This window comes from Cupressus sempervirens, chromosome 5, assembly GCF_028749045.1.
Source record: "Cupressus sempervirens isolate cs-2001-9-10 chromosome 5, ASM2874904v1, whole genome shotgun sequence".
Lineage (NCBI taxonomy): Eukaryota > Viridiplantae > Streptophyta > Pinopsida > Cupressales > Cupressaceae > Cupressus > Cupressus sempervirens.
In genome coordinates, this window is record NC_143122.1 from 553,760,854 (window position 1) to 553,905,032 (window position 144,179).

At 34.5% G+C, this 144,179-nt stretch overlaps 1 protein-coding gene, 1 long non-coding RNA gene and 2 pseudogenes across 2 annotated transcripts; 2 read left to right on the forward strand and 2 right to left on the reverse strand.

The window, feature by feature from the left end:
- Positions 1–20,168: 20,168 nt before the first annotated feature.
- Positions 20,169–21,127, reverse strand: LOC149557129 (MAP3K epsilon protein kinase 1-like; annotated as a pseudogene).
- A 6,330-nt stretch (positions 21,128–27,457) lies between these two features.
- Positions 27,458–75,269, reverse strand: LOC149557130 (MAP3K epsilon protein kinase 2-like; annotated as a pseudogene).
- On the forward strand, positions 74,473–77,458 carry CDC45 (cell division cycle 45). Its single transcript, XM_089831848.1, has 2 exons — positions 74,473–74,748; positions 75,324–77,458. The coding sequence occupies exon 2, from the start codon at positions 75,390–75,392 to the stop codon at positions 77,172–77,174; it is 1,785 nt and encodes a 594-aa protein (XP_089687974.1). The 5' UTR covers positions 74,473–74,748; positions 75,324–75,389; the 3' UTR covers positions 77,175–77,458.
- A 7,674-nt stretch (positions 77,459–85,132) lies between these two features.
- Positions 85,133–87,244, forward strand: LOC149557132 (uncharacterized). The gene is made up of 2 exons (XR_016352385.1): positions 85,133–85,391; positions 86,172–87,244. It is a non-coding gene; the product is annotated as an uncharacterized LOC149557132 (long non-coding RNA).
- Positions 87,245–144,179: the final 56,935 nt, after the last annotated feature.

Below are 144,179 nucleotides of genomic sequence, written 5' to 3' on the forward strand. Positions count from 1 at the left end.
CACTACACAAAAGGCTAAAGAGATAGCCAAACCTATAGAGTAGGAAGGAGGAGCATAGAAAAGAACAAGGAGAAAATACATTGCTCAGGCTAAATATAATGAGGAAAGAACTAAATCTGATGACAACAGCCAATTCCAAGTGGTGAGTCATACTGCATCTTCATATCTAGACAACCTATGTAAGAATATTAGAAATAATGCAAATTTATCAAGATTTCCTCACATTGATTTTGAAAATCTTGGAAAATTTTAAGATAATCAAGTGGAGGAGGCAATATATGCCATGATGGCTACTTTCAAGAAATCTCCTCTAGAGATTTCCAACTCCATACCTAAAAGCCTATATGAAAGAGTTGAGCAAAAATGGCACTATTATTTAGATACTAAAAGGCAAATTAGAGAAACTACCCTTACTCAAATTATGCCTAAACTTAGCAAAGTACATATTGCTAAAGCCATAAAATAATATGTTGTTAGATTTGTTCCTAAATATAGAGCCTTCAGCATATTATAGAATAACATAGAAGATGTTGTAAAGAAGACTACACAGATGTGGAAAGTTACATGTGGGTTAGCTATAGTCAAAGCAGGAGAACAAGAGCCTATTGAGGTTAAAGATGATGAAGAAGATGAGAATAATGAAGGCATTATTGAGGGAGGTACTAAAATCAATGTAGATGATCAGGCAACAGCTAAGAAAGAGTAGCAACAAGAATAGAGTGTACAAGATACACAAATTCCAAATGTCAGCCCTCAAAAAATAACAAGTGTGACCACTGAAACTATCACAATAAAGGATGTTTCTAATCTCACTGCTTAGAACATCAATCCCCTAATAGAGGAAGACTTGAAAAAGATACTTGATCAATCTAGATTACAAGCTAAATTGTGTGACAACCCTGTATTGGTGAGTCTAGATGAAATTCAAAAATTAGTGACTAACACTACAAGGGAGGAGGTGAAAACACAAGAACCACCTACAATTACCCTTCAAGTCACTAGTGTAAAATCTTCAGATAAAGTACCAAAAGTTACACTAGAAAAGGTTGACACAATTGGAGAGGATAAAGTGAAAACTCAAGCCACTACTGAAACATAGAATCAAATAGGTTAGATAGATTCATCTGCACCTCCAACATAAGTTCAAGGTGCAATCCAAAGCAATGTGGTAAAAAAGGACAAACCTAAAGAGACTGGGTTGACACCCAACAAAAAGGAGCTAGCAACAATTTAGGCACTGATAACTTTACTATAATTTGGCACTCCTTCCAATCACACTCTTTAGAGGCTAAGCATAGATGCAACACCTTTACAATTCTTAGTGTCCATTACAAGTTCATCAAAGGTAGAAGAGGTAATAACATATGGAGATGTAAGCCTGGATGAAGAAAAAAAATTTCCAAAATATGATTATGCCATAATTACTATAGAGAAGATGGCTATACTTCAAGAAGCCCTAGCTAGAAAGAAACATCAAGAATTTCTCAAAAGGGAGTATAGGTAGAAGCAAGCTTTGCTTGATATTAAAGACATCTTCTTGGATGCATTTAGTCTACCTACTCCAGATGAAATAAAGCCACTTATTGAACAATTGACAAATATAGTGAACAACATAAGTGATACAAACCTTGATACTAATGCAAACTTATTAGAATGGTCTAAAAAGAAATTTTAAAGTAAAGTGAATGAGAAAATATCCTGTGATATAGCACTTACACAAGTTGCATTGATAACTAAGATAGAAAGTGTGAAGAAGGTACTTGAGAACATTTTCTCTCTGTACACCAAACTATGTAATCCTACACTCTTTACACAAGAGACAAGAAGTCACATTTTGAGCTTGGAAAGTCAAATAAATTCATCAAGTGCAAAATTGCCCATTACTTCGACACAAAGTGAGAAGTATTTCAAGACTTTATTGCAAACCCATAGTCAGTTAGTAGCATTACCTATAGATGAAGCCAAAATAAGGGCCAAACTGATAAGCATCCAAACTACATTGACTCCTCACATGGAGATTTTGCACAAGGAGTTAGGCTATGCAAAAACTCTTATGAAGAAAGACCACATTAGATGGCCTACTTCACCTTGCTACTGAGCTAGCCATCCAAATTAAGTCTTTGGAGGTAGCTTGTGAAAATTGGGATGTTTCTCTTAAGATTATTCTTGAGATCCATAAATATTTCTTGGACAAACACACTATTAGTGTATAATCCATTGACATCAATGTCAAAAAGGGGGAGAAAGTTAGCTTAAGAAAAGGGGGAGAAAGAGAGCTAAGCTAAGGAAGAGGAAGAGCATGGGGAAGCAAGCACAACAAGCAAGTAAAAGAGTATTAGTTGAGGCCCATCTACTTAGTAGGAGTAACATTTTGAGTATAGAACCAAATCTAACAACTCAGGGGGAGCTATAAGATTTTGAGGTATAAGTTGTTGCAAATTTTTGATATTTTGAAATTTTTTATATAAGCTAAATAAGAGATATGTTATGCTCATAAAAATAAAAGTATTAATGCATGACCAAGTTTTTTTGACACTCATTTTAAAGGTAGAGATTGTTTCTTTTAGATTAGTTTTGACTAGTGAGTGTCCATACACTTAAGTCATTTACTTAGTTCATGCCAAATAGGTAGTGTATGTTGAGCCTAACATAGAGAATGTCGACTCCATAGTAAATGTTGAGTCACTCATGTGCCAAGTCACTCAAGTGTCGAGCAGACAGTGTATGTTGAGTGATTCAGGAGCCAACTAAGTAGTGCATGTTTAGTTATTCAGAAGTTGGGTCATAGTATAGAAATCAGTATATGATGAGCATCAGAGACTTCAAATGCCGAGTAACACAATTTTGTCATAGTTGTTTGTAATGGCACAAACTACTATGTAAACTATTTTTGAGTTGACTTACAGATTGAATTATGATATTTTGGTGATAAGAGTAAACCTTAAGTTGAAATCCCTATGAATTACATGCATCCAATCAAGTAAAGGGAAGGTTTAATTGGAAAAATGGATGAATCACAACCATTGATTCATACCTAACCCTAAGTCACCTAGGTCTTTTTAAGGAAGAAAAAACCTAAGCTTCTTATGAGTGTGAAAGGGAATGAATGAATGATCAAGGAGAGATTTGCATGCACAAACTAAGACATTCATGGTGACTAAGGTATTATGATCTAAAATTGCATTATAGATTTAGTAAGGAGAACAGAGGAAGGAAATAGTAAATAGCAAAGAGACATATGATCATGAAGGATCAAGAATACATCAGTTTAGAGGTGATCTATCATCAAGAAAGAAAGTGCTAACAATAGGATCAAGGTTGAGACATTCTAATAGGTGAATCAATTAAATCTCTTAACAGAGTAGTCCTAATAGGTTGTATTGAAATCATCTAACAAGGTGCTTACTTTATTGTGAGTTGAAGTCCTTTAACAAAGCACACTTTTAATAGGGTGTTGAAATTATTTAATAGGGTAATACCTAACATTCTTTATAAGCTTTTAACATGGAAAATCTTTCATAGGTTAGATCATGTCTCATGATCAAATATTGTAAGCTTCTTTAGATACACTTTGTTACTGTAGTAGTAAAGATTTGTGGCTGTCATCCCCACCCCAGTTTTACCTTCTCATTAGAGGGTTTCTAGGTAATCATATATGGTGTCATATATGTGTGTGAATGCTTACTTGTTTACATGATTTAGATGTACATGTTTCACATGGTTTTCAATTTACTTATTGAATGTATGAGATGGATGTGCGGTGAATGTTTTATGGGTCAAAGTTTAAAGCACTAGTTCACCCTCCCCCGCTCTTAGAAGTTAACCGTTCCTATTGTAATTCCAAACTCCCCATGGGTTTGAGATCCCCTGACTCTTTCTGGATTAACATAATAGATAGGCTTAATAAAAAATTGGCCAGCTAGAAAGGAGTCACTGTTAGCCAAGCTAGCAAGATTCAGTTGGTCAAATCTACCCTTCAGAATCTTCCAACCTATGCACTAAGTTTCTTTGTGTTTCCAAGAAAGTATGTGGATCTCTTGGAGAAGATCCAATGAAACTTTCTTTGGTCAAGATTAGAAGGAAACAAGTATTTATACTTGGTGGCATGGGATAATGTGTGTCTCCCAAAATAGAATGGTGGATTGGGGATAAGGAAATTGTGACCTTTCAACAAAGCCCTCCAAGCTTAATAGGTTTGGAAAATCTTTTCCAATAAGGGGGAATGGAGGGACATAATGGAATAAAAATAACTCAGATGACCTTCAATTAGAAACTTGCTCTTTAGTCAGTTTATTCCCAAAGGATCTAATATATGGAATGGTTTTCTAAGTACCAAAGAAGTTGCTAATAGTAGGGGAAAATGGAGTGTTGGGAATGAAGAGGATACCCTTTTCTAGTAGGATAATTAGCTGATTTAGGGGCCTCTTATCATCATTTCTAATTTTGAAAGATGGGCCAACATTTGCATCTAGAGGTTTGGAAGATTTGTAACTGATTATAGAAAAAATCTTGACTGAAAAAAGTCCAAACCACTAAGGACCTAAAACCACTAATGACTATTCTTCACTTTGTGGTTGTGAATGAGGATCAAGACCATCTTGTTTAGAAGAATACTTCAAATGGTACCTATTTAGTGGCCTTGGGATACCAAGCTATTATGATGCAAGATTCTAGACCGGACTAGTCTAAGGCTTGGTTCCCTAGTCTTATCCCTAAAATCAACATTTTCTTCTGGCTTTTACTCCAAAAAGAGATATTAACTATAGAAAAATTGATCAAAATGGGTCTTCTTATTCCTAATAGATGTGTCCTTTGCAAAAACTAGGCTGAGACAGTGGATCAACTATTTATACACTACTCCTTCACTAGAGAGGTTTGGCCTTTTTTCAATCAAGCTTTTGGGTTGAGCTGGTGTGCTCCTAACTTGAGTATTAGTTTCTTCAGGCAGTGGGATTATTCTTGGTAGGGATCTGGGCTTCAAACTATAAGTAAATCTTCCTTGCCTCATTTTGGATGGGGTATATGGAAGGAACACAATAACTGGATCTTTAGGGATGCTAGCCTTCTTGCTAGAATTGTGTCTAGTAAAATTCAAAATGCCCTCATGGAAAACTATATGTTTATTAAAGGATCTAACAGTTTCACAGGTGATAGTGATAGAAGTATTGATACTCAGACAAGAAAAAAGGAGTGTCACTAGTCTTTACCCCCAAAAGGTTGGCATAAAGCCAACTTTGATGGTGCAACCAAAGGTAACCTAGGAGTGACAGGATGCAAAGGGGTGATCAAAAATAGTCATGGGTATGGTATTGCAGTGGTTTCTTTCCCCCTAGAATACCAAACAAATCATTATGTGAAAGCTTGTGCCACCCTTCAAACTACTAAATTGGCTAAAGAGATAGGGGTCAAATACCTATGGGTGGGGGGAGGGGACTCAAATAACATTATTAAATGCCTAAGGGGAGAATACCATCTATCATGGAGTATTAAAAATATGGAGGAAATGAAAAAAAAAATTGTTTCCCTTGAAAGGGTCTATGTATCACATGTTTACCGTGAGGGAAACATGGCTGCTAATTGGATGCCTAATGAGGCAATAAGGAGGAACATGTCACATAGATGGTTTAGTGGAGAGGGATTTCTCGTGGACACAAAAAGTATAATTGAATTGGAGAGAATCTAAGGGAGAACAGGAAACATAAATTATAATTATGGAAGTTAATATTGTCAATCAATCTTATAAAGTGATGAGATCTTGGTACGTGCTGATTTAGAGGCATCATAATTGGGGGGAATTTAGGCATGTTTTATGGGTGATCTTATGGGAAACTAGTAATTACTATGTCTATTTTTTTATTGAGGTTGGAGGAAAGTACAAATTTTGTGAGATAAACTAGGGTTCGGCTCACGATGCCCAGAGAAAATAGTCTTTGTTTTTATTTTTGCAAAATAATGATTGGGGAGAGGCATCATAGGGAGTCAGAGGGAGAAGTTGAGGGGAGGTGACATCTTGTCCTTCATTGAAAAACATCATGGCTAGGATCCAAAGATAACTGACCGTATGGTGAAAACATGGAGAGAGGGGAAGGTGAAGATTGATGGGGTCAACTTCCAGGTCAATGAAAAGGGTTATCGCTAAGGTCATTAACTCCCCCAATGAGGGCATAAAATTCTATAGGGATAAGAAAATATCCCTAAATGCAATGAAATAATTTGCAAAGGACATGAAGGAGATGATGGATCTTGTGAAGACTAATGCCTACTATGAGCTCGCATCTATTAAGAAATCGTGTAGGTTTGTCCTAAGGGAAATTATTTCCTACATTATGCTCGACACTAAGTTTGATAGGATTTGAACCTACCATTTCATAATCCTAAACCATTTCAGGTATGGAACCGAAATTTCCATCCCCTTCTACATGTTTTTCTCTACAAATAAGATTATTATATATTATAAGAAGAAAGTGCATGCTAATCCATTCTTCCATGAAGGTTTGTTATTACTCATATATGAGCATTTTAAAGTTCAAACTAGCAGAAGGGTTGTTGCCCAGAAGGCAATTTCTTCGTAGGAGACAGAGAGCTCCTACCTCCCATCAAATATGGAGGATAGTATTGGTATGCACTTGGAAGATGAAGAGGAGGTGGCTAAAATCATGAAGGATATGGGTAGGAAGAAGAAAAAGAAGCCAAGGAAAGGACTGGAGAGAAGGATAAAGCAGGAGGAGAAATTGAAGGAGGATTATAATGATGAGGAAGAGGGGATGGACATGGATAAGGAGGGAAACATGAGAGAGGAGAGTACTAGTAAGGTGCAAGTAAGAAGGAAGGTGGATAGTTCGATCAAAAGGAAAAGAGGAGGGCAGAAGAATACAGAGAAGGCTTACAAAAAGGGTAAGGAGAGTACTTCTGAAGCACTGGAAGAGAGGAAAGAGGAAGAGGGCTTGGCTAATACTAGTTAATACTACTGTATCTTTAAAAACAAAGGGAAGGAAAACTAGATGGAGGAATTTTTATGTCAGCACTGCAAAAATGGGTCTAGTTAGAGAATATCAACCTAGAGGTTCTAGAGGGAGGGGATGGAAAAATTCAGTTGTAAGAGCTAATTGACCCGGCATTGGTGATTCTTAGCAATAACGCTCAAGAAATTGGGATGAACCTCCTAAACAATGCCTACAATAGTTTGGTGGACAATTTTTGGTCCATTAAATGGATCTTCCATGAAATTGAAGAGATTAAGTTCAAAATGTAGGGGCAGGAAAGGTTGGAAGGCGGGTACAAAAATGTCAAAATTGGAAAGCTAGATGCAAGGGTTTCTAAGATTGGAAAAAGGGTGGAGAGAATGGAGAGATCTCCCCATAGCTCGGCTAACTAGAGCCTTAATATAATTAAAAGTCTTAATGATAACATCATTCAACTACACATGATATGGAGGAAAGCAAAAAGGGGAAGGAGGAAAAGGAAAAAGAGGAAACTAGGGCAACTGATGAGGATGCTTCTTTACAGGTTGAGAGCTTGGGCAGAAGGAGAGTGGAAAAGAGGAAGAGGGAAGAGGAGGTTTCCCTAGATGATAGTCAATTGAAGACCGATGAGATTGAGGTCAAGGAAGAGTTGGAGCTCAAGAAAGCGAAGTTGGCTAAAGATTTAGTGCCCTAATCATTTATCCTAGTTTATTTTTGTTCCCTAGATTTTGGCCTTTTGTTTTTTGTTTCCATCTATTGGTTAGGTTAGGCCTTTTTTTTTTAAATGTTTCTTGGTTGCTAGACCTAAAATTTTAGTAGTTTTTATGTTGTTAACTTGTGGGTTCAGGTACCCTTGTAAAAAAACATGTTTGACTTAATCAAAAACATGGACTACAAGTGACTCATTTCCCCTATATAAAATTTCCATAAAAAATTCACAAAAATTAAATATAATAGAATTATGTGTAGGAGCATGTATACCTCCAAAGACATGCAATAGAATATCAAACACTAATTGAAGAAGAGTTTAAGTTTTTTTCTTTTAATTGCCATTTTTGACATGGTAGACGATAATCATAACCTCGACCACATGTTATTGTTAAATATATAATCCAAGTATGAAAATTATAGTTTCAATGACCTTTATCATGTATTCTTATCATACTTATAAGACCGACCTACACATGAGAACTATAATTTTATTTTAATGGCCTTTATTATGAATTTGTTATTAATACATATACTAATTTTATTGACTGAATTCGGAGGTGTACTAACTCTTTAAATATTTTGGCAGTTGAAATGATAAAATTCAATTGAGGATAGAGAAATTTTTATTTACTTTAACCAATTGATATAATTAAGTCAATAGGCTTATTCGGAAAGGAAATTTTATTATCAGATAGTTGTAAGTCCTTTCGAAATAGTTTTTCTTTTTCGATTCAATTTTTTTCCTTCTTCCTTTCATTAAAATTAACAAATAAATCTACAATAAGAAATAGAAACTTGTCATTTCTCACTTTTTCTTAAGGTTCTCCAAAATCAATGTCACAACCATAATAAGAATTTATACTACAATTTGTTACTGATTATGGTAGAAGGCAATATGGAAGGTCTTCTTTCTAGTTTAGCAAGATGTCAAGAAAGACTTGAGGCTTCCTACAAGTACCAATTTTTAAAGATTGGGTATATTGTAATTTAAATTTGTAGGTTCAATCAATGATTCCTTTGGTTTGAATCTATGTTAATTTGTATGATCATTTTTTTTTTAATCTATAATAATTTTTATGATTTTGTTTTGTATGAATCTATAATAATAAATCTATTTGATTTATTTGAAAAGAAATCATGTGAAGGTTTACCTATGTTTTCATTTTAAAAAGAGTGGTTGGGAACTGACTTTGTGAGCTTAAATTTTTAATTATCGGTTTCAATTACTTTAATTAGGTGACATTAAATCTGACTCTAATGAAAATAATTGATAGTCAATGATTTTTAATTCAAATAAGTATTTGTCTAGAATTTAATAGTATTTTATTTCATTTCTATGATTTCATATTTGATTAGTACATGCATAGAGATTAATTTTTAGCCTGATAATTCAAGATTGTGAAAAATATCAATTCTATTAAGTCATATAAAATAGTCTTAAGAATTTAAAATTGTTCTACTTTATTTTAATATTTAATATTTATAATTAGATTACTTGTTTTGATTTAATTAGAAAACACTTTTTCTTTTAGTTCAAAATTAGGAAAGAATTCTAAAATGAAAAATAACAAGTTGTCTTGTTTTTTTTCCATTATTCACATCCCTTTCTTATTAGCTTATATAAAATATTAAAAAATAATTAGTTTAGTTATTTATAATAAAAAATAGTAAATCTATTTTCTTGTGAGAAAAGTTCTATGGTTTATTCATCTAAAATTATTTAAGTGATCTCTATAATTTGTATTTATCTAAAATTATTCATTCAAAATTAGTGATCTTATCTATGAATAAAGGTACAATAATAATTTTAAGTGTTTTAAAATCAAATGAATTTTCCAAATTTCATAGGAATTGAAATTAAATAACATAAAAAAATTTAGTGAATATAATTGTAGAAAATGGAGGAAAAAAGATTTATTAAATTAATACTATCTTTTATTCATTCAAAATTACACAATTAAAAAAAAGGTGTTGTCTATAGTTTTTATTCTTCTAAATCACTCAATCTAAATTAAATCAACATGTTTTAAAATAATTTTTGTAAATGAATCTAGAAATTAAAAAAGTGTAGTCAATTTTGAAATGTTATCATTTATCTTTATATTTAATATTTACAAGTATATTGAAATAAAAAAATCAATTATTAATTTTAGCGAACCATTTTAAAATTTAAAAGTACTTTCGCTTTTTATTCCTTTTTTTTAATTCAAAAATAACAAACAATTCTAAAATGAAAATTGGAAAGTTGTCTTATTTTTTACATCAATCTTACACCTTTACTTCCACCTTATTAAATATCATCAAATATGTTCTTATGAATATAAAATAATTGTAGAAAAATAAGGAATTTTTTTAATTAAAACTAATGATGTCCATGATTTGATTCACCCAAAATCACTCAATAAAAAAGAGTGTATCTATACTTTTTATTTATCTAAATCATTTGATTAACATTAAAATTGAAGGAGCATATATCAGATCCCAAAACCAATGGTTACAATTTGGGGATAATGGATATAAATTTTTCTTTAACTTCTTAAAACAAAAACATGTGAAGGAAAGAGTTGACAGAATTGTGGTTGAGGATAGAGAGCTTCTCCCTCTTCCCGACATTACCAATGCCTTTCATGATTTCTATTCTAATCTTTTTGCCTCTGAGGACTCCTCCACTTCTGTTGACATCAAGAACCATTGTATGAGCCTTATCTCCACCAAAATTTCTAAGGAAGATTCTATCCAGCTTCAAAATATTGTCCTCCCCCTAGAAATTGCTAATGTTATCCGCAAGCTTAAGGATAATAAAGCTTTGGGTCCTGACGGGCTCCCTACTGAATTTTATAAAACTAATATTGATTGAATTACGCAAGATCTTTATAATGTTTACTTTGAAGCTTTTGATAATGGTTCTTTTGGATCCTCTATTAATATTGGTATTATTAAACTCATCCCCAAGTCTGGTGACAAGGCCCTTATCAAGAATTGGTAGCCTATTACATTGCTTAATGTTTCATACAAAATTCTTGCTAAAGTCCTTGCCACTAGACTTGAAAATGTTCTTCCTAAATTTATCTGCTCCACTCAAATTGGGTTCATTAAAGGCAAATACATTTTGGAAAACTTAATCACCAGTTGGGAAACTATGGAATGGGCTAAGACTTCTAATCAAAATAGTGTTATGCTACTTGTTAATTTTGAAAAGGCTTATGATAGAATTGAATGGGATTTTATTGTTAAAATGCTCAGAGCTTTCGATTTTCCTCCTGTTTTTTGTAGATATGCTAAAATTATGCTTGTTGATGCCTCTGCTCTTATTGAAGGTAATGGTAATCTTTCATAGCCTATTATTCTTTCTCGCTCTATTAGACAAGGATGCCCCCTTGCTCCTGACCTTTTTGTCATAACCTTTGATGCTCTATTTTACCTTCTTCGTGATGATTCCCTCTCTCCTAGAGTCCATGGAGTTACCCTCCCTGATAATTCTAAACTTTTAAACATTCAATTTTTCAATGATACATCCCTATTCTTGGAGCTCTCTTAGCATAATATCCACTATCTTAATCAGAAGTTTGAGATCTTTGAGAAAGTCTCTGGAGCTCGGGTTTCTAGTCCTAAATCTATTATGCTTGGCTGGAAAGAGTCTCCTTCTGACTGGATGAATCAGTTTTCTTGCTCTTGGGGTGGTCCTCACAAGATTGTTAGGTGCCTTGGTATCCCCTTTTTTGTTGCTCCCCCTCTCAAGGATATGTCGAGGTGGGTTAAGAATAAGATTATGAATAAACTTAATAGTTGGAATCATAGGACGCTCTCACTTGCTAGAAGGGTTCAAGTGTGTCAAAAAATTCTATCTTCTTATAGCATATATTACTCATCCGCTTGGATGTTTAGTAACTATCAGATCTTTGAAATTCAAAAGGCCATTCATATCTTCCTTTGGTCATATGGTAAAGGAATAAGAAAAGCTCACATGGTGAAATGGAAATGGTGCCATCTGGATAAAAAAGTTGGTGTTCTCGGATTGAAAGATCTGAGATTGCAAGGAATCTACCTTGCTTCCAAATCGATCTTCCAAGCCCTTGAGGGTATGAGCCTTGGAAGGTCCTTATCAAAAATAACATTCAATGTGGGGTTTCGAAAAAAGCCAAATCATGGAAAGGTCTTCCTTTTTTTGATTTGGTTGTTGGCCATTTTTTTGTTTTCGTTCAAGGGACCTAGGTCTTTAGATTCATTTGGAAGACTTGGGAGATGGTCAGAGGTTTCATTAACAATTCTAGCTTTGATTATCAATACTCTATTCACAGAGAGTGTTCTATTTGGTGGAACCTTACCAGCTCTAACAAACCTCTCGCTCTTACTAAAGGATACTCTACTAGATCCTAGAACTCTAAGGGCATTAAATGCATTATGGATATTATGGAACATAATAATCTCATTAGCGAGAACAGTCTGTCTAGAATGTACAACCTTCCTAATTTTCAAATTAAAACTTATAATTTAATTAAGAATGCTTGTGCTTCTTTAAATCTGCCTAGGAGTACTGATGTGGACTCCCATCGTTATCTTTCTTTTAGATGGAGAGATGGATCTCTACTCACCAAAGTTAAAGCCAAAGATATATATAAGTTTCTTAACTATGACACTATTGTGACTGATCATATTAACACAATTTGGTACTGTAATCTCAATTCTACTAAATGGAAAAGTTCCTTTGACAATTTTTGGAATTCTCCTTTTCCTCCTAAAGTTAAATGTTTTAAATGGCAGCTTCTTCTTGATAGGCTTCCTATTAGAAACCATCTTACTAGTTTTGATACTTTTTCCATATACAAAGTCCCTGAAACTATGAAACATATATTTTTTTATTGCAATTTTGCTAAAGAAATCTGGCTAATGTTCAGTATTTATATTATTAAACATGTTTATACTTTTGAGATTGTTACTAGTTTTATACAAGGATTGAGAAAAGTTGCTAACATTTTTTGGCACATTCTTTCATCTCTCATTCTTTGGTTCATTTTGAAGTTTAGAAATGAAGCCAAATTTCAAGGCATTGATAGAAGTCTTATTGGGTTTTATAGAAAACTCGCCCGTTTTAAGATTGCCTCATAGGTTTGCTGCATTATGAACCTGGAATGTGATAAGCTCTTGAGTTTTCTTAAAGATGGGCACACCTCAATGTTCATATATGAAATGAAGCATGGATATGAATGGACTAGTATCATAGAAGACAAAAGTGCTTTTGACAAAGCCCTTGATAAGCTAATTAAAGAAATTAAAAACAATGGTACTCCTCCTTATGAAAAGCTTGACATGTATGCTCAAATTCTGGGAAAGAAGAAGGTTGTCTAGATGGAAGGTCCACAAGGTTGGATGACCTAGTTAGAAAACCAGGATGATATTCTCACTTAGTTGTCTTTTCTTGGGAGCTTCCTCTCTTTTTGTATCGTCATATTTTATTATGTGATTTTTGATACTCTGGTTTGACCTCTTGGGCCTATTAGTTGCCCTTGGGTCTCTAATTGTATTTTTATCCTCTTTGAACTCTCGATGATTAATATATTAAAAATATATATATTGTTCTCCATAATTTTTATTCCTCCAAATAACTCAATCTAATCAATATACTTAAAAAATCAAATGATTCCAAGATATAAAAATAATAATAAAATAATATTTATTTTCTTCATTCTATTATGATATTTTATGATGTCTCAATTATTTTTTATTTTCATGCATTACTATTAATTTTTTTTAATTAAATAAATTCTCTTATAGTTGTAAATGAAAAATTTTATGATAGGAAATATTTGATTCTTTTATTTGAATATTTAAAATTTGAACTCCTATGACTATTATACATTTTGCATCTTGCTACCTTTGACAATGTATTTTGGGGCTCTATCTATTTTTGTGGTCACAAACCCTCTGCACTCTCTTTTTTGTCTCTAATAATTGTTAAGCTTAAATTAATTGGAGAATATTTTAATGTGTCACACAAATTTGGTGATGTTAAATTATTAATGATATGGACAATATTTCAGAATATTTGTGCAACAGAATGAAATGACAGAATGGCTGCATTAACGAGTAAATTGAACAACTATTAAAACATCACACAAATTTGATGAGAGTTTAAATATTAATGTTATGAAGTGTACATAGGAATCTCTGCAATAAGGACACAAATGCAACTAATTGGTATGATCAAATATGATTGTTTACATCCTCTATATAATTGATCCGCCAAATTTAATGCTACACTCAAAGTGAAAAGGATCAACCGTAGGATAAATAATGAAATGAAAAGAGAAAACAATGATAGGCGAGTTTGTATCACCAATAGATAGCTATTATTTGGAAGTTTAATGGGTGTTCCACTTATTTAACCCTCTTTGATTGCCTATCTCTTAGGGGAGGGGATCATGCCTTCAACAATAAAAGGTTCAAGTGGCATACCGACTAAAAAGGCTTGATTAAAATTTATTAGTATCAAGTCTCTTTGTTATAATTTACAACCAATGACATTCAAGAAAAATAAGTCTTGTCCATTAAAAATGTCATCATGCAATGTGTCTTGATGTTTAAACTTAGTTATAGTTATTCAATAAATTCAAGTTTGAAGTGGTAAAGTCAGATATATTTCTTTGGGTCCATCAAAATACTAATATTTTTTGGGTCCATCAAAATACTAATTTTTTTGGGTCTATCAAAATATTAAAATAATTTGAAAAATTAAATTGATGATAATTCATATACCTAAAAATTAATCCAAATATGTTGTTCCTTTAAAGTTATCCACCTCAGGGTTAAAAGGTGAGATGAAGGTTTGCAGATTCATTTGTAATTCCTGAGTTGAGCAAGACCATTCTTCTTTCCCCCACTTCTTGTAGTCTTCTCTACTGTATCTAATATAGAAACACATCTCTTGAGAATGTCAATTTTCTTCCCTTGAAGACTGATTATAAGTATGAGCAACTTCCTTTGCAGGCATTTTTTTTGGTTGCATAAAGACTAAAAAGTTGATCTTGTTATTAGAGGAACTCACAACAATCAAGTGATTCCCAATGGTCTTGGCCATCTTCACACCAATGTGGCCTATACCCCCAACCCCATTAATCCATATCTTTTACCAAACTCTATCATTACAAATTGCTTCATTGGACTATAGGTTGTAACTTTAACACATAATAGTGGTGCAACTTGTTCAAGGGGTAAATTTTCAGGGATATGAACCACAAACAAACCTGCACCATCTTAGAAGTTTTTTGTTTTACACAACAATATAATAGACCAGTCCTACTAAACTACTAATAAACTCATGACACACCATGATCCTTCAAGTTCCTCCAAATTGTCTATGAGATTCCTCTGCACCATACTCCCCAAGTAGATGAATCTTAAGTCGCACTTAAGATGGGCTCTTCATGGTTTCTTATGTGCTTCTTGATATTATTCATATCCTATGAAAGATAATCAAGCTCAATACAAAAAAAATGCTAATTGATAGATCTAACTACTAATTACAAAGAACTTGCACCATCAGTCAAGAGAAACATGAACAATAGGAAAGAATGCAACAAATTACTAGAAAAGATTGAACTTATTGAATTCAGTTTGCAACAACCTTGTTCTATCTAGTAAAAATGATTTATCTATCTTTCAAGCTTCAATAGCTTTATTTTGATTTGTACAATTGGCAATATTTTTTTTTTTGTAATTTTCATCCCACTGGTTGCAACTTGATTGGTGTTGTTTTATCTATTGAAATTTTAAAATTGTCATACTTTTTCAGGAAATCGGATAAATTTTTGCTATGTACATTTGACACAAATATGATATCAACCAAAATTGTTGTAGAATAAAAATTAGTTTGAAATGTCAATAGCTTTTTTTTAGAATTGTTTAAATTGGTGTTGATATGATGTCACTTTAAGTTCAAATAGAACCAAGTGATTAAGACCACAAAATCTAAGACAAACTCAAGCCATTTGCAAAATTACTATTTTGTATGTGGATACATCCCCGCTTTCAACTCCCTACTCTTGCCCCCACAGTTTGGGATTCCCTTGCAATCCCCAATTTGTACAAAAAAAATTTAACATCTCTAGGATGTCATCTACCAAGTATGTTGCAGCTTGAATGGCTCTGTCATACACCTTTAGATTCACAACAAAAGAGACAGTTTAGAGAAATCACATCAGACTGACTAGGAGTGTTATGTGGGTCCCTTATGCTTATGGCCTCATGGATATAATAAAAATATTTCATTCATTCATTCAATCTTTTTAGCATTGCTTAATTGTGCATCATGATTTGCATGTTTTTTCTTCTTTTAGTATCGGTAAGGGATATTCTGCTAAGAAAGCATCATAAACATTACAAATTTATAGCAAGTGATTCTTTGCTATTTCCTCAATTTTCTAGATCAATGAGGTCCATGCAATGAAATATACAAAGTTTTCCCTTACAAAATACCATAATCACTCATCTTCCTTTTGAATAAGCCACTAAGAGCTTCTCATATTGTATTTGCTCAAAATTCTCATTCACTATAGTTGCAATACTACCATTCCCATTCACATGATGCTTTAGTGAATTATATTGGTTTATATTTCTATATTAATAACTTCTTGATTTGTAGTCATGATCCTAATTTCCCATGTACATATTGAGGTCATAATTCATAGAAGCATCAATACCTTCACACAAAGATCAAGTCACTGACGAGTCCAACTTTATAGATAGAAAAGTCCACTATTTTTTCTCGAACTCCTACATGTTATCTGAATAATCTCTCCATTAGGTTTATGGGAACAAACCCTTAGACATCATCATAAAGTGACCTTTGAATTTTGTGCTTTTTATTCTGACTTGCCAATATTTTATGATTTATTTGCTATGTTCCTTAGTGTTTCGAATTAGAGAATGTGAGGGTGGGGTACTATGGATACAAAATTCGAATGCAATGAAATGATGGGAGATTTTAGTACAAATATAATATAATACTTCAAAAACATTATCAATAAAATGAGAAGGAAATTACAATCAAAATATAATACACTATAGTAATTGAATTTTAATATAATACTTAGTTGTGTCTATTGACATCACATGTCAATATCTTAGAAGCTACTCAAGTGCTCTTAATTTATAGTTGTATGCTAAGTAAACTAAGGGTTATTATTTATTAAATTATTTATATAGTACTTTTAAAGTATATTATCAAAATTCAGACTCATTAAGTATTGAATCATAACCCTATTGTTTCCTTTTGCTGCTATTTGCATTTATAATTTTTCAATTTGTGGTGTTAGTAATTTTTGTAAGTTTTCTATGCTTTTTTGCACAGGCATTGAATTGTGTATTGTGTTGTGTGTATATATATCATTAATAATGATCTTGACATGGTGGTTCAAGGGAAATTCAAATCCTTATTTGTGATTAAAGTTTTGAGTGTTAAAGAAGTGATCAAACAATATAAGGGGCAAAGAATTAAGCTGTAGGTAAAAGAGACAAAGGGGTCTTTCCAACCGTGGATAAAAAATCATTCTAAAAGGCTTAGTTCTTATTTAAAGTGTTTTAAAATGATTGAGTTTCCCATTGGTGTGAGAGGAATCCCAACCAGCCCTGGGATAGTTGAATAACACCAAGGTTTCCCTTGGCTATTGCATGGATGATTGTAATTCTCCACATTGTCTTCCAAGTGGGGAAATGTCCCTAGGATACTACAATCTATGGGAAACCATTGGAGGATAGTGGATAGTCATTTCATCCCTCATCCAAACTTCTTGGTAGTTTGGAGAATTATATTAATTCTAATTACAAGGTTCTTAGAAAATGTTGAAAATTGACACCCAAACAACCAAAACAAAAATATAAAACCTAGTTCATTGAATATATTCATGATCAATATTGAGTTTGAATATTAATGTTGATGAAAATAGTTAAGGGTCCGACCTGATGGCAAATAAAAAATGCGACTCACTATTTTCTATTAAACAGAGATAACACCATATATGAAGGGGATATTAAATTAAAGATCTTATGGTTAATGGACTATATGTGTATTAAATGATGATAATGTCAAGATATTGCTTATGGAGAGTAGTTGAAGACTTATAGAGAGTAGTTGAAGACTCTTAATTTAGTATATTTTTGGTTTCTCTGTAATTGTTGATTATGAAATAATTAGTAAATATTAAATTCATATATCTTTTGTGTTTGGAATTGCTAGTTTTCTTAATCCTTTCTACACCTTGGGTGAAAAAAAGCTAGATCATAGTTGGGCTTATTTCAGGCAATTCTGCATCTCAAATCACTTGAAGCCAGATTTCATCTCAAGTGCCCTCAAAAAATTTCACACCTTGAAAGTCACAAAGTGGGCTTTTATCCAAGTCATCAACCTCAAGAAAGGTTATTCCAAAGACCTTGACATAAACAGAGACTGTTATTGTGTCAAATGGTAAAAAGATTGGAGGAGATAAGCTAGAGGGAGATAGATCTACTAATTGTGTAAATAAGCTGCCAAATAGGAGAGCATCACAATCAAATTTTACTATTCCTTAACCATTTTCTCTCATGATAGATCAAAGAGCTTCAAAATTGGGAATAATAGCCTACACAGGTAATAAAAGTTTAAAAAAGCTTAAAGACAGTTGGAAAGGTTCTTCAAAATAGAATAAAAGCTCCAAGAAATAGGAAATCTGAGGTATAAAATGAATATGAAATATTTTAATTGTTGTTTATTAGCCACTACTAACTATATCATTGATTTACAATTTTGAATCTGTGATAAGCATTGAAATTCATAAATTAATTGAAAGCTAATGGTGTTTTAATTGAATGCTTGTATATAATTCGTGCAGTTGGAACTTGTTTGTATATTCATTAGTAAGTATAAGGCTTTCAAATAGAAATCTTTACAATTGAGATTTAAGGATGTATGGTTATTTTGTATCAGTAAAAATTCTTTTTATCTATTGTTAATGATAAGTAACATGTTTCTTCAAATCTCTCCTAACAAAGATCCAAAAGTACCTATTCCAAAGGACTATTGTTTGGAGGATAGAAGGTAATCCTATACTTACACTTAAGAAATTCACAAGTTTTTGCTATAAAAAAAATCATATTGCATTAATCCATATCAAATACTCTCTTTCTTTAAAATCACAAGAAATATTTAGGTTTCTCTATTTCAAGAAAATTAGCCTAAGTTCTTGTTACATAGTATTTTAAACCAAAAAAAGGTCTCATAGAGTACCAAACATTCTTGTAGTGAACAATCATAGTAAAGAGAAGCAAGCTAAAGACCGAGGGTGCTCAACTATATCAAAGTAATATCTATTTAAAGATTTTGTGACTTTTTCATTATTTATCTTCTACTTGAGTTAAATGTAGTTTTGGAGATAAAGAGAATAAAAATCCAAATGCAATGGTTCTTGGCTATGTTTATAAGTTCAAAAGATGATTTTATTATTGCAGTGATAAGATTCATGTTTACAAAGTCCCTTCTATGGAAGATTTGATATTATAAAATCATTTGTCTATTCCTCATGTGCAACTCTTCTCTTCGTATTGTCAAACTAAAATTGATCCCTAATATGGGAGGAACAACATTTAGCTTCAAAAGTAATGAAAGAGCAGTAAAGAGCCAAGAGATAAGGTATCCAAGTGCAATGTACTATGGTCTAACCTCTAGTATAGAAAAACGTGAAATGCTTAGCAGTGTAGCCATGTATGAGAACTTGTATTTAATGTTTTCTTTGTAATTAGATCATGTGATATTTATCCTTTGTACATTTGGTCTTTTTAGCCACTAAAGTCTCAAATCAAAAGACCAAAATATGGTGATAGTAGCACAATGCCATAAATGACAAATGGAAAGAGGAATACCTTCTTCACAATATTATCCATGCCTATTCTATTAGGCTTATTTTAACATAAATGATTTTTTCTCAACATTCTCCTTATTTCCAAATCAAAACCTTATTTGAAGGCCATGACTGATTGCTTGTAATTTTCCATATTTAGCATCCTCTACAAAGTGCAGAGATATTCCAACAAGATGTTGTTAGTTAACATTTTTTGTCAAGTCTATATTTTTTCACCCTATTCTTTTTTTTCAATCTATTGTATTTGGAAGAATTCCAAAATGGTAGAGATGTTTAAGATGAACTATGGAGCTTTCTTATGGGGAATATGTTGATCAATGAGTCATTCAAAGCTTACCTTAACACCTCCTCCATGTTTGTCAAATATAACTACAGTTAGGGAGCATTATAGAAAATTAAAATGTCCTAGTCCTAGTCATTGGTAATTGAGTGTGGAGGTGGATGAGCTTTTTCAAGCCTAGACTTGTAGCTTGCCTTCGCCTAAAATTTAGAATAAGTTGCATGATACAAAGAATACAAAGTTTGAGCTTGTAACCAATGACATTTTTGAAAATTTTAAAGAATTATTACCTAATTTTTATCATTAGGCTATTATGAGAAGGTATGCCTAATCTATGATAAATATTTTTGTTGATGACATTCCCCAGTGTTGCCTTACTGTATCAACATCAAAGCAGGAAAGCTCTTGATGTCCCAAATTAAATTGGTCACAATCCTTAGACAAACCCAAAAATGGTTCTTTCCTATTAAAGACAAAATAATTTTTGCAGGCTCTAATGAATTAGTAACTACTGAAGGTTCTAATACTCCTAATGTTGAATGTGACTTCTTTGTTTGACCTACACTATTATTTGAATCAAAATGACTTAAATCTAACCTTAGAGACTATGATATTGAAATTTATGAAGGCTCTAGAGTTAGTGTTGGCATATGGCAGGGGTCAAGAGGGCCAGACCTAACCTTTATAGGATCTAGCTGGCTTAGCTACATCGCAATATCCCAAAACATGATGAAAAGGGGTAGGTGGACCTGACCATGACTATTGTGCAACACCATCTATTATAGAAGAAGTTGCACCAACACCAACCATATATTCAAGTGGTTTAAGTTGGGAAGGGTATTAATAAGTCTAATTAGTATGTCATTCTTAGAAAATGTTCAATAGAAACCATTCTTGGGAGTGAAACTCTGAAGCTTGAATATTTCCCACATTCCATCAATTGCAAAATGTACTATTTTCTTGTACTTTGCATAATATATTTCTTTAAATCCAACTAAAAAAGGCAACATCTCACATGCAACGAACATCTGTAAGGTCAATGGACTTGTTTGGCACAACTATTGTACAAAATATGTTGCCTGCATATGGATTTCTCTTGAGTTGTCAGGTTGAGATAACTTCATGGTAATTGGAATAAGACCAATAAGATAAGTATTCTCTCAGAAAGCTACATTGTATTTCATGATTTGATTAAGAATTCAAAGCACAAAAGTTATAACACAAGTGTTAGCCACCTAAAGCATTTCCATTTGATGAAGGGTGCTCCCCTTAATACCATAAACCATAATAGAAACAAAGAAACAACAACAATTGTAAGAACAAAATATGGATTTCTTATTTGAACCGCAAATGTAGAATTACAGTATTCATAAGTACAATATGCTAACCCACATGGGTGCCTTCATTATAGTAATGTGCAAGACTAAGCTGTGAACTACCACCCACAGGTGTCTTAGACAATGTTTGGGCCTTTCTTAAATAGGCAATTTTATGTCACCTAGCAAGGTTCTAGATGCTCAAACTTAATACTTAGGGCCGAAAGACCCTAACAAAACATATAGAGTCAACTAAATACATTTTTGACAAATTATATTAGAAATTTTAGTAGCCTAACTTCTGAAGGCCATAACTCTCGAAGCATTGCTCCTATTGGCTATTATTACCACTTTTTGGAAATGCCAGCTCTTGATTTACAAGTTTGGAATAGGGTAAGCACCCTTCCATTGATTATTTGGACTTCATCCGGGCACTCTAAGGCCTCCAACAATGAACCTGGAGATTTTTCTACAAAAATTTTCACCGAGAATCCGTAATAACTTCTTTGATACTTAAGTTCGAGCAATGAGATTTTAATGGCAAGCTTATAATTCCAAAATGAACCTTTATGTAGAAAATGATAACATTCTAACCTCATATGACAAACTTACTAAAAATAGCAAGTTGCCATAAATAGTAACCACCCCATCTACTAGTCCTTATTAAAATAGAAAAGACTAAAAAGAACATATTTTGGGGTGATGCAAAATTGCTCTTACACCCAAGATGCTCTTGCATCAAACACTCGGGGTAATTTGAGAAGTGACTCCATCATGTCTCAAGTGTTTAGAGGAGAACCAAGATGGTTAACCTCCTCCCTTGCTAGCTATGATGAATCCTCTACTAGCCTCCCTTTCCATTTTACTAGGTATTCCTCATAAGTTTTGTTCCTTGTGCTTTTGCCAACACAACTATCCAATATCTCCTTAATCTCCTTTGTAGCCGAACTAGCTATTGGAATACTCCATTGTGCTTCTGCAACTTCATCTCCATCACCTCCTTCATAATACTCTATCAAATTTGAAATATTAAATGCTGGTGAAATATTCATTTTAGTAGGAAACTCCACTTCATAAGCATTGCCAGAATAATGCCTTGTCACTATCTTGCACGGTCCAAACTTCTTCTTCTTCAACTTATTATATGTACCCACTGGAAAATGCTCCTTTCTCAAATGAACCATGACTTTATCTCTAATTTGAAATTCCTCATACCTCCTTTTCACATCTACCTTAGCTTTATACTATGTATTCATCTTTATGATGCGCTTCATCACCTCCTAATGGATGTTCTTCAAATGTTCAAGAAATTCTTCTACTTTAGCACTACTAATCTCTCCTTTATTGAATTGCCTAAATTCATAAGCATTTCTAGGACTATTCCCATATACAATCTAGAATGGTGATTTACTAATACTCCTATTGATAAAATTATTATATGCAAATTCTACCTATGGTAAAATCATATCTCATCATTTTGGCTTGCCTCCAACCAAACATCTCAGCAAGTTTTTCAAACTGCGATTCACAACTTCTATTTGTCCATCAGTCTGTGGATGATGCGATGAACTAAAATTCAACTCCATCTTCAATTTCTTCCATAATGTATATTGGAAATACCCAAAATTTGGTATCTTGATCTAAAACTATACTCTTTGGCAAACCATGTAGTCTCACCACTTCTCTAAAAAACAACTCTGTCACATGAACAACATCACTAGTCTTCTTGCAAGGAATAAAATGTGCCATCTTTGAAAACCTATCAACCACCAAAAAAATAGAATCATGTACCCACATTGCATCCTTGGTAATCCAAGAACAAAATCCATGTTGACATCCTCCCAAGGCTTCTTTGGTATAGGTAATGGCTGATACAACCTTGTATTTTGCTTCACTCCTTTCACCATATGACATACTCTGTAACTTTGTACAAACTTCTTCACATCTTGTTGCAACATTAGCCAATAATAATTCTCAACAACCAAAGAAATGATCTTATCTCTACCAAAATGTCCAGCCAATCCTCCATTACGCTCCTCCTTGATGAGATTCTCTCTCATTGAACTTCTTGGAATACACAATTGGCTTCCTTTGAACAATATATTTTCTTGGATCATGAAATCCAACCACTTTTTCCTATCAAGTGTAACAGGTTCTCTACAAGCCTTCCACACTTCACCAAAATCAGGATCATCTAGATACAAAGTACTAAGTTCCTTGAATCCAACCACTTATATCTGCATTTCTGTCAGCAAAATTTGTCTTCTACTAAGAGCATCTGCAACTCTGTTAGACTTCCCACTCATGTGTTTCAAAAAAAATGTATAACTCTACAAAAAATCAACCCACTTCAAATGCCTTTGGTTTAATTTTCCTTGACTATTTAAATATTTTAAAGCTTGATGATCAATATACAAAACAAACTCCTTAGGAAGAAGATAGTGTCTCCACTTCGTCAATGCTTGAACTATAACATAAAATTCTTGATCATAAATAGAATATTTTCTTTTTGTATCATTCAACTTCTCACTAAAATAAGCAATAGGTCTACCTTCTTGGCTCATAACACTCCTGTTGTAGTACCACTAGCATCACAGTCTACCTGAAATACCTTTTTAAAATCAGGAAGCACTAAAATAGGCTACTTAGTAACTTTTTGTTTCAACAGATTAAAACTCTTATCTGCTCCTATGGTCCACTTAAATTCTTTCCTATCCCCTCTCATTATTTTAGGTAAGGGTCCACAAACACTACTAATACCTCTTATGAATTTTTTGTAAAAACTAGCCAGCCTATGGAAATATCCTACCTCTGTCACACTCCTTGGAGTAGGCCATTCAAGGATAGCCTTCACTTTCTCTAGGTCCATTTTCAGACCTTCTACTAAGACTACAAATCTCAAGTACACCAACTCCTTCTTTACAAAATTGCACTTCTTCAGGTTTATCAACAACTTTTCTTCCCTCAACTTATCAAACACCTTGCAAATATGAATTATATGCTCTTCTAACGTCTTACTAAATATCAAAACATCATCTAGGTAAACAATGACAAACTTACCCAAAAATTCCTTCGGTACCTCATTCATGAGCCTCATGAAAGTGCTCAGTGCATTGGTTAGCCCAAAAGGCATGACTGACCACTCATACAATCCTTCATTGGTCTTGAAAGTAGGCTTCCACTCATGACCTTCTTTGATACGAATCTGATGGTACCCACTCTTCAGTTCTATCTTTGTGAAATACTCAGCTCCACTCAAACAATCCATAATATTATCCATCCTTGGCAATAGAAATATGTACTTGATTGTGATCTTGTTGATAGTGTGAGAATTGGTGCACATCCTCCATTCTCCATTCTTCTTTGGTGCTAATACTATTGGTACAACACATGGACTCAGACTCTCCTGAATCAACCCCTTCTACAACAACTCATGAACTTGTGTGTTCAACTCTTCACTTTTTGCTAGTGTCATTCTATGCATTGCCTTGTTTGACAAACTGGCTCCTAGAACCAAATCCATTTGGTGACTGATCTTCCTCATTAGGGGCAATCCATCAGGTATGTTATCTAATACAATATCAGAAAACTCTCCCAACATATTTGTAACTTTTGGAGGTACCTCCTCTACTTCTTCTTTATTATCTTTTGGAATTATAGAAAAACACATATGCTTATGCTTCATACCTTTAAGAATATTTTTTCCATCAACAAAACATATTCTGGTAGCACTACATACCTTTTCTTCTTTCTCCTTCAATGGCTTCAACTTATGTTTCATTCCATCCTTGATCAAAGTATAGGTATTTGCTCACCCATCATGTACAACATGCTTGTCAAACTGCCATGACATGCCTAGAAACATATGACATATGTCCATAGGTATGATATCACAAAGTACCTCATCCTAGTAGCTCTAATCTTGAACTTCACTAAGCACTACTTATTAACCATGGCCTTGTGGTCATCTTGCACCCAAGCAATATGGTATGGATGTAGGTGTTTCTATCTCTTCAACTTCAACTTTGTAACCATCATTTCTGACACCAAATTGTTAGTACTTCCACCATCAATGATCACATCACAACACTTATCTTCACAAATGCACCTTGTGCAAAACAAGCTCCTTCTTTGAGCAGGTTCATTCTCACCACTCAGTAGGACTCTTCTATTAACTAGGACTTCTCCTCTTTCAGCATCTTTATAATGTGATGATCTTGCATCTTCATCAAGATGTGCAACTCTAGCCTAGCCTTTTGTTCTTTGATTTGTCCTTCCTTGGTGTTGGGAACATTCAAATTCTCTATGCCCTTCTTCTCTGTAGTGAAAATATTTCCTGCAAAAGCCTCTTCTTCCATATCCTTGTCCTTTACCTCTTCCTCTTTGATCTCTATTGTTCTAGTCATGAAAATGATTAGAATTGTTTCCCCTCTAGTTTTGACTACTACTTCTAGCCTCATTCTTGTTCTTTTGGTCATCATTATGGGCTCCATAAGATCGTTCGCCAAATCTTCCACTGCGACCTCTTCCACTATTTTTGTTGTCAAACTTCTTTTTCAATTTCTCCTCAACTCTTAGGGAAAATTGGTATGCCTCCTCAATATTGTCCATTCAAACCAGACTCAACTCATCCTAAATACTTGGCCTTAACCCGTTAAGTTGATGGGCCACTTTCTCCTTATCAACATCTGCATGGCCAGTTCTAATGAGAACTTGGAAGAACTCTTCAGTATACTCTTGAAAATATTTTGCCACTTGCTTCAACCCTTACATTTTCTTCAATAGATCAAGGTCATAATCCACGAGAGAAAATTATCACTTCAATTTAGCTATCATTTGATCCCATCTAGTTATTTTTTCCTTTCCCTTTCTATTTCACTCCAACTAAACCTCTTGGCACTAGATCTTTGCATGTCCCTTCAATTTCACCTTTGGAATCTTGACCCTATCAAGATCCTCAATATCTTCATACTCAAAGTACTCCTCCAATTCATTGATCTAATCGATTAGCTCCTCTGGGCTAAGATTTCCCAAAAATGTAGGAACTTCAAACTTAGGTCTTTTTCCAACCTTATAGATGGCCCTAAAAAGCCTCTCTTTCTCTGGGTTTAGAACTGCCTGTACTTCAGCATTTTCTTCTATACCATCCTCATCCTTGCTTTCATCTCTTACATTAAGATTTATTCCTCTTTGCATTTATTCTTCTAATGCTTGCATTTTTCATTAGAGGGCTCCAAAACCCTCAGGTGTAACACCTACAACTCTTCCACCATGCTCTCTTCGTGGAGGCATTTTTGTAGTTTTGCTAAAACTCTAGTGCAAACTGCCTCACAATCGATGATCTATCTACATGCTTAGCCTAAACCATAGTCCTAGTGTGAACTACCTCATAGTTGATGATCTATCTACACACTCAAGAGCTCTAGCTCTGGTACCACTTGATGAAGGGTGCTCCCCTTAATACCATAAACCATAACAGAAACAAAGAAATAATAACAATTGTGAGAACAAAATATGGACTTCTTATTTGCACCACAAATGTGGAATTATATAATTCATAAGTACAATATGCTAACCCACATGGGTGCCTTCATTACAATAATCTACAAGACTAAGCTACGAACTACCACCTAGAGTTGTCCTCGACAATGTTCGAGCCTTTCTAAATAGGCAATTTTATGCCACCCAAGAAGGTTCTAGATGCTCAAACTTAATACCTAGGGCCAACAGACCCTAAAAATACATATAAAGTCAGTTGAATACATCTTTGACAAATTACTTTAGAAATTTTGGTAGCCCAACTTCCGAAGGCCATAACTCTTGAACCATTGCTCCAATTGGCTATTATAGCCACTTTTCAGAAATGCCAACTCCTGATCTAAAAGCTTCAAATGGCGCAAGTGGCCTTCCATTGAGTTTTCAAACCTCATCCGGGCACTCTAAGGCCTCCAATGGTGAGTTTGAAGATTTTCCTACAAATTTTTCCACCAAAAATCTGTAATAACTTCTTTGATATTTAAGCTAGAGCAATGAGATTTTTATGGTAGACTTATAATTCCAAAATGAACCTTCATGTAGAATATGAGAACATTCTGAGCTTGTATGACAAACTTACTAAAAATAGAAAGTTTCCATAAATAGTAACCATCCTGTCTACTAGTCCTTATTAAAATAGAAAAGACTAAAAAGAAAATATTTTTGGGTGACGCAAGATAGCTCTTACACCCAAGATGCTCCTGCATCACCATTAAAGGTGTTAACCCATGCTGACTTAAAAAATTATTTTATGATTAGGATACCCTAATACATTGCAACAATTTTCTAGCGTGCTAACACACACATATCCTCTAATTATTCTTATTTCAATAGGCTAATCAATTGACTTACTTCTACAACCTGTATAGGGAAAATATTAGTGTGTTCTCATTTTCCCACAAAGCCAAGTCCACCTATTCCAATGCCATCCTCTTTAATAACATCCATCATCAAAGAAAATAAAGCTTTTCCATTTTTCCTTTTTCCTTTGCCATCTATTTTCTTCTAAGCCATCCTTTCTCTCGATTTTCCTGCTAGATCATTTTTCCCATGTTCAGATAAATTTGAACTACCCAAATTCATTTGAGAAGTTGGTGTAGTAGATGAGCTAGATGTTTCTACAATTTTTTATTCTTGATGACTATCTGGAGGTTCCTCAAATAAGTCATCCAAGGAGCCATCTACAGTTGTATCACTAAACCAACTTAGTATCGAAGATGATGTTTCATTTTAAGCCTCCTTTGGAAACTTTGATTCTACAACCTTTTGCTCATAACTATCAACATTAATGCCATTTTCTACAACTTTATAATAATGCGATGACAAAAGATTTCTCTATAGAAAGAACTTTTACATTCATCTCCAAATTGCCATTGGATGTTTGAGAGTCTTTCTTTTTTTAAATATCCATTTCATCTAGACTCTTGGCATTTGACAAAGTTGCACCAATAATTCTGCAACACATTTTGGTGTTTCTTTCGAAGCAAACCCTAGTCAATAAAATTTTGAATTAATTAATGGTTTATCAAGAATAGTTAATGATGTCTCTTGTGCTTAGGCTTGGTCACTCTCCCTATCAATAATGTCATAGGTAACTCTTCTTTATAGTTCATGATATATTTTTCTATAAATTGAATGTAAAATATCTTGCATTGTCCTCTATTCTATGGTTCTTTTCATGATATTAGATGATCCTAATGTTGAAAGGAGATTATTGAAAAGAAGAATATTGATGAAACCTATCATGGAACAATCATTATTTTGTTACTGATGTCAAACCTACTACTTGTTGGTGGTACAATTTCTTACTTTGGTTTGAATGTTATCATTTATTTGATTGATGAATAGGATTTGAAAAGAAAGGATAACAAGGGAACCTAGAGAAAGGTTGAGTTATATGGTGTATAAAAGGAGCACTAAGACCAAGCAAGACATTGAAGATATAGTGTATTGTTTATCTACTTAAGGCTATAATGAAAGGATACTTGAGGAAAGACTAGAAGAAGTCTAAGTAAAGAAATGTGTTTGCCAAGCCTGACTAAGCAAACAATGGAAGCCGAGAAAGTTAGTGCATGTTGAGCAAAAAATTAGTTGAAGCCAAGCAATAAGCTCAATATATATCAAGCAAAGACAAATCTAGTTGTTGTTGAGTGAAGAAAGATTAGTATGTGTTGAACAATAGTAAAGACTTAGTGTACGTCAAGCAACCCAGTGTTGGTCAAGTATTAGAAGATATTTTCTACCAAGCAAACAACTTGTTATTGCTGAGTGACAATAAAATGAGTTAAATCAAAGATTTGATGAATTTGAGTCAACAAAGTTGATTTCCTAAATTGTGTGAAGCATGTGGAAGATAACTATGATGAACTAGTGGTACACAATTCAAGACAAACTATTTTGAGACAAATTCAAGGAGGATTGTAAAGGAAATTTCTAAAGGTAATAAAATGGAAAGATGGGAAGTTTCAATGAATATAACCTAACCCTAAAATGGACAATTGTGTAAGAACCTGAGAAAGACAAGAAGTCTAGGGTGTTGTTTCATATGGTGGCTAAATGAATGAGCCTACAATTGGCATACTAAGAAAGAAGGCTCAAGGTAATGAAGGCTTGAAGGGTGAACAAGCTATTAGAGATGAAGATGATGAATACCAAGTAGAACGGAGGACTGGATGTGAGATCTATCATTTTCAAGTGAGTTGTTTTATTATCAGATCAAGTTTTGTTGTTACTCTCTAACAATTCTATTAGTTTGGATAAATCCTTTGGACTAAGGTTGACCTAACAGTCATTGGTAAATCCTTTAATATGGTGACATTCTAATTGAATGTTCTAAATTCCTCTAACAAGGCTCACTCATAATAGGGTGATTCAAATCTTTTAACCATGTCACATTTAACAACGTGCATTGTAACCTTTAATATGGTTGGCCCCTCACAAGGCTCACTTCAGAAGAGTGAAAATTGGTAGCATATTACTAGTTGTTTTCCCCAAATTGGGATTCCACATAAAATCCTTGTGTCAAAATTTGTGATTGATTTTGTGGTATTGCATGTTTGCATTTCTGCAAAGTTATTTTGAACTAGCACAACAATATGGAAATCTTTAAGATATTGAATGATCAATGCATGCATAAGTATAAGTTGAAGTACTAAAAAGTTTTATTTGTACATTTGGACCTTGGATAATTGATTCACTTCCCCCCCCCCAAAGTTATTCTAAACATTCCAACAATTGGTATCAAAGCACCAAGTGCTTGTGAGAAAATTTTTGAAGGTACTTAAAGCTAAAGATCAAGCTGTACAAAAATGAGGTGCCCAAGTTAAACAAGGAAAACTTTCCTGCATGGAAATTTTTTATGAAGCTACATCTAGGAGGACTTGGTGATTATACACTCAACTATTACCAATGAGCATGTTAATCCAATTGGAGCTCCAACTGTTGAACAATTGAAATAGAAGAAGGAACACAATCAGACAATGTTGGAGATTGCATCTACCCTAATCTATTCAGAGTTTGATGAAATCAAAGGATGTGATTCTACTAAGAAGATGTGGGATGACCTATAGAAGATCTATGGAGGAGACAAGATTGTGTTGAGAGAAAAATCTAAAAGTATTAGAGGAAATTTTAATGAAATGAGAATGCAAGAAGGTGAGACTATAGTCCAGTATTGTTCAAGGATCAAAGATGTTGTTAATTCTATTCGAGGATCTAATAGATAGATTGAAGATGAGACTATGATCAGCAAAGTATTGAGAACCCTTCTACCTATTTATGCTATTAGAGTCTCCGTTATACAAGAACTAAGGTGTACTCCTGGTAGTAATCTAACCCTTAAAGGACTAGTTGGTAGACTCACTACTTTTGAACTTTCAAATTTTGATAATTTCAAATCTGAGAATGTTGAATCTGCTTTCAAAGATAATTTGACACTAAAAGAACCAAAAGATAAGCAAAATAAAAATGTAAAAAATGCTACTAGTGATAGTGATACAGATGATGAAGAGCTAGAAGAACTAGAAGCACTGCTAGCTAGGAAATTTCATAGATGCAAAGGTAAGTTACCCATCATATATTTTAACTACAATGAAGTTGGTCATATTGTAGCAAAATGTCCTAAAAAGTCAAACATAAAGAATGAAGACAAATACAGAGGTAGAAAAGATGACAGTAACAAAGGCTACAAGGACAAGGGAAAGAAGGCTTGTTACATTGTTGAAAAAGAATCCTATATGCAAGAAATCATAACCTATTGGGAGCACACATAAACAAGAAAATGAGTTGCACATGTGCATATCAAAGATCCAAAACAAATCAAAATACAACTAATGTTAGACTTGAGTTTTAAAACTATGCAACTAAAAAACTAGAATCCTCATGCAACCTCAAAGAAGCTCAACAAGGGTGCCCATAAGAGGCCTTGTTGGAGTGCTCAAGAACAAGGGATATGGATGTGCTTTCCCCAAACACAACGATGATGAATCCCAAAATGATTGAAATGAAAATGCAATATGAAAAATGAATCTAAACTAAGATGAGTGTAGAATACCTTCAAGAAATGGCTATGAGTAAGCCAACCTCAAAGGACTCTAAAGATGTGAATATGGAAATGAAGTAAACTAACAATAATAAGTTGTCATGAAATATGCAAGCATAAATGCAATAAATCTAACATCTACCAAAGGGTTAGTAATAAGCATGCAAATCTCTAAGAAATCTCTAACACTATATTAGCATGATAACAATGAAATGAGGGAGATTGAGAAATTCTTCAGACAAGGGCTTTATTTATAGGGTTGAGAGAGGCCTTGGGGAGGTGGCATCTATGTTGCACCCACATAGGTGCCACAAGGGAGACACATGGGCTAAGAGAACAAGCCATGCAAAGGTCAACATAAGCCTTTTTGGTGAAAGATATGGCTCAAGGTTTGCTCACACATGTGTGAGAAACCTTGGAGAAAGGAAAGGGGGACAAGTGTGTAAGAGAATTTTGAATAAAATAATAAAATGGGGGCTTTCTTGGATCTTGAGTTTCTCACACATGTGTGAGCAACCATTTAGGGGGTAAAATGTGTTCAAAAAGGTGTTTAGGATTAATTAACTGGGATTAACCAATGGGTAGGCTTAGAAGGATGAGAGTGATGGGTGTAGACTAGGTTTTAGGATGGGATTAGATTAGATTAAATAGGATTATAGACTTTAATAAAATGGAGGAAATTAAATAAATTAAAATTTATTGAAAAGGGGATTTATGGAACACTATGTATTAAATAAATTTAACACATTAGGGGGAAGTATTCAAATTAAATTTAAATACATTAGGGAAGTGAACCTATTTAATTAAATAAATTTAATTAAATAAGTAGAAGAATATGAAAAATATAATTAATTAATAAATAATCAATAATAATGTCAAGGGAAATATTAAATAAATTAATATAGTGTTTGGGACAATTTTAAGAAACTACATTTTTCCCCTCTTTGATGTAGTGTCAAGATGACATTGCATCAAAGAAAAGAAAATATAGGTTGCCCTAACAACTAGAGGAGTAGCAAGAGTCATGTTGTAGTGACAACAAGGGAGGAGGGTGCCCCGTTGAGGGATTGGGGTGAAAAAGAAATATATATTTTGCCCCATTTTCTCGAAAATAGACATAGGAAGCTAATTGGATAATGACTAATCTAAATGGATGGGATTTAGTTGTGTTCATATGGGAGAGCACTCCCTTGTTTGATATTATAAGAGGAGTTATGCATCAAATACTATAGTAGCATAGATGGCAAGGTTCCCACTAGTACATTTGCACTCACATTTCAACCAAGCCCTAAATGGGCTTCTTCAATACTTTTTTTTGGATTTTTTGCCCGAGTTGGTCAAAATTTTGACCAACTTAGGGTATCCCAATTTGGTCAAAATTCAACCAAATAAGGCCCATAATAAAAGAAAAGATATGATTTGGGTGTTATATGTTTTGGTTTTTTTTTATTTGGTTGTTGTGTGTTTTTGACATTGGTCTACAGCAGCGCGAGAGCCATTAAAAGGTTAGTGCATGATTGTCCATCCACATTTCTTGTTCGAATTTCTTTTTTAAATCTGTAACTTTGAAACTTCACATTTCCACATTCAAATTTTTAAAATATTGTGGTTCAAGACTAGTCATGTAAATTCTTTGGCATTGACCAATCTCTGGAGAAAAGTTCTCATTGAGATGCTCAATTAAATCAAGAATAGATGGGAGACTAGAGTGGAGGGGCGACTCTTCTCATATCAATGTACATCATGATCATGCGATTAGAACAAAGGCAAGCCACAATGTTATGGGTTTGAAGTTTGAACAAGGACCACCTCATCAAAGAACTAATAGATTGCTTCCCAACCACCACATATCACTTGTGTTAGCTTTAATTGGCTCAAAACCAGCTCAACCCAAGTTGGAAAATAACTTAACTAATAAGATTTTCCTACAAATAGGCATTTATCATCTTTCTATTAATTCAAGCCCCCCAATTGATTAGCTCAACTCCAAAGCTTCTCCATGAATTATAAATAATGTTTCATTTCCTTAACATCAAAAATAACAAGTTGCTTCCCACTGCAGATTATATCACCTAATATTGACTTGGTCATTAGTGTACCTTGTGGATGTATAACTACTTTTCTATACACATGTGTTGGAATGGGACCACTTAAATGCATGCATCCTAAGAATGTGAGATAGAAACAATACATCCCCATGTTGGTTCCCCCAACTCTAAAGCCCCAGCAAAGGATGTCCTGCTTGTGAGACAACCTGGGTAATATGTAGGTGTTCTTCAACTATCCAAGGATTTTCAAGGCATCCTAGAAAACCTAAGAAAATAAATTTGTTTTTTCTTTTGATAAAAAATCCCATAATAAACCTAAACCTAAAATAATGGCCTACCAAGAATCTCAAACCTTTAAAAAACTTTAAAATCTTATCTTGTGCTATTTTGTAATAACCAAATGACAAAGAGGAATAGAGACAAAATATAAGAAATGAAGATAGAAAGGATAGGATAGGAAGGAAATCAAAACCAACTCCATAAGGCATGTTCCCAATTCTCATTGATCGGGCATATTTCCTAGATTTAAATCTCCAATTCAAAATGAATCATCAATGAAGTTTCTTTTCCAAAATCAAGCACAAAAAAGATATCCCATCCCAAACTTAAACCTAAAAAAGCAAGGGCACAAATCAAGAAAGCCTTTATAAACCTAAAAAGCATCTTTGAAATATTAAAAATGAAAACTACAATAATGGAAAAATCTTAAAGGGGAAATATAAGGAAAAAGTGAAACACCTATTCCAAAAATGCAGCAACATCTTGGGGTTCCCATTCAAAAAATTAGCATTAACCAATTATAATTTTCTCTTCAACTGTGTTTGTGACAAGGATCTTAAGCTCCTATGGTCTAGATTATCTTTATGATATATTTTTTATATTTTCTCACTTATAATTTAGGCATCAAATTAGAGAAAAATCGTGTAGATCTTCTTGTCACTTGTATGCCAGTTCATGGCAAGCTGTGATGCCTCTTTTAATGTGAGGGTTGCCTAACAGCATCTATGATGTATCACAAAAAAAGAGTCCTATACAAATGATGTCATGAAATTATCCAAAAATAATTGATCTTTGGGAATGGATCACTATAGCTATCAAATATTAGTTGTGCATAAGAGAAATCATTGAAACATCTATTACATGTTGAAGATGGTGCCCCACTTTGTTACTTTTAGACAATAGATGAAATTCATTTTCTTGTAGAGAGGCTACACCTTGAACATGAAATCAATGTCAAATTTCCATCCTAGTTGACAAGGAAAACCATAAATTAATTTTGAAAATTGAAAGAGAGTCAATCTCTTGCTAGAGGATTGGCAGGTAGAAAGAAGCATGGAGTTCCTATGTGTATGAAAGTTTTCATGAAGTTCAAATGTAGCAATTGAGGAGTTCGAGGTGTACAAATCTCTTGCCAATTTTGGATTAAAATAGTATTGAATTTGTGCAAAACTTTTCAGGTTGCAAGGCATGTATTTATAAGGAGAAATTATATCAAAATTTAAATTAAATGTTGTTGGGTGGAGATCTAATGTCTAGAGTAACCTATAGTAATGTCTTGTAATATTAGTACAAAATAGTGTTACAATATCTTGTTCATGTCTATGCTACCCCAAAGATTCTAGGATGTGAATGGCAGGGGACAAGGGATGTGTTTCAAGAACCAAGATTTGTTGGCTATTTTTAGGGGATGGCAAGGGATGGATATTTACAAAGTAAGGACATTTTCATAATATAAGAAATTTTAAAATATTCATTATATAAAATTGATAAATTATAGACATTATATAACCTTTGAGAGCATAGCTAATTGAATGGGAATCATGATGTGCTATACATATACATATGAGCAAGAGTAAATACAATTATGCTTGACTAGTACATTTATTCAAGTGAAACATTTATTGTTACATTTTTCTTGAAGCCTTCAAGACAACATTTTTCATCCATTAAAAAAAAAAAGTTAGATAATAAAGAGGACTTCATATTGTATTCTACTTAGACAAACCAAGAATCGTATATAAGCATACCATCTATCACAAAGAGAAATCAAGCAAGATAAGTTATTCAATGCAACTTAGGAATTCTATATTGATTGCACAAAATAACAGGTGGTCTGTTTGCATATGATTTTTAGTCTGTGGGTTAATATCATCATCAACTTCTACATAGTATTAGAGACTAGTCTACTAAGACCTTGTCCATATTCTTTAGAGAACCTACCATGAGCAGTTTTCTATGTACACATGGCTTTAAAAAATGTCACTGATATGTTTACAGCATCTCAAAGCCTACATATAGGAGTTGTTGATGATTTCCACCTATGTTTTTTTTTTAGATTCCAGTACAGATATGGGTTCATAATTCAGGATCAACATTTGTCCAAACTTTTTTTGGGTTGGGTTCAGATTCATTTTGGATTCATCCATACAAGATATTTTTTTATGTATGTATGTATATATGTAGCAACAAATGAGTTCATGCAAAAATGGAGGCAAGAATTTTTTTTTCATTCAAAAATGCACAAATGACATATAAAACAACCCTTTTGTTTTATTTATTGGTCTCTTTTAGGGTTAGAGGGTCGAACAGACCTAACTTGGAAAAATCATCTTCATGAAAAAGTCAATAAAAATTTATGTTTTCAATCATATTCAACCCAAAATTTTTTAAAGTTTCTCTATCCAAATCAAAAGTCTTACAAATTTGTCCAAAATCCTTATATGGTCCTTCTAAGAGAATTTTGAGAAAATTCACCCATGGCAGAATTTCAAGCAAATTAAAACTGAATTCTATTTTGCACCAAATTGTATTTCAAATTCTACCTTCCAGGAGCAAATGTGGTAACCTAGATTTCAACCAACAACCCAAGCCCAAGTATGCAATATCCCATCTTTGGCTAACTTAGGAAATAGGGACAAGTATGTAAATTCTTCTCATTGACATAAAGATCTCTTTGTAATTGAACTATGTAAGGGAGAATACATTTCGGATATGTACAATAGTTTTATTTACTAAACATGAATTGATACAATATGAACTAAGTGTTATAGTCCTCACTATGATAGATAGCATGATTATGCAACTGAAATAAATAGAATTTCTTATAGAAATACAAATTGCTTTACTGATTTATCAATCTTAAATATGTGACCTTTATATTTTGATGTTTCTTAGTTGTAACAATAAGCTTACAACCTTGATATTGTCTGCACCTAAAATGCCTACAATGTCTCCAAATGATGAATAAAGAACAAATGTCCTTTATATCTTTAACTCTATAAAGGCATGCCTCTGGAGTATCGTTTCAACAAAGAGTTGATTTTCACAACCGCTTTCTCTTAATAGACATTATATTATTTAGTCTTCTTTGAGGTGGCATTTGTGTTGGCTTATCATCTAAACACCCTTTTAAAACTTAATTAATTTCTATACTTAAACCAGACATAATCGTTGTTTCTTGGGGATTCATCTTATTGCTGCCCTTTATATTAGTTTATTATAAACTAAATCATGCGTTTCTAGTAAATCAATTTTTCAAAATCAAAATTATAAATTGATATTTAGAAACTTATGAAAGATAAGATTGCTTAACTAATAATCAACAAATCCTCATCATCTTTGACCATATCATATCATTGGATTTTACCTTCATTACTTCATCTCCTCAACATATTGCATTACTTCATAATTAAAATATGTGGATCCTTTCTATATCATTACCGTGTTTTAACACTTCACTACTAAGGGATCATTTTTTGACAATAATATCAATCTTTTGAACCTTGTAAAACTTAGAATTTTGAACCTTTCCCACAACTAAATCTTCTCCTCAGAACTATGATGAATAACCAAACTTTCCAAACCAAATGTTAGGGGAAGATGAATCTGACATGTTTTGGATATTTTTGAAATGTTCTTACAACTGGTTTTCAGCAATCATGTCTACTTCACATTGAGCTTAACCTTCCCTTCCCAATGCCAACATCCTCTTCATCCAATATCTTCAACACTATTCCCTAAGCATCTTCCCTAGCACTGGTCCCAATCATGCTCACACACACTCCAAATAAACAATGTTCCTTCTAGATTTCAAAGTGCAAGGCTTCCCAAATCTTTGAGTTGTAGTGCTATGAGATTGATGTATAAATCTACTCAGCTTCTTAATAGTTCATAAAACAACAATTCAAGACTACCATAAATGTTAAGTAAGAAAAACCTCCACTCGCACTTGCATTCATGTATTTAAGTTATTAGTTGAAAAAATTCCCTTTAATATTGAACTTTAGATTAAAATAGATAATTAAGTACAAAATTCAAGCATCTTCTATCTAGATTCTATGAAATAACATGTTACAACCATGAATTACTAAGAATGAACTAAGCATGTATAATCCTTATTCATCAATCATCAATATTATGTTGTATAATCATTATTCATATTTTGGTATAGTTTGGTGACCTTGGTGAAATTCTTATGTTTTTTTTTTGGAAAAAATGTAAAATTTGCAAAATTTGCAAAAAAAGTTGTCATACAGCTTTTTTTTGCAAAATGTGGAAGCTCAACAATCAGCTTTATTTTGGTTTGATTTAGGTAGTTGAAGTTGTAAGGTCAAGATAGGGGAAATATATATTGTTTAACCTTCCTCTTTATAAGTAGAAAAGATACCATGTATAGATTGGGAATGAATAAACAAACTTATGTTTGACAGCAGATTTATGCACAGTCAACAGTTTTTTTCCTTATTTGGCCACTTGGGTGACAATAATTGTTCAATTTATTTTGGAAAGTTCTTATCTTTTTTTTTTAATGAAAGGATGAATGGACTGATTCAAACCTGATAAAGAAACTATTAATTATGATTTTTTCATTGCTTGTTGTTTACCCTAGACTGTGATAGGGTTTGAATGCTAAATATTATATTTCTCTCAACTCTCAGGGTGACAACTCCTAGTGTTTGATGGAAAGAAAGGTTTTGATTCTTGGAAAAATCCCATGGTACTATTTTTGGTGGTTTTTTATTGCCTTGGATCCAATAGCAATTTTTGGTGTATGTATTCCTTACTGTTACGTGCTAATAAACTATGAAATTGAGTTTGGAGACCACATTTTAGGTGCTAGAAGATTGGGATTTGGTGGAAAGTGAAGTATAATGTTTAAAATAGATAATTTAAAGGAAAATATGAATTTTGTTATGAGTGAAGCAACCAAAATGACCAAACAGTGCTATTAAGCAAGAAAAGCCTAGAAACTAGGGCTCAGTAGGATAGGGTTGTAAACTTGTGATCTTAACCCAATATTAGAGATTTAGATATGGTTTTGTACATGATAAGAGATTATGTAATTAGTTTTGGTGGTTTTGTGGAAGTTTATTAAGTTTAGTGTAATGTTGGCAAAACAGGGCTTATATCAATATGATTTTAGTGTAAAGTTGGCCCAATTCGATATGCTTTTCATACTTATATCATTTTCACACTATTTATATATCTTATAATTTGTTTTATAACATGGGTAAGTACAAATTTTTAACAATACTTTATCCTTTGGTCTATTCTAGGTTATACAATATTTTTAAAAAACCCTTAATTTAATTTTCACTCTCACTGCTTGTGATTTCTTTCTATTGCCGCAAAATCCCTCTTTGGTCTTTAGGTCCTATTTGTCATGGTTCATGTTGCATTGGATCTCTACTAGTTGGTGTTGCATTGGATCTCTGCTAGGTAAGTACAAATTATTTATAATCCTTTATCCTTTACTCTATTTTATTATTTAGGTTATGCAAGATAACAGAATTTATATTCAATTTATGCATGAAGTTTGTGAGTTGGCACTTGTCATCATCCTTTGACTTTAGTTACATCATGGTGATTAATTTTGGATTTTGAAGACTTGATGTTTCTTTTTGCAACTCAAATGGAGTATTTAAATTATGCTTAAATTTTCATCTAAGTTGCCAACTTGGGTTCTAGTTTTGGTACATGGGTTCAATAATTTTTTCCCCTTTGGTATAGGTTACTATAAGTGATATACTTGTTCAAATCTTGAGGAATTGATTTGAGTACTTGCAGATTTTTCTTGTATTATCTCCTATGCGAAATTCCACAACTTTTGTTCTTATCAAACTATGAATCCTCTCTCAACAACAATGTCCCCTTTGTAATTGATTAAAGTTCTAATGTTTTTTCACACATCAACTTTAGAAGTAACTTCACGCCAATGCTTTTATCCTAATACACAATAAAAATTCACTTTAAAATAAATGAAGAGTAATAAATAACCCATGGCTATCAGCAATTCATGAAATGGAATTGGTTTAAACTAAAATCACATTTACCTCTAAATTGTTCGTGTATATGTATTTAGTAATATGACTTTTATTAAATACATATACACAATTGGTGATTATTAATTCACTGATTATTAATCATATATATCATAGAGATTAATTATGATAAGGTAAAGGATAGAGATCAAATGTTCAAGGCCAACATGCCACTTATACATTTGATTGCATTGGTTTGAGTAATCTGACTAAAGCTGAAAATCTCTAATAGATTTAATAACCCACCTCCTTCTTTAATACAATACTTCTAGCTTTAAAAAAGAATCAATTACATAAAATAAAAGTTCAAGAAGCAATTGAACTGAACTTTTATTTTATGCAATTGATCGAAAGTTAGAAGTTCAATAATCTTGGTCAAAAGTTCAAAGTTCAACTGAAAGAAACTCTTTTCCCTTCAACAGATTCTTGGAAAAAGCCATCTTAAGAAATCTCATATAAGAAATTTAGACCTAAATCTTTAGAATTACAAAAATTAGTCATTTATTAATTAGTGGTCATAAATGAGTAGTTTTTTTTTATGTGAGGAAATTTCAATTATAAGAATTCATTTACATGTGTGTGTGTGTGTGTGTGTGTGTGTGTGTTAGGAGAGGAATCTTTCTCAACAAGCTAACTTGGTAATCAGCGGGGAGGAATTTGTTCTTATCTTGTTCACCATCTTCACCCAAGTTTTGATCTTCTCCTTTCCTCTCCTTTGTGTATTAGTTTATAAATGCTCCCACCATAGTGAGGCATGACCTTTCAACCTAGTAACTACAATCTTCACCTTCCTATTATTAAGAGTGTTTTCTGACTCAAAGAACTTCTCCATATTAGAGATCCAATCTAACATAGCATTGGTATCCAATTTTCTATCATAAGGGACAACTTCTACAATAGGCTTTGAATTTTCCCTAGATAATACTCTCAAAAACCTTTCTTCATCTTGATATCCTTCATTTTCTAGATTAGAGTTTAGTGCTACTGCTTCATCATCATTTACATCATCAAGATGTGCTCCTCTCCTTTGGGTTGTCTCCACAGCATCTAATTTGGCTACAATTTGTCTCAATGTACCTAATATTACATTATCAACATTTTCTCTACCTCAAACCATCTTTACAAATCAGGTTCTGCAATATCATAACCCTCTGCAAGTTATAAGTCAAATCTGCAGATCTGCCACCCTACAACCCAAATTTACTTAGGGTTCTACACGATCCAATCACCACAAGGATGAACCTCAAGCTCTAATACAACCTAACACAAGGGAGAAGATAGGTAACTAGGGCCAAAGGTGCACCCAGCGATTTAATCCACCCTGCAAGAGTCAACACAGTGGAAACAATATATAAGAACAGCACCAAGGAGGGAAAGAACAAAATATTTCTTATAGATTCATCAATTGATCAACATACATGCCTAGTTGTAAGGCTTTTTGGGTTATGGCCAGATATAATCAAATCCAAAAAGTTCACATTCCAATCATCTAAGTCTCCTTCCCTACTAATATCTCCTAAAACACAATCTTAGACCTCTTTAAATACTTGCCAAAATGGCTTATAGAAGATTCTAGAACAAAGAAAGGCCACAAGTCAGCTTGATGCAAATACCAACTAATAGAGCCTTACATTCAATACATGTGTAACCACAAGTTGGATCACATCAAATATTAACTACCTATACCAAAATTAAATGCAAGCAAAGTTGGCCCAAATAGGAACCAGACACAAATAACTCACAAATGAAAGCTTTTCAAAACTTGGCATCCAAAGGAATCACTCAACGGTAACTACAAACTTGGCATCCTCCAACACTCGACAACCACAGAAGACTCGATAGCCAAAGAGTCACTCGACACCTAAAGAAATTTCTTGGCAACCAAAGGAACTCGGCAACCAAAGAAATTGCTTGACAACCAAAGAAATCATCTAGCAACCAAAGGAACTTAGCATCTATAGGAATGACTCGGCAACCACTGGTAGAAAGAACAAAAAAATGCAGGATTGCAAAGAAACCTAGGATTCTCCTGCATCACTTAGTATTATCTATTTCTAAAAAAAATATCTTAACCAAGTGGACCTAACAGTCTTATTTGTAAATCTATTGTATGGTGATATTATGTTGAATATTTTGTAAGTCCTTTAAATCATACCACTCTATAGATATTTCAGGAGTGATAAGGTCTAGATGATTTGGTGAAAATCCTCTAACAAGCTCACATTAACAATGTGTTTGGATCCTAACACAACTCACTTCAAATTAGTTAATTTTTTGTGTTTTTGGTTCCCAAGTGGTTTTCCCTTAACAGGGTTTCCATGTTAAATACTTGTGTCAAACTTGTGTGGATGCTTATTGTGTTGCAAGTTATTTTCATGTTTACTATTTATTGTTGCAACTTGGTATACACAAGAAATTTTACTCTAATACTTGGTATATTAAGTTGACAATTTATTGGGTGATTTGGTAGAATGTTAGATTGATTTGGTAGAATGTTAGATCTAGTTATCAAGCTACATATCTAAAATTTTAAAGAGTTTAAGTTTGTAGAAAAGTGTTTTAAGCCATGTAGAAAATTTGGTTATAATTGATTCACCCCGTTCTTAGTTATCTAATAGTTTTTAAAAGTTAAATCTAATGCATTTCAAATATTCAAGTGGTATAAGGCAAGAGTTGAGAAGGAAACTATTAAGTAGTTGAAATATTTGATATCTGATAGAGGAGGATATTTTATAATTGAAGAGTGTACTAACTTTTATATTGAGCATGGAACTAAAAGGAAATTGTCTGCACCTATAACACCAAAGCATAATGGTATTATAAAGAGGAGAAATAAATCAATTGTTGATTATGATAGAATACTATTGATTAAGAAAGGATTTGCAAAAATATTCTAGAGAGAAGCTATAAGTGCTATAGGTTACACCCTCAACCGAGTTCAATTGGAGAAAGGTGCAAACAAAACACCTTATGAACTCTAGTATGGACAAAAGCCAATTCTAAGTTATTTTCAAAAAAATGGAAGTACGTGTTGCATTCAAAAGGATACTAAAAATGGAAAGTTTGATTCAAAAGGAGATGAAGGGATATTCCTAGGTTACTCTACTAGGAGTGAAGTATATAAATGTTTAAATAAAGTGACTCACACTATGGTTGAAAGTGCAAATGTTAGAATTGATGATTTTTCATATAAAAATAATGAGGTAAGAAACAAAAAACCCGAAGTCTATAATAGATTGTCTACAAACAAGATGAAGCTCTTGATACTTTTCCTAAGCACCAAACTAAGTCATTATAGTGATACTGAGAAACAACAAAGAGATACTTGTTGTGGTTTTCACAATGCATGCCCTATTTCTCCTAGAAACGGGGACCCCCTAGTATAATTTTTTAGCTTTCCAGATCCCTAGTCCAGAGTTTGAGTCTTCTTAGGGGTATGTCTGGTGTTTATACCTAGTCTGGGTCTCTGCTTGAAAATTTATTTTGTCAAAAATTGGAAAAAGTGAATTTGGAGTCAAAAGGTGCACACTAGTGCACCTAGTGCATCCTTCAAGGTGTGCTAGTGCGCTAAGGGGCACTAGTGTGGGAGCACTTCTCTTTGGAAGTGTGCACCTCCGCACATGCACAAGTGCACACCTCCAAAGATGCTCTTCATCCTAAGCTTATAAAAGCTCGAGACCCCTTCCTCCTCTTATCTCATTATGTCTTCTTAGTCTTTGGCCAATGCACCTCCACACATTGTGAGGTGCACTTCATCTCCTGTACACAACACACAAACATGTTAAAGCAACTAAGGAAAAAGTGTGCACCTATCCAAAGAGTGCAAGGTGCACAACTTTTTTTTTTCACAAATTTAATAACTAAAAAGAAACCTAAGATAACTTCACTAAAGGTAAAGATGTGCATGTGTGCACCTATCCAAGGTGTGCACAAAGCGCACCCAACAAGGTGTGTTATGTGCACACTCTTTTTTCTACACTTGACATAAATATTGCATTGTAAGGTTGTACACCTAGCACACCCCAAAAGGTGTGCTATGTGTGCACCCTTATTGGTTTTTTCTTTTTCTTAGGAAAGGCACACCTAGTGAACCCTTAAGTGCACAAGGTGCACCAATTTTGTCTAACATGAGATAAAATAGGTTTTAAAATGTTTTTACAATTTTTAGGGTTTCTAGGTTTTTATTCGTAACTAGGGTTTATTTAAATTATTTTTTTCCACCTTCTTGACTAATGTATGTTTGTTTTGAACATATTAAATGGCTTCCTTGTCCTCCTCCCTCACTATAAAGATGGCTCTGAAACTAATGGTCTTCAAATTTCAAGGTGTTCCATTGAAGTCACGCTTCCAGGATGCATATTCAGAGATCTAAGACACTGAGCTAGGCCATATTGACTAGAACACATTCTTAGTCCTATGAAACAAACTAACCAAGAGGTCTCCAATGATATCTACACTCATAAAATTGGGTCTAGTAAATGCAGCTTCACACCTAGTTTCAGTACAATCTTCTGAGTTGATTATGCCATTAGCAGAAAACTATGTTTCAAAGGAGAGAGTTGTAAAAAGAATAATTGGAGAGATCATCCTAGATCTAAGGCCTAAGAACATTGAGAAAGTTTTCCATCTTCCAAGGGTAGGTTAGTATATAAGACTAACATATCATCAAGCAGAAAGGTGGTATAGAGAGCATGAAAAGGAAGCACCGTAAATTATTCAATCCTCGTGTCTCATTGATAAGACTCCTCTTAGACGGAAAACAAGCAAATTAGATATGATGAGAAGTTATATGAAAGATGATATTGGACATTCTATAGTGCTTATGAGTAGAATCATGGGATTACCAGCAGCAAGACACTTGAATATATGGATGGTACACTTCATTGAAACCATCAGAATGACAAAGATGCCAATTGATTGGGCCTCAATTCTCAATGAGAATTTAGATGAATAATTAGTGGTGATCAAATGACAAAAGGTTCTATATGACATCTTATTTGGTGTATCTTTTAGCAACAAGAGCTATAGATTACCCAGGGTTGTTTAAGAGGGGCAACTCACAAGACACTAACGCATGGCTTTATGTGGTATACCCCCAACTAGTGAGGAAAAAGCTTTCAAATCATAGTAAGGAATACAAAATAGTGAATGATACCTTCATTTTTGCAATCATCTGGTTCATCAAAAGAGATTATGCAAAAAGGATGTCAGAAGAGGTAGTAGCAAAGATTACAGAAATTGTTGCCTACTACAATCAATTTAAGATATTCATTTATTTGAGGGTAGCAGAGGTATCTGTGTGATAGACTTATATTGCTAGAGATTGCAAGATAACTCTTGTCTACATATGAGAGAGTAAGGAAGAAACACAAGAAGATCTGGGTGTGGCCCATCACTATAGGTCCATTTGGTGTTAAATAGAAGAAGGATATTGTGACTTGAGTCAGAATGGGATCAGTATCCTTTGGAGGATTATAACTCCCCTTGTCCCTATTTTGATAACATTGGAAGAGTTTCAACATGAAGATGCCATAGAGGATCATTAGATGAATGTAGTAGAAGACTACAAAATCTAAATAAGGAATTATTGTAGGATGACTCTTTACTTGGTAGGAAGTGCCTTGAAAATGAAGATCCCCTTGAAGATTGTGTTGCAAGACACTGAAGAGGTTTTAGATCCCTTGTATAATAGATATAAGACATATGATTGACCTATTATGAATGCAGAGATTGATAGAGAAGAAAATGCAAATATCAATCATAGGGTGAGGCATATCATCTAGTTAACCAAAGAATGGATTAAAAGACCATCTAAGTTGGATCTGATTCCACAAATGATAATCTTCTAAGCTACAGCCTGGGGCACAAAAGGGTAAAAATAAAAGGAAAAGAACTTGCCCTCAGCAAGTTGAGACCAAAGAGGAGGCAACTCAAGCACCTGAGAGCTAAGTGGTAGAAAATGTAGAAAGGGTAGAGAATATAGAAGGTACTCAAACTTGGGATAATTTGTTGGTGCCACTACCAGAACAAGGGCAACAAGCTAAAGAAGAAGCACATGAAGTGTCTGTACTTGCCCAAGAGGAAGAAGCCTCTCCATCGGCTCCCAAGAAGAGAAAGATGAAAACTCCAATTAGGAGGACAAGGAGACAAAAGGTAATAAGAAAGGTTATTCCTTTTCCATCAGTTCCAAAAGTTATTCTGAAAGGAGAAGAATAAGATGATGAAGACAAAGGGGATAACCTTCCATTGAGTCAAAGGACTTGTCTTGCTAGGGCTATTGAGGTAGAATGGAGAAGGAGCTCCACTATAACACTACTATCCATTCCTACACAACCTATCCAAGTTACAACTTCAGAGGATGAGTTACAAAAATGGATTGATGAGCAAGAGGATCAAGCTACAGATATCTTTAAGATGTCAAATTTTGATTTTATGCCTGTAGGCACTAAACTTGTAGGAGATCAAATAATGGATACACCGATAAATCAACCTCAACAAAAGGATTAGGGTTAATTGTTGCCTCAGCCACAAGGAACTTTAATTGATCCACCATCACCAAATCAAGATTTATCTTGTGTGGATAAAGGTTTAGTTACTCCTCTCCCTCTAGGTAATGAAGAACAATTACAAGTTGAACATGAAGAAGAGCCAAAACAAAGGCCCACTAATGAAGTATTAGAGGAGGGGCAAATATATGAGGAACCTCAATAGACTTCCCAAGATATAGAGGCGAGGACTATGGACTCAATAGACATAGAGATGCCTAATGTTGATCTCTCACAAAAGGAGAAGACTCTGGAGAGGAGTAATAAGGGAAAAGGCCTAGCAGTACAAGCTCCTTCTTCATCTAACGATGAATCTCCAATGGATGATACTTTGAGATGGTTGAGAAAAGAGGTGTGGTTAGACACAAAAGATAGATGTATTGTACTGAGGTAGAGGGAATGAGAGAATTAGTTGAAGCTCTCAAGAAACCTAAGCCACCCATTGGTGATGCATGAACATTGGCCTTCATTATGAGTAATCAAAATTAGGACTTGTTTGCCCATGTTGATATCCCTCCTCTACATGCAGACATTAAGGATTTGACCCCGAAATATTATCAAATCAAAAAGGTCTTGCTTTGAAAACCTATTGTGGATACTACCAAACTGATGGTTACTACGGGAATCAAATAAGTGTTTAAGCACTTAGAACAGGATGAGTCTGAAGTGTTAAAGATTCAAAAGAAAAATGAAATCCTAAGAGGTTATTTGAATGAAGTAGTTGGTATGTTGGATCCTGAATATCCTAAGGAAACTTTAGGTGTGGTACTCGATAAGATGGATAATGAAACTGTATAATTAGATCCATTTTTGAAGGCTTGTCAGCAATAGCAAATTTTTTTTGAAGAAAAAGGTGTCAAAATCATACAAGGAAATCTTAAATTGCTGCACCACATGCAGAATAATGCAAATAATTTGGTTGCTATATTGAACCAGGATTTTAGGTTAATGGACAAGGTACATACCTGGGGAAAAGACCTTCAAGCATTGAAGTCAATAAAAGGTCAAAGGTATCAGATGTTGATGGATGTATATATGATAGATGAGTTAGATAAGATAGATGATTGGATTGAGAAGATTTTGGATGGTAATAAAGTAATGGAGACATTACATGTGGATATTCATAGGCTCACCCAAGAGTAGATTTGGAAGTAGAGAGACATTATAGTGATGCTTGCCTTGACATTTTTGAAGATGAGTCAAGGGATAGACTTATGACTATGCAAGTAGTTGTAGAAAAATTCTAGAATAATTTTGAAGAAACTTCCACTGATGAGGATATTAGACAAGCATTTAAGACCGAAGAGGCATTGCTAGAATTGGATGTGAAATTGGGAGATTTTGCAAAGACTCGCATAGAGGTGGGAAACTATCAACAAAAGGTAAAGGATAAATTTGAAGCTTTATTTTTTTGGATGTGACCCAAGTGATGGAGATTATAGATAAATTCAAGAGCAAATACCTAGACATAGCTCTAGTATGAAGGGGAGCAAAACCCATAAGCTAGAATTTCAGTTTTGACACGTGGTAAAATTTTGCATTTTTTGAACCTATCTACAAAGGTGCACTTATCCCAAGGTGCACTTATCCAAAGGTGTGCTATAATTTTTTGAAGAATTCATATGTACATTGACAATTAATTGCTAGTTCTAAATTTAGAGCTTTCCATGCATCGAAAATGCATTTTGATGGTAGTTTAACTCCTACAAACATCCAGAGAAGGTGGAGCTTCTATTTTTGGCATCTCTATAGACTCTTACATCATCTAATGTCTTTCTTCTTCTTATTTTCTCATGATTTACTTGTTTTAAGACATGTTTAGGCTCATGCACCCATTAAATGATATAAACAAGGGTAGAGTCCTACTTAGCACCAATTAGAGAGTCAGTTTGTACATAAATAGATTTGTTTTATTAGTTTAGAAGCATATGTTTGCATAAAGAGATCTCTCACTCTCAGCACAAATTGAGGAGAGAATTTCTTATAAATTTAGGAATGTAACATGTATTCCAGGCTGTTATTTTGATGCAATAATATTTGTTATTGGTGCTCTCATTCAGCGTGTGGTTATTCTTGCTTGACTGTGTTGTATTTTTTGAATGTACGTTCATGGAGTGTAATTGAGCCAATAGTTTTATTGTGTTATTTTGATTGTGTGATCTTTTAGTTATGGTGTTTGCCACATGTTTATGAATTACACTAACATACTTAGTTGGAGAAGAGATCACCATATTATTCCTGCATAGTTTTTTGTCTCCCATCAGCGCACTTTTCGTGGCCTTGTGATTTGATGAAAAGTGAAATATCTTACAGTTATTGAATTCCCATTGACAATTGCGTCAGTGGAATTGAGGAAGCATTTCTCCTATTTTCATTGGTTACCTACCAATCTTTTCAAAGTCTTAACCTGTAGACATGTTGTTTATGTGGCTTATGTTCGTTAGGGATTTACTTTTCAAGCCATTTGCTTAAACTTTTTGTTACCTTATCCTTGTTATTTTCTTTTATAAACACTTTGTTAAATTAGAAATTCATATAGTTTCATAGTTAAAACTGCATTCATTATAAAATACAAAAAATACAAAAATATATTTCTTTTTATGTGGTTAGTTTTTGAGATAGTAAGTAGATTCAACACCTTATATGAAATCGATCAAAACCAGTAAAGGCCTCCCTGTGAACAAATATATCTATCTTATACTGAATGGATTCTAGTAGATCACAAGATCACCTAGAACATTGGAGTTGATCCTAGATCATCTTTTCAAGAGAGGAGTTTGGAAGGATTCTTGCCATTAAGCATCATGAAAAATTGACAACTCAACATTGCTGAGCATCATCCTATAGTACCTGAGTCATAGCCAGAGTACACTGAGCACATTGTTAAGTGCTAGTTGATTGTTGAAAATGTTGAAGAACAAAGAACTTAACCTGTTTTAGCAAAATATATTAGAAGGCACCATTCACATAATAAAATAATTAGAGACAAGAGTATTGGAGTCATGACAAGAAGTAAGTTGAGAGAATACATGCTTGATTTGTGAGTTTGAGCCTAGAACATTAAAAGATGCACTTAAGAATGAAGATTGGATCAATGCTATGAATGAGAAAGAAAAATTTGAGAAGAATAACACATGGTCACTAGTACCAAGACCCAAGGACAAGAATGCAACCAATACAAAGTGGATTTTCATAAACAAGTTGAATGAGAAAGGAGACATTGTGAGTGTATCATTTTAAAATGGAAGCACTTCTATGTTAAGAGTGTTTATCTCTCTGATTAAGTGATCTAGGGTCATGTCAAGCACCTTGAATGGGTCTTCACATGGATTTGGTTGTTTTTCCCCTGTTTTACTTCTCCCTCTCTATTTCTAGCCTATTTTTGACAACCTACTCTGTGAAACTAAGGACTTTAACTTCTGGTTCAAGGACAACCTGATGGATCAAGGTTGACCTTGACCCTAACCTAGGTCAAGTATTAACTTGACCTTGACCTAGGGCAAGGTTGACCCCATCCTTGACCCCAAGTCTCATTTTCAATTTCCAGGAGTTTCAAGATCTTGGGCTTCGAAAAGTTTCTTTTCCCACTTTTGGGTTAGCTATTTTGGGTTTTAGAATGGTAGACTCTTAAATTACATTTAATTTAGGTCAATTTCTAGGGGTTAAGGTTAATTGGTATTTAATACTCCCATGTTGGACTCCTCTAGGAGTTTGTGCCCTATATCACTATATAAAGAAGCCTCCTCCTCTCATTTTCTCTAAGTCACATTATGATATCGGATGATCTACAAATGACTACTATCTATAAGAAACTACTTACTTTTAAAGTGAGCAAGCATTCTATCATTCAAGCATTTAAGTTCTCCATTGAAGATCAAGGATTGAATCATTTAAGCCTTTGAAGGGATTTGGTTCAAGTATTCAAGATTCTTCATTTAAACCCTAGATCTAGCCATCATGGTGATGTGATCTTCCTTCAAGATCCTTTGTTCATCTTCAAGATCTATTCATTTTTTTTATCAAGGTAGATTGTAAGCATACAATCATGGAGGTTTTGATTTATATTTGTTAATGTTATGTTCAAGCTTTCATATCAATATACTTTTTTACATTTCAAATACAATTGCATATCTATTGAATATCATAGCTTCATTGTTAGATTTGCTTCTACTACTTACTAGCATTTCTTATTTAAATTCCATTATTAAGTTTGATTCCAAATGGGGGTTTGACTAAGGCAAACCCCTCATCCAAACAAAAAAAAAACCAATTTTCTTGTAGATACAAGTGTGGAACAACAAATTGAAGAGCACATTTGGATACCCTTTTTGTCAAACTTGCAAGAGCTGGGAACATAAATTTCATTGAAGCAGTGCAGGTCAAGGTCAACTTTTTGGGGTACAATTGTGCCCCGAGGTAAGATTGTGCCTTGTTATTAGGGTCAAGGTCAACCTCCCTTCAAAAGGACAAAATATTTTTGGGTTTTCTCTATCTCAATATTTCTACTCCGAAATAGGTTACAAAATTCCTCCAAACTATACACAGACATCAGAAATCAATATTTTCCAAATTCAAGGTTAGTATTTGTCTTTTATCTATTTCAAGATTTAAGCACATACTCCTCAAGATAGAAAGATCAAAAGACCTCTTTTCTCCCTATTCTCCATCACATGATTCATTTTTGCATTGATCGCTTTCTTGTGCTTAATCAATTTGGATCATTCCTTTTGGAAATTAGGGTTAAGAAAGGAAATCTTATTTTTTTCCTATTCATTTTGTCTTTCTATTCCTTTTGGTGAACCCGACACACTTACCCCCTATCTTTTGTGGAATTAGATGACCTATTGTGGTTTTTGGTGTTATATTTAATTTCGTATTTGTTAGGTTTAGGCTCTTACCTTTTAAAATTCAAAAATACAAAAATATCTATATATTCAATAAAATACAAACACATTTCTTGCATTTCATTTAGTATGAAGATTAATGAGATGCTTTGGTGTGTGGTCATGTTCCTTATTACCCTTCAGTTAGCATATCTTTACCATTATTATCATGTTTATGACAGTATCATTCATTTTATTATGTTCATGATCTTTCATTTTATTCTTCCTTGTGCTTTTGTGAATTTAACAGATACTAGTCTTTCTACATTTAAAACTTTCATTAAAGATTCACATGGTAGACTTATTGTTCTTTTGGATTATGTGAAGGATTTGACAGATGATACACCATCTCTAATCTTCCTGATTTGAATCCTATTATTCTTAATCCAATGCCTAATTCTCCATATGTTAATCCTCATTCTTCTTATGATGGTATTCAAGCTACCATTTAGGATATAGATGTGAAAGACTTCTTTGATTTACCTTCTCCTTTAATTCATGATGATATTAAAGGAAATGGTAAAGACACTTCTTCCAAACCTATTATTCCACCTTATACAACCTTTACTTATGAGCATGATAAACAATCACCTCTTGTAGAAGATTTACATGATATATACACTACAACATATAATATGATCACTAAACAAGGTTATAAAGGTTTAGGGCTTGGAGTTAATGAACAAAGTATTACGTATACAGTTCATACACCCTCTAAACTAGATTTACATGGTGTTGGTTGTTTTAAATCTCAAGTTAAGGAAGGTGATGTTAATCATCCTCTTCCTCTTCATAAACTTCTCCCTACACCTCCTTTAGATAACTCTAATATTCATCAAGAGGTGGCTAAATAGGTGTATATTGAATTAATAAATTCCAAAAAATAAATCTTTAAACCTATACCAAAAGATGCCTTATCCAAGTACAAATGACCTTTTCATTATCGTAATACTCACTTACTTGTTGACCATAGAAATTTTAAATTGTATGTTTGTGAATGAGCTACTTTAGGAATTATATCTCTCTCGTGTAGTTTTACAATTCCTTCATAATTTTAATATAGGGGATTCCTCTCCTACTGATATAATATAGATCTCTTCTCCTATTTTCTCTGGACTGGGGGGCAAGAGGTATATTTTCATCTAGTCTCCTAGGATCCATTAGGCCTTTATTTGGCTTCATTGGTATTCTCTCTTCCTATTTCCTGTTATGCTCTATTCAAGATATCTTTTCTATGACATTTGTTTTGCAAAGGTATCCCTTGTCTTCCTCCCTGGGGGGAAATATTCTTCCTTCTCTCTTTGTCTAGGGAACTGCTTTCCTTAGCTTAGTGATACTTATTTATATTGTAATATTATTTCTTCATATTGACAGATGTTTTGACTATGGATAATGTTTTAATAAGAGGTTATTATCCTAGGTCATCACCCCTTCTTTATGTTGCAAATTACGATTCTTTATAAACTCATACCCTTTCTTTGGTGTTAGGGTTGTTTTCCTTATTCCAAAGATTATTTTTCCTCTTCCTTGGATGGGGGCCTGATGATCGAATCTTTGTTCCCATTTGATTTGAAAGCTGATATTTTATCTAAAAGAAATCCTCTATGGTGGGGGTCTTGTTGATAAGATCTCTTTCTTTGAGGATCCTTTTTTTTCATAAGTGACATATCCTTTTCACGATTATTTATGCTCTTGGATGTAGGAGTCAATACCATTTGCTAAGACCATTGTGTACATTATTATTAAATAGGGTATGTCCTTGCCATGTGAAGTAGGTATCATCTTCCTCTTCCCTATCATGTCTACTAGACAACCACGATAAGGAGGGGGCATTTATAGGGTCTCCCTTGTACTTTTTTTTTTTTTAATATGCTAAATTTTGGAAGGTAACACACATAAGTTGCTAAATCTTGAAGAGACATGCATTTTTCAAATTATATATATATATATATATATATATATATATATGCTAAATCTTGGAAGGTAATGCACATAAGTTGCTAAATCCTAAAGAGATACACACTTTTTAAGTTTTTAATATGCTAAATCTTATGAATGTAACACATATAAGTTGCTAGATAATGAGGAGACACACATTTCATATTCATAGTGATACAAGAAGGTGGATCTATATATATTCTAGAAGTCCTTAGAAGACACATTTACAATTGCAAGCACAGTTTATGGGTGAACTATCAGGTTTGGCCACCTGTTTGGCTCTCCCTCTCTTTTGGTGATTCGTGGTAAGGTGGGAATCTTACTAGGTGAGGTAATCACTTCTTCTTTTCTTTCTTTTTCACTTTCATGCTAGTAGGACTCGATCATGAAGCTATGTTATTTATAGTGTTTCTCTTGTCTTTCTTATGTAATCACTTATATTTTTATGATAGCTTTCCAAATATGATATTAGTGTGAGAAATACTGCTTAGCAAGGTTTCTAGTGCTAGTTTATTTGGGTTTGGTTAGTACTAACCCTTTTCTTTTTGTTTTCACACCCTCATGCATGTATGTTGAGTTAGCATCCTTATCTTGGGGGATTATGTCCTTAGCTAAGTGGTATTTTATCTCATTATGAATCCACTTGGATCTCTTCTTTCTTCCTTCCTTTATCAAGAGTTTGCATTGAGACCATACTCTTGCTAAAGTGGGGGCTAAATGTATCATCTTAAAATGGAAGCACTTTTGTGTTAAGAGTATTTATCCTTCAGAGTAAGTGGTCTAGGGTCATGTCAAGCACCTTGAATGGGTATTTGCATGGATTTGGCTATTTTTTTCCCTATTTTGATTCTCTCTGTTTATAACCTATTTCTGACAACCTACTCTATGAAACTGAGGACTTTGACTTCTTGTTCAAGGAAGACCTAATGGGTTAAGGTTAGCCTCAACCCTAACATAGGTTAAGGATGATCTTGACCCTGACTTAGGTCAGGGTTGACCTTTTCCATGACCCTAGGTCTCATTTTCAATTTTTGGGAGTTTTGGGATCTTAGGCTTCAAAAGTTTTCTTTTCTTGCTTTTGGGTTGGCTATTTCGAGTTTCAAAATGGTAGACTCTTTAATTTAATTTAATTTAGGTCCATTTCTAGAAGTTTAATTGGGATTTAATACTTCCATGTCAGCCTTCTCTAGGAGTTTGTGCCCTAGATCACTATATAAAGAATCCTTCTTCTCTCATTTTCTATAAGACATGTTATAATGATATCAGATGATCTATGAAAAACTACTATATGTGAGCAACTACTCACTTTTCAAGTAAGAAAGCATTATATCATTCAAGCATTCATGTTCTCCAGTAAAGATCAAGGATTGAAGCATTCAAGCCTTTGAAGGGATTTGGTTCAAGCATTCAAGATTCATCATTTAAACCCTAGATCTAGCCATCATGCTGGTGTGATCTTCCTTTAAGATCCTTTCTTCATCTTCAAGATCTATTCATTATTTTATCAAGGTGGATTCTAAGAATACAATCATGAAGGTTTTGATTTACATTTATTAGTGTTATGTTCAAGCTTTCATATCAATATACTTGTTTACATTTCAAATACAATTGCATATCTATTGAATATCATAGATTCATTGTTAGATTTACTTCTACTACTTGCTAACATTCCTTATTTCAATTCCATTATTAAGTTTGATTCCAAACTGGGGTTTGATCAAGGCATACCCCTTGTCCAAACAAAAAACCATATTTCTTGTAAATACATGTGTGGAACAATGAATTGAAGAGCATATTTGGATACCCTTTTCATCGAACTTACGGGATCCACAAAGAGAAATTTCATCAAAGAAATGCAGGTCAAGGTCAACTTTTTGGGATATAATTATGCCCCGGGGTAAGATTGTGCCCCGCTATCAGGGTCAAGGTCAACCTCCCTTCAAAAGGATAAAATATTTATATAGGTTTTCTCTATCTTGATATTTCCAGTCTGAAATAGGTTGCATAATTTCTCAAAATTGTACATAGACATCATAAATCAACATTTTCTAGATTCAAGATTAGTATTTGTCTTTTATCTATTTCAGGATTTAAGCACATACTCCTCAAAATAAAAAGATCATAGGACCTCTTTTCTCCCTATTCTCCATCACATGATCCATTTCTACATTGATCACTTGCTTGTGATTAATCAATTTGGATCATTCCTTTTGGAAATTGGGGTTAAGAAAGGAAATCTTATTTTCTTTCTATTTATTGTCTTTCTATTTAGCGAGGAACAAAGCTAGACTTGCATGTAAAGGTTATACATAAGAAGAATGATTTGAATATGGAGAAATCTTTGCCCTTGTTGCAAGATTGGAAGGAGTGACAACTCTACTTTCATAAACTACATACAAAAGATTCAAGGTCTACCGAATGGATTTCAAGTCTACATTTCTGAATGGAATTCTAGAGGAAGAGGTTTGCATTGATCAACCCAAAGGATTTTGTAGAACAAAATCAAAAGCACATGGTGTGTAAACTACATAAAGCCTTGTGTGGATTAAAGCAAGCATCAAGAATATGGTATGAAAGATCGCATTCTAGTTTGATCATAATTGGTTTTGCTTGAACTACTGATAACATTAATCTATACTTGAAAATTAAAGTTGAGGATAAAGTACTGATTGTAGAGATATTTGTTAATGATATTAGCTTTGGAGAAAATGAATTGTTGTGTAATTCATTTGTTGATAAGATGAGTAAAGAGTTTGAAATGTCTATGTTTTGTGAGATTAAGTTCTTTATTGGTCAACAGACATTGTTCAATATCAATTACCAAGAGTCCAAAGACTTAGTACATACCAGATACTCCCCCATTCAGGAAGCATTAGCATTCAATCTAGTCTAACCATAGTGCTTTGTACCATCGGACTGATGGACTCCTTGCATCATCTACTCTAAAGTAGGCAAGGGCATAACCCCTAGCATGCCTCTTAGGTATTCAAAAGTATCTTTAGGCAAAGGCTTTGTAAAGATATCTGCAATCTGATCTTTAGTATTTACATACTCCAACCTTATTTCCTTTTCAACTACCTTTTCTCTCAAAACATGATACTTAAGGGATATGTGGTTTGTATTAGAATGCAATACCAGATTCTTAGACATACTTACTATACTTTTGTTATCACAGTAAATGATGACGACTCTATAAACTCAATCCCAATATCCTTCAGCATTTGTTTCATCCACATAACTTGATTATAATTATTTGTTGCTGCAACATACTCTGCCTCGACTGTACTTTGAGAAATATAGTCATGTTTCTTGCTCAACCAAGAAACCAATCTTCCTCCAAGAAAGAATGCTCCATCACTAGTGCTCTTTCTATCATTCATACTACCTACCTAATCTACATCAGTATATGTGCACAGAGTAAAATCACTTGATCTATCATACCAAATTCCATAATCAGACGTACCCTTCAAATATCTAAATATCCTCTTTACTATTGCATAACAATACTCTTTAGGATCAACTTGAAATCTTCTACAATCCCAACTACATTTGTTATATCTGGTATGGTGTGAGTCAAATATTACAATCCTCCAATCATAGATCTATACTTTTTCTGCTCAACTGTAGGTGTTTCATCTTTACTAGATAACTTGTGACCAATTATCATGGGTGTATCAACAGGTTTGCAGCTTTCTAAACCAAATCTTTTCAATAAGTCTTTCAAATACTTGGTTTTTAAGATAAATATCCCATCCTTGTTCTACACAATTTGCAATCCTAGGAAAAAAATTATTTCTCCTATCATGCTCATTTCAAATTCATTTTTCATCTCTTTAGCAAACTTATCACTTTCTTTATCATTTCGTCAAAATATTATGTCATCCACAAATATTACAATGATAAATAAACCATCATCATTTTTTCTTAAATAAAAATCACCATCAATTGTACCTTTGGTAAATCCAAGCTTAAACAAATACCTGTCCAACCTTGCATACCAAGTTCTAGGTGCTTGCTTTAGACCATATAGTGTTTTCTTTAGTCTGAATACAAAATATTTATCTTCTATTAGAGGGAATCCATCAAGTTTCTCAATGTAGACTTCTTCTTCAAGTTCTTCATTTAGAAAGCTGACTTGATGTCCATCTAATAAACCTTGAAATTCTTGCTTGATGCATAAGCCAAGAACATCCTTACTGCTTCCATTCTTGCAAAGGTGTATATGTTTCTTCATAATATATGCCTTCTTGTTGTGAGTGTGTACTAAAATGTTGACACACTTCTATGAATCATTATATCCAAGATTTCTCAAGAATGAGATCTCAAATGGCGATCCATAGCTCTCTATTCATGGAGTGCAAGGGTTTGTAATGGAGGCCCTTAGCTTCACCTAGTTTGTGCCCATGCAAGTACACCATAAAATAAGAGATTCAAGAATCAAAATATGAATGAAAATGAAGATGCAAGCTAATCTAAATGATAACAATGCAAAGCAAAGCAAGAAAGGAAATGGCAATGCAATATTAATCTATTAAAACAAATATGACTCTAAGATAATATGAAAATGCAAGGATAAAACCTGATGATGGAAGTCATGGATGCAAGAGAGAATAAGACAAGAAGAGAGAAATTGCAATGAAGCTCTAATGTCCAAACCCTAAGGCTCAAACTCCTCCAAAATTGCTTTCTAAACCTGTAGCATAACAATAAAATATTCCTCTATATTTCTCTATCTCTCTCTCTATATATTGTTAACCTCATAATGGTTTTTGACACTTGAGTGCCAACACACTTAATCACATTCCACATTAGAACCGAGTACACCATGCATGCCGAGACACAACAAATATCGAGTAGTTTTCAGATGCCGAGTGAAGATCAGATACTGAGTAGTTTTTAGATGCCGAGTGAAGATTAGATACCGAGTGAAGATCAGATACCGAGTGAAGATCAGATACTGAGTGAAGATCAGATACTGAGTGAAGTATAAGTGTCAAGTAACTTAAGGTGCCGAGTGATACAGTTTTGTTTAGGTGCCGAGCTATTCAGGAAACAACATGTGTCGAGTATCAACAATACTTCAGGAGCCGAGTAACTCAGTATATCAGCATAAGAGTTTGTAATTGCACAAATTATGATGTAAACCATTTTTTACAGCCGACATAAGGTAAATTTTGAAGGATTTAATGATGAGATCGAATCTTTTATTTTTCTTATGCAATCTTCATGCAACCATTAAGAAAAATGATGAAGGCATGCAACCAATAGAATAAATGCAAAATAAACAAAAAATGGAGATTGAATATGGGTCGTAGATCCATACCTAACCCAAAATCCTCAAATGTCTTTATAAGGAAGACGAAATTTAATTGTAAATATATGAGTGGATATACAAGGGTGCACAAGGAAATCTGTTTTCAGAAGCAAGGGTTATCAGATCACAAAGGATCAAGATCAGAGAAGGCAGAAAAGGAGCCTGCATTCAGCAATCAAGGATTGTAATATATCAGGTTCATTATACCTAATACTTTCTGGCAATTGTATTAGAATGAAAATCCTATGGTGATAGGTTAGCTTAACAGCTATTTCATCAGATCCTTTATTTAGGTGATTAAATCCCTTAACAGGGTGACACTTCATGTTAAGTGTTTGTAAATCCTCTAACCAGGTCACTATTGACACAGTGTAAAGCCTTTAACAGGACAGACCATCAGAAGTGGTTGAAAAATATTGCTGCAGTAATTTTTGTGGGTATCATCCCCACCCCAGTTTTACCTTCTTATTCCTGGAGGGTTTCTGGGTTACCAAATTCCAGTGTTATGAGTTATTGATGCATGTGTTTTATTACATGTTTATTTAATGTATTTACATGCATGCAATTTACTTTCAGTTAAAAGTTTTATTGGCTAAAGTGTGATACTTATGATTCACCCCCCCCCCCCACCCCCCCCCTCTCATAAGTACTCTTTCCATATTTGAATTTTCCAACAATATATATTTCTCCATATGAAAATGAGAAGGATAGGGCTCCTTATAAAGGAAAATGTGGAGGTGGGAGGCTTTTCACAACCAATATGGGATAATAGAGTTTGATCCATGTGGGACAAAATTCCACCAATGAGAAAAGCAGAGTGTTTGAGTAGAAAGTGCAAAGAGGAAATTAGGGAATCTCACTTAGAGATGTGTGCTTTTAAGTGTAGAGAAAAAAAGATTTATTTATTTATTTTTATTTAATTTATTTCTTTTTTTCATCACAAAGAGATATTTAAGTGAGGATTTATTTATTTAATTAAAAGAGGGATTTTCTTTTAATTAAAAGGGGATTTATTTAATTTAATTAAAATAGAAGTTTTCTTTTAATTAAATAAGACTTGGAAAAAGATGATCAAACCTTAGGAAATATTGAAATAATTAATTACAAATTGATCAAGGAAAATGATTTGAATTTATTTAATAAAATATTGCAATGTATTGATTTAGGAAATTGATAAATTGAAGAGTGGAAATTGATAAATTGAAGAATTGGGGGCCCATAGTCTAGGAAACCATTTTAGGATGCATACACTTGCCCCTCTTTGACCAATGTGTGATCATTTCGGGAACACATGTAGTCAAAGAATGCAGTTGAAGTGTGAGGTTGATTTGGGATCACAAAACAACACAGATGTTTGGCCAACTTAGGAACACATCGGGACAAAGAATACAAATTTTGATAACAATTTTGTCTTGACAAAGACAAGGTTGTCCCAGGTGGAATAAAGATTGATAAAGTTGAATGAAGGATTGAAGTTTGATACGTATTGCCCCCTCGTAATTGAAATCAAAATGAAATAGAGGAGAAACAACAAATTGATAAATTTAATCAAATTGAACTAAATATAAGGTTCTTGATTTAATATGAAAAATATAAGGATCACAAAACCAAGGTAGATCATAGAGAATGAAAGATTATGCCCCAAAGTTAAATTAGAAGAAAAGAAGTGGGGTGAAAGAAAATGAAAGATAGAAGTTTGGAAGAGGTAGAAAGAAATGGCAAGAAGAAAGAGAATTTGCCTCAAGAAAGATAATGCCTCAAATCAATCAATTTTTTAAGAGAGAAAATTTTGATTGAGATCACGAAAGAAGATGAGGAAATGAAGATAAAAAATGACCACATTTGATTAAAAATCCACAATAAAGATTAAGGAAAACCCTCTCAAACTCGTAGTGCAACATAAAAATGCAAACTAACATGAAGTCTACAATCCAAGCTATGTGAAACTGCAAAGGTGTACTTGCAATGGAGCAATTGTTACATAGGATTTTGTGTTCATCATTCATTAGAGAATGTTAAAGAACTTATTTTCATCATTGGGCCATTATAAACAAAGATTAAAAAATTGCACAATCATCACAAGTCACAAGCGCAACTATGAAGATATGAATGTGATTTATATCGGATTGGAATGTGGAAAGATTCTAACATAAGCATCAAAGACATAAAGGTCAAGATAACTTTGATATTATCTTACCCAATTGAATGTAGCAAAGTCATTCTTGCATCAAGGCATAGAGGGCAAGATGACCATAAGAATGGTTGTGCAAAAATAGTCAAGGATGATGCCTCAACTCTCCTAAGTGTTTCAAGGGGTCAACAAGAGGCATTCTAAAGTTTCAAGACCACACCCAAAAGAAGAAAGAAAATAAAAACATGTCCCATGCCCCAAGTCCTCTAGCCCATGACATCCTTGAGAGACTATTAGGGAAGTAACACTCAACACAAAATCAATAATAGTCAGCACATAAATAAAAGATCATGACATAGCTAAAGCATTAAGTGTTGTGTTTAAAATTTTAAGTGTGTTAATTGATATTGAGTACTAAGGATAAGGATGGAATGCTTGCAAGTAGATAAGTTCACATGACAAAACTAGGTCAGACCAAACCAATAAGTTTTGAAAAATAGTCGATGTTAGGGGTGGTGTTGAAAAACACCATTTGTGAGGTGTCTTAAAGACTAACACATCCAAGAGACCAAAGCTAACACAATTATGCCCCCTAGACAAAGACAAAGACCAATTCCAAACCAAGGAAACAAGGACAAGGAATGATGGAGAAAGGCAAGTGTTGAAGACACATGCTAAGAAATAGGGATGCAAAGGCCTCAAGTAGCGCCTATTTCTAGGTTTTTTACCACTTGGATTTTACTGCAAAAAATTTTTCAAGACTTTTTATTATTTTTAAAATATTTTTTAGATATTTGATTTTTTTTGGCGATACATCAAAGCTCTGATTACTAGGGTTGTCACTGAGATGATCATTTTTTAATGATATTTTATGCTTTTAAGGATTTTTTCAGCATCATATATGATTTTTTTTGGAATTTTTTAGAATGACATAGAGATTACTCGCTCTCAAGCAAGATCACATCAATGTGTCCCATTGTCTAGGAAGGTGTAGGACATGATGGAGCAACAAGCTGGTGGATATGATGGATAAGCAAGGAGTGTATGAAGCAAGTGAAAGTGATCCTCAAGGATTGACTCCTTGAGAGTACCCAAGCTAGGGAAAGATGGCCATTTGAAGCATGTGTTAGACAAGCCAAGAAATCCAACAAAGGAGATAACATGTGGGATAAGCAGTGGAAACTAATTAAGCAAGATAGCATGAAGGTGTATAGTCCAAAAAAATAGGCATGTCAAGAGGCCTATGAAAGCCATGCTTTTCATTGTGTGATCAAGACCAAGGGGATAGGATAATGATAGGATAGAGAAATAAGAATGAAGCTAGATATGAAGGCTATGAGTGAATGAGAAAGCAAAATAGGAAGCTGATAAATAAGATAGCCAATATGTAAGGATAACTCAACATTGTCAAGATCAAAGATGAAATACAGAATAGATGGATCAGGGAATAATTACACATGAGGCCTGTTTGCCAGGTTTTCATCATGGTACTTATCCAAGGCATCACAAGAAGTGGTTTTCATCATAGGATGAATTTATTTCTCTTTACTTTTACTACTAAGGTGCCACAAGAAGTAGTTTTCACTTACGCATATTTTATTTTCATATATATATATATAATTTTTTATTTTTGAATTTTTAGAAAGAGCTCAAGTTGTTTCAATTTACATAGTGCTCCTATAGGAAGGATGAGTCATGATAAGCCAAGACAATAGAAAGGTATGCTCAAAGATGCTAATAGGGTGATGGAAAGGAGATGGTAGATAATGCATATGGAGGACATGGATTTATGCTTTGGAAAGATAGAAGGAATATGAATGGTAGGTAAGTGTAGGCTTGAAAAGATTGCATAAGGGTAGGTGATAAAGTAGGCAAGATCAACATCGACACATAACTTGAAGGGTTGCAAAATGATGGAGTAATCATGGAGGAAATATCTTGAGGTTTAGATGCATGAGGAAGTAAGAGAGTTTTGGAAGGAGATGGAGTGGAAGCCTTTGGAAGCTTCTTAGGAATATTTTTAGAAGAAGATAGAGTGGAAGCCTTTAGAAGCTTGAATGTCAACTTTGAAGTATTTTCAATATTCAAATCTTTCAAAAGAGATTTCAAAATCCGTATAGCTTTAGATTTTTTCTTTCCTTTGGATGTTTTAGAATGCATTTCTTCAATGATAGATTTTGGAACCCATATTTCCTTTGATTTATCTCTTTGGGTAGTAGATATTTGTGGTCTCTTGAATGATTGTTCTTGCTTTTCTTTCACATTTTGATTAGATGGGACGTATTGATATTTGTTTTTTAATGGATTCTTGTGTCTATTCTTAAATTGATCATCCAAATTGCTTCCAAAAGACTTGGGATTTGTGGATGAATAAGGATTATATAATTGGTTCATATGGATGGATGAATGAGAATTCATCAAGGATGAGTGTCTTAGTTGATCTCGAGGTATAATAGGAGAGCTAGGAGATGAGATAGGAGTGAAAGTAGAAGATGGAGGAACATAAGGTCCCAATATAGATGGAAGGTTTGGAGGCTTTAGCTTTGATGGATAAGGACAAAAGACAAGGACAAAAGACAGATTTAGGAGATGCAAAGGTATTGTAAATAGGGATATTAGCATCTTTAGAGTGAGCAATGTGACCAAGGCAATCAATAAACTCGTGAGTATCTTTAATAGGAGAAAAAACTTTGATAGGAGTATTTGAAGCTTGAGTGTAGTTTTGAAGTGAATATGGAGAAGTAGAAGGAGAAGAGATTCTTTGATCTTCACAAGTTTCTTTGGATAAAATAGACATAGAACTTTCTTCACAATTTTTAGTAAGCTCAAGGGAAATAGTGGAAGTAGTGTCTTCATCGCACTTAGGAGGTGGATAAGACATAGGATAGGGAGGGGTGACATCTTGAAGGAGATGAAGGCGTGCTTGATCTTGATCTTTCTTGACATTTTTATTTTTATCTTTTTGAGAGTCCTCTTGACATGGAGCCACTTCTAAGGACAAGGGAGTATATGAGGTTTGCATGTTAGGATCTTGAAGGGGTAACAAAGGACTAGTTTAAGTGGGCATAGTAGACATAGTGTCACATGAAGGTTGAGGGTCTTTAGTCTTAGAAGCATGAAAAGGGTTTTCAACCAAGTGTAGATTAGCTTAAGTTTCTTTTAGAGGTAGCCCTTGAGGATAACTATAGGGAACTACATGAAAAGAATTAGGACCTTTGTTTGATGGAATAATTTTGGATAGCTTTGAAGTTTCGGGAGATGCACAAGTATTGGAAGAAATGGAAGTATCAGGGAAACCATCACCAAACATAGGTTCATCAACATGATCTTGCTCAAGAGAAGAATCTTCATTACATAAGCCTTTAGGAATTTCAACATCAATGATTTCGTCATCAATAAGATCTTGAATTATACATTTAAATGCAATACAATCTTCAATTTTATGAACTTTGCATGTATGGTAGCCGCAATAGTGATCATCTCTCCACCAATAAAGTTTTGCTTCAGGTTCATAAGGTGTAGAATATTTGTATGGTAAAGTAATGATCTTTTTTACAACTAAGGCCTCAAGAACCATGTCATATGAAAAGCCAAAAGGAGTAATTTAGTTATCTCAAAAGTATATCTAGGACCATTTTTTCCATTCTCATCTTGGTCAGAGATAGACCCATCATGAAATATTGGCATTTCTCAAAGGAGTTATCACTCACTTTATCTCTCAAGAGGTCTTTATATCTAGAAGATGAAGACAATTGATGTCTTGGAGTAGAAGATGTAGACCTTGAAAAGTATGACTCACATTTATGTAAAGGTCTTAAGGAAGATTCATGTAATGATGCAATCTATTTCTCTAGAACTTTCTTCATTTCTATCATGTGTCTAGGGAGAACAACACATAAGTCTTGATACTTTTTAATGAAAAAGGAGAACTCATGATCATTTATCATGTGTCTAGGGAGACTAGTAGGAAAGTATAGATACTTTTTAATGAAAGAGGAGAGCTCATGATCATCTAGACTTGACTGAGGTTTGGTGGCACAAATTTTGAAGCCCATAGTGGTTTTGAAAGCATATAAAAGGAAAGAATCCTTAAGGCTCAATTTGATGGATGTGTCCCCTTTTATTTAAAGTGGGGAAGGTTATAAACATTCACAAACATCAAACACACCAACAACCTATTTAGGTTTCTGTAAGGATGCGTAAGCTCAACTAGGGGATGCCCTTGATATATGCAAGGTGTTGAGGCCCAAATCTATAAATGAAAGAGAATAATACCAAATAGTTAGGAGGAAATTCTAACCCAATCTCCACCTTCACTTCCCAAAGATATAAAGTTCTTTACGGCTTGGCCAAGATTGACAACATTTCTACTTCCAAGAGACTTGTCTTTAGATTCAAGTCATGCTATTTATACTCAGCCAGAACACGAGAGTTGAAGTTGTCCCCTAGAGTGATCACTTCCCCTTATGGTTCCCCTCAAACTCCTTAACAAGGATGGAAGAAGAGAGCATCAATAAGAAAACCTTAGGGATTAAAAGACAAAAGATGTTTATTTTAAACCCAAATCCAAATGTGAGTGATTCATTTAAAGCCCTTTTTTCAATATTGGGAAGACACACCAAACAATTTGACACAAGAAAGAAAAATATTTTACAATGAAAGAGAACGCAATGATCACTTTTTATAATTCAAATGAGAAGGTTTGGAATGGGTGCACCTTGATTTCACACTTTCCAATTTTTTCCATTTTTTGCTCTTTAGACCTCCAAGTTACCTTCACAAACTTCAAACAAGTGCATGAAATCATGAAGAAATAGGAAAATTCACATGAAAATATACTAAACTATTTGATTCCATGAAAAATGGCAACTCATATCATGCATTGAAGTTTGTGCAAAAAAAGTGCAAGTTAATCATGATATTTAACCTAGTCAACAAGATTGGACCTATATGCCATGAATTCGGACCCAGAACCCTAAATCAAGAAAAGAGTCCCCTAGTCAAAAATAGAAACCTTTCCAAAAATGATAGAATTTTAGAAAAAATTATCATTTCTACACTAGGGACCCATTTTGTCAAAACATACTAGTTTTTGTAAATAGAGTGTTTGAGCCTTCATATGAGCTCTAAACTCAAAACACAAAGAAACAACCCTATTTAGAATTTAGAGACCTTTCTAAAACTATAGGCTTTTCTAAAAAAATTGCTAATTTGTGCCCAAAAATTATTTTTCATTTAAAATAAAGATAAAATTATAGAACATATGAATCACCTCAGAAAAATACGAGATTTTAACTGAAGCTTCTCTAATATGTCTCCAACCTATGAAAAAAAATCTGACCAAAACACCAAGTTGTTTGGGAGATATGATCAGATCTTTAAGATCTAGGGTTTTTCATCTCCAAACAAATCTACACAAGGGGGTTAGCTCCAAAAATAGCTAAAACTAGCATGTAAAGGTGGGTTGCCCCATGGTGAGCGCCAAAAACACATGTAGTAAAATGTTGACACACTTCTATGAATCATTATATCCAATATTTCTCAAGAATGAGATCTCAAATGGCGATCCATAGCTCTTTATTCATGGAGTGCAAGGGTTTATAATGGAGGCCCTCAATTTGACCTAGTTTGTGCTCGTGCAAGTACACCATAAAATGAGGTATTCAAAGATCAAAATATGAATGCAAATGAAGATGCAAGCTAATCTAAATGATAAAAATGAAAAGAAATGCAAGAAAGGAAATCTAATCTATGAAAAGAAATTAAAATGCAATATTAATCTATGAAAACAAATATGACTCTAAGATAATATGAAAATGCAAGGATGAAACCTAATGATGGAAGCCATGGATGCAAGATAGAATAAGACAAGAAGAGAGAAGTTGCAATGAAGCTCCAATGTCCAAACCCTAAGGCTCAAACTCCTTCTCCAAAATTGCTCTCTAAACCTATAGCATAATAATAAAATCTTCCTCTATATTTCTCTATCTCTCTATCTCTATATTTCTCTATATGAAAATGAGAAGGAGAGGGTTCCTTATAAAAGAAAATGTGAAGGTGAGAGGCTTCTCACAACCAATATGGGATAATAGAGTTTGATCCATGTGAGGAAAAATTCCACCAATGAGAAAAGTGGAGTGTTTGGGTAGAAAGTGGAAAGAGGAAATTAAGAAATCCCACTTAGAGTTATGTGCATTTAAGTCTAGAGAAAAAATGATTTATTTATTTATTTTTATTTAATATATTTCCTTTTTTCATCACAGAGAGATATTTAAGTGAGGATTTATTTAATTAAAAGAGGATTTATTTTATTTAGTTAAAAGAGAAGTTTTCTTTTAATTAAATAAGACTTCGAATAAGATGATCAAACCTTAGGAAATATTGAAATAATTAAATTAATTACAATTTGATCAAGGAAAATTATTTGAATTGATTTAATAAAATATTACAATGCATTGATTCGAGAAATCAATAAATTGAAGAATGGAAATTGATAGATTGAAGAGTTGGGGACCCATAGTCTAGGTGACCATTTTAGGGTGCATATAGTGAGTAACGTTTACAAATAAGTTTGGCCTTGTTTCTCACAACTTCTCCTTGTTCATTCATCTTATTTATGAATACCCATTTGGTTCCTATCACATTGTTGTCTTTAGGTCTAGGAACTAATTCCCATGTCTCATTCTTCACAATTTGATCTAGTTCTTCTTTCATAGCTTGCATCTAGTGATCATCTTTACATGCCTCATCTGTGCTCTTAGGTTCCACTTGAGAAATTACACACAATTCCTCATTCACTATGTTCCTTGTCATCACACCTTTATTCTTGCTCCCAATTATCTTCTCTAGAGGGTGATTCTTTGTCATGTTTATGTTGGAAGTAGGAGTTGACAAGTCAACTCTTATCTCTTCTCTAGGTTCAATTCTCTTTTCTTCTCTATGCTCAATAGATACATCTTTCTTCAAGTTATTGTTAGTCTCAAAAATAACTTCAACATTATGTCTAACAATTCCAAAATTATCCTCTTCTTTATTAGAATTATAATCTACTATCTTCTCTTTAGTATCAAACTTTTCATCAATCCTTACATTTGCACACTCAACTATTGTCTTAGTTCTATAGTTGAAACATCTACATGCTTTACTTTTCAATGAGTAACCAAGAAACATACCTTCATCACTTCTAGGATCAAACTTACCAATATCATCATCTCTCTTTATGTAATGCTTAATTCCAAAAATTCTAAAGTATTTGACTGATGGTGAATGACCAAACCATAACTTATAGGGTATCTTGCTCATACCCTTTTTGATTTGTACTCTATCCAGAGTATATACTGTAGTGTTGACTGCTTCTTTCCAAAATGTCTTTGAGACATCATTCTCAAATAACATCACTCTTGTTGCTTCTGCTACTAACTTGTTCCTTTTTTCAACAATCCCATTCTGTTTAGGTGTTATGGGTGAAGATAACTATTTTTTGATTCCATTTTCTTCATATAACATGTTTAACTCTCTAGAGGTGAATTCTCCTCCCCTATCTGATCTTAAACATTTACTCTTGACACCAGATTCATTTTCAACTCTATTCTTAAATATCTTAAATTTTTCAAAGGCTTCAAACTTCTCTTCAAGAAATGCTAGCCATATCATCCTAGTGAAATCATAAAGTACCTTTCTTCATAGAATCCTCTAGTTCTTGCAGGACCACTCAGATCTGTGTGAACAATCTCTAATTTCTCTGTAGTAGAGAACTTCTTGCTAGGGAAAGACACTTTCTTTTGCTTAGCCAAAATACATTCCTTGCAGATAACATTAGTAGGCTTAATAATCTCAGGCAGGTCTCTCACTACAAATGTACTGCTAATTTTTGCAATATTATCAAAGTTTATATGATAGAACCTTCTATGCCATAACCAACTGTTGTCAACCTTTGCAACCAAACATGTTATTTTAGTAGGATTCATCTAAAATACATTACTTCTGGATTTGGTTCCAGTACCAATCAACTTACCATCTTTGTCTTTGATAATGCAAGTTTTCTTTGTCAACTGCAACATATATCCCTTGTCTACCAACTATTCAACACTTAACACATTATGTTTCAAACCATCAACAAAGTAAATATTATCAGTGTTAGTTTTACCATCAAGAGTAATAGATCCAATCCTTGTGATATGACAAGCTGCATTATTACATATCACTAGTCATGTGATGTGAACATCCACTTTCAATTATCCAATTTAATTTCTTCTCATCTCGGGTAACTAGAGCTCTCTCTTCTCCAATATCTCTATCAAGATCATCTTCCTTGATAGCCACAAATCCCAATTCATCATCACTTTCACTTTGATCTCTTTCATTAGATTCTTCATCCTCATTAGTATATAAACAATTTCTATCCCTATCTCTTCTAGGCTGAAATTTTCCTCTAAACTTTTTATCTCTTTTAGAACTTTTAGATGCATAATGACCATATTCACCACAAGTCCAACATTTAAAGATTTTCTTACCATCTTTCACTCTTCTTTTTTTAAGGGATATTCCTTCTTCAATCTTCGTATCTTCTTTAGATCTTCTACTATTGGAAAATTTTCCTCTTGCGCTTGCACTTCTTGACAAATTAGGTCGAATGTTTAGAGCATTGAAAGTTGTCTCAACTCTAGCTAATTCTCCAGACTATCTCATTTATGTTTCTATAGATTCTAATCTTCCAAGCAATGTTTCCTTTGTGAAATCTTTGGTTCAAGGCATAACTAGTTGAATCATTAGAGTTATTTGCTTGAATGACGGTGTTAAATTTTTCAAGATCTTCCATTTGACCTCATCATCTTCTTTAGTTCCACCAAGAGATTAGATTCCTACAACAATTTCTGATATTCTACCTACATAACTTCTTATAGATTCATCTTCTATTATCTTAGCATCTTGAAATATGCAAATCCAATTTTGCAATCTCATTCTTTTTGCATGATCATCAACTTCAAAAGTAACTTCTATTGCTTTCCAAATTTCATGAGAATTTTGAAATGTCTTTACTTGATTTTATTCATTCTCTAGAAGAGCTGACAATAGGACTTCTCTAGCTCTCATTTTACACATGAATAGATCTCTTTCTACTTCATTGCATTCCTCAAGCTTATCTTCATCCATAATTGTCTTCTCACTCTTTGTCAAGATCCAATACCCCAGACCCATGCATACAAGCTGAGTCTTCATCTTCTCCTTCCAATTGTCATAGTTGGCCCCATTAAATCCTAGACTATCTTTTATGAACATGTTCGCCATTGATCTCCCAAAGCTGTGAAGCCTTATCTTCAAGGCCCTGAAGCTCTGATACCAATTGTTACAATATATAGTCCATTGATATAACTTGGGGGGGGGGGGGGGGGGGGGGTGAATCAGTTATCCAACTATCATTACAAATATTAACCTTAAACAAACTTAATAATGTGATTGATATAAACTGAAACCACAACAAGATACTTATATACAATTAACACCAGATATGTTAACTAGCGAAACCCTTGATCAAAGGGAAAACCCCGATGGGGATGGTACCCACAAGATGATGTACTAATATAAATATTCTTTGTTAGAGGATAAACCTTGTTAGGAGTCTATTTCAACATTCAATACATATGAGTCCCTATTAGGAGACTTTTAATCCCTATTAGGAGATTCCAACCCTATTAGGAGTTGTGGAAGATAGCTGGACCCACTACCCAAACAACTTCAAGGTTAAGATCAATGAATCCACTTTCCAAATGATATCTGTATTGTTCCTTGTAGAATAATAGAACTGAAATGTACTTCCTTCCTCTATCTCTTTCTTGTCAACTGGACTTCTACTCCTTCATATCTTGTAACCAGATGTCATACTGCTCATCCAATGATCCCTTGGATCACTTACACACATTCAATAAGCATTCTACTCCTTCTCACAGTATGCACTAATACTTCACATCTCACTTGGTCCTCTCATCCAAGTTCACGTAACAAACAAGGGAAAAAACTTTCCTTTATACTGTATCTTCATGATATTTCCTTGAGTTGGCCTTAAGACTTTCCCAATGAATTAAAATAAGATAATTAATTATTTCACAATTACAATAGCACTGTCAGCTCATAGTCTATACAAAACTTCACATGTGTGAAACCACATCTTGCAGACATGCTAGCGTCATCACACAACTATCCTCTATCACCGTGTAACTGCAAATCTCTTCATTACATCTTAGATAAAAGACAACAATAGATCATCATAACTCTGTTTCCAATGCTTTGTTTCTACACTGCTTCCAGTAAATCAAGTGTAACTTTGGTACACCATTGACTTAGACTTAGTCCTGTTAACCACGTTGTCAAGACAACCTCAAGGAAAATGTCCTCCACTGTGGATCATCTAAAACTTCCTCAGCTTTTGTGTATCTTATGATTACTGACTGCTATTCTTCTAGTCTTAACATAATTACTGTTATGTTAACATCAATGACAAATGCATTCATGAATACAACATATCAATACTCTTCAATTCTTAGGATACTCCCCTAATGTAGTATCATCATCATTCATACTACCAAAGGCTTCCTTTTATACTAATCTAGGACACAAACTTCTAGAGAGGCCGACATAGGAGAATTAAATTCCAATTAAGCCTTAACCCCTAGAAATGGACCAAAATTAAATACAATTTAAGATTTTACCATTCTAAAATCTAAAAAAGTCGAACCAGAAGTGGGAAATGAAACTTTTCGAAGCCCGATATCCCGAAACCTCTAGAACTTGAAATTTGGACCTAGGGTTAATGTCGAGATTGACCTAGAAGATCAAAGATCTTAGATCCTTAGAAAAGGTTGTCAAAAAAGGGCTGGAAACATGGGAGAGAGAAGAAGAATAGGAGAAAAAGCCAGATCCAATCAAATACCCACTCAAGGCACTTGACATGACCCAAACCACCTTCTTGGATGGCCAAACCAGTCCTAAATGGAAGTGCTTCCATTTTTTGATGACACAAGATGAAAGGTATGAGGAATCCTTTAAATTATTATATTTCTAAACTAGATCTAGTAAAATATTGAAGAGAAGTTGATCATGGGAATGTGAAAGTAGAATTTGTGCTAATCATCCCAAGAATATATAGGGTTCACAAAACCTTGAATTAAGCAAGAACAAGTTGAGAAGTTTAATTTTAAACAAAATATTCGCTATTCAATCTTATCAATAATAATTCTTATACCTATCTCTACTTGTAATAAATTTTTATATATTATAAAAAAGATGAGATGCATCACAAGAATGACAAATCAATAGATGGATGCCATGATTTCATAGGAATATAAGATTATTGATAATGCAAGGGCCTTGAAACTTAAAGGAGATCTGAAATTCATAAGAAACCTAAATGACATTTTCAAGAAGTTCAAGGTCAATAGCGCAAATTCTACCCATATCTAGAGGATGACTAACATTGAATTTGAACATGTATGAGTAAATATATATATTTTTTATAAAAGAAAATCATATCTTATTATTGGAATGTTCAGAAGCATTGAAATAGTTAATATAAGTTTTGGAAGATGAACTAAAAAACTCGTAGAGGCTTATGAGTTAGGTCTTGAGATGGTAAATGGTGTTTATGACTTCATTGATAAAATTGAAGATGGATCTATCAATTCCAAAAGATAATGAAAAATAGCTTGTTATAGGAAGTCAAGAAAGATTTGAGAAAGCTATTTGGATTCAAATTTTCAACCCTTGATAAGGTACGAAGATAAAATATTTATTCAAGGTTTTTGAGAATTCGTTTAGAAAAACTTTCACCAAGTAAAATCTAGATGTAAATATGTCTTCATAGTTTTTCTAATCTATTTTGAAGGAATCAACCATAATTTGCAAAGAGATACTATATACATTTAGGAAATATCAACAATGTCTTGACTAAGTAATATAAGATACAATTTTGGAAAATAAGATAATCAAGCAAAGAATCAACCATATTAAAGGTATGGTGAAGATTTGAATACAAAAGTCAAATTTGGGGTGAAAAGAGAATATTCAAATGTGTAATTACTTAGTTTGTAATGATTTAATATTAGTCTTTCAAACGATTAAAATAGTTTTTTCAAATTGATGCTTATTTTCCCTTGTTAAATTTACAAATATATATTTTATAATTTTGATGCATTGTGCTAGTAGTTAAAGACATTCAGTAACATTCATTTTAGAGCATTGAGAATACAAAAGTGTGCTCTCATTTGAGAGCATGCTAAATGAAAAGTCTAACATAACAAGTGAGTTTGGTACATGGAAAGATACTAGATCTCTATATATTGCTATAGAGTGCTTGCTTACTCTCTTCAAGCATTTTTGCATATTTTTGGTGGTCAACTTGGGAGAACATATCTCTAGAGACGTGATATTATAAAAAGTAGTCCAAGATATAGTTTTAAATATCATTAATCATTAGGGGAAGGGTACTAGTCGCCTATATAACTAACTTTGTACACTCTAAGCTTCTAAAGGTGCATAAGATTTCAACGATTTTTTTTATAATGGCTTTGTTTGCGACCTAACTACTTATATTTATTATTCTGACTTCTTGGTAGTCAAGACAAATGTCATGAGATTTGTTATGTACATAAGGTCAAAAAGTGGTCACTTAAAAGTGTTGCCCAATACTTTTTTAAAGATGCCCTAATACTCATTCACTACAACCACCTAAAAAACTTAACAACTAATCCAATACACAGTCCTCAAACAATCTATTTATTTTCCTCTAGTAATATTTTTACCAATATTTATGCATAAGTGCCCCAATCATCGTGCATCACACGTACCAACAAAGTTGCACAACTTTGCTAATTCATATCTAAATTTTTTATCTCTTAAGAGACAAGCGAACGACTATTGGTATATGTGAAATATATTAACACAATTATAATTATCACTTTTTTGATTCTTTTGAAGTTCAATAATTGAGGAGATGTGTGAGCAAGGAGTGAACATTCATTAGATCATGGGTGGTAACTGGGCCGCTTCACCTAGCTATATCAAAGACTAGCAAAGGAAGATAAAGACCAACTGCGCAAATAATAGAGCAATATATTAGCAAAACCTACAAGATATTTGACTAACAAAGTGATCATATAGAAAATGTTTATTTTCTATTAGACTATTAAATAATGGATTGATTTTAAAAATATAAAATAAATATCTAAACTCTTTATAGCAAATAAAATATGTATATATGCTTAGTATGCATAAGATAGATACAATAGATCGTCAAACTTAAAGCATTACAAAAATGATCTATTTTCCCAGAAGTATAGATTAGGATGCAATTTGATAGTCATGCTTCTGTATCAATTTGTTTTAATAATTATCCATTCAAATTCACTTTTCATAATGTTGAAATATATAAAAGAAGAGCAAAGGAAGACTAAGGTCAACCATGTAAGCAATAGAGGAAAAATATATAATGCAAAAGGTCAAAATCTCAAACAAAGTAAAAATGTAGCAAGGCTTTCCTATATTTTACCAACAAAAATATTATATAGATGTGACTTATTTTCTGTTATAATAATAAATAATGATTTTTGTTTGAAAATAAAAATAAATATCAATGTTTATTTCTAGATTTGATTGTGTATGTTTTTTTGTATTAATGTTTCAGATCACTGATCCATCATTAGGATAAGAGAGACTCAATGTTTATAGAAATAGATAACATAAACTGTCAAACTAAAGTCATGGAGGAAAATGCTTTATTTCTATAAAAAAATTGTAATCATTCATATATAATTTTTTTTCCTTATAATTTATGTTCAATTTTTCACTCGTAAAAAAAACTGTTTTAAAAATTTATATCATGAATTTGATACTTTCATATTTAGTGCATACCAACAAATATTTTGGAGGTCCCATCTAATACCCTCAAATTCACGTTATATAATCGACTTAATTATTAGATTTTAAATTCTCGAAAAAACATGGCCATATGGCCATCAAATTTAGGACCGACTTGAGAGTAAACCACATGTACTGATTGTGGGTGTCGAAATACAAGATATAAAGATCTTTCCACCAAATTCAAAATTTCAGACGCCTGAATCTTCCCTCCCAAATTATCCCTTTTCAATCAAAATTCAAACTATCTGCACTGCAGGTTGTATATAGAAAGATATAACCGCCATTGTATATGGTTCAAACCCCGGTTGATTTCTTGCATCTGCATTTTTTGAACTTAAGGATCGGATTTTGTAAGCTTTCAGCTTGAAGTCCTGAAGACCAAGATCACAAGTTCAAGCTTCGGAAAATAGCACAAGAAAATGCGAGGTAAGGATGAGGTTCACTTTGAAAATGATTTTGTTTGCAGGCAATGCCAGTTTTAGCAATTCTTAGAGGCCTTACTCGTTTTAAAGCAGTTAGCGCAGCTTAGATCTGCTTGCAATCAATTTGGATAAACGAAAAATTGATAGGAAAACAAAGTTAGAGAAGTTTGGGTTTTAATGTTGAAGCTCTAGTGTCAGTTGCTAGCTGTTTGGTATACTTAGGTTGCAAGTGAAAATGGTCAGAGTAAATTGAGGATTTAACGGTGGAGCTAAAAAACCTTAATGACTAGCACTCGAAATACCCAAATTCTAACGATTAAATCTTTTGAGGCTACAAATCTATAATACTTTCGAGGTTTTGTGGCCATATCGTGATTTATTGGGTTAACATTTGCAGACACTTTTTTTTGACAGTCCAGTTCATATGATATTGGTATCTCCTTCGGTTATAGTTATTTGATTTGTTTACTTTCGGAGAGTAGGATCGTTAACCGCGAAAGTTATATCTGAAGCTCCAGAGAGCATTTTATCTTTTTTTCTCTAATTATATCAGGTTTCATTTGATCTATCTGATTACAGATTTTGATGGACGCTGAAGTACGTCGGAACAATAATTTCACTGTGGTTGTGAAATAATAACGAACCATGGTGAGAGAAAACAGTGTGGCAAGCTTCTACACTCGCATGCGGAGTGCCGCAAATGTGTCATCCTCTTCACCTGTTTTGATCTTTCCGTCAGCAACTGATACTGATTCTCTCTGTGCACTGAAGATTGCAACTCATGTACTGGCATCTGATTCATTGAGGTATTCTTGTTACCCTGTGTCCTGCTTCGGAGATATCGATGGAATTGCAGGCCGGCAACTCAGCTCACCGGACCAGGCGCTTACAGTTCTTCTAATCAATTGGGGTTGTTCCCAGGATCTGAGACAGTTGTTAAAATTGGGGCCCAGCGTCCAAGTTTTTGTTGTGGACAGCCATCGACCTATTCATTTGCACAACCTCAGTGATCAGAACCAGCAGGTGGTTGTGCTTAATACTCGGGAAGATGAGAGCCAAGCTGATATAGCTTATGATTTCGATGTGGCAGAACTGGCGAATATGATGGATCTGGATAATGATGATGAAACACTGATTGAATCTGAAAGTGATGACAGTGACAGTGATGAAGAAAACGTTGATGGGGAAGGTCAGAGAAGAAAACGGAGAAAATTGGATGACAGTGACGACGACAATGGTTTGGACGCACTGAAAGCATTGAAGAAGCTAAAGACAGCATATTATGGTCCGGGAACATACTATGGTAGACCTTCTGGGTGTCTAATGTTTGATATGGCCCATGCTCTGCATAAGAGCACAAATGAGTTACTTTGGTTAGCATGTGTCTCACTGACCGATCAATTTGTTCATGAGAGAGTGACCAATGAGAGGTACCAGGCTGGTGTCATGGAGCTTGAGCAGCATGTAAATAGTGCAGGAAATTTGGAAATGATTACATCTGTTACACTTAAGGATGGCACTAAGGTTAGAGTACCAGATGTGTCTAGGATTTCCTATGAAGATGAGCCTCGCCTTATGCTCTTGAGGGAGTGGACCCTTTTTGATTCGATGTTATGTTCATCCTATGTTGCCACTAAGTTGAAAACCTGGAGTGATAATGGGTTGAAGAAGCTAAAGCTGCTTTTGGCCAAAATGGGTATTGCCCTTGTGGAATGCCAACAAAAATATCAGTACATGAGTAATGCCATGAAGAAGAGAATGAAGGATGAGTTTGAGAGGTTTTTGCCAGAATATGGTCTTAATGAATTCTACTACAGAAGCTTCCAGAGACTCCATGGATATAGCTCAAAGGTTTCAGCTGCTGATGTTGTGTATGGAGTCACAGCTCTGCTTGAGTCTTGGACAGATTCTGAAGACTCTTGGGCTGAGAAATTCTGGAGTGCTTATTCTGCACTGTCTTTGAATCATTTAGATGAGTTACAAAAGGGAATGCAGCTTGCCATTCGTGTCCAGTGTGCTACTCAAAGGCAGGGTAGTTTGGCAATAACAAGAAATGGATTCATCAAAAGTGCCCGGAGTTTCAGATGGGTGAAACTCGAGGATGGAGCAGATACTGAACTCTTAGCTTATCCTCAAGCAATTGTTAAGTTTTGCTATTTCCTCATGGATGCTTTGAGAGAAAAGGGTGCAAAAACAAAACCCATGATATGTGCGGCTATTATTCCTCACTCCAAGATGGTATTGGTAGTAGGTGTTGCAAACAGACCTATACTTGGAGCCCAACAGGGCAACCGGTTTGGACTTGCATTTCGTGCCACAGCCAAGGAACTTGGGGCTGATTACAAACATGATGCATTTGAGTCATCCTGGATTAAGCTAGATCTGACTGCTGTCAATTCCTTCATGTTAAGAATATCAGAGAAACTTTAACTCACAGGTGACTGTAGCTGTATTATTTTAGGAACTAATTGTTTACAGGTGGCTGAAACAAGATCAGCTTTCCTGATTGTAATGTGTCTTAATACAGAAATGCAATACGAAATGATACTGCCCTAACCAGTCACTGCCACATACATCATTTCTTGTAGTTTTAAAAACATTTTGGTTGTTACCAAGGGCACTTCCTGTGCCTGAGGCTTACAACCATAACATTAAATTCTATCACCTGTAATATTGGATTGTTTTGAGTGTGATTTTTAGATAATATGTTTGAATACTGGTGCTAATCTTTAATTGATAGAATAAACAAGATTAAATTAGCCTACAAGATGTAGGAAGGATATGTAGAATATTTGTTTGGCTATATTATGATAACTTGCAAGAACAGTCTAATAGAAATAATTTTATGCATATGGGAAAGTCTAGCATGATTAGTTTGTGCTGGTTGATAGTTTTGGATTTTGAGGAAATTAGTTTGGGACCCATGGAAAGAAAAATTCTCAGCCATTACAAATTTACAATTTTTTGTGAATAGTTGGAGAATCGCTTGTATGAAAAAGACCTATTATCACACTGATACCATGACTTTTTATTGGCATATTGTATATATTGTGCCTGTGCATATTTGTGTACAGTGACAGCGTGAGTGTTTTTTCAGAATACAGTTTTTGGTTGTTGTCTCTTGTATTTAGTGTTCTTACCATTTTACTCTTTGCATAACTCTATTTTGTCCTAAATGGCATACCTGTAATATTGAAACATTAAGGACCATCTTGGTCATTCAAAATCTCAAAAGAAATATCTGTTCAATTCTAACTTGCAATTTGATGGATTTCTAGTTTCAGAGGAAGGTATTAAGGGAGAGGGCCTGATGGGGGCACCTTAACTTTGTAGGTGCCTGCAGACACATAGGTGCCACATCAACACCTTAAATTAACTGGGTGAATAGTCTTGCCTGTCACTAATATACTATTTCATATTCAACTCAGTATATTGCATTGTCTGCCCCATATATGCTCTTTTTACTTGAAACCATTACTAAACACTAAATTCATAGGACAATACTATATTTGGATGTGTTCCCCCTCAATTGAATCCTGCAATAAATTTTCCAGTTGTTACATGAACATGACATGCTCTATTTGGTATTGGAACCTGCATCAAGATAAATCTTTCCTAACCTATGCAAAAATGACGCATCCATATGTTTCCAATTGTCATTGGTGGTGCTTTTGATACTGGTTCTAGCTCACTCTTGACACTCTAATCCTTACAGATTTCTATCTATAGCTGAATGTTATAGTTTGCATGTACCCAAACTTTCTCATCTTCTGTGTCTGCATTATTGAAGGAGATATCTTAAAAATATTGTGATATATTCTGATAAATTGTTTCTTGGCAGGGTTCCAGACATTTTCTTGGAAATATTATTAACTTTTTCAAAATAGAGTTGACTGTGACTTTGATTGAAAATTTCACCAATGTATTTTTGATAACATCACAGTCAAACGAGTGTTATTTTTTTTATGTATGTGTCAAGCCTGTGATGTGTTTGACTAATCCTCTTTGGAACTTACATAACTGGGTTGTACACTCTGAAGAGTGCAAGTAGCTGTTAAAATTTCCAGCTGTCATTATTGAATAGCTGTTAGGTTTGTTACCAAGGGACGAGCAATTGTTGCAGTCTTTATTATTTAAAAAACGAACATAATTATCTGCAACTGCAAAGAAACTTAGTATAATCTGATTTGAAAACCTTGTGAACAATTTTCACGGGTATATTTTAATATATCTCTGGTAATATTACAATAAATTAGTTTTTAAAATTTATATAAGCATCAAACCTATGTTTTTAGATTTTTTGATCATTGTCCTGTGGAACTTCTATAAACAGGCATACACTTTGAATAGTGCATGAATCTATTAGGATTTGCAGTTGTCATTTTTGAATAGTAACAGTAAGGTCTTTTGCCAAGTGGCAATGGGAATTATCTAAGTTACTGATTCGGTTGCAGATCTGGAAGCGGATGTGCGATTTTTATTTGGGGGGGTGCAGATATGTTATATGTATGTATGTATGTATATTACCCCCTACAATTTTATGGGCAATCAGGGGCCCCCACTATTTTATGGTTGGGGAGCCTATGGAAATGGTGGGGCAGTTCAGGCTGATAGCATTTGTTTTTATGACGCCATCCAATTGAGTAGATAGATTTCTTCCTGCCTACTGCCCGTAGAATTCATTTTAGGGGCAATGAGAAAGCAGTTCAACAACCAATGACCCAGAGGCTGCAGAGAGATTTCCCATGGATAGTAGGGGCCCAACCTTCTGTAGTCTGCTTGATATATATATATATATACAGAAATGTATTTTCATTAACCTTGAACATTGAATAAATGGATTGTTCTAGGATCACAGATTCACAAATATTGCCAAAATCCTCGGTCAAAAACCACAGATCTCCTGAACCGGAAACAACATTAGATAGAATTACATTGTTAGTCTTATCAACTTAACATTTGTAATGGAAGACACAAGGTATGGAATAATTAACAAACATAGTACAAATTGATCTCTGGATTTAAAGCTGTTGCCACACAAACTCCCAAACATAGTACTGGAACGTGAACATGGAATGTGACTGCTGTTATTTTGGTTGGCAATTATCACTGTTGTCTTTGATAACAGCGGAAACTGCTGTCATTGGTCATCATCCGTAAGCAGTCATTAACAGATAAAATTCGTCAAATGATTATGCTATTCCTTGACTTGCCATTATTGCATCACAGATGTTAGTGCTGTTGTTGTCTTCTTGTCATTTTTACTTATCAATGGACGCTGCTGATGTTACTTCATTTATTAACATAGTTGTATTACTGAGGAATTGTTTGGCAATTCTATGTTGTATCTCAACTGTTAATAATGTCATATAAGTTCAGATTGTTGTCATCATTATTGTCTTTTGACATAACTCTGTGATTAATAATCTTCTTATGATCACCATACTGCATATAACCTAGAGAAGGGAAATTGGTGGTAGGATTAAATTATTGGAGATGCTTGCAGTCTGAAAATGTGTATCCGTTCTCGCCATTCACAGATGACATCAGTGATGTGGCCTTGTACACCCTTAGAAGTGATACATTATTTTTCCTTATTCAAGAATATTATTTAATTTCAAAGAAAAGTGTCTGACTTTTTAAGAGAACACTGTCAGTCATAAGCTATAATTATGTAATACACTTAGGTAACAGAATATTTCAATTTAATTCAATGTGCTAACATCAAGCCACTAAAAGCCTTGAATCTAAAAGCTTAGAGAACAGTTGCTGTGTCATCTAGGACTTGGTCTTGAAAATTTAAGGTCATCAAGAAAGATCTTTAATGCGTTTTACATTTCCTCATAACTTTTTCTTTTGTATAGTAATTGTCATACCTTATCCCAAAATAGGCTGGGTAGATTATTGGGAAAGACTGGTGATGATGTAGTGTGTACAAGATATCATGTTGTGAAAGATAATTATTAACAAATTGTAATTGTCTTGCCTGTTTTCTAGTGAAGGTTGCATTCTGCTCCATTTGGTCCAGTTGTGAATCAACTTTAGTCTTTGTGATGTCTCTTTTCAAATTCATTACCAGTACAGGTTTGAAGCACCGCTTGTCAGCAGTGATCACAATGAAATAGTGAATAGTTGAATATGACAGTACACTTCAGATTATATGTACATTTCCTCCGAAGGAACTTCATTATGTTTTGATGGAATACTATTCTAAGATTCTTAATATTAATACATACCACTACTAGTAGTTATAAAAGCAACATTAAATTAGAGGGTCGACAGGCATGAGTCCCTACACATTAGACATCTGTGTTTTTTTATCAGATTATTGTTGTGTTATGTTGAATAGGTATGATGACTGTTGGACTAACCGCCAACATTATTTTTCAAGATTTGTGACATGGTTTAACTGTCACTCATGTTCTATAAGACTAGTGGTTGTATTGGGCATTGACAGGTCAATCTTTTGTTGCAATGACAACCCTAGCTTGTAACAAGTGGTATTTAGAGTTTGGTCATAGGTTTGAATCTCCTAGGATAACGTTGAGGGGGGATTGTTCGAGTAACTACCAATGTTCCCATTAGGGATTCGTGACATGGCTTAACTGCCCCCTTTGTTATATAAGTCTAGTGGTTGTATCAGGCATTGACATGTCAATCTTTTGGTGCAACGACAACCCTAGCTTGAAACAATGTCATAATATAATGTTGTTGTAATCTCCAAGTCATTATGTTAGTGCAACTTTCTAAACTGTTAAGTCCAGTACACTATTGGATTTGAAGGCTTTCATTACCATGTAGTGGGAATTGATTGGGTATTTATACTTTTAAAATAAGGATTTGAGATATCAAAGTTCACTAAACTAATTGCAAATTCATGCTTGCCACTTCAATGTGTGAAGAGTGGTGAGGCTATGACATGCCCATTTATAGTTTACAGATTGCTGCCAATGTGTATTGCCCAAGATTATTCATAATATCAAGATTTGGTGGCTAGATTAATAAAGGGGTTAGCCAAAATTGGAATAGCAGGTCAGGGCTTTGCATCTTCCCCTGATGAGCAAGCTAATCTCTTCATTCTAGCTTTTGGCCTTATCTGTCTTGCTGCATATTTGGTTGATTGTTTGGCTTGATTTAAGTTTAGTTAGTTTGATGTAACCCTGAGAACACACTAGCTATAAACTGGAAAAGTGAAGGTGGGTGATGAGAACTTTCTGAGTATATAATAATGTCCATGATTATGGTGGTAATTCTTTATGATGCAGATTTGAAGATGATGTAAGCTACTTGGATGGAGGAAAGGCTTTGGAAACATCATATATCATTCCTTGATTAGTAAGGGATTCCTAATGAGTGTATAAATAATCAGGGGTAACCTTCTCTTGTTTCTTGCTCATCGTTTGGTAACATTCATCTTTGATTACATTGTAAATTGTTCCATCATGGGTTTTATGGTGGTAGCAAATAGTATAAAGCTTATGTACCTGCAAGAAAAACTGGAAAACAGGGTTTTTAGTTTCATTGAGGCATTTTGATATTCATAATATCTGCACATTGATAATAGTGTGCATTTTCCTTAATGACTACTTATGGTCCCTGAGTTTGGCTTACAGGCGCAGGTGTGATCTTGAAGTTTGCACTATACTAAAAGGGAATTGATGTCTATTACTTGCTGATCTATGAATTCATTATTGGCCTGAGCATTGATGATGTATGGTAATGCATGGCAATTTCATGACTATCATATCCCAGGCCATCATTATCTAGTTATAACAGGAGTGCATTATAATATATCTGTTTCATGGGTATTGTAAGTGTGTTTTAAGCTTTTAATGGATAACACAGTTTTGCTATAATTCACTAGCTCAAGATTAATGAAAATGGCTTAGCAAGATGACCCATACAATGGATTGGGAGATTCTCATTTCTGTGAAAGATAATGGATGGGAGAACTATTTTCATAAATCAATTCTGTCTTCTTGGGTATTAAAGAAGTCATGCAGCCAATGCAATTTCTTATATTCTTGTGTCAGTTTTTACTTTAGCTGTTGTGCTATAACAAAACAATGAAACGTAAATGTGGGCAAGTGCCTTTAGCAGTACTGGAAGGTTAAATGCTCTGAAGTTGAGGCTCTTGGATGTTGTATTTAAATTCAAATCTTCAGGCTAGCAATTATATAGCTAGCTTAAGACTTGAAAGATGCCTCAATTCATTCAGGACTATGTAATACTGTTGCTTGTGCAGGCCTGATGGTGTTAATGACCATTTCATAATAAGGGCTGTGTTGAACTTATTTGATGTTTGTGGCATCATACATCACACGGTCTTCCTTTTGGCCATTGTCTGTTATCTGGCAAGGAACTTCAGAAGATTGGGCCACAGCTTCAGTAATCTTATCCTGAAGATGTTTGTGAGGATTCTGCTTTTGAATCGGGCAAATTATCTTCTATAGGTTTATAGTTTGTGCAGCAGGTCTATAACAGATGGAGAAATATAATTATGACTTCACATTCATCCATAAATAATTGGAAGGGGTTAACATAATAGGTGCCTGCTCATTGTTCAGTCATTTCTTTACTGTAGCAGTTTTGCAGATCTCTAGTTTTGTCACAGCATATGATGAGTTATTTTCCCCCATGTACAATAATGAATTCCCTTGCATATCTGTTAGTCTTATAGACGTTTGTACCTTGAAAATGGATCTGCAGTTATGTAGCATGTGGATTTTAAGTAAGCTAAAGGTTTCTTCAGTACTTGGTAGAACTGTGATACTGAAAACTGGTACTCCGTTAAAGTAAGCAGGGTTGCTAATTTGGGCTTTTATATACTGTACATTTTAAAGTTGATTAAAGAGGTCTTAACTTTAATGATAGTTCTAATTAATAATAGACATAATATTTCTGCAGTCCATATTATTGTAATCATAAATGGTTCTGGATGTAACTCTGAGAAGTTTCTACATCTTTCAGATCATATTCAATGATCTGTCATTGTGACAAAGCAAGAAGCATAACAATAATACATTGCACGCACATGACTACTAAATAAAGGGCGTGGAGAGATGTGCAGGTATGGAAAACAAAAATCGCAAGGAACTAAAAATTCAGTTTTATAAAGAGCACAATTAGAAGCATGAATGTTTGATAGAAAGTTTTTGTTACAAAGGAGAATAGTACCCAATCAGAAAATTAAGGGTTTCTAATTTCATTATTAACCTACTGGATTTTTCATATTTTCTTGGATGGAGTGGATATGTTTTTCCTCTTTTTCCTGGATGGAACAGATACAAGAAAATATCAGAATGCTCTCCAAGAAGATATTAAACTGTTCTGTGAATAATAAATGCACCACATTTTGTTTACAACTTCACACTCTCCAGATAATCATGTCCATATTAAGTGGTTCAAAATTCTGCCTCTTGCTGGCCATGGGAGGATTTTCTGTAGAAGAAAGAGTTGGGAGAAGGTGATGATGCTGCAAATCAGACAAGCTTGTCAAAGAGAGAAATTGCAAGCTTTGGGTTTAACCATGGAGGAAACTCTGTAGTTAAGTGTGCTCAGGCTGGAGTAGTACTGGGATGGGTGACCTCCTGGGAAGTCTCGGTGCTTCAACCTGTGAGCATCACCTAAATCCAATGACTGCTCCAATGAGTGCTAAGTGTTCCATTTATTCTCATGAGGGATGGATTCATGTTGAATCACTACTCATGAAACATGGGTCAATGAGTTTGATTTAAAAATCACACAGTTAAATCCTGATAGCAATATCACAATTTGACTTGCTGTGGAAATTATCTCCTACTTATCAATTGATGAGTTTAAGGGACTTCCTAACGAATGTTTCATAAGGCACAACATTTGGTGAAGGCATTTGCAAGCTTTGGGTTTAACCATGGAGGAAACTCTGTAGTTAAGTGCGCTCAGGCTGGAGTAGTACTGGGATGGGTGACCTCCCGGGAAGTCCCGGTGCTTTACCCCTGAAAGCATCACCTAGATCCAATGAGTGCTAAGTGTTCCATTTATTCTCATGAGAGATGGATTCATTTTGAATCACTACTCATGAAACATGGGTCAATGAGTTTGACTCAAAAATCACACAATTAAATCCTGATAGCAATATCACAATAAGAAACTTTGTTCAGTCAAAATGCTAAAATCCTTTTTTAAATTATAATGCTACACTGTTACTGTTTGGTTGTAAAAATTGCTTTATCGTGTCTGCATCTTGACAATTAACAGAGATATTGGCATGTAAATTTTTGTTTTCAGGATTGGGATACTCAAATGGAAGTTTAATATCAAGGCTTTATCTGCCTTTTTCTTGCTCTTTCCATTCTATGAACCATCCCATAACTTGTGTTGTTGTAACTTTGACCTTCAGACTCAGCAGGGCCATGTAGAAAAAATATCATTTCAATGAAGAGCATACACTGGCAATCTGGATAGGAGAGTCTCTTGTTTTGTCAAATACGTCATTTCCAAGAAGTGCCTCTTTGCAGTGAGCAGGCTAGGACAGTAATCATTTCCTGGAGTAGTTTTGCAATTATTATTTGATGGCAAAGAAGGAAATCTTTAGACTCGTTCCATGGGACTTCAATACAAAACTATCCAAGGGAAACCATATCTCATCATAGGAGTCAAACTCAGGTAAAAAATGCAAGTAATTATTGCTCCAATTTTTCTAATGTTGATTTGAATCATTGTGCAATCTTGCATTTAATGGTCCACAAAAAAAATGGAAAAATTTGTGATTTCTTCTGAAATTCCTGGAATTTTGGGATCAATTCATGAGTTATTCCTGTTTTTTTTTCCTCCCTCACAGATATAACTTCAGAGTGCTTCAACTTTTGAACAGATTTGTACTTTTTACTGGTAGCTGAAATGAGATATCTTTTATAAGGTTAAATAAGTCTTTAGGACTTGAAGTTATGTTTACTGGTTTAAAAGATTATTTCAGTGAACTGTCTAGCTTTAGGCCTATTTTTCCTATTTTGGCCTAATGTAACTGCTGATTAACGAATGGTTTCCCTGGTCCCACTGCCTATCACTCATTTTGTTATAGTTGTTTGTGTATTTTTGGTTTGTAACCGTTGAATGTGGACAAGTTCTTTTTTTGGGTCTTTTTCCTCCCCTTTTGAGGAGTGTTTGACTCTTTCTGGTGATGGAGGAGGTTTTTGGCTTTTGAGGATTTTTCTGTGTAGAAATTTTGGCATTGAAGAGTTCTTTTAGGTGCATAAAAGATTGATGATTTTTGCAGTCTCTGTTTTCTCTAGTTTTATTTATGTATTTTGAATTACTGAGATTGAGGTTTGAAATTTTATTTTATGTTGGCTAGTATCTATGGCAGTTTTTTGTTTCAGAGGCAAGGTGTTTTATGGAGTTTATACACAAAAAACTGATCAGCATTACGGAAACTTGGTAGGGCAGAAAGCAGAGTTACTCTCTACATCAGCTTTTGGTATTAGAGCAGTCAGCACTGGCCCAAAGGGGAGTCCATGTGAATTGGAGGGGAAGAGGCAGGATGCAATGCCTCTTCAACCCCATCATCACAAGAAGGTAACCCAGTCTCAAACCTTGGATTGCAAGTGCAGTGAAGTAAGTATATATGATGTTATTTACTATTTGGATTGTATATTCATGACGATGCCTTGTGATAATTTTGAGATGTTTTGTATTCAAGAATATTGGATTAATATGCTAGGACGAATATAACTAATTTCTGAACATTGTGCCTTACATGTTGCTGGCCATTTTATGGAGATTTGAATTGATATATGCTCATATTACTAGAAATGATTATTTAAATGCTTTAGATTTAAATGCAATGCTAATGTAATTATATGATATGTACCGCATCAGCACACTACTGCTATGCATTTTTCCCTTGGTGTTGGTTTGAAGTGATTTGAGAGCTTTCTCAATATCATTCTTGAGTTCAGAGTTGGAAGCTTTCCATCTTTGACACCAAGAGACCTGTCCTGGCGGACTTGGAGAAGTCAATCAGTTTCTTAGTGGTGCCATTAGTGGAGATTGTAACCAAGAAGACCTGGAATGAAGTGTTTCCTTTAAGAGGTGAGGTAACTATTATGAAGATCTTGCTGGGTGAATATTTTGTTTCTCTGCAATATAATATTACATATTGTGATGGAGAAATCATGTATGGTGGGTGGAATCTTGGTCTACTTTAATGTTCTGATACTGCTTCTTCTTAATATTAAATCCTATTACATGCCTATTATGGATGTAAAGTATGTATTGGGGGAGGGTTATATCAGGAATAATATGGAGGCAAAAATGTTGATTGAGTCATCAACAAGATTCATCCATTTTGTTTGTTAAGCACCTTCAAGATAAACTGGAACCTAGTGTTACCAATTTGTGGAAGAATATTTCAAGTTAACGAACCTTTTGAATACAACTATATTGTGATTTGGTAGAGGTTTGACACTTTGACTGGATATTACTATAATATGAGAATACAAAGTTGATATGAGGCTGAATATTAGAGCATATTGAATAAAAGACTCTTGCATTATTCTATATTTATTCCCTTGGCACAAACAAGCAACTTGGAAGAACAATGCACTCTGGGTATCTACATTGTTGTTGCTGGAAGTTGCATTTCAAAAGAAACATGCACTATGATATTTCTGACATTGGAAAGAAGACCTAACATGTCTTATTTGTTCTTGTTATATTCAGACTAGTTCAATATATATACTTCTAGGTGCCATACATGAGTACTTTTGGAGTTGAGGACATAATTATATTATTAGGATGTATTAGTGACATTTTTGTTTTGATGTCCTTGATATTTTTGTGGTGTGAAGATTATTTTCCGAGAATTACAAGCTATTCACAACCAATATTTGGTGGATCTTTTGTGGCTCTGAAGTTTCGGATATTTATTCCTTACTGTCTATTTTATTCTATCAGGCTAGCCGAGATTTCTCTAGGTGCATAATATTATTTACTGATTTAATATCTATATCTGTTTGGATCAAATTGTTCTTGTGCGTAATTGATGTAGAGTCACTAGAATTCACACTAAATATGTTAACATTTCAATGCCAAATGGGCATGTTTCCAATGAAGAGAAAAGGGCTAGAAACAAAAAACTTGATCTATGACTCCAAATATCTACAATAGAACGCCTTGAGACTCTCATGGAATGATAAATATGTCATGAAAAAAGCATACATGGTCACCAATAACATGAACATATATATAATAGTCTTCTGCAACCTTCCCGTAGCAGCAATGACAAGAACTCACATAGGAAATGGCAGAGCAGTTTCAAGAAATTGGCTTGTTTGACCCATCAAACCATGAGATACTTTTTCTGGTAAGAATAACTATTGTTCACAACATGATAATCTATCCGAACACTTAGGCTCAGGTCTGTACTCGACCATACATAGCTATACCAACACATTTTCTAATAGCAGATTCTAGAAACCATTTTCTGAACAAGCTGTCTTTACAAAATTATTCACAACTTATTCATTTCTCAATGAAAATCAATCAAAATTGAAGCAAAGGAATGTATACTCAATAACCTTTCCAACCATATAAAATTTGCACAATAATCCTTTGTACAAGAGAGTATAAAGCTCTGCAACCTGAGAAAACTAGAGTTTACCAGACTGACATTTGTTTGTCAGCGCTAGGGCATTGTCAAAACCCTTGAAAATCTTTATACAAAACCACCAATGCCTGGATTATGAAAATATCCCTTTAAACAGAGAATTATACCAATCTATATCCCTTTTCACAATGGGAAATGAAAGATATTAATTTTGTATGGTCTATAGTTACCCTTAAGAGGGTTTCAAACCTGTCATTAAAAAAACTACCGTAACTTTCACTATACCTTATAAAAAATTCTAAAACCTTTTGCAAATGAAAGGTGATTCATAAGTATTTCCAATGAATCCAATTAGAGGTTACAAAACATCCGTATATGCCTGTACCATGCGCTGCAACCAGACTGTCACTGGAAATTCTGAAGATTACAACTTCTTAAACAACTATAACTGAAAAATACTATACAAAAACTAATGATACTTGATTCAAATAGAAGGTATCTGAATTTTCTATCTTTCTTAATCATTCACATATCAGTTTCAATCCATAGAAAGCCGTGGAAGATGAGTGTTACAGTAACAAGCATATGGAAATGCGAGAATAACTATTTTTAATGCTTCTCCATTCTCATTACAATCTACCCTCCAAAACCCAAGATCCAACCATACCATTATTTTATCACATATAAATAACATAAATAGGCTCGATGGATCCGTCATGACTGATACAAATTAACAACATTTTAAGAATGAATAAGATGAATACATACTCTGCCAAAATCATATAATGAGAAAAAAAAAGTAAGCATCAAACTAAATCCAATCAACTGGTAGTAGAAGGCTGAAACTGTTTGGTGGAATTCCTCACTTGTAGAATCAGTAAGTAGGGGAAATTGAATTTTGGGATTTATACTGGGATCAAGGCTGGTTTCCCTGCCGACATGTGAAAGAGAAGATGCTACAATAGAGTATTGAGGAAACAATGGAATCCTACAAAGATTTCACAAAGGGAGACAACTTTTGACATTTTGAGCATACATGAGGAGTCAGACAATAGTGTAAACAACCTTGAAAATTTGACAAAGAGTAGTGAACAAAGGGTAATAAGTATGGGTGAATGATAACAAGAAGCACTAGTCAAAGGACAAGAAGCTGCCAAGCAAAGGACACAACAATAGAACCAATGTCTAGAATTATTAAGAGAAATGATGGCTTGTCAACTAGGAATAAATGGTGGTGGAAGCACTAATCGTGGTAATAATGGCCAAGGTGACAATCTATTCAATGGCCAAGGTCCAATTCAGACTCATTATAGCCTTTCTAGGCCAATTGTCCCCAATTTTCCTCCTTGAGTTGAGCTTTAATAGGGCAATGAACTCACGTTGATAGAAGTATTGATTTTTATAGATTGTCTTTTGCAAATGTAATAACATTGCCATCACATTGGTGTGTTCCAAATGTAGATTTGAGTGATATATAAATATGATAGAAGACATGTCTCTATGATTAATCATTATTAGATTATACATACATATATGTGTGTGTGTGTGTGTGTGTGTGTGTACATGTATATATATGTATGTATCTATGTACATATATACATATGTACATGTACATGTACATATGTACATGTACATGTACATATGTACATGTACATGTACATATGTACATGTACATATACATGTACATATGTATATATGTATGTATGTATGTACATGTACATAGATATATGTATATATATACATATATCTATATACATGTATGTACATACATACATACATACATATATGTACGTACATGTGCGTGCGCGCGCACGCGTATAAAATTGTATGTATAAATAATGACAATTTACTAATAATCATAAAATTTTTATCTTTAGGTTAATTCAATCCAATTGAAAGTATAACCTTAACACTCCCTCTTAGCTAGGAAGGATTGTTATAGAACACATTATGCTCTTAAGCATGTGGATAGATATCATTTCAATATGATAATCTTGGAATGACATTTTTAAGGATATCAATATATATTCATCAATTTAGATGTCTTTCAATATAACTTGAAGTATGTTTCAAGAAGAATATGTTTTTGATTAAGGAAGATAGGTTTTGAAGGGTGCTTGAAACCCTTTACATATCAAAATATATTCAATGAAGCCCAAACAAAAATATTATAGCCCATAGGTGAAAGAGGTCACCAACCAATACAAGGTAAATGGGGTGGCCTCACAGATAACACCATACATTCAACCAGCAAGATAGATTTAGAACGAGAACTTGAAAACCCCATGGTTACAAAAGAAAAGGACAATTATTCTTGAACCATGACAAACTATAAAGAACAACAGGCCAAAAGTGCTAGGAGATCCATCAAAGACAACCTCAAACATGTGAGGCCTCAAGATTTACATTTCAGTCCCTTCTTTTGAGAACGTAAAGAGATCAAAAGATGGAGTGGAGGGCTTGACCTTTTTTCCTTTTATTGTCATCCATCCATCCTCCACCATCCCAGCAGCCTTCTGCCACTCAAAATTAGCAACACCGCAACCAATCCTCAAAACCCTTGCGACAAGAGAAGAAACTCCACTACCACACAATTTCTGGACCCCAGCAATAGAAGGGACAACAACACCTTCTTGAGATAGAGCCGCAAGAGGGGCTGCGATCGAAGAATATGTTACATCTTAGAAAGATAGGTGTTATCTGATCTCCGACACTTTGGGACAATAATTGAATGTAGTTTATTAGATAACAACCTTGATCTTAGGGACAACAAGGTAGTCTCCATTATGACAAGTATCACGATCTCTGGCACATTTTGGATCAAGAACTCAAGAGCAACAAATATAGTATTATTAATGTCATGAATCAATGCTTGATACACGAGAGGAACTCTCACAACATATATATATTAATATATACAACCCAATTAAGGCATGACCATAAAGTATCGAATAACATGAGATATCATTATGTGAACTAAATCAAACATATACATATATGTATGCATATATATTTACATATGCATGTATATACATATACATGCATATATGTATGTTGCATATATTGATATCAGATCCAACTAAAGATGGTACTTTAACACTCCCTCTTAGCGAGGGAGGATATGATCAATTTCTTAAGGACTATATGGAGTTCAAAGTGAGACACCCAATAAAGGAAACCAAGCTCACAATAGTGATCTTAGAAGGGAGGTTGGGCAAAATGTTGACACATATCTTAAGTTAAATTTGATGCCTAAAGATGAAGCAGTCAACTATTCCACATTACATTTTGATGAAGTTGCACATAAATGGTGACATCATGAATGAATCGCCATGGGCCGCGATTAGATCACGTCATATGTTGAATTTATGAAGACTTATAGAGAGGTTGGACAAGAATGACCTTGAACTCTATTTGAAGGAGTTGGTACAATTGAGACAATGAAGTATAGTTGATAAATATATTGTTGAGATAAGATTGCTTGTCTTATTCATAGATGGATTCACAGTCCCTTTAAGAAGTTGGATCAAAGACCATAATCCTAGCTCACTTTAGGAAGCTGCCAAGAAAGCTAGGGACATGGATTGAACTAGTTCAAAGAAAAAAAATGCTCCCTAAATGAGTAGTCTTTTAAAAGGACAGAGGTAACAAGCCTCTTCAAAATGTTTGATCTAAGAGGAAGAAAATAGATGATAAAACTAGATAGGAACAAAATAGACAATGAAATTACATAGGAGCTATGAAGACAAAACGTATGTTTTAGTTATGTTGGCTCCTGATTTAGCAATGATTTTAATTACCAGGTTGCTAACAACAAAATGCATCTAAGGGTAGCTAACTCCTATGATGGATACACTTTGTTTAGAACTCGGGCCAACTTTAAGGCTAAACTCCTTCACTTCAAGCTCTCTAAACCTAGGCTAGACCCTTTTCTACTCTAGGCTCTGCAAAACCTAGGCGGATGTACCTATTAGATTCTTCATATGGTACCAGTTGTCAAACGATAGACTGAATCTAAATAAAGCAGATAAAAACCCTTAATCTTCTAACACTTATGCAAAGATCCTAGACATGAAATAGCTAATATCATGGCCTAAGAAATTGCTAAGTTTAAGTGAGGGCATCTTTTTAGTTCTTCAACATTAAAGGGAAAGATATTTGATTAATGATGTTGATTTCAACAAAACCCCAAATATGCAGCAGTAAGAACAAATTGATCCTGTAGTTGATCAATGCCTTATCTATTTGGCAATTCCATAAATTAAACACATACATTTGTGATACCAATGACATATTCCATACATCACGATATCAGATATGTCTTATCACTTTGTGAATTAGATATTGGTGCTCATAAAGACCTCATTCTCATGAAATATCCTTCTTAAAATAACCAACAACCCTATCAGACACATCAAGCAATTACATGGCCCTTTGTTCCAACAACAAAATATATCAGACATACAACCTTAAGGGGATATAAATGGGTTTCAATTCTTTGTCCCTAAACCACATAAGGTTGCAGATTACAGAGATAGGAGACAAGAGTCAGAATGAAACTAAGAAATTCCCATTCATTTGTATTCATTTATTTGAAACTATACATTCAGATGCGTGTAAAACAACTCATAAAACCATTGAATCGATTAGAACTAGCAAATATATCTTCACTACTGCTGTTCATACAAGAGAAATATGCTGAAGAATGTGGTGTCATAGTGATGAAAACAGAACCATTGGTGTCATAGTGATGAAAACAGAACCATTGGTTTCACAGATATGAGAAAACTCAAGATCAGAACATACATGGTATCACAATAGTGAGAAATTTCTTCAAAACTGGAACCCCCCCTTACAATGGATGAGAAAGAGAAAGATATTGAAGAAGAATGAAATCTTGGATTCAATCTCAAAATGACATGTGTCCACTTGAATATCCATTAAAACTCGTTTTCTAACTTCTACAAACTGTCAATTTCGTGCCAAGGGGTCCTTTGATTGACTTTAAAAATTGACCAAAACATCTGACCAGGCTTTGAAATCAAACACGCTGATTCTTTGTTCAATAATCTTGTACCCTGTCGAACCTCATCTCATGACAAATTCTTAGTCAAAAGACATTGACTATCAAAGTTGACCTCTTAGAACTGCCTGTAAGCAAACATGTCAGAAATCAATAAATCGCGTTCGGATTTGGCTTTGAAAACAGGGTAGACTGACACTTGGGGGCACAAAAACTGGGGCGTTGGTTCACTGTCATGAAGAGAATATAAATTTGTGATTAGGGATCATCATGAATAACATGATGCATTTGGCAAACGGTCAAAGTGGGCTACTCAAATTTGTAGACTGGAAACACTGACAAAAACATTTTTTGCAAACGAAATGGACATGGGAAAGTGTGCAGACAGATTCGTCAAAATTTGCAAACTGACACACTTAAAGAATTTTCAGAGTAGAATGTAATGGTACAATCCATTTGATCTCACCTATCACGAATTCAATGTTATGACATCCCAAATAGGGGTACCGACCAATCTGTATTTTATGACACCAGTAAAACTTTACAAATTGCCTTTGGAATCGCATTTGAAAACTAATCAAACGAATTCGTCATAAGCTCAAAATTGAAACATAGCAAGTCTTTGACCTCTAAAATGCAATACAAAAGGAATTTTTTCATTTCGGTCAATTGGGTCAATGTTATAATGAGTCAAATAGGGCCTTCTGATTTTTTGAACAATTTACATCAGCATGACAACAATAAACAACCAACTTTGAGGGATTCAAAACTTAGTCAAGTCATATCAAAATGGCTTGAAATCTAAAACATAGGTTGTTTGGTATGGATACTAAACACTCCCAAAGTGGTGAGTCATGAAACATTACTAGGTGCGAGATATTCAAATGAAAACAAGGCCTCATGTTGCTGTTTGACACAGGCAAAAATGTAGATTTGAACATTGCTCAAAACATAACTTCATAGAATGACTCAGAATGACGATTTATCTTCATGGAACACATAGACATACTGAATGAAAGGTGTTAGAAACATTAAACACCTATTAGGCCTCAAATGGATAGCCGGGTACACATGCATTTAAAAAGCGCTTAAAGGACTTAATTTTTTGAATGGTACTCAAAATCAAGGCTTCAATTTTGAGTCCCAATAGTGGCTCTGTCTAGGGATGCATGTCCCTTGCAGGCATGGCAAGGATTCAGATCTCTGGAAGAAGTAGACCACACACTTTGACAGCAAAAAATTCTCTCAAATAGCTTATTGAAAGCAAGGAAATCTACTCCTAAATTGTACAAACAATGGCCCTGGGCCACCAAAATTTATCAAAACTTCTTACTTCTGTCATATATCTTATTTTTATCTGCACTTTCATGAGGTAGGTTGGAAAAATCTCTTCTATCAGTTTCACCAATCAAATTAGCATCTTGAAACAGAACACTTGGCAAAAATGAATTCACACCTTAATTCTCATAGTGCATGTACAAATACGTATGAGAAAACAAATTAGCATGCTCATGCAAACCAGAATCATTTTGAAAACCGTCATCTACATATGAATGCTGCATGCTATCAACCAGAAACACAAATGATTCATATTCTACTTTGTTCAAAGAGTTGCATGTGTCAAAATTTTCCAACTCACCTTATGTATCAAGATGTGAGGAGTATATGAAATCTGACCGCTGCCTACTTGCAGTCATGTTACTCATCAAATCAGATTTATCTTTTGCTGAAACTTGTTCACATTCAAACAACTAATTAGTCACCAAATATGAAAACTTATCCTAAAAGTTCTGATCTAAACTATGCTGATCACAATAATTTTTTTCATCTAACAAAATGTTAGAATGAACCTTGAATTTATCTTTACAAGACTTATCAACACATAAAGAAAATTCATAATCAGATTGACAACTTTCACTATTTTCCTCTTCATCACATGAAACATCAAAACATATTGCAACAAAACCAACATGAGAAGAATTTGAAACAACATCAAACTTCCCTTCACTAGCATCCCCCGCATCCAACAAGTAGTCATGTGCAAAGACATTTGAGGTATTGTCATATACACCTCCAAATTCTAACAAAGATTGTTCGGATTCTATATCTCTTTCCAATCAAACTTTGGAGAAGTAACTTGACCAAATGAAAAAGTATTATGAGGGAAAATATGAGCATCCTTAGAAACATTTACATGCTTTTCAAAATCATGAGCCAACAAAGCTGAAATTTCATTAGGCTCAAGAAGACCACCTCACAAATCTTCTCTCGGCTGTGATTATCATCCGGATGACATGAAGAACTTATAACAACAAAATGATTAGTATCACAATCTGGAATATTAGAATTATTACAACATTTATTCTCATCGTGGTAAGAACTACCTCCACTGATGTCATATAATTCCTCAACTTCATATTCACTATAACAAGGTTCATTTTCACTTTCATGTCCATCTTCCTCATGTTGATTGCAATTACCTAATTCATTTGCATTTGAATCCTTCTCTTCACATTCGGAAGACAAAATATCTTTATGTATGGATTCACTATGTTCATTGCTACCTTGACTTTCAACACACTAATTGTTATAATTAGAAGATATAACATGAACTCTATAATTATCACTTTCCATGTCCTTCATGAATCTTTCAACTTGCAAAAACTTTTGTTATCTTATAGGTGCTGGCCAATTAATTGAATCGGGCATTAGAACATCCAGGAAAACTTTAGGCAAGGAAGATTCCTTAGGATTAGAATGAAAAGGCATCTTGCTGATTATAGATTTAAGCCTTAGATAACATTGTGCTACATTTAAACCTTGAGTACTTCCTACATCTATTCTTATGATATTGAAAATCTTATTGTAGATCAGTTTATTCAACACAACATTGTTGTTAACTACAATTTCCAAACTTTCAAAACTTGGCAAACTAATCTCAGATTTGAGATCTTACTCCATCTTAAAAATAAAATTTCTACCTCTTTCTTCTAGTGTTGAAAATCATTGAAATGAGGCAACCATTTTTAACACTTGACTTCCATGAAAGACACCTGAAGTGCTGATGCAAGACTTTTGATCTGCTGATTTGACACGGGCGCATACTAAAAATCCTTCACACCATTGATAAAAACCTTGTAGAGCCGCCACCTCCTTGCAAGAGGATAAATAAATCGCTGTTGTGATTTATTTTTTAACACTTCACTTTCTTATAACATCAGATTGCAAACAACACTTTAAAACTTATCAAGAGTGTAAAATTCCTTTTCAAGAAACTTTCAAAAGCTTCAGATCTGCCCATACAACTAACGTCCTTCAAAATATTGCAATGAAATCAACTAGGAAACAACTGATGTAGAGATTTAGAGTCACCACTCACGCTTGTGAGAAATAAAACTCAATTTTTCGCTTGACAAATCTAAACTAGACCTTTAGATGTAGGAAAAATGCAAACCCTCAAACCACGCTTGTAGATTTACAAACTTGAAAAAGAGAATAAAACCTTTTGTTCATTCTTGACTCTAATTTTACAACAACACTTTGAAAATAAAATCCAACTGAATTGATTGAAGATGAACACTCTTAATAATACAATTTACACTCAACCTTCAAAGCTATTGCTACAAATGGATAAAACTTCATTGGGAGACATGAATATTCAACAAAGAAATGGAAAACACTTCATGACCTTGCTATTGTAGCAAACTTTGCACATGCCTTTCTTTCAATCGTATTGAATCTCTCTTTCAGATTCAATACTTCCCTTATAGAGTCGCCGTCTTATTGGTGTTTTGAAACAACAAGATTTCAAACTACCCCGATGAGAACAAGATACATCTAGGGGAAACTACTTCCCATCTTCAACATACCTTTTCAGACACCAGGCCAACTATAAGGCTAGACCCTTCTTCTATTTCAAGATTTGCAAAACCTAGGCGGGTGTACCTATTAGATTTTTCATATGGTACTAGTTGTCAAAGCATAGACTGAATCTAAATAAAGCAGATAAAAACCCTTAATCTTCTAACACTTTTGCAAAGATCCCATACATGAAATAGCTAATATCATGGCCTAAGAAACTGCTAAGTTAAGTGAGAGCATCCTTTCAATTCTTCAACATTAAAGACAAATATATTTGATTAATTATGTTAATTTCAGCAAAACCCCAAATATCCAGCAATAAGAACAAATTGATCTTGTAGCTGATCGATCTATTGGGCAATTCCGCAAATTAAACACATACATCTGCAATACCAATGACATATTCCATACATCGTGATATCATATATGTCTTATCACTTTGTGAATTAGATATCAGTGTTCATAAAGACCTCATTCTCATGAAATATCCCTGTCAAAATAACCAACAACCCTGTCAGACACATCAAGCAATTACTTAGCCCTTTGTTCCAACAACAAAATATATCATACATACAACCTTAAGGGGATGTAAATGGGTCTCAGTTCTTTGTCCCTAAACTACATAAGATTGCAGATTACAGAGATAGGAGATGAGAGTCAGAATTAAACTAAGAAATTCTTGTTCATTTGTATTCATTTCTTTAAAACTATACATTTAGATGCATGTAAAACAACTCACAAAACCACTAAATAGATCGGAACTAGCAAATATATCTTCACTACTGCTATTCATACAAGAGAAATATGCTGTAGAATGTGGTGTCATAGTGATGAAAACACATCAAAACTGGAACCATTGGTTTCATAGATTTGAGAAAACTCAAGATTGAAACACACATGGTATCACAAAAGTGAGAAATTTCTTCAAAATTGAAATCCCCCTTTACAATGGATGAGAAAGAGAAAGATATCAAAGAAGAATAGAATCCTGGGTTTGATCTCAAAATGACATGTGTCCACTTGAATATCCATTAAAACTCGTTTTCTAACTTCTCCTACAAATTGACAATTTTGTGCCAAGGGGTCCTATGATTGGCATTAAAAACTGACCAAAACATCTGACCGGGCTCTGAAATCAAGCACACTGATTCTTTGTTCAGCAATCTTGTAGCTTGTCGAATCTCATCTCATGATGAATTCTTAGTCAAGATATTGACTGTCAAAGTTGCCCTCTCAGAACTGCTTGCAAGAAAACATGTTAGAAAATAATAAATTGCGTTTGGATTTGGCTTTGAAAATAGGGTAGACTGACACTTGGGGGCATGAAAACTGGGGCATTGGTTCACTATCATGAGGAGAATATAAATATGCGCTTAGGGCTCATGACGGATAACAAGATGCATTTGGAGAACGGTCAAAGTGGGCTACTCAAATTTGCAGATTGGAAACACTGGTAGAAAAACATTTTTTGCAAATGGAATGGACCTAGGAAAGTGTGTAGGTGGATTCATCAAGATTTGAAAATAGGTACACTTAAAGAATTTTTAGAGTAGAACACAATGGTACAATCCATTCAATATTACCTCTCACAGATTCAGATTTATGACATCCCAAATAGGAGTACCAACCAATCTGCATTTTATGACACTAGTAAAACTTTACAAATTGCCTTTGGAATCACGTTTGAAAACTGATCAAACAGATTCTTCATAAGCTCAAAATCGAAACATAGCAAGTCTTTGACCTCTAAAATGCAATACAAAAGGAATTTTCTCATTTCGGTCAGCTGGGTCAATGTTATAATGAGTTAAACATGACCTTCTAGATTTCTTAACAATTTACATCAGCATGACAACAATAAACAACCAAATTTGAGAGATTCAAAACCTAGTCAAAACATATTGAAATGACTCGAAATCTGAAACATAGGCTCTTTGTTATGGATACTAACTAATCTTGAAGCAGCGAGTCATGAAACATTATTAGGTGTGAGATACTTGGATGCAAACAAGGCCCCCTATCATTGTTTGACACTTGGGCAAGAATGCTGATTTGAACATTGCTCAAAATAGAACTTCACAGAATGATTCAGAATGGTGATTTATCTTCATGGAACGCATAAACACAATGAATGCAAAGTGTTAGAAACATTAAACACCTATTAGGCCTCAAATAGATAGTCAGGTACACATGCATTTAAAAAGCACTTAAAGGGCTCAATTTTTTGAATGGTACTCAAAATCAAGGCTTCAATTTTGAGTCCGAACACATACAAAGAGAGAACACTGAGAAAAATGGTGGAATCACAGCTATGGAAACTTGTCCAAAAGACTTGAACCAACCCTGTACATAGAAAGAGGAGGATAATATATAGAAGAATGGAAATCCTGGATCTGATCAATTGCTGTCACTTGTCCACTTGAATCTTCATCCATTGCTGAAGTAAAGCTTCTCTCTTCTCTCTACAAATAAAAACTGAATCAAATCTCATCATTGTGCATAAAAAATTTAAAAATATCTCTTAAAGAATGATGAGAAAACCCCCTTCGGAAAATAACTAGACCAGCTGCCAAAAGTTCCACTAAATGGGCCAAGAGACAAAATAACACCACCAATAGGACCCTTTCCAAGCTTGGTGAATGCCCACTTCACCATTTAGTGAAAAATTGAAACTAAATTGCCAAACTAGAATACAGTTGAGAAATGAAGCATGCTAGGAAAATCTGGGAATAATTTTCATCCACTGCCGCCTGCACAAGATCTGATGGCAAAAATAAAAACTAGACTTCAAGGCTTTTGCGTTGATATATGATAGTGCTATATTTTCTTAAAAACTAGGCCCAGGGCATCCAATTGAAGTTGCAGGTTAAAAATGATGAACATACCCTTTAACATTTAAAATATTTGACTTTATTATAAAGTTTAGACTTCAAAATAAAACCTTGATCATTTAAAACCAGGTCCACACATTCACTTATAAGGGAAAATTAAAAAATATTGTTTTGAAACCTTTTCTACTTCTCTTCCCCTTTGATTTTGGGTCAAACCTAGTTGACTAATTGATGTGCCATGTGGCACCTTGTGATTGGTATGCTTGATCCCTATCACTGCACAAACATCTCAACTTGCCATGTTGTTGCCATGTGGCATATTCTAATTCGCTAGGACACTTGCCACATCAACCTTGGACCCACTACCACCTCAACAACATGTGGCGCTCTCTAATTGGGTCACCTTGTCGTGAAAATTAACTAGTGAGCATCTTCCCAAGTCGACTTAGCGATAACTGAAGGATCCATTCCATGTGGCGAAATCTCCTGCACTATCTTAGGGCTTGCTCCATCTGCCATGTCATGGGTCAGTGCCATGTGTCAATCAATCACAATGTCGTGTTACACGTCATCCTCCTACTACATCAGCTATGACATAATGACATTTCACCATGTGTCATCCTTTGCCAAGCCATCACCTCAAAATTTGTGCAAGATGTGTTCACATTTTCCCTTCTTAGGTCCACATCATCACCTACATTGCGTGCATGTGTTCAGCATTTCTATTTGGGTGCCAAACTGGCCACTATTTCCTGGTGGGACCCGCGCATGACCAAGCCTCCATTATGTCTCAACCTTTCACTTAGACATTTGATGTGTGAGTGTTTCTATATAAACACATATTAATTTCTCCTCACCCGACAGATGTGGCATACTAAATCAAAGGCTCCATTAGTTTTGACCGAATCCTACTTCTTTCTCAATGGAATAGTAACTAAACTCATACAAGCAAAACTCCCTTCTACGCGATCACACACACAGTGAAATAAGGAATACTACTCTAAACTGGCAACACAGTGATCTTTGCTTATCCTTATTCGTTACTTCTTCGCATACACAATTTTAAAGTTGTTTGCATAACAATCACATTAGAAAGCTTTCCCCGAAAATAGTGTTGCGCCTGTGATAAGCCTCCACACCATCAAGTGCAGCTATGGCACACAACAAGGAAACTATAACTTGACTGCCCCATGATTTTAGGCTTGGAAATGACTCTTCAGTTATGACAATTCACAATCACTGGCCCGCCAAAATGTCTTTGATATTCATACTTGAGCTACGCTTTTATACATTTCATGATGCCAATACACATCCACAAAGTTTATAGTCTTTACAATGTTGCTCTTTTCATACACATGCATACGAGGATGAGGGAAACTGTCAGAGTTGTATTTGGATCCATTTATTTTCATCCTTAATTTGTGCTTCATATATCCCATGTGTGTTGCTGCTCAACAAACCGATGCACCATTCATTGGTTATAACACCTTCTCGTGGCTAAAAGACGCATTGGTAGCTTGATTTGACCCCATTAAGTGTATTTGAAATGGTCTGCCCCAAGTCAAACTAAAAGCGAATCCCTTCTAAAATGCATAGTGAGCTCACCACTTGTCCAACTAAACAGAATGCCCATATCCAGTTCATTACTTGAAAGATGAATACTCTAACTCGCTGCCTTCAAAGAAAACAATTTATAAAGCGTTGTGCTTTGCATGAAGCACAAAGAAATCTCTTCTATGAACCCATGCTCGCCAATAAAAACATGCCCCTTTACTATTGGTTCACTGTACAATCTATGCCCATTTTGAAAACCATTTGGGCCTTTCCTTGTCAAAGTTGATGACCTTGGTTACAACAAACATTCATCTCCATTAAAGGTTGAAGTTCTTGGCGTGATCCTTATTAGTAATCAAATTCTCCTTTTCCTTTGCATACAATGCATATAAACTCACATATAACCATTTTATCTCTACTTATGATGCACACACACCAAAATATTATAATGATTGAAATCACTATGATGTCCCTCAAACATTTTTAAATCCTATTAACGTTTTATTAGTCTTATGGAGATAGTCGGGCTCCAAAGTGGGTCCAACTAATTTTTTTGTTTTTGTTTTTAAACAACTAACACTTCGAACTAACCCATTCATCTCTTCATGCTAATTAAATTTGAAATCGTTCACTGCTTGATCATCTTAAACTCCTTTTCATCTTTTTTTTTTTAAAACCTATTACTTTCATGTCAGGAGGTCTTTGAACTAGCTTTAAAAACTAATAAAATGAAACAGTCGAGAGTTGACACTATATACATACATTCTTTGTTCCAAATACTCACACCATGTCAGATTTCATATCATGATGACTTTTAAATCGAAATATATTAGCCTTTGAAGTTGCCTATTTGAAATACATCTTGCAAACAACTTGTTAAAAACAAGAAATTGCATTTGGTTTTGGCTTTGAAAAGATGCCAAATGAATGCTTGGAGAAACAAAATTTGGGACATTGGAAAATTTTTATATGGAGAGTATGGAAGTGAAATTTGGGCTCATGAAAAATAACTGGGTGCATTTGGTAAGCTTACAAACTTGACCTCCAAAATTTGTAGAATTGGGCACTTGATATAACAAAGAGTTTTGCAAACAGAATGGATCTGGGAAAGTGTGCAAAAGGATCAATCAAGCTGGCACACTTGGAGTATTTTTAGAGTATAACATAGTGGTACAATCCACTTGGCTTCATATATCATGGATTGTGAGTTATAACATTCCAAACATGCCTTTCAACCATTCTGCACATTTATTTGCTAGTAAAAAATAGCAATTGTATTTGGAATCACATTTGGAAACTAGCCAAACAAATTTTTCATGATCTCAAAATCAAAACATAATAAGTATCTGACCCCTAGAATTCAATGCAAAAACAAATTTTTTGATAGGGTTAACTGGGTCAAAATTATAATCAGTCAAATAGGGCTACTTGCTAAACTATCATAAAGGACAACTAGGCAGTTTTTAAGTTTTTGCAAATGGAATCAGCTTGGGAAACTCATCAAATCGATTCATTAGACCTTGAAATTGTGAAATTAGGATGTAGCTTATGACTATAATGCAGGGGTATGACTATTTCTCCAAAACACCTAATAGGTCACGAAATATCCATTGTCAAATAGGGCTTCTTGGAAATTTGAACAATGTGCATCAACATGACAACAATACACAACCAACTTTGGGTAATTCAAAACCTTATCAAAATTTGTCAAAATGACTTGAAATCTGAAGCATAGGTTCTTTGATATGCATGCTAAACACTCCCAAAATGGTGAATCATGAGACTCTTCTAAGCGCAGGATATTCCAATGCAAACTAGGCTTCCCATCGCTGTTTGACACTTAAATGCAGATCTCTCAAATGCTCAAAATGACACTTCACAAAATGACTTGGAATGGTAACTTATCATCATGAGATAAATGCATGTACTGAATGAAAGGTGATAAACACTTAAAACACATTATAGGCCTCCAAAGGACAACTGAGTACTTTTGCATGAAAAGCTTTATAGGGGTTCATTTAGCAAAGTTTCTCAATATGGCACCCAAAATTCACTTGCACTTTTGAATCCCATTGAGTTCCAAGGAGCCTTGGTAACTACGATATAGTGTCTTTGTAAGGATAAGATTCACAAATCATGAGATTTGCCAAGATTTGCTGAGTCTCGAGTTGGGTGACTCTTGGAAATTTTGATGGGCTTGGACTTGGATTTGACCAAGTCTTGGGTGCGACTCACCAAGACTTGTTGAGTCTTAGGTTGGGTGACCCTTTGTAATTTGAGGGGCTCGAACTTGGATTCAACTAAGTTTTGGGCAAGATTCACCAAACTCATTTAAGTGTGAGTGAGTTTGGATACTCAAACTTGGCAAAAACTAATTTTTGTTCCAAGTCTCAAAATTTTCTTTTCTTTTTGGTTTATGATTCTAAAATATGCATGAAATGTAACTCTTAAGTCCCCATTTTTACCTTTAAATCATTCTCATTCTCCCAACTTTAGTAGAATATATACATGAGTATAAAATTTAAGTCACATTTCAATATGCATTTTTCCTTTCATATACTTTTATATTTCATGTATTTATTATCAAGATGTTTTATAGTGGTTTACATCTCTAAGATTTACAATGAAAATTCTATATTTTAGAAAATTTTATAACTTTTTAGACAGATAAATTTTAGTAATTAGCATGCTCCTATCAACATTCTCTCTCTCTATCCAACTCTCTTTATCTTCCTTGAACTCTAGACCTATCTCTATCCCTATCACTCTTCCTCTACCCCCTCTTTACCTCTCTTTATCTTGCTCTCTCCTCTCTCCAAGATCTAGACCTATTTCTACCTCTCTTTCACCCTTAAACCCTAATAAGATATGCTAACCTCAACCATTTTTTGGTGTTTCCCCAGACACCCATCAAACAACATGTCTAAGAAAGTAAAAGGTCAATGATATATTAAGTTAATAAAAATTCTCCATAATACATATCGTTATTGAAAAATCTTTGCATATTTGTAGTTAAAAAATATTATGTTTGTTGTATTGTCCAAGACCTACATAAGATGCCTCTTGGGAAGGATTCTTGCTCCTTTGAGAAACTAAGCCACAAACTTGTAGTTTTTGTTTTGATATTTGTTTCAAACATTTGATTGCCACAATTTTCATATTCTGCGAGTTTTGCATATATTTCAGAATATTTATATAGTAGGTGAACAATTTCCCAAAGCTATGATTTGTGATTATATTTTATACTTATGTGATTGATGTAAACTTGTGAATCTGATCAAATTAGATTCCACTTGATAATTTTATCATGTTTTAAGTAATATTTAATAAAGGGTGCATAAACCAATTTTTAAATTGTTAAATTTTTAAAAATTTTCGCAAGGTTTTTTTCACACTTTGGAATCTTGCTGAGTTTTTGTTGCCAAGTACCGAGTGTAATCACCTAAAAATGACCATCTAGACTATTAGCTCCCTTCTCAACATTTTGGCTAAATTATTTAATCATTACTTAGGCCTAATTTCTAAAAAATCAATTTACTTGATTTTAACCTATAGTTTGACTATAATATCCTAAGTCCATATTTGATTAAAGAACATGTCCCCTTTTAATTAAATAAAAGACCCTATTCTTCTAACCCACTCAATGTGCACAAAATAAGTCTTTTTCCTATTTACACATTAAAAGAAAAGCTTTGTCTCACATGAAAAGTCAACTCTATCTCATTGCTTGACTTGATCTTGCACATGGATCATGCCAAAAGTCAACCCCCACTCTTGATTAGTCATTTCTTGATCTTGAACTCAACCATTCCTACATCTTTAAAAGAGAGAGCTCTCTCCCTCTCTAAGGATCCCATTTTTGAGCTATTGTTATGCTGCAGGTTTCTTGACAAATTTTCTTGGAGCACTTATGGAGAACTTCTTGCTTCTTGTCTCGTTCTTGCATGCTCATCCTAGTTTAGGTTTTTTTGCAATAGATTAGCTTTCCCTTTTGCATTAGCTTAGATCACTTAGTTTAGTTTCATTCTTGCATTCCATTCTAGCATACTTCATTTCTTGCATTGCATGTTTGAGAGCTCTTCGATACTAGCACTCTCGTTCTTGTCTAAAGAATCTCTCATTGCATGGTTTACTAGCAAGGGTTACATCTCTAAGGCTCAGATGAGAGCCATTTCCATGCTTATACACACACCTTTGCACTCCATGGATAGGGAGCTCTAAGCCAAAATCCAAGATTTCCAACTCATGGGATACCTTGGATGGAAGGGTTTAGAGGAGTGCACTTTCTTAGTGTATGTTTTTGATGCCCATCGTGGGCAGGACGTCTTGGTTTTTCCTTTCTGTTGTATTTTTGTGTTACATTTTTGCTTGCTATTTTGGTATTTTTTTCTTTGTAGTCATAATTATCGTGCAAACTTTATCAGTATTGTATGACATTTCTTAGTATTGCAGTGCGATACTTTACTAGTTAAAGTATCACATGGCTATTTTGAAGTTTGTTGCCCCAACACTGTAAGTTCTATTGCACAGGTATACTGAAAAGTATCGTATGATACTTTGTCAACCAAAAAGCATCGCCCTGCTTGGAACTCGTTGCTGTTTGAGTTATTTGATCAATTTTGAGTCTTTGGCATTCTATTTTTTAGGTTTCTTAGGTTTATTCATTGTTTAGTAGAAGATTATTACAGGTTTTTATCTTATTTTGGACTAACATTTTTGTTTGTAGGGTTGCTCTAAAAATGCTTGCAAAATTACTATAAAAGAACATATGTCAAAGACTCAATGGTAAGAGGCTACTAATTTTTGTTTCCAGGGCTTCCTAAAAGGATAGAAACAAAACAAAAACAAGTGTGCTTGTATTTCTTCCATTTCGTGTTCGATAATCTACTAATTGTTCATTTTTGTAGGCACATAAAACTTGCAATTTAGGATCTTTTGGTGGTAGGAAAGTATGCTCTTCACCCTTAAGATGAATTGTAAATCTTGACCCACCTTTAGGTTTATAAAGTAAGTGGCATAATTGAGCTATTTGGTGTGTTTGGGGGAAACAATTAGAATAGGAGAGTATTCTCTTCACCCATGCGGTGAATCAAAAATCTTGACCTCAAAAAGTGAATCCATTTTGTGTAGTCTAGAATCCTTTAGAGGGCCTACTCTTGAGAAATCGAGAGGAATGACCCAAGTATGGACAAACGAACCCAACTATTTCAACCCACTATAAACTCAAGGCTATCAAGGGCACAAAACCTTGGTAGACATAGTGTTTGTCTTCGCTTAGTCTGAGTACTTGTGGGGTTGGGACCATGAAGAAAATACTAGGAAAGAATGCTTAAGGTACTTTTGTGGCCGCGAGGTCCATTACTTGCCACAATGTAAGGTATCTTGTATTGGGAGCAAGGGGAGTGCTATGAATGAAAGCCCTTTCTAAACACCATAGGACGAAAGCTACCTTATTTTGCCGCTCAACATCTTGGTGCAAGGACTAATCCTAGTGGACTACCCAAATCACCCCAAGATTTTACACTCACCATTTGTGTCCCCTTGGTTGTGCCAATGGTACCTCCATGAAAAAGCCAATATCTCTACTCAGAAACCACTTGGTGTGAGGCAAAGGGGCATCAAGCATAGCCAAGGTGTTGAGTAATGAACCATGACCTTAGGTAGTATTGCTTGGCATGTGTCTTCAAATGTGAAGAGACCTGTGTAAACATTCTTGAACATCAAATATCTCGTTAAAATTCGTAGGTTTTTTTTTTGATATCCCAATTTCTTGTGTTGGAAAGGTTGCTCTTTCCCTTGTCCAACTACTTGATACATGTGAATTTCCCTTAATGTTTTCAAACCATGATGTTTTATGCTGCAAACTGAAGTCTTATACTACCAACACCACATTCTAGTTTGAAAAGTTCAAGAAACCAAACTGAAACATAGGATTTTCAAGCCTTAAATTGCATTTTTCATAGTTCATTGGCCCTTTAATATTGCACAACCTTCTGAGAAAAATTGTGGGATATTTCACACCTATCAATGTATCACACCATTGTTATGAATTTAATCACATGCTAGTTGTCAAGTCTATCACACTGCTTAAGGAAAACTATTTCATGAGTCAAAAGTATCATACTTTTGTAGAAAAGTCTATCATATGATAATTATTGATGATCTTATATCGCCTGGTCTCCTGAGAAATATCGCTTAGTCTCTGTTGCTTCCAAAACTGAGTCAAAATTGCATTATAGCTGACTTAAGGGTGTCATCATTTCGTCCTACCCAAGTATGGTCTAAAATCTTCATGTTAGTACTATTCTATGTTGAAAAGATGGGTCTAGTTTGTCAGATATGAGCTAATTTTTTTGCTAATAATCACTTGTCAAAATTTGGTTACCCTGTTAATCTAGCTACTTGCTCATCCTCTTGGCTCGAGTTGTTAGTACTATAAGCTCTTGAGCACTCTTGACATGCCACTTACTTATTATATGTTTGAAAAGTGATCATTCTTAACCATACAATCTCCAAATCTGAAAATATTTACTTCATTCCATTAGATGAAAACATATCCTTACATGCCGGTTGTGACTAGGTTCCAAGTCTATCAAGGAAGTCATCATTCTTTTACCTTTGAACAATTAGTAACTCCAACTAGGCATCCTCATGGACAACCTTGTGTGGAGGAACCTATCTTTGATAAGCTGGAAGACGCTAATACTTGGCATAATCCTTTAGCTTTGAGAACCCGTTCGATATGACCTTTGATACTCCTAGGGCTGAATATAGTGTGTCACTCACCATGCATCTTGAAGAGAGGAAACACCACCTAGAAGAACAAATGCACCAAGAAAAAGAAAGAGTACAAGAGGCTATACACATGGCCATGAGGGAGAGATCCTATCATAAAGTTGAGGCTAATGCTCGTGCATGTAACACTGAAAATAGACATGCATATGGTTGTTATAACAATCCTTTCAATAAAATTCCTCTTGGTGGCAATGATGGAAACAATATGCTGCCTAGATCTCCTAGAATAAACACAGGTGTATGTCCATCACCACCTAGACACTTACAGTCACATTACGAATGTGAGGTCAATGATGAAATCACTTGCGAAGATCTTATGAGATTTCGACAAGATGAGGTTGTCCAAAGGCTAATGCTAAAAGCCTTAGAGAAAAATGGTGACCAATATTTTCAATATATGACATCTAAGGGATGGAAACTTCCTCATGAATTTGATGTACAAAGACTCATTCAAAAGCAAGAACCTACTGAGGCTGAAATCTTGAGAGAGTAAATGCAAGAACTAAAAAATCAACTCCTCAATTACAAGTTTCCAAAGAACAACCTAAGAATTCTTTTTTAGAGTCTATATGTGCTCTTCCATTCAATAGAAATCTTTACATAGTACCATTTCCTAAGGATACAGAGGTTCCTAAATATGACAAATATTATGGAAATAAAGATCCTCATGATCATGTAAGACACTTCTATGCCCTTAACATGGACTTTATGCATGAAAACACTTATCTTATGAGGTTTCTTAGGAGCTTGAGAGGCTAAGCCACGGAATGGTTCATAAAGTTTTCACCTCCCCTCAAGAAATTTGACAAACTTTCACAACACTTCATTCAACAATATTCTTATAACATTCAACTTCATATCACTATGCCGGACTTATGCAATATCAAGTTAAAAAAGGTGAACATTTTTCTACATACCTCTAATGTTGGAGATCTTTACACTCTAGGTACCCTCAACAGATTCCTGAGACTAAGAAAATTGGCATTTTTGTCAACACACTTGTACCTAAACTCTACTATGATCTTAGGAAATAATTGTTCACATCCTTTAATGACAAGATCAAAAGTGCTTACCGTATTGAGGACGTTGCTATTAAGAAAGGTGAAATTGTGCTGAACAAAAACATAAATGACAATGGGAATGGAAAAGACAAGAATCAAACTTGGAATAAGAACAAATATGTTGTCAATGATGGAGTAGTGGACACTCCTAAGACCAATGAATTAGCCTTCAATCTCTCCAATGCCATCTATGCTGCAAAACAACAAGAGACTTCAAAGTCTTAGACCTTTAACAAATCCAAGAAGTCTTCTAAACCAAAGCGTCTCTACACACCAACGATAGAATCCTACGAGGTGGTCCTAAATACCTTGCTTGCAAATAAGCTTGTCACGCTTCTAGACAACTCCCGACCCTATAACCCACCTATCAAACTTGATTGGTGGAAATATAACCACTTTTGCACTATCATAGGAGTAAGGGACATACCGCTAATTTTTTTTTCAAGCTCAAGGATGTTATCCAAGACCTCATTGATGGAGGCAAAGTTGTAATAGATGGCCTAGTTAAAAAATCTGATCATAAAGCCTTTAAACAATTGTTGCCTAAATAGGCAAAAGGGGAATCATTCCATTCTAACAAGAAAAACCATAGTGCTAAGATCAACTACACTTATACTGATATAGAAAATGTCATAAACATGCTGGAACCTATTGACCATATTTGCATGATGGGTCCTAAGTTTGACAAGGAACCCAACTATGACACGCATGATGAGAAGCCAAAGGTAGTCTTGAAAACCCACAACTCTCAACAAAACTATAAAGACACTAGGCCTAAGGTAACTCTTAGGGTGGAAGAACCTCCCTCTTCGCATGGTGAGACACTCAACACTGTCACTAGGGGGAAATCAATGGTTTTCCTCAAAGCTGCAAATGATCCTAAGAATGCCTCATCATCAAAATATGTGGCTACTCCAGCCATATCCAGCTATGATCTTGTCATCCAATTACAATGAACCCTTGTGAAAATTTCCATCTTTGAGTTGTTAGAATTATCTCCTTTGCACAAGGAGATTCTTGAAAAATATTTACGCATAATCAATGTTCTCACAAATATTGACGCTGAGCGATTCCAAGCTATGATCAATCATATTTCCTCACCACACTATCTCACATTCTTTGAAGAAGATGAAAAGTCACTTGGTCATTCCCACAACCTAGTGTAATAACCTAAAATGGTCATCTAGACTATTAACGCCCTTCTGAACATTTTGGCTAAATTATTTAATCATTTTCCATACAAGCTCCAAATCTAAAACACTTAATCTCATCTTATTAGATGAAGACATATCTTTACATGCCGTTTGCGACTAGGTTCCAAGTCAGTCAAGGAAGTTTTCCTTCTTTCACCTTTGAACAATAAGTAATTCCCACTAGGCATCCTTGTAGACAACCTTGTGTGGAGGAACCTATCTCTAATAAGATGGAAGAGGCTAACACTTGGCATAATCCACTCCATAGCTTTGAGAACCCTTTCGAGATGCCCTTTGATACTCCTAGGGCTGAAGACATTGTGTCACTCACCATGCATCCCAAAGAGAGGAAACACCACTTAGAAGAACAAGCACACCTAGAGAAAGAAAGACTACAAGAGTCCATACACATGGCCACTAGAGAAAGATCTTATCATCAAGTTGAGGCTGATGCTCATGCACATAACACTAAAAATAGACACGCACATGATTACTATAACAATGGTGGAAATATAAAGGTTCCTAAATATGACAAATATGGTGGAAATGAAGATCCTCATGATAATGTTCGACACTTTTATGCTCTTAGTATGTACTTTCTGTATGAAGACACTTACCTTATGAGATTTTTTCCTAGGAGCTTGAGGGGCCAAGTGATGGAATGGTTCACAAAGTTGTCACCTCCCTTAAGTCATTTGAAAAACTTGCACAATGGTTCATTCAACAATATTCCTATAACTTTCAATATCCTATTACTATGCTGGACTTCTGCAATATCAAGCAAAAACAAGGTGAACCTTTTGATATGTACCTCCAACATTGGAGATCTTTACACTCCAGGTATCCTCAATAGATTTCTGAGATTGAGAAAATTGACATTTTTGTCAATACACTTGTGCCTAAACTCTACTATGTCCTTAGAAAATAATTGTTCACATCCTTCAATGACATGGTTGAAAGTGCTTACCGTATTGTGGATGTTGCTATTAAGAAAGGTGATATTGTGCTAAACAAAGACACAATTGACAATGGGAATGGAAAAGACAAAAACAAATCTTGGAACAAAAACAAGTATGTTGTCAATGAGTGAGTATTAGAATCTCCTAAGACTAAGGAATCAACCTTCAACCTCTCTAATGCCATCTATGCTACCAAAAAACAAGAGGCTTCAAAGTCTCAACCTTTGACAAAACTAAAAAAATTCTAAACGAAAGCGTTGTGTGCTAGAAAATGAGACCTGGAAGAAGCATGGGTTAACAAAAAAACACTAGTTTAAAAGCTTTTAAGTGCATCAAACATTCATCAAAATGCAAGGAACAAATATCAACTAATGCTTGCTTGGGTTTTGCAACCCCAAGCAAAAAAAAAATCCAACCTTCCAGCCACCTCTACAACTCAACAAAGGCACCCATGAGAGGCCTTGTTGGTGTGTTAAGATGGGGGGATGTTTGATGTGCTCTCCCAAACACAACAATAAATGAATCTCTTGAGTGAGTGAGTGCAAGTGTGTATGCAAGTAAGATATGAATCTAGACTAAATGAGATGAAGAACACCTCAAGAAATGGCTATGGAGAGAGCCATTCTTGAAGGCATTCAATGATGAAGATGATATGTAATGAAAGAACTAACTAGATATGCAAACTATGATAAAAATGCAAGCTAAAATGAAGCTACAAATGCATGTAGAAACTAGATTAACAATGCATGATGTAAACTAAAGCAGCTATCAAATTGTTAGTATGAACCTACAAAATCACTATGAGAACTCTACCAATGCAAGCTCAAACTACCATGAAAGCTCAAACTATGAATGCAAACTCAAATCTCAAACCAACATGATAACAATGCAATAAAAATGAGATGCAAATGCTTGAGACAAGCCCTCTATTTATAGGCTTGAGGGAGGGCTTGGTGAGGTGGCATCCAAGTAAGTGCCACATAAGGTGACATGCAAGCCATGCAAATGGTCGAAAATTCAAAGTTTGCTCACACGTGTGAGAAAACTTGAGAAGAAGAGTGGGAGACAAGAGTGTGTAGGCATGCCCTCTCACACATGTGTGAGCACACTCTTAGGCTAATGAGGGGGATTAGGGAGATAATTAGGAATGATTGAGTGGGATTAGGCTTAAGAGGATGAAAATGATGGGTGTAGACTAGGCTCTAGGTTAGGCTTAAGATTAAATTAAATGAAATTTAATTTAATCATGGGTTTAGGAAAATTAATAGGATGTGGGGAATTTAAATAAATAAAATTTATTTAAAAAGAGGGAAAGATGGGGGATCATGTGTTAAATTAATTTAACACATTAGAGCTAGGAGTATTTAAATTAAATTTAAATACTTAGGAGAATGAACTTATTTAATTAATTAATATAATTAAATAAGTAGAAGAATGTGAGCAATGTAATTAATTAATCAATAATTAATTACAATGTCACGGGCAATATTAATAAATTAATATAAGCTTTTAAGGACGATTTTAAGCGTCTACAAGCGTGTCTATACACCAATGGTAGAATCTTATGAGGTGGTCCTAAAGACCTTTCTTGAAAATAAGCTTGTCATGCTTGCAAATAAATCTCAACCTTATGACCCACTCATCAAGTCTACTTGGTGGAGGGATGATAATTTTTGCAATTATCATAGGAGTAAGGGACATAACACCAAAAACTATTTCAAGCTCAAGGATGTTATTCAAGACCTCATTAATGGAGGCAAGGTTGTTATAGATGACCTCGTTAAAAATTCAAATCATAAGGCCTTTAAAAAACCATTACCCAAATACAAAAAAGGGGAATCGTCCAATGCTAACAAGAAAAACCATGATGCCAAGATCAACTACACATATACTGATAGAGACAATGTCATAAACATGTTGGAGACCATTGAACACATTTTCATGATGGGTCCCAAATTTGACAAGGAACCCAACTATGACACAGATGATGAGAAGCCTAAGGTAGTCTTGAAAACCCACAATGCTCAACAGAACTCTAGAGATACTAGGCCTAAGGTAATTCTTAAGGTGATAGAACCATCCTATTTGCATGGTGAGACAATCAATGCTGTCACTAGGGGGAAATCCAAGGTTGTCCTAAAAGTTGCAAAAAATCCTAAGAATGCCTCCTCATCCAAACAAGTGACTAATCCAACTATATCCATCTATGATCTTGTTAGTAAGTTGTAATGAACCCCTATGCAAATTTCCATCTTTGAGTTGTTAGAATTGTCTCCTTTGCACAAGGAGATTCTTGAAAAATATTTACGTGTAGCCAATATTCCCACGGATATTGATGCTGAACGATTCAAAGCTATGGTCAATCATATTTCCTCAACTCAATATCTCATATTCTCTGAAGAAGATGACAATTTGCTTAGTCATCTCCATAGCCTAGCTCTCCACATCGAGGTCCAAATCTTTCTTACTCGCATTCGCTAAGTCTTGATAGACAATGGCATTGGGTTAAATATCATCTCCTTCAATGTTATCCAACAAATAGGCATGTGTGAAGTTGCTATCGATCCTAGGTGGAAAATCACCATCAAAGCATATGATGCGGTTGAACAACCTTCTAAAGGCCTTATTGTGCTACCTATCCATGTGAGTCCTATTGAAAAAGATGTGGTCTTTCAAGTCTTAGACATCCCACTAGCATTAAATCTATTGCTAGGAAGGTCATGGATCCATGACATGCAAGCTGTGCCATAAACGTACCATTAGTGTATAAAATTCCCATTTAATGATACCAAGATTTTTATTCTAGGGGACAATTCAACGTCCATCAACATGCTCATTACTACTGAAATGCTAGTCTACCATAATCACTCTTCTTATGAGCTCAAACCATCCCTCCAGGAATGTGAAAAAAATTTGAAAATGATGAACCTTGGTATGGGAGAGTACACTCTAGACTCTATATCTTCTTTACCAATTTCTCCTAGATCTTATGAGAAACCTTTTGAGATATTGAAGCCATCAGCTTCTACTATGACCATTTTTGGGACCTTTATTCAGTCCTCTATACCCTTAGAAGTAGAAAAAGAAGATCAAGATATAAGAAATTGGATTTACAGGGAAGAGGAAGATGTTGAGGAGGTTACAGTCACTACTCCTATTTCTCACAATCATTATGGGAAAGGCTACAAAGTCCTGATAAATATGGGCTATCCTGGCCAAGGGTCCCTAACTAGTAATAAGAAGCTCTTGTAGAAACCTTAAGTCATACTAAGGGAAAAAAAATAGAGATACTGGTGGACTAGGTTTTAGGTTGGATTATGAATTACCAAGGTTCGATAGAAGTGCCCCAGTGGTTAGCGAATTAGAGGATGATGATCCACTTGTTGCTATCTTCACTACACAAGAAGAGGACTTCATGCCTCCTACTTCCCTCCTTTGGGGAGAAGAAAAAATGTTCACCCATATATATGATGCCAAAGCTTCCACCTCTAAACAAAATGAATCTAATGAATCTGATAATGAAGATCCTAATAGAGGAAGGATAAGAGAGAACATTGCTTGGTTGCTAGCCCAAAATTAGAACACTAATTTTGGTGAATATAAATGGGAATCTCTCTTAGATGCTTCTTGTGAGTTAGAAGTGGATGCCATCCATGTCTATACTACCCAACCAAACATATTTGATGAGTCTAGTCTAGGGTCTCATGAGTTTGGTTCGTAATTCACTTTAGTGGATCATGCTGATGCTTCTAGGTCTATTCCTAATTTGGATTCCTTTGGGGATTTACCTATAGGCTTAACCTCTCATGTCACCATAGATGAATCCTTCCACATTAAAAATCTCAAAGCCTCCACTTCCCTCTCATTGATCCACCCTGATCTCATAGATTGGTCTCCTCAACACCAAATATCATAACTACTATATTTTCAGAACAATTATGAGATCACTTGCTACCTAAATGCCATCAAGCTCATGGTGTCTTCCACTAGTGAATCAATGATTAACATGATAGAAATAGATATCAAGTACCTTAGTAAAAAAATTAAGAGAAAGTTGATTCAGATGGCGAAAACTAGTTCGTGGCAGTGTCTGAACCTCAAAAAGTAAATCTAAAGATGTATCCAAGGGTGAAAACCTCTTTGAGGCACCTAATGATGAGGTTCTTGGTAGTCTACCAAGCTATTTTTAGGATAGATCTTCGGTTCTCATTGAACCTACACAACCTATCAATCTTGGTAGAGAAGAGTCCCTTAAGATCACTCATGTTTCTCAATCATTATCAGCTATGGAAAAGGAGGAATTTACTAAATTCTTCCAAGAAAAGAAGATACAATTTGGATGGACATATTCAAAAATACCTAGCCTCGACAAAAATCTTATAATGCATCACCTCTCTATTTCTCCTAGTGTCAAACTTGTCAAGCAAAAAATAAGATGTGGCATTGTTGGTAAAAGCCAAGCTTTAAAAACTGCTAAGTGCAAACCTTATCTGAGCTATTGACTATGTAGAGTGGATCTCCAACACTGTGCCTATGTCCAAACATGATAAGTCCATTCAGGTATGCACAAATTTCAGAGACTTGAACAAAGCATGCCCTAAGGATGATTTTCCACTTCCTAACATAGACATGATAGTTGACATGACGACAACTTATGAAATGTATTCCTTAATGGATGGATTTTTTTGGATACAATAAAATTAAAATTGCCCTTGGAGATCAAGAGAAAACAACTTTTACATGTACATAAGGTACTTTATGTTGGAATGTCATGCCATTTGGGTTAAAGAATGCAAGAGCCACTTACCAAAGAGCCATGACTACTATCTTCGATGATATGATGCATAAGAATATGAAAGACTATGTTGATGACACATTAGCTAAATCCAAGAAAAGAGATATGTGCCTTGATAACTTGAGTTTGATAGTGAACCACATGGAATAGTTTCAACTTAGGCTAAAACCCAAAAAGTATGCCTTTGGTGTCACATCAGGAAAGTTGCTAGGATACATCATATTTGCAAAAGGAATAGAAGTTAATCTAGAAAAGGTGCAAGCCATTATGTACATGCCTCCTCCTAACAACATCAGTTAACTAAGAAGTCTCCAAGGACATCTTCAATCTATTAAAATATTTATATCTCAATTAGCTGATAGAGCATAATCATTCAACAAAAAAATTTCACAAAGGATCCACATGCATTTGGAATGAAGAATGTCAGAAGATCTTAGATAAAATCAAAGTATACTTGGCTAAACCTCCAATATTTACCACCTATACAAGGAAAATCTTTGATCTTATACATATTAGCTACATATTCTTCCTTAGGAGCATTACTAACACAAAGTGATGAAAATGGAAAGGAACATGCCATATACTACTTTAGTTGCACTTAAGGTGGCTTATGAAGTAAATTAAAAAAACATTGAAAAAACTTGTCTCGTAGTGGTGTTTGTGTCCCAAAAGATTAGGTAGTACATGATTTCTCACACGGTGCATCTTATTGCAAAAAATGATCCCCTTAAATACCTACTAAGTAAAGCTACACTCACTAGATGACTTGCTAAATGGATGAAAATTATTTCTAAATTTGACATTCAATACGTCAAATGCAAAGCCATTAAAGGAAAAGCTATAGCAGATCAACTTACTGAGTTTCCATTACAAGACAATGTTCCCATGCGGATTGAATTTCCTAATGCCTCTATCATGTATGTCACTGAGAAGATGTAGAAAATATTCTTCAATGGCTCACACACTCAGAATGAAGTAGGTGCAAAAATCTTGTTTGTCACACGTCATGGTTATACAATCCCAAAATACTACAAACTATTGTTTCCATGCATCGACAATATAGAAGAGTATGAGACTTTAACCAATGGGATTAAAATGACTTTAGAATGGAGGATCACATAACTACACATCTATGGAGACTCTCAACTTGTTATTAATCTAGTTAATAATGACTATAAAACTAAAGGTTACAATATTGTACCTTACAATAAATTTATCAATGCCCTAACGAACTATTTCACATTTGTAACATCCCAACAAATTACTAGGGTAGAAAAAAAAACTGTGGATGCTATGGCCACTTTAGCATCTATTCTGCAATTACAAGAACATGAATCTCTCTTTGAGTTCTTGGTGGAAGAATTATGACACCCTACATATGAATCTCCCAAAAATCATGTAATTTTCACTGTTATCAATCATGACTCTTCTTGCTACTCCATCATATTCTACTACCTACATGATCAAATAATTCCTAAAAAATCTTATGCACAACCAAAAATACCAACTTCTTCGCAATGCCTCCCACTATACCCTTGTCTTTGGTGATTTGTATAGGAAGGGTCTAGATAGAATGCTTCTTGGGTGTCTAGAACAAGAAGAGTCCAAAAAGGCATTAGCCGAATTCCACAATGGCATTTGTGGGGCACACTCTAATGACCTTGCACTTGGTCAAAAACTTCTTAGGGCAGTTTACTATTGGCCAACTATACAGGCTGATGCTATTAGATATGCTAATTCTCGTAAGAAGTGTCAGTTACATGGTAACCTAAATCATGCTTGCGGACATGAGCTTATCCATTCTATCACATATTTTCCTTTTCAATAGTGGGCCTTTGATTTGGTGGGAAAAATTCATCCAAGCTCGTCTACTGGACATGAGTTCATCATTACAATGACTGAATACTTCATGAAATTGGTTGAAGCTGTGCCCTTATGCACTACTATAGGGAAACATGTTGCCTTGTTCATTCTCAACTATATCATTTTCTCTATGGTATCCCATCCCCCACTATCACTGATAATGCAGGACATTTCAAAATTAAGGACCTCAAGCAACTTTGTAAGGAATTCAATTAAAATGACATTGATCCTCCATATAATACCCTAAAGGGAACAACCAATATGAGGCCTCTAACAAGAAATTGCTAAAGATCCCACACAAAATGGTCCACAAATCAAGCAGAGATTGACATTCTCAAATCAATCCAACACTATGGGCTTATAGGACCACTATACACACTCCTATAGGGGCTACACCTTTTTCACTAGTCTATGGTTCTAAAGATGTTCTACCTTTAGAAGTTGAGATTCCCTCACTATGAATCTCCCTACATGGGTTAATCACTAATGAAGACCATGGAGCTATGAGGATATACGAGTTGGAAAACCTCAATGAGCGTCACAAGGCCAATTTTGATCACATGAGGGCTTATCAGAAAATAATGTCTATGAGCTACAACAAAAAGGTCCATTCTCGTGAGTTCCAAGTGGGTGAACTTGTTCTTCAAGAGAACCCTAAGAATCAAAAAAATAAGGAACATAAAGGAATTTTATTATTATATCTAGTTGGGTCCTTACATCATCACAACGACATTTGGATATGGTGCATCTTGTCTCTCTACTCTTGAAAGAGAACAACTTGCTGAGCCTATCAACATTTTACATCTAAAGAAATTCTATGCGTGAGGCTCTTATGTTTCAGCTATTTTTTACATATCTTATGATCCTAAAAAATAGAAAATTTTCTGAAAAAATGATCATCTTACCAAAAACCTAACAAAATGTGCTTTGATGCATCACCAAAAAAATCATAAAATTCAAACAAATTGCAAAAAGTCATGAAAAATCTGCCAATTGGTGAAAACCTAGAAACAAACACTACTTAATGCCCTCACACCTATGTCTTTCAGTCTCACTTCATGCCCATTCATTCCACCATACATTTTTTGGCTTGGAATCTACTCTTGTCCTCATCTCAAGAGCCTAACTATTTAGCTTATCAAGGTCTTCTTATGCATTAGGGTTTCTATAGGAACTCATTTCTCAACACTTTCACCCCCTTGAGATTGAGTGTTTCTCAACACTTTTTGGATATCTTACCTATAGTCTAGGATGCTATGATATTTATTGCTATTAGATACGAGTTCTAAATAAATGACCATGTGACATACACACATGCACTTAAAAATTAAACTTGTTGATACATGATGAACTTTAACTTCTTTGTGTGCTATCTATGATGATTTCTTTGCTGAGTGTTCCCTCTCTAATAGTCCTTCGAGGATTTCATGGACTATAAGACTAGGGGCATGGGGCATGTTTTACTTGTTTTCTAATTGTGGATAAACTTTGTTAGTCTAAGGTGTTGAGAACCTTTGTGCTTTTCCTACTTGACACTTTGGCCCTACAATGTATCATCCTTGTATGTTTTCACAAGACCACACTCAGTGGTTATCCTGGCGCTTATACCTTGATACAAGTGTAACTTTTCTATACTAAACTAAGGGAATCTAACTACATTAGTCATCTAAACCTACATGCCTTTGATGCTTAGGTTGGATTTCCATAGATCATTTTCATATCCTCATAGTTATACTAGTGAGAATTGTATGATTTTTTGATGTCCCTAACAATGCTCAATTATGAAATTAGAGTCTAAATGTTTTGCGTCCCTTGCAAGTAAACCATTTTTCATATTAATTTGTATTATAGGCTCATTCTATCTTAGCCTTTCACTTTGCATATGGAGAGAGCTCTCTCTTCATGTTTAATAAACACGTTAGCTAGCTACATGCATCTCTTCTTGATCTTCCTATCAATCACATCTTTCATTCCTCATTGATCATGTCCACTCTCTTGCTTCTTCTACATTTGTCATTGTAGACACCTATATATGATTACAACACTAGTTAATCTAATTTAGTCATATTCTAGGGCATTAGTGATTAAATATTTTATATTTAATTAATTAATCATCATCCCCTAGTTAATTAATTAATTAAATTAACTATAGCCCAATCGATAAAATAAAAATGATAACCCAAAATCAGTTTATAAATTAAATCCCCATTCCTCTATTAAATTAAATAAATGCAAAAATCTATTTAATTTAATCCCACATCCCCATTTATTAAATCAATCATTTAATAAACCAATCCTAAAATCCTAACCAATCCTAAAACCCCATCATTACCCCAATCCAACCCATTCACCCATACTAACCTCACTTAGTCAACTAACTAAACATCCCATCAAAGCTAAGCCACTTACCTCCTAACCCCCCCTAAGCTAAGCCTAATCTCCCTCCTAAACATGTGCACAACTTTAAGCATGGGTTAAGACTTCCTAACCCAAGCCAAAGTCAAAAGTCTCCCTATCCTCTTAAATTCCTATCTTAGAGCATTGATGGCTCTTACATGCCATAAATTCCTCTTACATCCTTCTTCCACACTCCTCCCTCATAATTCCATTTTACCCCCCATTTTGACGACCCAATCCCCTTTTTATACTTTTTACAAGGATAGGGATTTGAAGAAGCACAATCCATGTGCTCTCCCTTCCTTGCACCCTATCTCTTCCTCACCTTTTCCCCATCCTCACATTCCAACCCTCCATCTCATCATCTCTTAGCCTATAAATTGAGCCCTTTATCTCTCACAAAGATATTCAACTTTCATGCAAACTTATAATGCCCCATTAACCACCATAGCACAACCATTTTGCATCTTCACCATGTCAAAATCTATATACCTCCATTGTTGAATCCTTCATCCATCTCCATGTTTGACAACAAACTCACCACTTGAATCTTGCAACATGCTTGAGCACACATCTATCCATATTTGAATGCATCAATGTCATCATAGGTCACACTTGGGGAGCTTACCATTTTGGGTTTGCTTGCCTCAACAATGTTTCCTTTGTCTCATCATATTTGTAGCTAATTTAATTATTTTGTGAATGTTAATCTAATTAGTAAAGCTTTTTGTACACTAGTTTAATAGCTCTACTTTTTGGCACACTCTGTGGGACCCCACATTCAATTCATTTTTATCATTTCTTATGCTTGTATTTACTAATCAAACCAACTAACATGGTGTGCTTTTTGTTGTGCATATTAGGGTTTTGACTTTGTTTGTAGGTATATCACTCTCAAATCCAAGTAATGCACTCCCAACCACATAATCAATTCTCGGATAAACAAGCTTCACAAAACCTAAATTTCATGAACTTGCAGCTACGAGTTCGTGGGCAAAAAATCCATGGGATTTCAAACCCACGAAGGTGGGATTGCATTCATGATGAATTCTCACTACCATGTGGTAGTTAAAATCCTCCCCATCATTCCTGTTGATCAATCTTTTTGCGGGAATGCAAGTTTTTACTAGCGGGTTCATTGGAAAAACCTGCGAGAACACTTAACCAAAATAACCAACCCCAAAAATATCATTTATAACTTTCACCATAAAAACCATGGATACACTTGTCAGTGGGAAAGCCTTCCACAAACCTGTGGGATTGCACTCTTGCGAGATCACTCTATGATTACTTCTCTCGCGGCCCACTTTTCCTTTATTTTTCACTAGTCTCTGTACCATGATCTTGCACTATTTGACTGCATTTTTGCACTATGGGATTGTAGGTTGAATCCCATAGGTTTTCTATTTTAATTAGCCAACTCGACTTTCTAATTTTTTTTTTACAGGGGATAGCTCATAGTTACCTTCCTGGAATTCTAATAGTTTGGTTTTATAGGATTAATTAGTTTAGTTGTCTAAAATCAATCTTGAATGCATAAGGACAAAATTTACATATTTTAATGGAATGGATGATTGAGTAATTTAACATGCTTTTCTTTGGAATGAATGCTTAAGTAATTAGAAAATGATGTCTTGAATGCAAAGTACTAAAAAGAATGAATGTGATAAACATTCGATTTTTAGTGTTAATGAACATTGTGGGTAAACACCTCAACTTTTGGACTTAAAATGAACATCACTCAATCTTGAATGCCTTAAAGAAAACTTGTACTTATTCTCATCTCTGTCAAAGTTTTCACTCATTCAATTTCTATTGTTAACATGATTTCTTATGTTGACCATCACTATAAGTTGGAAATGAACCTGTTATGTTAATCAAAGTGTTTTCAAAAGTAGTCACTAGGATACACTAAAAGCATCCAAAATAGAATGAATTAAGTGCCTCATGTGTCTTGAGATTGTACCTTTCACATCTTTGACTTCTCTATTTTTGTAAATAAGGACCATTTAAATACGTGATGCATGTACCAAAATTTGTTAGTAAGATCATTCGCAACAACCTAGGAGTGCTTCTAGCAAGTTCATCCTCCTCTGGGAAGCACATCCCCTTTGGTGAGAAGCTCAAATTGATAAATAATATGGCCGATATATAAATGAGGGGAGGGGTAAACCTTCTTACTCTATGAGGCAAGTTTAGGTGGTGTGTTTCAAGGGATAGCCTAAGGTGGGAAAAATTTCCCATGATTTCAGCATGTTTGGAATAGATTCTTAAGTGGATCACATACATGACAATCGAGTGGCTGAATCCATAGACCTAATTATGAACCAATTCATTAGCTACCCTTTTATCCTTGGTGTATTACTCATGGTGCAAGAGAATATAAGGCTTCTCTAAAATTACCTGACATATGTATTTTCCCTAGTAGAGGCATAAGGCTACTTGGGTTTCATCTCCAAGATTATTTGTCCCCATAGAAGGGAGGATTCTATTTTTTATACCTTGAAGGATCATTGACATGTAAGTTTGTCGATCAAATCTTGTATCAACTCACCTCTTCGATTAGAGGGAAATATTGCACTAGATTCAGAAAACATAAAGATGGATACCTCCTGAAAGGCCTAATGAGTAATACATTGAAACTAAAGTGACCTTGGGGATAATAAGTGTGTTTGAATTGTCTTATTTGTGAAAAATACCTATGAAAAACATTTTTAGAATATACACATTTTTATGATTACTATCAAAATCCTTTTGCTAAAGAGATCACATGTCTATCTCTCTCAAAATTGCTTTGTCCTTTGAGAGGTTGTTTGCTCACAAAACACCATATCCAGTTATCAAAAAGAGTCTCCTCCTTGGTATTTCAAAAAAATAGAGTTGTTAGCAAGTCTATTTGTAACAACTTTAGTCTAGTTGGTTTACTTCAACTTTTCCAAAAATAAATGATTCTTGTTATTTTGAAAAAAATAGTTGTTAGCAAGTTTATTCGCAAAAAATTTAGTCTAGTTGGTTTCCAAAAAAAATTCATTACATCATCCTTTGGTAAAGATCACTTTATCCACACTCAAAACCATCCATCTTCAGGTCAAATTTACCTTCACTATCTCAAGGAAGATTATTAACAAGTCTATTCGCAACAATCCTAGGCCTAGTTTGTTCTATTTTCCTCCTTATAGTTAAAGCTCAAGCTATTTTTTCCTTTGATAAACACCATTTCTTAGACCAATTTTGTTATCCAAAGGATCTATGTTGTCCAACCTAAAGTAAAAAGTATGCTTACCATAATCACTACCTTAACCCACAATTGCGATAAACCTATTACATATACCTTATGGACCAACCCAAAACTAAGTTCAAAAAGGTCAAGCTTCCACAAATATCAGTTTATAGAGAGATAGAAGTAGAATGAAAAAAGTCTACACCTAACCCAAGACTCACCATGTTAGATCAGATTGAGAAGGAAGGTGTTGAAGTTTCTCTACAAATCGAGTGGGATTAAAAAATTTAGAACTTAACCTTATGACATGGAGTCAATCAAAGCCTTATCAACTATACTAGATGTACCCACTTTGATTGGATCTTCTTTTTCCACACACACTTCACACTTAATCATATCTTAGATTAGGCATCTATCATATATTTAGGTCTTCATATAGGTTCTTATCCTACCTAGGTATTTCTATAGATCCGTTATCTCTAGGTCATGCTTTAGGAATCCACCCCCATCCAAATTTAACATCATAGACCACAATCCTACATCCTCTCAATCATACTTAAACATTTGGTGTCACTTTGTTGAGAATTGTCTACCCTACATCTACATCCATCACACCATCTCAGTTATCCCTCAAACTAAGTATTTTTTAGACTCATTAAGGATGGTGTCATCAAAATTTACAAAGAAAATGACCAAGACTGAGGGCAATACAATGAAAAACCATGATATTGGAACAAAAATAAAAACATAGTCACTGATGGTGCCACCAATACATGAAAAGTTCATGTTGTAGGGGCAGCACCTAGTGCACCCAATCCCTCTTATCCACAACTGCCACAACAACAACAATCCACTTACCAACATATAATGTACCAACAATCATACAAACAACCCCCATCACAACATGCTCAACACAATCCAAAAGAACAAAATCCTCTAAACTAGACCAATGCCATTACTATTGTAGTTGGCTCAAGGAAATGTGTGAAGAGGCAACCCTTAGTATACACCCTTTTGGGGAACCACTTGATGCCATCTTTGAAAAGTTGGCTGAAACCAATCTTATTTGACACCCATAGACTCAACCATTAGAAAAAAATTAGTCAAGGGGATCCTGGTATAAAGAAAATGAGTTTTGAAAATTCCATAATGTTAAGGGGCATCCCACCCTCAAATCCATGCATCTTAAAGATTACATGCAAGATCTCATTGATCAAAAGGAAATCATAGTGGGGGCAAAAACTTCCCCAAATGCAAGATTATTGATATATCAAAATGCATTTCTTGCACATAACAAAAATGTAGGCCAAGCCCCTATGAATGATACTACCACTAACAACACCAATAAACCAAACAATGTTCAAACCAAACAAGGTGATTGTACACAATATATTTGTGTATTCATGAGACTTTAATGCAGAGTTCATATGAAATGACAACAAACTAAACTAAACCCAAGAAATCATTGTCAAAATATAAACTCTACGAACATCCCATATTTCCCTAACTACAACCACTAAGAATGCTCTCAGACCAGAATCTTAGTGATAGTTTTAGAATGGGAGTATGCTTAAAATGAAGATCTACAAGAAAGTATGCAAGATCTATGACTAAATGTAGATTATATGGTGTAACAACTCTAGAATGCTATTAAATGAATATGCCATGAACTAAACATGTGCTAAAATGATATTAAATAACATGAAAAAGAAAGCTAAATTGCTATCAAAATGACATGAACTTGCTATAATGACAATGCTAAAAAGATGATAACTTAGAATGTGCCTATAGTGTAGATGCCTAAAATTTGGCGCCTCTTAGCTCTTGAATTTCCCTCCTATTTATAGGATTTTTGAAGGGGTTGGGATAAGAATAAGGATTTTACCTTTGACTGGAGGGTGTTGCTGAAACTTGAAAATATCTCATAAGGGACTAGGAGGAAAATTCCAACAAACTTAGTTTTGAGGATAAATGGGGATTTTTCCAATTCTTTTAAATGCAAAAGAAGGGTTTTCACTTTTGTGAGGATAAATGACTTTATTGATTTAATAAATGTTCTATTTATTTTCAAACTTTTATCTTTTTCCTTTCCCCTTTTTGAATTTCATTTTATGATTTGAATTGTTTTTCTCTTCTTTTTACAATGATTTAGGTCCTTTTTGATTTGGTATTTGATTGATTGATTGATTTGAAATTTTGCTAGTTTCCCTCTGATTTAATCCCTAATTCGTGTCCTTTGATCAAAATTGCATTGTCTATGTCTTTGCTAATCTTTGGGTGTCTACAAATGCTCCTCTTTGAGATAATATCCAAAGCATATTAATTCAAAAACTATCTTATTTTTCTAATTTTAGGTCAAATTCAAATGATTGAGTACTTGATTGATGATGCTTTAATGTTTTGAGGTTGACATGATGCCTGGTTATTGATAATTTGATGTCTGATTGATGTTGCGATGTTTTCCTTGGATACCCTTGTTTTGTTTGGTTGATGTTTGAAATTTTGGCTGGGGTAGAACATTTTTGATTTTTCAAAAAAATTTGATGCTGTAGTTTGGATGCCTCAATTTGATATGGATATACTACCCCCTCAAAAATGAAATTGGAAAAATGAATGTGTGAAATAGGAATATTCCAATTTTATTTCTAAAATGTTGACAATTGATAAATGAGGATGATCAAGTTGGTGTAAAACAATACCCAATTTGAGAGAGTGAACCAAAAAAAGTTCTAATGTTGGGTAAATAGGGCGAAAAGGTCATATAAATGCCCCTAAGAAGAGTTAAATAGGTCAAAAAGGCATTTTACCCTTGTCATGTTCACACTCCCCTTTTGCTTTTAGTAATTTGGAGCTTTGAGCTAGCGATGATGGTGGTCCCTTTACGAGAGCATGGATTCGAGAAGGGTCATAGGTACGAGCATCGAACTGACTACAGTGCCCCGATAAGTCATCAAGATCCTCTAGTTTTAAGATTTTTTTAATTTGTATATAATTTGTATGAGTTTTTAAAATTTTGCACAAATTTTTGTTGTAAATGTGGTAGTTTAGATGTTTTAACACTTTTATTTATTTATTTAGCACATTTGAAATTCTGTAGCACGTACAAACAATAGTTTAGCACATTTGCATGATGAATTAGCGAATACAAAACTCTAACTTAGGAGAAAATTAGTGCATTTAGTAAAAGAATAACACATATATGTTCTTTAATAGTGTATATGATCATTTCAATGCATTTGAGGGAACTTATAACATATATGAAATTACATAGCACATCTGAAATATGTAATAGCGCTTGCGAGTGTTATAATAGTGCAAATGCATCTTTCATGCATTCATTTGATCAGATAGTGCATACGACTCCAAAAATAGCACAAATAAATTCTAAAGCACATATGTTTGTTAAAATGGTGCTAATGGGGACTTGAAGAGCATAATAGATTGTGAAGTCTTGATATAGCGTACAATAGCATAAAAGGAAAGATTATGAGTCTGTTGGGTAGTGGTCCATCATAATAAATCAAACAATAACAATTAGGTAGTCATAAAGTGATGTCTTAGGATCAATCTGATGATAGATAGATAGAGAATAATGCCCCAATTTAGGTTACAGAGTAGGGAAACAAAAATGTATGACTTAGGATACAAAGTAGGACAAATAATAGGTCCAAGATAGGACCATTAGCTGACTATCTAGATATTTGACAAGAGATTGATGTATGATGATCGCTTGGGATGAAAATTGATGTTATCATTTGATTGTTTGATGAAAACAAGTACATGAGTGAAAGCTCATGGTGTGAGGATTGTATCCATGGACCTTAGAGGCTATAGGAAGATTATCAGCCAAGGAGCTATAGGTGATTGACAGATGTGGTTTCACCTATTTGCTATAGATGCCCTAGTTTCGAGTGAACAGAGGGCTATTGACAGCTGTGGCCGAGTGATGGCACTCAGACCACAACACCTTCCACATGCCCATGGGTGAGATGACCCCGAATTTGAAGGATGTGTATCAATTATTACAGATCCTGATAGTAGGAGATCTAGTATACTATGATCAGACTATAGATGAGACTGCATCCAGAGATTTGTTTGGAGATGATAGTGTTGGGGATGATAGTGTATCATGGTTCTAGATGTTGTAGTATGAGTTGTTGTCGATGGTGTTGGCTAGATTGATAAGAGGATTTTTGTTGCTAGATAGACAAGGGAGGGGATGTCCTATTGGATGGGGCCATTTGATACAAGACATGATCGATCAGTTGCATAGATTTTTATGGAGTGGCTGCATATTGGCCCACTTATATCATGATTTGCATTAGGTTGTATATTCTGGGGCCTCATCACTATTAGCAGGGGTGATATTGTTATAGTTTTCCTTAGGAAATGCCTTACATATACGCTTATTTGGGTGTGATTATGCAACCCATTTGGAAAAGACAAAGTATTGGTGATGGATATTGGATGACATTGATGAGGTTGTATGGAGACCATATAGGTTTGTTGAGTTGTGGGCTGAGGATGATGATGAGATTGTATATTTCTTTGGCTTGAGATATTTTCTTGGCTATATTCTCACGATGATAGAGAGATTCTATTTTAGGCAAGTTGTGAGACAGTTTGGGCAGCAATAGGGATCAACGCAATATGCTCGGGTTAGGCAGAGAGGGCAGTATGGGGGGCATCCTTGGAGTATGAGGCTTGACTTGTGGCCTTTCTCCAAATGATAGATAATACATAGCCATGGGCATTGAGAGATGGAGAGGTAGATGCAAACATGGAGGGAGACTATGCATGATGGTTCTATGAGCATCCATTCCTGAGATACATGGATCCAGCAGAGCCTATTCTTGGTATCAATGAGCATTTGAGTGGAGGAGAGGATGGGGCTGAGAATGGTAGCCGAGGGAGAGGTAGAGGGAGATATCAATCTAGAGGGAGAGATAGAGGTGCAGTCAGAGCATGGGGGAGATATGGAGGCTGAGGCCAAGTAGCAGTGGTACTACTATAAAGGATTATTACACCAGGGTCCAGTATAGAGGCCAGTAGATGTGGGTTTAGGGAGGTTTGGAGGGATCCATGGTCATGGTGGAGTGAGTGTGAAAGGAGGTATGGGTGGTGGTGTAGGATCTAGTCAATGGGATAGTGGTGTTGGATAGGGTAGGACATAGCGCGTTAGGGCCTGGTTACTTAACAATGTGTAGTTTAGTTTGTGATAGAGGTCATGGACACATATTCCTATCAGAGTTCCATAGGGTTTGTAGTAGTAGGTACTTCCAAATGTACAACCACTACCAGAGAGGCCAAGGGAATCCATGGATATGGAGACACAGATGAGTGCCATGGAGGCTTAGATGGGTGAGTTGACAAGTACACTATAGGCTTTTATAGCTTCAATGATGTTGAGGCCACCATTGCCCATCGCCATCGAGGACAAATGGGGCTATGACCAGTTAGACGATCACAACCATTCATATCAAAATGATGATAGATTTAATAGAGAAGGCTCCACAAGAGGATAGGAGTGCCCCTAGTGAGTAGGGACCTTCAAATCAGCCACATATGGGTGATGTAGGCGATGAGACACAGGGATGATTGTATATCATTTGTCATTGCAGTACTTTATCATTTTTTAGGTATTGATGAGGATCATTGGATATTCATGTTGATGTACTTGGTGACCTTTTGATGTTCATGTGGATATACTTCGCGACCTTGTTTTGTTCATGTCATGTGACCATTTGGATGTAGTCCATCTCATACTCATGTTGATTCAATCCTTTTGATATATTGTTCGATATTTTGATTTATGAGATATTTGATCTTTTTGAGGTTCAAACATGTGCATTGGTTATATCATGGACTCGTGTATGGATGTGATGGTATGATTTGATTGATAGGATAGAAGGAGACATTGATGTAATTTTGCATGATTAATATAGTATATAGAATATCATGATATGGGGATAGTGAATGAAGTAGTTGAATGACCTGAATTAGTGAAATGTGTTAATGAAATGTGCGAAGGAAATATTAAGTAATGAGATGCATGAATAAAATATAATGTAATGAATAAAAATGTAATGTAATAGTATGAATACAATGAAAGAGGTGTAAATGAAATGAAATTAAATGTGGTGAAATGAAATTTGAGGTAATGAAGATTTTTGGGATAAGGCTCAAGTTGATATATGCAAATAAAGATATGGCATTTTAGTTTCTCACTATTGGCAGAATAATTCCTAGGTGAATTTATCCAATATTGATCAAGGTTTCAATAACATTCAACTATATCTAAATGTTGTGTCTCTTTATCCATCTCTTGAAGATAAGATAATATGTAATGCTAATCCAAGTGGCCTATTTAAAGTTTCTACTATCTTTGCTTCTAAGGAAAAGGGTAATCATCCTTTGTGGTCTTATGATTGGATTAAGGGTCTCATACCCAAAATTAATATCTTCTATTGGTTAATGCTTCAAAATAAAATTTTGACATTGGACAATCTGCAAAAAAGAGGCATTAATGTGGTTAATAGGTGTTCTTTATGTAAAAATGGTTTTGAAGGTAGAGATCATTTGTTTATGAATTGTGCTTATACTCAACAAGTCTGGGCTAAGATTATTAACTACTGGAGCTTGACCCGGGTTCACCAAAACAATATTGAACTTTCTTTTAAAAGTTGGAATTTTCCTTCAAAGGATCCTAATGTTCAATTTCTCTAGAAATTAACTCTTCCTTATCTCTGGTGGGGCATTTGGAAAGAGAGAAATAATAGAATATTTAGAAATAAAGAATTACCAAGATGGGTGCTTGGACAGAATATCATTAAATCCTTCAAGGAGAATTTGATTTCTCAGAGGAAAATTGTTCCAACATTTCAATTTGACACTCCTTTGCGATCTAAAGATCCTAATTTGAAAATTGATAATCCAAGACTGACCATAAGATGGAATACTCCTCCCAATGGTTGGATTAAAGGGAACTTTGATGGAGCTTCTAAGGGCAATTTGGGAAGAGTGGGATGTGGAAGAGTTTTGAGAGATCATGTGGGAAATATAATAGATGCAATCGCAGTTCCTATAGGTCACTCTAATAGTCATATTGCTGAAGCTACTGCTGCCCTATACATTATAAAGATTGTAGTTGATCTGGGATACCCTAATCTATGGTTGGAAGGTGACTCTTTGAATATTGTTAACATTTTGAATAAAAAAAATTCAATTTCATGGATGATAGAAGAAACGATCATGGAGATCAAATCCCTAATACATAAATTTGAAAAAGTTGTCATTTCCCATACTTATTGAGAGGCCAATGGGGCTGCCGACTAGATAGCCAATCATGTGATATAGTCAGGATATAAGGTGAGGTGGCTTGATGAGTTAAACAAGCATGTTGATTTAAAAGCTATCATTAATTATGATGCCATTCACTCCAAAGTGGGAAATATTTGCCAAGATTAGAAAGTTAATGATTTCATGGAGTGACCTTACGACTGTCAGATCACCCTCCCCAAGGAAGTACACTCATATGAATGTAATGTGGCCTTTGTACGTATCATTGAATAAGTGAGCTCCTTTTCAAGTGATGAAAATTTGGCTTTATTTTAACTTGGCTCTTTGTGTTTGTTTGTTTCTGGTTCTTAGCTCTATCTATTTTTTGAATATGGGGGGTGAACCATAGAAGTAAGAACCTAAAAAGTGTGATGAATGGAAGGCTCAAAAGGAAGTTTGGAACATCTTATAGAAAGGGAAGTTGATAGTTACCTAAAGAAACTACATGGTTTTAAACCCCGTATCACGAATGCCTTATTTAACAACTGGTTCACTGACAGGGTCCTTCATGGAGTCACTGTGAATTTAATGAAGGACTTTATTGTTGAGATCATGGGGCTCCCCATGGATGGCATTAAGTTCACCAAATAGAACAGTATCTCTAATGCTGCCTACAATTTTTTTTTGATGTCGGATGTTGAGGAGAAACAACTGGAAAAGAATGGAGATTTTTTTGATGTGGAGCAGATAAGAGAAATTTGGTGGGATGTGCTATGCTGTATTCATGAGTATTTCATCCTCGACGGTAGAAATAAAAGGGTTCATAAATTTCATTTTTTTTTCTCAATCATTTTAGGCATAAGGATAGACTTTCTTTCCCTTTCTATCTACGGTTTTCTTTGTTTCAAAGTTTGCATGCTCATAGGAAGAAGAAGTCTCGTCCTATTTTGCATGAAGGTTTGATTCTTCTCATAGAGGGTTATTGTAAAAATAAATCCATATCCTCTAATCCTTCTGAAAAACGTAAGGGTTCTCACTCAAAAAACATTAAGAAGGAGAGCAGTGTAAAAGGAAAAGAAAAGGACCCCAAACATAAACCCTCTAATACTCAAAAACAAGTTGTGGAAGAGGTTTCTGAGTCTGAGAATATTGTTAGTTCAGGGAATGATATCTATGAGGAAGAGGATGGTATGGATGTTGGGGATTTTAGCTTAAATTTGGAAGGATATCCAAAGACCAAAGGAAAAATTGAGAAAGGGAATGAGATAGACATAAGTGAAGAAAATTTAGAATAGAGCAACCCTGAGTAGGAGGACATTCAGACTGTTTCTAGTGGAGGGGTTAAAGACAAAGATATTCATATTGTGAATCCTATTAAGGTGAGAGAGGAGGATCAAATGGTTAATCCTATCGTACTTGCTATAGAGACTAGAGGTCATGACAAGGAGGACCTTGTTCAGAATGAGATTCCTGTTGAGACTAGGGAGGAGGAATAGAGGGATAGGGAGGAACATGTAGATATGGTTGGCTCCCCTCCTCATGAGTTTACAGATGGTATCACTGAGTCTCCGCAGAGGGAAACCAAGCTCTCCTTCTTGTATTCTGCCAAGCTGAAAGATGACTCCATTCTCCGTGTTGATTATTGGATTTATAATGAATCGATGGGGCTGAAGAAGAAAGTGGAAACTCTACAACACATCCAAGATACCGACCATGCCAAAATTAGCCATTTGGAAGAGAAAATGGGAGATATTCCTAATAAACTCAAAAACTATGAGAAAAATCTTAGAATGCTTATCAAAGTGGAACAAGGATGGAACAGGTCACATCTAGTATCTATGCTGCTACTGCAAGCCTTGGAAAAAGAATCAATGAAGAAATTATATCTCCTGAGGGTCCAAGAAAAAGAACAAGGCAGAGCTCGAGGAAGAAAGCCCTAAAAGATACTGCTGCTTCAGCTGCTAATTTCATCCAGGATACTACTATGATTGGTAAAGAGGCTATCAAAATGATTATAGAGCTACAATAGTTGTCTTGGGTTTTTGTTCTTTGGTTTTGTCCTGTTCTGGCCCTATTTTCTGGATGTGGTAGTTGGTACTGGTTTTTGATCGTATTAATTAGTTTTTAGTCTAAACTATTTTAGTGGGTCCAGGTCCCTATAAAACTTGGGTTCTCTTTTTTTGGACTATGTTTGTGGTTTTAGGTCCCTGTAAAACCTAATTTTTTTGTTGGTTTCAAGACTTCTTTCCTGGTGGTTTTATTGCTATATCTTTTCTCTAGTTGTTAAAAGGGTTCGGGGTCCCTTCAAAACTTTCTTTTATTGTAATCTAAAATTGTCAAGGATGGGATCTGAACCTCTAAAGGAAGAATGGCTTCACACCCATAAACCAAGGAGAAGGGTTTTTCTCCTGTAGGTCTCCTAACACTCATCTTGTAGGCCGAGAGGGTAGGGTTTAGTTGTAGATACCAATCTCTACCAATATCATTGACGATTCTTTTGAGAATGTTGATAATGGACTTGTTTGTGGCTTCTACTTGGCCATTTCATTAGGGTAATAAATTGATGAGGAATGATGTATAATGTGGAATTTCTCAGATAATTTATCAATGATTTAATTTTTAAAGTACAAGGCATTATTTGTGAGAATGACATGAGGTATGCCAAACTGACAAATGATATGGTTTAGAATGAAGGAAGAGATTTTTTTTCTCGTAGAGTCGGCAAGTGACATCTCTTCAACCCACTTGGTGAAGTATTCTATTGTAGTGATAATCCATTAATGTTTGCTGGAGGAAGGTGAGTCAATGGCCCCAATTAAATCAAAACCCCATTGATAAAAGGGCCATGTTGTGGCCAAAGGGTTGAGCTCTTGGGCTGGTGCATGAACAAGGTTACCATGGATTTGACACTTCTTGCAAGTTTTAACATAGTCAATGGAATCCTTTTCCATGGTTAGCCAAAAATAGCCCATCCTAAGAATCTTCTTTGCTAGTGTAAACCCACTTGAGTGTGACCCATAGATCCCTGCATGCACTTCTTGTAGAGTGACTCTCAACTCATCCTTTTCAAGACATCTAAAATAATTACCCAAGACCCTTCCCATACAATGTATCAACCACCATAGTGTAGCACAAGGTCTTTCAAATGAAATTACATTTTTAGTTATGTGAGAGATTGGAGGGAATGGTATTATTGTGGAGGATGGGGTTATACCAGACAGAATCAGGAGTGTCTAAATAATAAATAATGATGGAATAAGGTTGAGTAAATGTAGGTTGAACCACCTCTTCTACTAAGAACTCATACCACTCATACTACTCTAGTAACTGAAGCAATGAGGCCAAGGTGGCCATGGCATCTGCTGCTCTATTTTTATCTTTGGGAATTTTTTCAAAAGTAATGTGAACACAAAATGATTTGAGTGTATCAACCATATGTTTGTAAGGCAATACTTTTTCATCCTTGGTTTGATATTTGTTGGTTACTTGATAGATGATCAACTGAGATTCTCCATAAACTTCTAGCATTGTTAATTTCCAATCTAAGGCTAGATTAAGGTCTAAGACCAAGGCTTCATGTTCTACCATGCTGTTTGTATAGGGAAAAATTAATTTGTAAGATTTAGGTATGGTAACACCTAGAGGCACAATGAACAAAATGCTAGTGCCTGAACTAAGATGTGTATAAGAACCATCAAAATAGAACTTCCAAGTTACCAACTCTGTTTGAAGAATGTGCATATCTAGAAAATAAGCTAAGATAAGATTTGAGCTCTCTATGGGGGCATCTGCCAATTGATCAACAATGGCCTATCCTTTTATTACTTTCCTATCAATATACTCAACATCAAATTCACTTAGGATCATCACTCACTTGGCCAATTTTCCTATTAACGTTGTCTTGCTGAGAAGATACTTGAGGTGATTCCTCTAATATAGATAGATAGATAGAGAGAGAGAGAGAGAGAGAGAGAGAGAGAGAGAGAGAGAGAGAGAGAGAGAGAGAGAGAGAGAGAGAGAGAGAGAGATGTATATTAGATGATTGCTATATATAAAGAAATTTCCTCTATATTGAAAAATACTAAGGTTATAAATAATAAGATATATTGTTGCAACTTGGATGTCACTACCTTTTATTTATGTGATTCTAAGTGCATAAAATCTCTCTCTCTTGGAGATGAGCTTAACCTTATGTGTCAAAAGATAATGGCATAGCTTTTGGGAAGTAAAAAATATGACAAGCCTTTTCAATAAAGGTGTAATTGAGCTCATAGTTGACTAGGGTGCAATTGATGTAATAAATGGCCCTTTCTTTTCCCTGGTCATTTTCTTGTGCTAAGAGGGCTCCAATTGATTTATTTGTCAAGGACATATATTATAACAATGGTTTGTGTGATACTAGAGGTACCAATACAGGTGGATTCATCAAGTAGTTTTTGAGTAAATCAAAAGCCATTTGACACTGATCATCCCATTTAAAAATTATGTCATTGTGGAGTAAGTGGGTGAAAGATACACACTTTTCTACTAGCTGGGAAATGAAACGAAAAACTGATTGAAGTCTTCCCTGAAGAGAACATAGCTAACTTAGGTTCTTCGAAGGTTGCATGCTGACTATAGCCCGAACCTTTTCAGGATCAACTTCTATTCCTTTGGCCAAGATAATGTATCCTAGAAGCTTGCCAGATTTGATGCCAAAAGCACATGTTTTAGAGTTTAGGATAACTTTAAATGCTTCTAGGTAGGTAAATATCTTATCCAAGATGGAGAGATGATCTTCTTGGGTATGAGATTTGGCAAGGATATCATCAACATAGTCTTCCATAAAAATGTGCATCATGTCATGAAAGATAGTGGTCATGGCGTGCTAATAGGTTGAAATGTCCCTTTACTGATTTTGTATGATATTTCAAGCCTCAAATCAGATATTTAAAATCAAACAACCAATATTACAAAGATCCACCAATTTCTCAATAAAACCCAAATCGGGTATGTTTGAAATAGTGCCAAAAAAAAAACTTCACAACTTCACAAATTATTAATAAATCTGAAAATGGACATTTTTACAGAAATTTCAGCAGCATAACAGCCTACAAAATGACATTTCTAGATCTGTATAGCCTTTACACAATAGTTCACAAATGTAGGACAAAAACTATGCACATCGAGCTCTCGAAATTAACACAAAAATGCCCGAAAACACCACAAAAACACTAATAATCGATCTCAAAATTTTAATCATGTCCCAATACATATATTCAGCTCTATTTTAACATCTTAAAGTCTGAAATACAGTAGCAACCCAAACTGATATGAAATACTTAACTGAAAACACCAAACTCATACAAAAAACACACCCGAAAACCCACAAATCTGCACTGTTCAGCACAAAGGAAAACTTTGTATGAGCATGCACATGGAATGGCTTCAGACTCCCATCCTTAGCCTTCCTAGAAACCTGAAAACTCCTGTTCTTAGTTCTTCTTCTCCATAGGTTTGGCAGCCTCTGAAGAACAACAAAAAAATGAACAAAAATCAAGTTCTGGAATGAGCCCAAAATGCCTCCAAACCCCTTAAAAGAGGGCATAACCCTAACTCACGTCCAAGAGGGGTTAATAAAATATAATTTAATAATAATTTTTATTTATTAGTCCATTGGTTTCAAAAAATTAGCCCCTTTTGCCGAAACTTCACCCTTTTGGAGCCTGCCTACCTTAACAAAGTTTATTATTTAAATAATTTGAAAAGGGGACATGACACAGGTGGCCCTTGCATTCTTTAACCCAAAAGGCATCACATTCTAACAAAATGTGCCCCATGTACAAGTAAAGGCTATTTTATTTTGGTCATTTGGTGCTATCCTAATCTGATTATACCTCAAAAATCTATCCATGAGTGAAAACATGGAATAAACCAATGTCAAATCTACAATTGTGTCAATGTTGGGAAGGGGGAAATCATCTTTAGGACATGCTTTATTTACTTCCCAAAAATCAATACAGATGTGTATGCTACCATCTTTCTTTGATATAGGAATAATGTGATATCCATGATGCATATGTTAAGGGTCAAATGAAATTGGTGCCGAGCAATTTCTCTCATTCTGTTTTGACTAGCAGGGCTATGTGGGGATGCATTTTCCTTAGCTTTTGCTTGATCAGCTTAGCCTTTGGAGAAAGTTTGAGGTGGTGAAGGATTAGAGTTGGTTATAACCCTAGAATGTCAACATAAGACCATGAAAATTTTATTTGCCTCTCTTTGAAGAAATGAATGAATGCACTTCTTTCTTTCATATTTAAAGATTGTTCCAAATGGATGATCCTTGGTTCCTATTCTATTCCAATGTTGACTTTTTCTATAGGCTCAATTAGAATAGACACTTTTTCTGTGGGCTCAATTAGAATAGACAATCTTTCCTTTGAATGTTCAAGTAAGGTATCGATCATCTCATCTGTGGGTGCCACAGTTGAGTTTTCACCTTTGGATGCATTATTTCTATTTTTTTCTAAAGACAAACTACAACCTGGTAGAGGTCATTAAGGCTTTGAAGTGCTTAGCCTATTCTAGTATGATTGAGATGATTGATATCAAACCCATCTATGTCCATTTCTTTTGTTCTTTGTATATGAGATGATTTAGCTACGTTAAGATAGATGAAGACATCGTGATTAGTGTCAAAATTGGGAATATGGTGAAGGTTAGTTATATCCTAACTAATGAGTTTGGGGTGGAATAGGGAGAGTGGTTCATAATATGGATAGGATTTGATAGGATTTAAAGACATGACCTCATGTGATGATTCATATGTTGTATTAGTTAGGTATATAATATGCACTTCCTCTAAAGTGTTAGGAAAAGTAGAGCTCGTGAGTGGCTCATAATAGTCATCTTCAACTTCTGCTAGAAAGAAGTAAGGAAATAGAGTTTGAAACTGAAATCCTTCAATAGGTTCATTATCCTCATATGATGTGATGTGATGTGTATGTTATGTATTAGCCTCTTAGTTGTTCTAATGTGCGTTGGCTCTTGGTGAAGCAAATTCTGGACAAGAGGTTGATCCTTGTGTAGTGAAATCACTAGATGTAGGAATATGTACAACATCACATTCTTTTTCATGAATGGACTCTTCAAATAATGATTCAAATTACCACTTAGTGGAATCATCATCATCTTCATTATTAGATGTCCATGAGTAGTTCTCTTGTGTGATGTGAGCCTAGGAGGGATAGATTCACATTTTTAATGTCAGCTTCTTTTTGGTCACTACCAACCCTTTCTTTAGGTACCCACACCAAGGCAAAAGAGGAGGAATCACTATGGTTGGGATGAGACTGGGTAGTGATCTATGTATTATCTTGTTCACTGTACCCCACCCCTATTTTAGATCTGTTAGACCTAAACTGTGCTAATAGGGTTTCAACGATGCCTTTCTCTTTCCCTAAGGGGCCATCTCACATATATCCCATTTTTCTCATTAAATCAGAACCTTTTCCATATAGGTGAGGGGAGATGTCAATATTTTGTTCACTAATTTCTTCTATAAAGCTTGAATGTACACCACCAATGTACATGGTAAGGTCTACTACTTGATGATAGTTTGCTGTGAGATCTTGGAGAAAGTGGGGGATCAAATAATGAGACTGAGTACTCACCTACCCCTTTGCATTTTAGTTTGCACTTCCTATCAAACTCTTTCATTAGCCTATCCATTTCTTCATAATGTGACTATTTGGGGTCCTTTGATGATGATGGTGAAGGAAGGGAAGAACTTGAACAACCAACTTTCTCTTTAACCTTAGTTGATGTAGATAAGTGGTCATTATTTCAGTTGATAGAGCATGAAGTGTTTGTTGATGTGGACCAGCTAATGTCATCTATTAGGGTGCCAATTTCTTCCCTATTATGAGGAACAAGTGAGTTACAATATTGGGCAAGGTTTTGATACCTGGGTATAGTCATCTCTTGACCCATGAATGGATATTTGAGATATTGATGGTAAGTAGAAGGAACAACTTGCATGTTGTGAATCCATGACCTCCCTAACATGATATTGTAAGTCAATTGTAAGTCCAAGACTTGACAAACAATTTCATTTACAAACATGCCTACCTTGATCGACAGAATAATCATACCCTTGGAAGATCTCTCCTCATCATCATAAGTCTTAATGGTGATTTTATTTTTGGGGTCAATAGCATCCTGTATATACCCTAAGGCTTTTACCAAATTTAGCATGCAAATGTTTAGCTCCACTCCATCATCAACCAAGGCTCTTTTAACTCTATTTCTATGGATGAACACTTCAATGTGCAACAAAAAATATTGGGGTGAATGGGTGACATGCCATCTTGTGGAAAAAGGACACATAATGAGGGGCAAAAAGGTTCCTAACCATGTTTTGAAGTCTACTAACATCAAGGTCATTTGGCACTAAGGCTTTGGTGAGGATTTCTTTATGTTCAGGGGGAATTTGCAACAACTCAAAAATAGAGATATGGGTGGGAGTCTTGAGTAATTGGTTGACCAAGCTATATTTGGGTAAGGAGGAACTCGCACTTGCATGATCAAAATTTGTCATAGGTCCTAGTAAAATGAATTTAGAGGTTTCGCCTCGAGTAACAACATTTGTTGATTATTTCTTGTTTTTATCTTTAATAATGATGACATTTATGGCATCATCAAATCCAAAGATCATGTTGATTGTGTTATCATAGTGATGAGCATAATTAACCTTATCACGAGGAGGTGCATTTTGATTAGCTCTAGAGGATTCACCCTTTTCATTGCTCATAAAAGGGTTCTTGAAGGCTATATGGTCTTCATTGTTGTTAAGGTTATTCACCCTTTTCATTGCTCATAAAAGGGTTCTTGAAGGCTATATGGTCTTCATTGTTGTTAAGGTTATTCACTTTGATAGTTATATCATTGATTAATTTTTGTATGGCCCTTTTAAGGGTTTTTTTTTTGTTAAGTGCCCCTGGTTCTAGTGGTAGGCACAAAAATGCTTATCATTCCACCACTTCAGTTTAACTTTCTGTTCATAAGGTTTGGCCTTGGGGAGTACAATGAGTTCATCAACCAAGAGGGTTTGTAAAGAACTCTCATAAGACACCCAATAGGAGTATACTTTTTGGGTATGTCATAAGAATGATATCTTCTCAAAGGAGGGGCTTGATTATAAGTAAATTGTTCATTAGACATCAAGGGAGTTGCCATGTTACATTGGTAAAATAAATTGGCATTATCTTGTCGAGGTGTGTTTGGATTGGTTTTTATTCATGATAGGATACTATTTATTTGGATGGGGTTGGGTTTGTGGTTTGACATGGTTAGCTTCAACCATCCCATCGTTGACTATGTTTGTATTGTTATTTCTCCACCAAGACTTTTGTTTATCAATGGACCTATAAGATGAATGGTGAATTTTTGCAAAGTTGTTTGAGAAACCCTTAACATCTTTTGATAACTTGATGATATTATTGTTTATCAAGGTCTCTTCTACTTTGGTGACATTTTCTAAGGTAGTCTTAAAGTCTTTAGGTCCTCGGGGCTAGAGCTAATAGTTCATGGGTTTAGAGAGAATATTGATGAAGATGTCAGTCTTCTCTTTGTTTGGGATATCTCTATGATACTTGGAAAATGTGTGTCTCCATCGTTGTAGGAAGACCTTGAATGATTCTCTGGGAAGTTGTTTCATGTTACACAAATTGATCATCATAACTTCCCTTTCAATATTATAAGAGTATTGGGTGATGAAAATGAAAGCCAATTGATCAAAGGACTTAATGTTAGAGGGTAGCTTGGAGAACCACTCCATGGCTTGCCCTTTGAGGCTCCTAGGAAACATACACATTAGGTAAGTCATGTCGTGAACAAACTTCACACTCAAAGTATGAAATTTTCTAAGATGATCTTGGGGATCTGATGTACCAAAATATTTGTCGTATTTTTGTATATGGACATTTTGAGGGAAATGTGTGAAGGTAATGCTTTTATCAAATGGAAGAGGACATACCTTTTCAAGGCTAAATTCTACAGGTTGTATTTTTCCTCACTTCATCCTTTCCATTTCCAAATGTAGATCTTGCAATTTTTGTGTGACAATATCTAAAGGTGACTCTTCTTCATCTCATTTAAGGTTGGTTACATCAAATACATATGAAAATTTTGCACCTTGTTGTGCTAACGCTAGTATGTAACATTCTTTGTATTTTTCAAGTATCTTGTCCATGATAGTGACAAGCTTAGGATTTTGCTAAAAGTCTTCAATTTTAGTTTTGATTCTCTTTTCATCCTACATGTTGGATGAATCCATTTTGGCAAAAGATTCTAAATTTTGGTTTAACAGGGGTGACTTGTGGGTAATTGTATTTGATGAACAATTCATTGATGTGATAGGTTCAATAAGATCTTGAGATTTTGTGCATTTGATGGTACTGTTTGCTATTCTGGCACTCATCCATATAAGTGTTCATTTTGGTTTCATGGCTACACTAGTTTTAAATAGTGGCATGAGATGTGAATAGGATTTTTTTAACTCATGCATTTTGACCATATGAGAGTCTTTGTTGACTGTTGTTCATTTGGAGTAATGAGCTAAGTTTGAAAGAGGTGTTTGGTACTATTGATAATGGCGAACTTACTTTTGCAAAGTCAGCTAGGGGACAAATGTGTATCTCTAGATTTTTTGGCTTGATATGCAAAGTGAAGCAACAATGATTGTTGGATTAAGAATCTTTGAAGGGAACTTGTAACTTTGCTTTTTTTGAAAATGGTTATGGTCAATTTTGGGATCTCTCATTTTTGGAAAATATCAATGAGGAAAAAGGGTATCCAAATGCATTATTTGTTTGCACGAGTTACATACATAGGTAGCCTCTATTTTAGGTTTTTTTCTAGATGCACTACAAGATTGCTCAAATGTGCTATTTCAATTGGTGTATGCACTATCTAGTTCTTCACCAAGCCCTGTTATTTAGAGCAAATGCACTGTTTTAATGTTCAATGCTTTATTTTATGAATCAAATGCACTGTAATGAAGAGAAAAAGTGTCACCTAAATGTTCAGATGCATTTTTTGGTAGTGAGATGCACAATAACAGAGTTTAGATGCATCATAAAATGGGTCAAATTCACTGTTTTAAGTAGTAAATGTGCTATTTCAATGTTTAGCAACATTTTTGTTTTGAACTTGGTTTCTCATATTAGTTTATAGTTACGTCTTTTGGAAGGATTGTGATTTGAACGAAAGTTTGTTATTAAGTTTTAAAACACATCTGAGCATAGAAGTAGTAGAAATGATGATAAAATATAAAACTACACACACCTAGAAAATGGAAGAAAAGGGCTTCCTAACAAAGTTGTCTAGAGCTGGTGACTAGTGGGTTTTAGTTTTTAACCAACAATGTTTAGATTTACCTCTCTTGTGACAGAGTGCTTTCCACAAACACTAAGGAGGTTTGGTGCAATCCCTTATGGGACTACTAGAGGAAGGCTATATTCTAAATCTAGGTGGCTTGTATTTGATTAAGAATGCAAGATTGGAAGGCATTCCCTCTCACCAGCCTTGCTAAGAAAACTCGAGAGGTAGCCTTTCTATGGCTGAGTAATCCTACGTAGTAGAAGGCAGGAAAATAGAAATATCCCTAATGTCCTAACTTCCCAAAAATAATAGACACATTTGTTCAATTACAAGCCCTTATACTAAAGAAGCCAAGGGGCTCCTAGCTAAGCTATGTGTCGGTTCTTCCCTCATTTGATTGTAACTGATCTTTACAGAAGGTGAGGCATTCTGATCAACTTAAAAGAGTTGAGAGCATAGGCCTACTCCTATTTAGGTCAATGAGATCAAATGTTTCTATTAAACTAGGTTTTCAACTTAGAAATGCCACACTTTGAATTGAAAAGGGCTGAGGTTCACTTACCTGATTCGATGCTAGCAAAGGCTAGGTGCATTTATGAGGGTTTTCATTCCTATCGCACACTATTAGTAGTCTGGGAGTTCTTGTTAGCTTGGAAGAGACTTGTAAGCAATCAATAACCAAATCTAGAAGTCAAATTCAACAATTTATGACTTTTATCAGATGTGTTACAGGAATAAGCATTTGCATTATAGAATTTATCATATGTGCTATTTAAACTACTAAATGAGCTATAAAAAGTTTTAAATGCACTATATAAATCTTTAAATGGACTATAAAATGCCTTAGATGCACTACATAAAAGTTTAAATGTGCTACAAAATACTTTAAATGTGTTAAAAGATTGCTCATAAGCATTAAAACAGAGTTTGGAAGTGCTGTAGCATTAGAGAATTGTAGATCCGACCTTTTCTATGTTTGGGAAACCTTTGATCATTTGATGTTACTATGAAAAAGCTTAAAAAATGTTGTAGAACCTATAATCAATTACATCTACACAAGAAACAAACAAAAAATATAGATCTACAATAAAAATGGAAGATTAGACAAAAATATTGAAGATCAGAGAGGCTTTAAGTTCAAGCCCCATGGTGGGTGCCAATTTGTAAATGATATATTCGTGTATTCATGAGACTTTAATGTAGAGTGCAGACAAAATGACAATGAACTAAACTAAACCCAAGAAATCATTGTCAAAATATAAACTCTATGAACATCCCATGTTTCCCTAACTACAACCACTAAGAATGCTCTCAGATCAACATCTTGATGATGATTTTTGAATGGGAGCATGCTTAAAATGTAGATCTACAAGAAAGTATGCAAGATCTATGACTAAATGCAGATTATATGGTGTACCAACTCTATAATGCTATTAAATGAATATGCCATGAGCTAAACATGTGCTAAAATGATACCAAATAACATGAAAATAAAGCTAAAATGCTCTCAAAATGACATGAACTTGCTATAATGATAATGCTAAAAAGATGAAAACTTAGAATGTTCCTATAGTGTAGATGCCTAAAATTTGGGTCCCTTAGCTCTTGAATTTCCCTCCTATTTATAGGATTTTGGTAGGGGTTGGGGTAAGAATT

What these genes read in the sequence shown, in the direction of transcription:
- CDC45 (XM_089831848.1), top strand. Translation starts at nt 75,390, where the DNA reads ATGGTGAGAGAAAACAGTGTGGCAAGCTTCTACACTCGCATGCGGAGT.